The sequence below is a fragment of the Xenopus tropicalis genome, chromosome 1 (assembly GCF_000004195.4).
Source record: "Xenopus tropicalis strain Nigerian chromosome 1, UCB_Xtro_10.0, whole genome shotgun sequence".
NCBI lineage: Eukaryota > Metazoa > Chordata > Amphibia > Anura > Pipidae > Xenopus > Xenopus tropicalis.
The window spans coordinates 11,878,632-12,022,810 of record NC_030677.2 but is presented as its reverse complement, the minus strand read 5'-3'; the positions used below and the strand labels follow the sequence as shown (position 1 = coordinate 12,022,810).

Here is a 144,179-nt window from a genome sequence, read left to right as displayed (position 1 = left end):
GGACCCGTTATCCAGAATGCTCGGGATCTGGGGTCTTTCTGTAATTTGGATCTTCTACCTTAAGTCTGCTTAAAAAATTATTTAAAGAGTAATTAAACACAATAGCATTGTTTTAGTTCCAATAAGGGGTAATTATATCTTAGTTGGGATCAAGTACAGGTACTGTTTTATTATTACAGAGAAAAGGGAATCATTTAACCATGAAATAAACCCAATAGGGCTGTTCTGCCCCCAATAAGGGGTAATTATATCTTAGTTGGGATCAAGTACAGGTACTGTTTTATTATTACAGAGAAAAGGGAATCATTTAACCATTAAATAAACCCAATAGGGCTGTTCTGCCCCCAATAAGGGGTAATTATATCTTAGTTGGGATCAAGTACAGGTACTGTTTTATTATTACAGAGAAAAGGGAATCATTTAACCATGAAATAAACCCAATAGGGCTGTTCTGCCCCAATAAGGGGTAATTATATCTTAGTTGGGATCAAGTACAGGTACTGTTTTATTATTACAGAGAAAAGGGAATCATTTAACCATTAAATAAACCCAATAGGGCTGTTCTGCCCCCAATAAGGGGTAATTATATCTTAGTTGGGATCAAGTACAGGTACTGTTTTATTATTACAGAGAAAAGGGAATCATTTAACCATTAAATAAACCCAATAGGGCTGTTCTGCCCCCAATAAGGGGTAATTATATCTTAGTTGGGATCAAGTACAGGTACTGTTTTATTATTACAGAGAAAAGGGAATCATGTATAAAAATGTAAATTATTTGATTAAAATGGAGTCATTGGGAGATGGCCTCTCCGTAATTCGGAACTTTCTGGATAACGGGTTTCCGGATAAGGGGTCCCATAACTGTACCTTTATTGATAGTGGTTCTACATTCAATTGACTGTGGCAAAAGTAAAGGGACAAATAGGCATAAAGAAGTTATATCGACGCTCGGCCCAGCAATGGATATACCGGGTATTTCAAACCCTGAGAAGGAAGCGAACGGGTAAATAAATCTGAAAGTTGCAAATTTCTTCCCCCAAAGGAATAAGAACATTTTTAATGACAGTTTTCCTTGAACCTCTGCAGGTCACAGCTCCCTAAATCTCAGCTCTATACGACAAGCTGTGGGTGTAAAATATTTTCTTTAAAAGTTTCTTTTGACTGTAAACAACATGTTTGGTGCTGAACATCTAGTACGTTCCGTGTAACTAAGGAACAAAGGAACGTCTCTCTGAACAGAACATCGCGCCTGACATTTTGGTGTCAACACATTTATTAGAGTTTTCAAACCTTGTTAGAAGGGATTATACTTTCTTTCTATAGTCAGAACTGTAATTAAGCCGTTCTTGTCTTTGGTTTGCGATTAGGGATACAATTAGTAAAGTTTCTAATGTGGAAATTAATATATAAAAGGAATTCAAAGTCACAAACGTAACCTATTGTAAGCAGCAGTCCTGCCCTGCTTTATGGCTGAGATTCTAGCTATCTGTATAACAGAGCATTCTGTCACAGTGGCACAGATCCTATCTGATCCCCCCATTGTAAGCAGCAGTCCTGCCCTGCTTTATGGCTGAGATTCTAGCTATCTGTATAACAGAGCATTCTGTCACAGTGGCACAGATCCTATCTGATCCCCCCCATTGTAAGCAGCAGTCCTGCCCTGCTTTATGGCTGAGATTCTAGCTATCTGTATAACAGAGCATTCTGTCACAGTGGCACAGATCCTATCTGATCCCCCCCATTGTAAGCAGCAGTCCTGCCCTGCTTTATGGCTGAGATTCTAGCTATCTGTATAACAGAGCATTCTGTCACAGTGGCACAGATCCTATCTGATCCCCCCATTGTAAGCAGCAGTCCTGCCCTGCTTTATGGCTGAGATTCTAGCTATCTGTATAACAGAGCATTCTGTCACAGTGGCACAGATCCTATCTGATCCCCCCCCATTGTAAGCAGCAGTCCTGCCCTGCTTTATGGCTGAGATTCTAGCTATCTGTATAACAGAGCATTCTGTCACAGTGGCACAGATCCTATCTGATCCCCCCCCATTGTAAGCAGCAGTCCTGCCCTGCTTTATGGCTGAGATTCTAGCTATCTGTATAACAGAGCATTCTGTCACAGTGGCACAGATCCTATCTGATCCCCCCATTGTAAGCAGCAGTCCTGCCCTGCTTTATGGCTGAGATTCTAGCTATCTGTATAACAGAGCATTCTGTCACAGTGGCACAGATCCTATCTGATCCCCCCATTGTAAGCAGCAGTCCTGCCCTGCTTTATGGCTGAGATTCTAGTTATCTGAAAAAAAACTACAAATGATAAAAAATGAAGCCCAGTTGAAAATTGTCTCAGAATATTACTCTCTACATCAAAATCCCCGGACACAAAGGGCTGCTGCTCCTGCGCATTATACACGAGGGGGGGAGATTGCGGTGCAAATCGCATTATATGCATGCTGATCTTGACTACTGAGCTCTGCAAATGTCATTCGGAAATGAAAGCCTCGCGGTGACGTCTGTAACTGCCACTGTCGTTTAGCTACTTTTGCACCCTAAGGGTTAAGTGGCAATGGCACTTGAGCTGAAATCCCATGACTATTACATTACTAACATTTAAGGACACTGGGCTTGGAACAGAACCCTTAGACAGTACATCAGTGGCCCTCCAGCTGTGGTGAGTCCCAGGGGGGATTCTGGGAATTGAATTTAAAAAAAACATGTTGGACATATTCCATAGTAGACCCCTGCAGCTACCCAGCTTTGATAGACCCCCCTATGTCCTCATCCTCCTTCCCCGCTCACCGGCAGCACATATTAACCCCCATATGTATTATACTATACTATATTATAAATGCGTGGCTAAAGTCTTAAATGCGTGGCTAAAGTCTTGGTGTAGGAAGGAAGGGTTTGGGTTCCTAGAGCACTGGGCTGACTTTTCCTTGGGGTACAATCTATACAGCCCTGACGGATTGCACCTCAATGGAAGGGGGTCTGCTGTGCTAGGGGAGAGAATGGTTAAGAGGTTGGAGGAGTGTTTAAACTAGACAAGGGGGGGGTGGGTGAGCTAGAATTCCATGGGAAAATTAGTGTAGACGGGGTAGGGGGACTAGCAAAGGGTTGTGGGGGAGGAGTGAGGGGGGCATATAGTTTATCAGATAAGGAGCTTCCGTTACAAGGAAAGCAGTCTCATAATTGCCTTAGCTCTAATTCTCCCTTAGCTAATGTAAACATCAGAGGGAGAAGTAATAATCTCCGCTGCATGCTGGCTAATGCGCGTAGCTTGTCGGGTAAATTAGGGGAGCTGCAAGCTATTGCATGTATTGAAAATTATGATTTAATAGGTATCACTGAGACCTGGTGGGATGATAAATGCGACTGGGCTGTGAATTTAAATGGGTATACACTTTTTAGGAGGGACAGAGAGATTAAAAAGGGTGGAGGGGTTTGTCTTTACGTAAAGTCAGACTTAAAGCCATGTAATAAAGACATTACCAATGAAAACGTCGAATCTCTTTGGGTAGAAATTTCAGTAGGGCTGAAGGTCACAAAGAAAATGATCATTGGTGTATGTTATAAACCACCCCGTATAGATGAGGGGGATGAGGCCCAGCTATTGTTGCAAATGGAGGAGGCTTCAAAACTGGGTCAAGTTGTTGTTATGGGGGACTTTAATTATCCGGACATTGACTGGAGTAATGGGGTGGCTAAGTCAGAAAAAGCTAGTAGGTTTGTAAATATGCTAAATGACAACTTTTTATTTCAGGCAGTTCAAGAACCCACTAGGAATGACTCTATTTTGGACCTGGTGATTTCTAATAATAATGAACTTATCTCTAACATTTGTGTGGGTGAGCATTTGGGGAACAGTGATCACAACATGGTCTCCTTTGAGATAATGCTGCAGAGACAGCGCTATAAGGGAGTAACTAAAACACTCAATTTTAGACGTGCAGACTTTGCCAGTATAAGGGCATCTCTGCAATGTGTCAACTGGGAAAGGCTTTTCATGGGGTTAGACACAGAAGGAAAATGGAACATCTTTAAAACATTGCTTTGTAGGTATACGCAACAGTATATCCCCCTAGTAAGCAAGGAGAGGCATCGCAAAGCAAAACCTTTATGGCTGAATAAAAGTGTTATTGTCGAGGTTGGTAAGAAAAAACGTGCTTTTAGGGCATTCAAGTTAGCTGGGACAGCAGAAACTTTCATCAGGTACAAGGAAGCAAATAAAGCATGCAAAAAAGCTATCAGGCAAGCTAAAATAGAGATGGAAAGGGATATTGCTGCTAGGAGTAAAAAGAATCCAAAATTATTTTTTAATTATGTGAATAGTAAAAAAATGAAGCAAGAAGGGGTGGGAACTTTATTATCACGGGGGGGTACGTTGGTTGATGAAAACGGGGAAAAAGCTGAAATTTTGAACTCTTATTTTTCATCTGTCTATACATCTGAGGAGCCAGATAATGAAGGCTTCCCTTGTAATATGCCCAGTTCTAGTAATTTAGCTACTGACGCATGGGTCACTCGGGAGGAAATTCAAAAGAGACTTGAACATGTAAAGGTAAACAAAGGTCCAGGGCCGGATGGGATTCATCCCAGGGTATTAAATGAGCTGAGCGCTGTGATTGCCAAACCTCTTCACTTAATTTTTCAGGATTCATTGAGGTCTGGCATGGTGCCAAGAGACTGGCGGATTGCTAATGTGGTGCCGTTATTTAAAAAGGGATCCCGTTCTCAGCCTGAAAACTATAGGCCTGTTAGTCTGACATCAGTAGTAGGAAAACTTTTGGAAGGGGTAATAAGGGATAGGGTACTTGAATACATTGCAGTTCACAATACTATTAGTTTGTGCCAGCATGGTTTTATGCGTAACAGATCTTGCCAGACTAATTTAGTTGCCTTTTATGAGGAGGTGAGTAGGAACCTTGATGCTGGAATGGCAGTTGATGTCATCTACTTGGACTTTGCTAAAGCGTTTGATACAGTACCTCACAGAAGGTTAATGATCAAATTAAGGAATATTGGCCTAGAACATAATATTTGTAATTGGATAGAGAACTGGCTGAAGGATAGAGTACAAAGAGTGGTTGTAAATGGAACATTTTCTAATTGGACCAGTGTGGTTAGTGGAGTACCGCAGGGGTCAGTCCTTGGGCCTTTGCTGTTTAACTTGTTTATTAATGACCTGGAGGTGGGCATAGACAGTATTGTTTCTATTTTTGCTGATGACACTAAATTGTGCAAAACTATAAGTTCCATGCAGGATGCTGCCGCTTTGCAGAGCGATTTGACAAAATTAGATAACTGGGCAGCAAACTGGAAAATGAGGTTCAATGTTGATAAGTGCAAAGTTATGCACTTTGGTAGAAATAATATAAACGCAAACTATCTACTGAATGGTAGTGTGTTGGGGGTTTCCTTAATGGAGAAGGATCTAGGGGTTTTTGTTGATAACAAGTTGTCTAATTCCAGGCAGTGTCATTCTGTGGCTACTAAAGCAAATAAAGTGCTGTCTTGTATAAAAAGGGCATTGACTCAAGGGATGAGAACATAATTTTGCCCCTTTATAGGTCCCTGGTAAGGCCTCACCTTGAGTATGCAGTGCAGTTTTGGGCTCCAGTCCTTAAGAAGGATATTAATGAGCTGGAGAGAGTGCAGAGACTGCAACTAAACTGGTAAAGGGGATGGAAGGGTTAAACTATGAGGTGAGACTGTCGAGGTTGGGGTTGTTTTCTCTGGAAAAGAGGCGCTTGCGAGGGGACATGATTACTCTGTACAAGTACATTAGAGGGGATTATAGGCAGTTGGGGGATGTTCTTTTTTCCCATAAAAACAATCAACGCACCAGAGGTCACCCCTTTAGATTAGAGGAACGGAGCTTCCATTTGAAGCAGCGTAGGTGGTTTTTCACGGTGAGGGCAGTGAGGTTATGGAATGCCCTTCCTAGTGATGTGGTAATGGCAGATTCTGTTAATGCCTTTAAGAGGGGCCTGGATGAGTTCTTGATCAATCAGAATATCCAAGGCTATTGTGATACTAATATCTACAGTTAGTACTAGTGGTTGTATTTATAGTTTATGTATGTGAGTATAGATTGGTAGGTGTGGGTTAGGTGTGCTGGGTTTACTTGGATGGGTTGAACTTGATGGACACAGGTCTTTTTTCAACCCTATGTAACTATGTAACTATGTATATGTAGTAAAGGGCACTAAGTTTGCCCAGTCAGTGGGTCATTGTTCTGCTGATTGGCTGCTGGGGGGGGAGGGGGGATATCACTCCAACTTGCAGCGCAGCAGTAAAGTGTGCCTGAGTCTGAGCTTTCAGCCAGCGCTACACATTAGAACTGCTTTCAGCTAACCTATTGTTTCTCCTACTCCCATGTAACTGGAGGAGTCCCAAGCCGGACTTGGATTTCTTACTATTGAGTGCTATTCTGATACCTACTGGGAGCTGCTATCTTGCTCCCTTCCCATTGTTCTGCTGATCGGCTGCTGGGGGGGAGGGGGGGGATATCACTCCAACTTGCAGCGCAGCAGTAAAGTGTGCCTGAGTCTGAGCCCAGTTCCAAAAACTATTTGCTCCCATAAACAAACCGCCCTCGGCTATTGAATACTTTGCCATATCCAACGCCCGGCGAGCTGCTAACGTGCAGACGATAAAACGGAAACTCTTCCCCCAATCAGGCCCCACGTAAGCCCGGCGCTCGTTTCCAAGCTAACGCCATTAGCAGATAATAAAATTAAAGTGAAAGTTTCGGCGGATTTGCCAGCGCGCTGCTCGCTCCCCCAAGGGGGCAATTGTTCTACTCTGTTTACTTCCCACACTATTCCTATAAAAGGATGGAAATAAATACTCGCCCTATGAGCGCGCGCCGCCAAGGAACGAGCCGGAGAAGGGAAGGGAATTAGAGCGCTCGGAGAAATCCAATTAAAAAAAAAACGTGCTTTCAAGAAGAGCCGCCTCGCGTGCGCTCCCCAATAAGAGTTTTATTGCTGACTCACAAATATATAAAAATAATCCCCTGCTTTCACATTAATTAAAAGCCTGCGGAGCCCCGTGTTGGAATCACTTTGTTTTGGGCTCAAAAGTACATTTCCAATATAACTCCACGATCTGCAGTATTATTAGGCACTTGGTATTGTCACTAGTGAAGGGCGTATTGTTTCCCCCTCGTTTTCACTGCATCCCGATAATTGCTTTTCCATAAATAAATGTGTTTTTTTGTTTTTTTTTCAAGAGATACAGTTATTGCTTGGCTCCCCGGAGAAGAGAAATAAAATGATTAAAGGAGTCTGAGCTTTCAGAAGGAGCCAGCGCTACACATTAGAACTGCTTTCAGCTAACCTATTGTTTCTCCTACTCCCATGTAACTGGAGGAGTCCCAAGCCGGACTTGGATTTCTTACTATTGAGTGCTATTCTGATACCTACTGGGAGCTGCTATCTTGCTCCCTTCCCATTGTTCTGCTGATCGGCTGCTGGGGGTGAGGGGGGGGGGGATATCACTCCAACTTGCAGCGCAGCAGTAAAGTGTGCCTGAGTCTGAGCTTTCAGAAGGAGCCAGCGCTACACATTAGAACTGCTTTCAGCTAACCTATTGTTTCTCCTACTCCCATGTAACTGGAGGAGTCCCAAGCCGGACTTGGATTTCTTACTATTGAGTGCTATTCTGATACCTACTGGGAGCTGCTATCTTGCTCCCTTCCCATTGTTCTGCTGATCGGCTGCTGGGGGTGAGGGGGGGGGGATATCACTCCAACTTGCAGCGCAGCAGTAAAGTGTGAGTGAAGTTTATCAGAGCACAGGTCACATGGCTGTGGCACCCTGCCACAGCCATGCCCCGCAATTGGTCTTCTTTTGTATTATTTATTTGTGGTTTCATTGGCTTTTTTTTACTTTTTTATTTAGCAGTTCCGCAGTTTGGAATTTCAGCCCCTATCTGGTTGCTACAGTCAAAGGAAGTATCTTCCAGGAAAGTGAAGGGATATCTGCCATTGACTTCTACATGAACTCAGCACATTTTAGATGGCAAATGGTCAGATTCAAATTTTTAGCCGTTTAAAAAAATCTGCAACTTTTTTTCCCCCAGTGACTTTTAATGCTAAAAATCTGAATTAGATATAATGACCCCTTATTGGGGGCAGAACAGCCCTATTGGGTTTATTTCATGGTTAAATGATTCCCTTTTCTCTGTAATAATAAAACAGTACCTGTACTTGATCCCAACTAAGATATAATTACCCCTTATTGGGGCAGAACAGCCCTATTGGGTTTATTTAATGGTTAAATGATTCCCTTTTCTCTGTAATAATAAAACAGTACCTGTACTTGATCCCAACTAAGATATAATTACCCCTTATTGGGGCAGAACAGCCCTATTATGGCTTCTGTGATCTGCTGATACCAAGTAATGAACACAGGGTGAGCAACTTTGTCCATTCCCAGTTCTGTATATTCCTACAATGGAAGTACTAAGGTACCTATAGGGGTACAGTGAGCGCTCCCGGCAGGCAGGGTCAGGCTTCATCACCAAAGCAATGCAGGTTTTATTAATATTAATATTATTTTTAATAGAAATTATCTTATCAGGAAATGACTGACATTTCTCTGGTATTTCTGCTGAAATGTTTAGTCTCAAAGGCCTCTGGCCTCACTTTCACATACAGAGAAGACTCCCCTTGTTTTGGGCACAGCCGGCAGGTACCTTAACCCCCAAGCAGTTCATTATAAATAAACATATATAACATAGAACATGTGGTTACCCAGAGTCCCTGCCATGACGTATAGCAATACGGAATCCAGAGGCGCTCGTATAAGGGCACAATGGGATTCATCAACTTAAGCTGAATATTAGATGTGATATATTTGGGGTCATTTAACGGACGTCAACCCCAAAAGTTTTTGCCTAATAAAAGAAAAAGTTAGTAGTAAATGTATTTAGTATAGAAAGCAGCATTTGCTGAATTCCTGGTTGTTACTTTTGAAACAATGTTGCAAAGCTCAGTCTCCCCCAGCGAGTCAGGTCTGTCAGGCTGCTCCTTGTTTTACATTGTTTCAGTCAGAGCCCCCAGGGCAGGGAATAGAAAGGGACAGACGCTGCTTCTAATAGCAATTATACATACACATAACCTAAAACCCATTGCAAATGTGTTATAAATGTATATTGCATTTATTACCCTCATATGTAAGAAAAGGCAATAAGTGTTTGACAGGTGATCAGTAAATGCTGCCTGCTGATTGGTTGCTAATGGCTATTGCACCTGGGAAAACTTAGTGCCTATTTTATTCTGGGTTGAATTGTCCTTTTAATCAAATTGCATAAAGATTTTATATGTTTATATCACCCTGCAGTTGTTCCAAATATTATGTATAAAATCCCACTGGAGTTTCAAAAATATACAAAATAGCAAAGTACATGGATCCAATTCAGGTAGCGCCATTTGCTACGGGATGGGAAAGGCGCCATTTGGACCAAGATTTCATATTATTTATATGCAATGTTAAGATAAAATACACCCAATATTGCATTAAACAATATATTCCAACTATTCCCAATGTGATCACTCAGTTATAGAAAACATTCCCCTTAGTAAGGGACTAAGCAGGGACTCCGAGGGTCACGGAGAAGCAAGTGCATCTTTGTAGCATCTCATGGAGACAGTGGCGTTGAGTAGATCTACTGGCCGGGGATCAGCTGGCTCGGCCAGCCATGTTCATGTTATTTCTGAGAAAGTATTTGTGTTGCTTGAACAGTTCTGGACAGGCCCCAGGGGACCCCAAGGCTGGGATGAGACTTTTCACAGAAGTTTATACTTGGTGCCAGAAGAACATTTGGCATAGGGACATCTGCAGAAACCCACCGGTTAGTCCGACAGTAATAGGAACCACGTGCCCCTTCTACTGCACATTCTTGTTTATTCCCCCCACATCTGGCAAAGCATTTACATGAGCGTCCCCATAATACTGGTGTATCCAAATGGATAGGTGGCTAAAAAGGACCAGACATTTCCTTCTTGTTGGGTGGAAATTCTAATGTTTTGATTTGCTATAGTTATGTTTCAGCCCATCCCATGAAATAGTTGGTTACAATAAGAGCAAGCAAGGCATTGCCCACCCCCCCCCCCCCAGCAACACATTCTTCAAACTGAATATACAAATATATGTCCAAAAGTATATGGACACCTGCCTGTGCAACATCTTATCCCAAAACCGCGGGTATAATCAGGGTCGGACTGGGCTCCCGGGACACCGGGAAAAATCCTGGTGGGCCCCGGCGGCCCAGATCCGGCCCTTGCCAGCGCTCCCCCTGCCCGACTGTTCCTCCCCTGACACGTTAAATTTACGTGCTATGGGGAGGACACTGGGTGGGGGCCCCTGCAGGGGGTTAGGGGGGCTCCTGCACCCCCCAGTCCAACCCTGAGTATAAATATGAAGTTCCTCCTCCCTTTGCCCATACAACAGCCCTTACTCTTGTGAGAAGATCTCCACTTGACGTTGGAACATTCCTGGTGGGATTTACCGTTCAACCACAAGAGCATTAGAGAGGTTGGGCACCGGCATTGGCTATCTTGCCTGGCATCCCACAGGGGTTCAGCTTGATGAAGTGCTTGAAACATTGCTGTGATAATAAAGGTATTTTAGTGATAATATGGAGTGCTGCCTGTAACCATATGGTTTTAAGTATCCAGGAGTGGAGGGACTCTAGTAGATGTGCACCCATTGTTGAATCTTGCAATTAAGTAAGTGCTACTTTGGTTCAGTTGGGTTTATATCAGGGCACTTTGCAGGCAAGCTCAGGTTCTTCCACTCCCATTTTAGCAAACCCATTCAGTATGGACTTTGTGCATGGGGTTATTATCCTGCTGAAACAGGAAATTACATGCCATTGTATGATTTAGTGGCATTACTGAGTATAGACAAAGGTGGCTGTGGCCATAGTATAGAACAGGAGTGGGCAAACATTTTGGCTCAGGGGCCACATTGACTTACAGGTGGGCCGGGCCAGCGTTGCACCGTTTCCGCTCGTCAGTCCGCAAACGCCAAGTCTCGCTGGCCGGATTAAAAAGACCAACGGCCCGCGAGCTGTAGTTTGCCCTCCCTTGGAATAGAAGAAATATATTATGGGGCAGGTTTATAAACATTGGAGCCTTCAGGCTTGAGCATTCGTATCCCAAAACCACACGAGAGTTCCCAAACCCCTAAGTCTCGCTGGCCGGATTAAAAAGACCAACGGGCCATACATGGCCCACGGGCTGTAGTTTGCCCACCCTGGTAGAGAAGAAATATATTATGGGGCAGATTTATAAACATTGGAGCCTTCAGGCTTGAGTATTCGTATCCCAAAACCACACGAGAGTTCCCAAACCCCTAAGTCTCGCTGGCCAGATTAAAAAGACCAAGGGGCCGGAGTTTGCCCACCCCTGGTATAGAAGAAATATATTATGGGGCAGATTTATAAATGTTGGAGCCTTCAGGCTTGAGTATTCGTATCCCAAAACCACACGAGAGTTCCCAAACACCTAAAACCTGCCAAGCTTTTTATTTTTTGGTCGGGGAAAAGAAAAACCCAATTGGCACGAAACGGGATGAAGAAACCGTGCAAAAGTTTGGGAACTGGTGGTTCTGGGATACAAATGCTTGAGCCCAAGGCTCCAACATTTATTAATCTGCCCCATAATATATAACAGGGGTGGGCAAATTACGGCCCGCAGGCCATGTCCGGCCCGTTGGTATTTTTAATCCGGCCAGCCAACTCATCACGTGAGATTTGGCGTCTGGGGACTGACGAGCGGAAACGGTGCAACGCTGGCCTGGCCCAGCCCGTCTGTAAGTCAATGTGGCCCCTGAGCCAAAACGTTTGCCCACCCCTGTTCTATACTATGGCCACAGCCATAAATGTGCTGCTATGTTTGAAAGTATAAAAACCTTATTTAATGTGCTCGCTTCATGGCTCTGAGAAATCCAAATGTGCACAAAAAGCCACTGCCAATTACAGGGGGCACTGCGGCTGGCACCAAACCAATCATACTGCCGGCTAGGTACCCAGATAGGGGCTGTTTGCCTTTTATGATGTGAGGTTGTCAGATCCGTCGGCGGTTCTGCCATTAAGGAGTGACCCCTGGATCAGATCCCAGTTTCAGCCCAATCAGGGAACTTTACAAAACTCTGTTTTTCAGCAAACTGCTTATTTTACTTTCTTCCGGTTCATTTTCCACAATCCACGGGGTTTTATCGGCACGGTTACTGTTGCTATTGTGACAGCCCGAGTAGAATTAATAGGCTGAAAGCGTCCGGAAGTGATTTTTAGTTCAACAACTTTTCCATTAACCTTTAACTTACTGCAGTGCCTGTTCCATTGACTTTGTAACGCCGGAGCCAAGCTTGGATGTTAGCTATGCAAATGCAGCCTTTGCTTCTCCAGTCATTTATTTCTGTAGGACATATTGGATAGCTCGTGGGTACTAGAAATAAATTACACACCGAAGAAGGAGGCTTAGAAGAGTATTCGGAAAATTGTAAAATAGCTGCTAAAGGGGCGGTTTCTGAGGAAAGAGTAATATTCTATACAACGAAAAAAGTCATGTAGCCAAGAAGCACCAACTCTTGAGTCTATAGACATCTGGGGGGGACTGTTCTGCCCCCAATAAGGGGTAATTATATCTTAGTTGGGATCAAGTACAGGTACTGTTTTATTATTACAGAGAAAAGGGAATCATTTAACCATGAAATAAACCCAATAGGGCTGTTCTGCCCCAATAAGGGGTAATTATATCTTAGTTGGGATCAAGTACAGGTACTGTTTTATTATTACAGAGAAAAGGGAATCATTTAACCATTAAATAAACCCAATAGGGCTGTTCTGCCCCAATAAGGGGTAATTATATCTTAGTTGGGATCAAGTACAGGTACTGTTTTATTATTACAGAGAAAAGGGAATCATTTAACCATTAAATAAACCCAATAGGGCTGTTCTGCCCCCAATAAGGGGTAATTATATCTTAGTTGGGATCAAGTACAGGTACTGTTTTATTATTACAGAGAAAAGGGAATCATTTAACCATTAAACAAACCCAATAGGGCTGTTCTGCCCCAATAAGGGGTAATTATATCTTAGTTGGGATCAAGTACAGGTACTGTTTTATTATTACAGAGAAAAGGGAATCATTTAACCATGAAATAAACCCAATAGGGCTGTTCTACCCCAATAAGGGGTAATTATATCTTAGTTGGCATCAAGTACAGGTATTGTTTTATTATTACAGAGAAAAGGGAATCATTTAACCATTAAATAAACCCAATAGGGCTGTTCTGCCCCAATAAGGGGTAATTATATCTTAGTTGGGATCAAGTACAGGTACTGTTTTATTATTACAGAGAAAAGGGAATCATTTAACCATTAAATAAACCCAATAGGGCTGTTCTACCCCAATAAGGGGTAATTATATCTTAGTTGGGATCAAGTACAGGTATTGTTTTATTATTACAGAGAAAAGGGAATCATTTAACCATTAAATAAACCCAATAGGGCTGTTCTACCCCAATAAGGGGTAATTATATCTTAGTTGGGATCAAGTACAGGTACTGTTTTATTATTACAGAGAAAAGGGAATCATTTAACCATTAAATAAACCCAATAGGGCTGTTCTGCCCCCAATAAGGGGTAATTATATCTTAGTTGGGATCAAGTACAGGTACTGTTTTATTATTACAGAGAAAAGGGAATCATTTGTAAAATTTTGAATCATTTGGTCATAATGGAGTCTATGGGAGATGGCCTTCCCATAATTCAGAGCTTTATGGATAATGGTTTTCCGGATAACAGATCCTATACTTGTAGTAGGAATATGGAACAGCCCTTCTGCACGTGTATTGGGGGCTAAATAATTAATATTATTTTTGCTAATGCTGGTTCTTAGGTCCCCATAGTGATGACACAAAAGTCACCCACCAAAACCAACTGATATTGATAATTCCGGCAACTGAATTCGTTAGTGAGCTTATTTTTAGGATGAGACCGTCACAACGAACAACCGCTGGCAGGTATTGACTTGTTTGGATGAAAGCCGAAGGTTTCTTTAATCAGCACGTATACTAATAAGCCCCATTGATTCCTGAGATCCCCCCCCTGACACGGGGGCTTTATTACAGTATGTGTAATTAGAATGCGCACAAACAAACATAAAGTGTGCAGATAATTAGAATGATCATATAGAATTATGATTTTATTTAATATGTGCCTCCGCATGTGTTATTATTTCATTTTGACTTATCTAATGGGAATATTAAGAGCTAATTGTATATTTATTGAAGGCGAACCACCCCTTTAAAGAGTGCATTGAAGATTTGCTACTTGATTGTCCCTGATATGAAGAGAGTTGAATCAGGTATTTATCAGTAATTAATAAGGCAATATCTTATAATGTTTCCATATCTTAATGCAGAATGGCCAGAACATGTTGAAAGTCTCCAAATGGCTGCAGCCTCCACAACTGCAAGTTCTCCAATGGATTCCTGTTCCTTTGTCGTCTCCAGTTCCACCTCCAAGCTGATCCTTTACTCGCTGACCAGTGGGCTCATCGTGACGACGTTTCTTGGAAATATTCTCGTGATCTCCTCCAGAACATGTTGAATGTCTCCAAATGGCTGCAGGGTGCCTCCACAACTGCAAGTTCTGTTCCTCTGTAGTCTCCAGTTCCACCTCCAAGCTGATCTTTTACTTGCTGACCAGTGGGCTCATCGTGACAACGTTTCTTGGAAATATTCTCGTGATCTCCTCCAGAACATGTTGAATGTCTCCAAATGGCTGTAGCCTCCACAACTGCAAGTTCTCCGGAGGGTTCCTGTTCCTCCGTAGTCTCCAGTTCCACCTCCAAGCTGATCCTTTACTCGCTGACCAGTGGGCTCATCGTGACGACGTTTCATGGAAATATTCTCCTGATCTCCTCCAGAACATGTTGAATGTCTCCAAATGGCTGTAGCCTCCACAACTGCAAGTTCTCCAATGGATTCCTGTTCCTCCGTAGTCTCCAGTTCCACCTCCAAGCTGATCCTTTACTTGCTGACCAGTGGGCTCATCATGACGACGTTCCTTGGGAATATTCTTGTGATCTCCTCCATAGTGTATTTCAAACAGCTTCGCTCCCCGACCAACTCCTTCGTGCTGTCGCTGGCAGTGGCAGATTTCCTAGTCGGGGTTATGGTGATGCCCTATAGCATGGTACGTTCCATTGAAGGATGCTGGTACTTTGGCTCGGGGTTTTGTAGACTTCACTCCAGCCTGGACGTCATGCTTTGTTCTGCATCCATTCTGCACCTGAGTTGTATAGCCTTCGATCGATATTATGCTGTGTGCAACCCTCTACTATACGGTTACAAAATGTCTACAAGAAGGGTGTCTATTCTCATCTGTACATGTTGGTTTATACCTGTGCTCATTTCATTCGCCCCCATAATGCTTGGACTGCACCTTCTGGGGATGGAGCACCTATGGCAGGAAGGCGCCTGTCTCTTTGTAGTGAATCAGATCTACTCCGTCTGCGCCTCTTTGATTGCTTTCTATTGTCCTATGATCATCATGCTTGTGGCCTACTGTCGGATCTACCGGGCAGCAAGGAACCAGGCACTTCGGATACACGCGATGGAGCGAAATGTGAGCAGCGGAAACGCTAGCGATGGTCCCATGAAGAAAAGAAAGTATTCACTCAAAAGGGAGAGGAAGGCGGCCAAGACCTTGGGGGTGATCATGGGATTATTTCTGCTCTTTTGGACTCCCTTTTTCACAGCCAATATTGTAGACCCTCTCATCGGATACAAAATGGGGACGGTAGAGTGGGAAGTCTGTCTCTGGTTGGGTTACGTGAATTCTGCTCTGAACCCGTTCTTGTACGGATTGTTCCATAAATCCTATCGCAGGGCTTTCTTTATGATTGTCGGATGCCAAACTTGCTACTCCGGAACATCTCAGAACATTGAGCTGTCCACCGCAAAACAAGAGAAAGTCAGGCGCCAAATGAACGTTCTACACTAGGGGCAATTAACTACAGGGTCGGACTAGGAGGTGAAGGGCCCACAGGGGCTCCCGCCCCAGGGGCCCCGCAGGTGCCACCCCCTGGAGGGGCCCCCTAACCCCCCTCGCAGGGCCCCCCACCCGACGTCCTCCCCTGAGGGCAGGAGAGGTTGGGCAGGGGGAGCACCGCAACGGTCGGGTCTGTGCCGCCGGGCCCACTGGGATTTTTCCCGGTGTCCCAGCGGCCCAGTCCGACCCAGATTAACTACCTTTGTAATCACTATCCTGGCATTTCTTGGGCTGAGGGACCGGAGATAGGGGGCTACTTGGAATGGAGGAAGGGTGCAACTGCAACTTCCTGCATCAGGGGAAGGATGTAGATACTTACATAATAGTATATGTCCTTTGTAGTCTTATCTGGAATGTTCCCCCAATGGGGTATCTGTGATGTTAAAGATTTAAGGTGGCCATACACGCACCGATAATATCGTACGAAACCTCGTTTCGTACGATATTCGGTGCGTGTATGCAGGGCCGGAACTAGGGGTAGGCAGAAGAGGCAGCTGCCTAGGGCGCAACGATTGAGGGGCACCAGGCAGCCTCTCCTGCCTACCCCTAGTGCTTTGTCATTGCCTCCACCGCTTATCATTAGCGGTGGAGGCAATGACTGATCGAATCGCAGCGCCCCCAATGGCGAATGCGCGCCAAAGCACAGGAGGAGGTGCAGGGGGCGGTGCGATGATCACACCGCCCCCCTGCACCTCCTCCTGTGCTTTGGCGCACATGCGCACATGCGCCATTGGGGGGGCGGGAGGTGGGCGGAGTTGGCCGACCGGGTTGCCTAGGGCGCCCGGTTGGCTTGGCCCGCCCCTGCGTGTATGGTATGTCGGCGAGTCGACCGATATCGCAGGAAGCTGCTGATATCGGATGACTCGCCGATCGGACCAGTTTGAAAATTTTGATCGGGCGCCATAGAAGGCGCCTGACCAAAATCTCCCTTCAGCGCTGAATCGGCAGAAGGAGGTAGAAATCCTATTGTTTCTACCTCCTTACCTGCCGATTCAGCCCTGAATGGAGTGTAGCGGATCTGACGACCGATGGTCGCACGAAACATCGTCAGATCGCCACGTGTATGGCCAGCTTTAGGGCCATTTCTGCCCGATCCTGAAACCCGCCCTAGGGAAGTCCTGTGACGACTAAGTAACTGACTTTATATTAAATAATTCAAAATGCCACCGACTGTGTTTCTATACAGTGCATTATGCCCAGTTCTTTTCATGATTTTATTAGCTGCCTTTTATTCTTTTCTTGTTCAAAGCAAATGCTTTTTGCTTTCACAATAAATAAATGCTTTTACTGTAAATGATTTGTGTTGAAGATAAAAAGAGTACCCAGTGCTTTCTGCTTTGTATATATATATATAGAAATTCATATATTTATTGTTTAAAGGATAACTAAGCCTTTTACTTTAATATTCCCTAAAATGACTCCGTAACAGGCCCCAGAATAACATACCTTTCTCCCTGCATGCAGATTTATTTTGTGTCTCTATTACAGATATGGGATCCCTTATCCAGAAACCTGTTATCAAGAAAGTTCCAAATTACAGAAAGGCCATCTCTCATAGACTCCATTCTAAGCAAATAATTCTAATTTTTAAAAATGATTCCCTTTTCTCTGTAATAATAAACAGTACCTGTACTTGATCCCAACTAAGATATAATTACCCCTTATTGGGGGCAGAACAGCCCTATTGGGTTTATTTAATGGTTAAATGATTCCCTTTTCTCTGTAATAATAAAGAGTACCTGTACTTGATCCCAACTAAGATATAATTACCCCTTATTGGGGGCAGAACAGCCCTATTGGGTTTATTTAATGGTTAAATGATTCCCTTTTCTCTGTAATAATAAAACAGTACCTGTACTTGATCCCAACTAAGATATAATTACCCCTTATTGGGGGCAGAACAGCCCTATTGGGTTTATTTAATGGTTAAATGATTCCCTTTTCTCTGTAATAATAAAACAGTACCTGTACTTGATCCCAACTAAGATATAATTACCCCTTATTGGGGGCAGAACAGCCCTATTGGGTTTATTTAATGGTTAAATGATTCCCTTTTCTCTGTAATAATAAAACAGTACCTGTACTTGATCCCAGCTAAGATATAATTACCCCTTATTGGGGCAGAACAGCCCTATTGGGTTTATTTCATGGTTAAATGATTCCCTTTTCTCTGTAATAATAAACAGTACCTGTACTTGATCCCAACTAAGATATAATTACCCCTTATTGGGGCAGAACAGCCCTATTGGGTTTATTTCATGGTTAAATGATTCCCTTTTCTCTGTAATAATAAAACAGTACCTGTACTTGATCCCAACTAAGATATAATTACCCCTTATTGGGGCAGAACAGCCCTATTGGGTTTATTTCATGGTTAAATGATTCCCTTTTCTCTGTAATAATAAAACAGTACCTGTACTTGATCCCAACTAAGATATAATTACCCCTTATTGGGGGCAGAACAGCCCTATTGGGTTTATATCATGGTTAAATGATTCCCTTTCCTTAGAGTGTTAGCTCTGCGCTTGGGCAATAAAAGACGTAGATTATCGCCAGGCAGTTGGATTATTTGGGGACACACAATTCCCCGGTTGCCAATGGGATTTACTCAGACGTTGGATTCAGGTGACACGGTTGCCCTATGGGGTTTGCTGCTCGCTATTCCCTTTATGCTCCTGTTATATTTGTGTTTCAGAGCGAGACAGAAACTCATTTGAGAAGCAGTATAATAACCCCGACCAGGCCAAGCTCCCTGCTCAGCAATGGACAGGTTAATTACACGAGGCAGATGATGGAAATTAATTAAGCACAGGAAAGAGGGTATTTTCTAACTGAACTACAGGCTGCCCATGGGATGGGACTACTTGTGCTTTGTGGCCCAATGGAAAGGAAGGATATATTGAGCGAATCAGAAAAGACCTTGGGGGGCTACAAAGCTCTTCATGGAGGATGTGCACATTGAGACGTTCCTACATTACCTCTGGAACCTTTAACTTTTTTTTAATATGAGGGGAGTCCCTGGGGGAGCAAGAAGGATAAACATGGTCAGAACAGACTCGCATTCACTGAACGTCACTTACAGTCCAGCTGTAGAATTAAAGAATAAGTAAACCTTTTTTTAAAAATCTCTAAATCTCATCAACATCAATCCATTTTCGATATAAATATACAGGTATAGGACCCGTTATCCAGAATGCTCGGACCAATGGTATTCCGGATAAGGGGTCTTTCTGTAATTTGTATCTCCATAAAAAATCAATAAAACATTAATTAAACCCAATAGGGCTGTTCTGCCCCCAATAAGGGGTAATTATATCTTAGTTGGGATCAAGTACAGGTACTGTTTTATTATTACAGAGAAAAGGGAATCATTTAACCATTAAATAAACCCAATAGGGCTGTTCTGCCCCAATAAGGGGTAATTATATCTTAGTTGGGATCAAGTACAGGTACTGTTTTATTATTACAGAGAAAAGGGAATCATTTAACCATTAAATAAACCCAATAGGGCTGTTCTGCCCCCAATAAGGGGTAATTATATCTTAGTTGGGATCCAGTACAGGTACTGTTTTATTATTACAGAGAAAAGGGAATCATTTAACCATTAAATAAACCCAATAGGGCTGTTCTGCCCCAATAAGGGGTAATTATATCTTAGTTGGGATCAAGTACAGGTACTGTTTTATTATTACAGAGAAAAGGGAATCATTTAACCATTAAATAAACCCAATAGGGCTGTTCTGTCCCCAATAAGGGGTAATTATATCTTAGTTGGGATCCAGTACAGGTACTGTTTTATTATTACAGAGAAAAGGGAATCATTTAACCATTAAATAAACCCAATAGGGCTGTTCTGCCCCCAATAAGGGGTAATTATATCTTAGTTGGGATCCAGTACAGGTACTGTTTTATTATTACAGAGAAAAGGGAATCATTTAACCATGAAATAAACCCAATAGGGCTGTTCTGCCCCCAATAAGGGGTAATTATATCTTAGTTGGGATCCAGTACAGGTACTGTTTTATTATTACAGAGAAAAGGGAATCATTTAACCATTAAATAAACCCAATAGGGCTGTTCTGCCCCCAATAAGGGGTAATTATATCTTAGTTGGGATCCAGTACAGGTAATGTTTTATTATTACAGAGAAAAGGGAATCATTTAACCATTAAATAAACCCAATAGGGCTGTTCTGCCCCAATAAGGGGTAATTATATCTTAGTTGGGATCCAGTACAGGTACTGTTTTATTATTACAGAGAAAAGGGAATCATTTAACCATTAAATAAACCCAATAGGGCTGTTCTGCCCCCAATAAGGGGTAATTATATCTTAGTTGGGATCCAGTACAGGTACTGTTTTATTATTACAGAGAAAAGGGAATCATTTAACCATGAAATAAACCCAATAGGGCTGTTCTGCCCCAATAAGGGGTAATTATATCTTAGTTGGGATCCAGTACAGGTACTGTTTTATTATTACAGAGAAAAGGGAATCATTTAACCATGAAATAAACCCAATAGGGCTGTTCTGCCCCAATAAGGGGTAATTATATCTTAGTTGGGATCCAGTACAGGTACTGTTGTGCAGCCTTGTACTAACTCTGATACAATTTACATACTAATTATGCCCCTAATCGCACACAATAAGGGGGGCAGCGTTGGCCCCAGCCAATGGGTCGTTCAGTTTCAGCGGAACTGGTATTTATGTACAGAATGAAAGCGCTAGACGTGAGGGAAGGTCAAGTGAGGAATTTAGTCAGGCTGCTGTACAAATGGCCAAGATTGCCTCCCCTGTTCTGGGCACCTTTCCACGATTGCTCTGAATGGCGGCTCCAACGAGCGCATTGTTCCCCTTGTTATTTTACATTGCAGGTGTCGCTCTCGCAAACACCGCGGCTCATTTTCTCTGCAGGAGGATAATCTCTGCCATGTTAACGGCTTAAAATAACCCGGAGAATCTCATGAAAATGCTTTAAAGTGACGGCGAAATCCCAGTTTCCTATAGGGCTCTTTGGCACCATAAAGGGGAACAGAATAATGATTCCTCTTAAAGGGAAACTAAACCCCCAAACAATGTAGGTCTCTATAAAAATATATTGCATAAACAGCTCATATGTAAAACCCTGCTTCATCTAAATAAACCATTTTCATATAAATATACTTGTTTAGCAGTATGTGCCATTGGGTAATCCTAAATAGGAAACTGCCATTTTAGGTACTAAGGGCCGCCCCCTGGGATCATAGGAGTCACAGTGCACACAAACAAGCCAAGGCACACATACATGCTAGACCCCATCAGCCAATGAATGGGCAGAGTTCTGCCTTTTGCTCCCACACTACTTCCTGTTAGTCCTCAGTGAACACAGCCCTTGTTATTGTTATTAACATTTCCTCCGTCTCCTAGAGCATTCTGGGAGAGATATACTTTCCCTTTAGAGTCTTTCCAGCTACACAAAGTATATTTATAGCATTGCAGACTAAGAGCATTTTATTGCCCCACAGGCACAGTCGGATCTGCTTTGCATCGCAAATACCGGCCGCAGCTTTGCCCCCATGTCTGTAGCTCAGCGAGCAGTAAATACGCCCCTTGGAACATTACTGTCACCGCCTGGGGACATCGTACAGCTTTAAATAGTATTAAAGGGATGAGGGAGGGGGGAATTGCCCTTGCAGGATTCTCTCATCACTTTACGGCCCATTTCTTCCCACACCGGATACATTTAATGGGGCACAAGCTGACGGTTCAGTAGCCTGACAGTTAGTAGAATTCAGATACATTGACTCATGGAAATGAATTCAAAGGAGAATAAAAGGGTTAATCACTGGGGGGGTACCAACTATTGGGAACCCCCCGAAAACTGCTTGGGGAGGAGCAAAATGGAGTGGTCTTCTTCCCACGTCTTCTTTCTTTGTGTGGGTATCAGGTCAGCGATTACAGTCACCAGAAGGGGGGCTTATGTTTGGCACTACTGGGATACACCCACCCAGCTACTGGGATACACCCGCCCAGCTACTGGGATACACACGCCCAGCTACTGGGATACACACACCCAGATACTGGCATACACCCACCCAGCTACTGGGATACACCCGCCCAGCTACTGGGATACACCCGCCCAGCTACTGGGATACACCCACCCAGCTACTGGGATACACCCACCCAGCTACTGGGATACACCCGCCCAGCTACTGGGATACACCCGCCCAGCTACTGGGATACAACCCACCCATCTACTGGGATACACCACCCATCTACTGGGATACACACACCCAGCTACTGGGATACACCCACCCAGCTACTGGGATACACCCACCCAGCTACTGGGATACACCCACCCAGCTACTGGGATACACGCGCCCAGCTACTGGGATACACCCGCCCATCTACTGGGATACACCCGCCCAGCTACTGGATACACCCATACTGGGATACACCAACCCAGCTACTGGGATACACCCGCCCATCTACTGGGATACACCCGCCCAGCTACTGGGATACACCCGCCCAGCTACTGGGATACACACGCCAGCTACTGGGATACTGGGATACACCCACCCAGCTACTGGATACACCCGCCCAGCTACTGGGATACACACGCCCAGCTACTGGGATACACCCACCCAGCTACTGGGATACACCCGCCCAGCTACTGGGATACACCCGCCCAGCTACTGGGATACACCCGCCCAGCTACTGGGATACACCCGCCCAGCTACTGGGATACACCCGCCCAGCTACTGGGATACACCCGCCCAGCTACTGGGATACACCCGCCCAGCTACTGGGATACACCCACTGGGATACCCCAGCTACTGGGATACACCCACCCAGCTACTGGGATACACCCGCCCAGCTACTGGGATACACCCGCCCATCTACTGGGATACACCCGCCCAGCTACTGGGATACACCCACCCAGCTACTGGGATACACCCACCCAGCTACTGGGATACACCCGCCCAGCTACTGGGATACACCCACCCAGCTACTGGGATACACCCACCCAGCTACTGGGATACACCCACCCAGCTACTGGGATACACCCACCCAGCTACTGGGATACACCCACCCAGCTACTGGGATACACCCACCCAGCTACTGGGATACACACACCCAGCTACTGGGATACACCCACCCAGCTACTGGGATACACCGACCCCAGCTACTGGGATACCACACACCCATCTACTGGGATACACACACCCATCTACTGGGATAACACCCGCCCAGCTACTGGGATACCCGCCAGCTACTGGGATACACCCGCCCAGCTACTGGGATACACCCGCCCAGCTACTGGGATACACACACCCAGCTACTGGGATACACACACCCAGATACTGGGATACACCCACCCAGCTACTGGGATACACACACCCATCTACTGGGATACACCCACCCAGCTACTGGGATACACCCACCCAGCTACTGGGATACACCCACCCAGCTACTGGGATACACCCACCCAGCTACTGGGATACACCACCCAGCTACTGGCATACACCCACCCATCTACTGGGATACCCACCCAGCTACTGGGATACACCCACCAGCTACTGGCATAACACCACCCAGCTACTGGCATACACCCACCAGCTACTGGGATACACCCACCAAGCTACTGGGATACACACACCCAGCTACTGGGATACACCCACCCAGCTACTGGGATACACACACCCAGCTACTGGGATACACACACCCAGCTACTGGGATACACCCGCCCAGCTACTGGGATACACCCGCCCAGCTACTGGGATACACCCGCCCAGCTACTGGGATACACCCGCCCAGCTACTGGGATACACCCGCCCAGCTACTGGGATACACCCGCCCAGCTACTGGGATACACACGCCCATCTACTGGGATACACCCACCCAGCTACTGGGATACACCCACCCAGCTACTGGGATACACACACCCAGCTACTGGGATACACCCACCCAGCTACTGGGATACACACACCCAGCTACTGGGATACACACACCCATCTACTGGGATACACCCGCCCAGCTACTGGGATACACCCGCCCAGCTACTGGGATACACACGCCCAGCTACTGGGATACACCCACCCAGCTACTGGGATACACCCGCCCAGCTACTGGGATACACCCGCCCAGCTACTGGGATACACACACCCAGCTACTGGGATACACCCACCCAGCTACTGGGATACACACCACCCATCTACTGGGATACACCCACCCAGCTACTGGGATACACACACCCAGCTACTGGGATACACCCACCCAGCTACTGGGATACACCCACCCACCTACTGGGATACACCCACCCAGCTACTGGGATACACACACCAGCTACTGGCATACACCCACCCATCTACTGGGACACCCACCCACTACTGGATACACCCACCAAGCTACTGCATACACCCACCCAGCTACTGGCATACACCCACCCAGCTACTGGGATACACCCACCAAGCTACTGGGATACACACACCCAGCTACTGGGATACACCCACCCAGCTACTGGATACACACACCCTCTACTGGGATACACACACCCAGCTACTGGGATACACCCGCCCAGCTACTGGGATACACCCGCCAGCTACTGGGATACACCCGCCCAGCTACTACTGGGATACACCGCCCACTACTGGGATACACACACCCATCTACTGGATATACACCAGCTACTGGGATACACACCAGCTACTGGGATACACCCAGCTACTGGGATACACCCACCCAGCTACTGGGATACACCCACCCAGCTACTGGGATACACCCACCCAGCTACTGGGATACACCCACCCATCTACTGGGATACACCCACCCAGCTACTGGGATACACCCACCCATCTACTGGGATACACCCACCCAGCTACTGGGATACACCCACCCATCTACTGGATACACCCACCCAGCTACTGGGATACACCCACCCATCTACTGGGATACACCCACCCTACTGGGATACACCACCCAGCTACTGGGTTACACCCACCCAGCTACTGGGATACACCCACCCAGCTACTGGGATACACCCACCCAGCTACTGGGATACACCCACCCAGCTACTGGGATACACCACCCATCTACTGGGATACACCCACCCAGCTACTGGGATACACCCACCCAGCTACTGGGATACACCCACCCAGCTACTGGGATACACACACCCATCTACTGGGCTACTGGATACACCACCCAGCTACTGGGATACACCCACCCAGCTACTGGGATACACACACCCATCTACTGGGATACACACACCCATCTACTGGGATACACCCACCCAGCTACTGGGATACACCCACCCAGCTACTGCTACTGGATACACCCCAGCTACTGGGAGCTACTGGGATACACCCATCTACTGGGATACACACACCCATCTACTGGGATACACCACACCACCTACTGGGATACACACACCCATCTACTGGGATACACACACCCATCTACTGGGATACACACACCCATCTACTGGGATACACACACCCATCTACTGGGATACACCCAGCTACTGGATACACCCACCCAGCTACTGGGATACACACACCCATCTACTGGGATACACACACCCATCTACTGGGATACACACACCCATCTACTGGAATACACACACCCAGCTACTGGGATACACACACCCATCTACTGGGATACACCCACCCAGCTACTGGGATACACACACCCATCTACTGGGATACACCACACCCATCTACTGGAATACACACACCCAGCTACTGGGATACACACACCCATCTACTGGGATACACCCACCCAGCTACTGGGATACACACACCCATCTACTGGGATATCACCCACCAGCTACTGGATACACACACCCAGCTACTGGGATACACACACCCATCTACTGGGATACACACACCCATCTACTGGGATACACCCACCCAGCTACTGGGATACACACACCCATCTACTGGGATACACCCACCCAGCTACTGGGATACACCCACCCAGCTACTGGGATACACACACCCATCTACTGGGATACACACACCCATCTACTGGGATACACCCACCCATCTACTGGGATACACACACCCATCTACTGGAATACACACACCCAGCTACTGGGATACACACACCCATCTACTGGGATACACCCACCCAGCTACTGGGATACACACACCCATCTACTGGGATACACACACCCATCTACTGGGATACACACACCCATCTACTGGGATACACACACCCATCTACTGGGATACACCCACCCAGCTACTGGGATACACACACCCAGCTACTGGGATACACACACCCAGCTACTGGGATACACACACCCATCTACTGGGATACACACACCCATCTACTGGGATACACACACCCATCTACTGGAATACACACACCCATCTACTGGGATACACACACCCATCAAGTCTCAGACTGATGAGTTTCTTATGGCAGTAGCTAGGTCCAGGTCAACCCAATAGGGCTGTTCTGCCCCAATAAGGGGTAATTATATCTTAGTTGGGATCAAGTACAGGTACTGTTTTATTATTACAGAGAAAAGGGAATCATTTAACCATGAAATAAACCCAATAGGGCTGTTCTGCCCCAATAAGGGGTAATTATATCTTAGTTGGGATCAAGTACAGGTACTGTTTTATTATTACAGAGAAAAGGGAATCATTTAACCATTAAATAAACCCAATAGGGCTGTTCTGCCCCCAATAAGGGGTAATTATATCTTAGTTGGGATCAAGTACAGGTACTGTTTTATTATTACAGAGAAAAGGGAATCATTTAACCATTAAATAAACCCAATAGGGCTGTTCTGCCCCCAATAAGGGGTAATTATATCTTAGTTGGGATCAAGTACAGGTACTGTTTTATTATTACAGAGAAAAGGGAATCATTTAACCATGAAATAAACCCAATAGGGCTGTTCTGCCCCCAATAAGGGGTAATTATATCTTAGTCGGGATCAAGTACAGGTACTGTTTTATTATTATATCCCATACCTGTACTTATATATTTTACTTAGCCTTGGGCTGCTCCCACAACCACATAGACTTTGTGTATTAGGTCCAGACCAAAGCTTCCTATACCAGGGGGCCATTATGAGCAATGTAGTAGCCATTGCTTCCACGTATCCCTTATCACAGATTGAAACAGTTTTGTTGATCCTTTTTTCTTTATTTGTTTTAGTGTAAGCCTGTCCATTTCTAAATGGGACTATCCAGCCCGGCACATTATCCCCTGACACAAGTTAATGGAAGCCATCCCGTGCTCGTGTGGTGGAGTCGGCGGGGGCATCAACAAGACAAATAATTGCTGCCGTTCCCTAATATTGAGATTCCAATGTTTCCCCAGCAAAGGGAATGAGCATCAGGCCTCGATTTCACAGCCCCCCCAGCTATTCCGAAATAAAGCCAGAAAAGCGTCTTTGTACGGATAAAGAATACATGTTTTTCCCTTTGAACGCGCCCAGTGTCGTTTCCATTAGACTCGAGCGATTGCTTTCATTCCAGCGCAGCAAACACCCTCCCAGGCCCGGCTATCCAGCCTTGTAAGGATGAGGCTTCAATGTAATAACACTGATTTATTTTCTTTTTCTAGAACAACGAGCCCACGCATGATAGTATTTTATATATTTATATATGGAATTGGTTTTGCCCCCCTGTAAGGTTTAAACTAAGTAATGTATTCAACAGTTTCCAGGCAAAACAAGAAATAAATCAAATATCTGAACACGGCGATTGCCAATATTTGCGCCACGCGGAGCCTTTGGTTCAAAGCGGAACATTTGGCCGACGACTCTTTTGTTTGCCCAATAATGTTATTTTTAGCTTTTTTTGTGCTGTTTGATTGTATTTTACTCACATTTCCTTTTGTTGCTCCGTGATCTCTGCTTCTCTCCTGATTCCCTACATTCTTCCTTTATTATTTTTAGCAGTTTTTGATGCTTTTTTGTGCTTCTCTCTATTTTATTTACACCCCAGGTCTTTTTTTCTTTCTCAAAATTTCCGTCGACTTCTTTCCCCTTTCCCGGTGTTTTGCCCAACTTTTCCCAAGCCGCTTCCCCCTCTATCCCATGTTGCCTTTATGCAGTGTCGGACTGGGGTGTCCAGGGCTCATTGGGGTTCATCAGGGCTCATCGTGGCTCATTGGGGTTCATCGGAGCTCATCGGGGCTCATCAGGGTTCATCTGGGCTCATCAGGGTTCATCAGGGCTCATCGGGGCTCATTGGGGTTCATCGGGGCTCATCAGGGTTCATCGGGGCTCATCGGGGTTCATTGGGGCTCATCGAGGTTCATCGGTGCTCATCGGGGTTCATCGGGGCTCATTAGGGTTCATCGGGGCTCATTAGGGTTCATCGGGGGGTTCCACCTCAGGGCCCCTCACCCACTGCCAGCCTCCAACCTGGTGTCCCCTCGTTCAGGCCGTACCTTTGACTCCTTCCGGCCACAATCCAGGGTGGGGACGGAGCACCCAAAGAGTGGATAATATTTATGCAAAAAGATTATGTTCAATGGTGGACACCATTCCTTAAAAATGATTCTACCTAATGGGGGGTCCTATTATACTAAAATTATTGTGCCATTTTTTTCAATAATTCCTTCAAAGTTGTAGTTTTCTACAACTAACTATATTTTATGGCAGATACCATACCTTCTAATAATAAATACAGTATATAGTCTTAAGGTCCCCATACACGGACCGATCCGCTCGCTTGGCGATGTCGCCAAGCGAGCGGATCTTCTCCCGATATCCTCCACCTACAGGTGGGCAATATCTGGAGAATCCAGGACAATTCGATCGTTTGGCCCTGGGGCCAAATGATCGAATTATAAGACGGGTATAGCAGCAAAAGTCGGTCTGGGGGCCGCATCAACGAGCCAATGTGGTCCCCGATCCGACTAGATTTGCTAACCTGCCTGATCGATATCTGGTCGATTTCAGGCCAGATATCGGTCGGGCAGGCCCGTCGGTAGTGCCCATACACGGGCCGATTAGCTGCCGAATCAGTCTAAGGGACCCATATCGGCAGCTAGAATCGGCCCATGTATGGGGACCTTTACACATGTGCTTTTCCTTGTAAATAACCCCAAATGTCACGTAATTAACTTTAATTATATGTCCATTGTGATTGGTCAACCTTCTAGAAAAGTGATTGGCTATTTTGTGTTTGTGGATTGTTATTCAGCCTATGACTAAGTATGAAACGCGTAAGGCTTTGTAGCATTATGTGTAAATATAAATAAACTTTATTGATTTTACTGCAGTACGTGAGCTACAGTAAGACTTTATTTTGTGATCCCGAGTGCCTGCCTGTCTTTTCGTTTTCCCATAGCGGAGAGCAGGCCTGGGTTGTTGGACCCCCACAAGGGTTGGTGCCCACTGGGATATGTTCTGGAGACCCCCAGCCCAGTCTGCCTATTCCCTTGTGACTCCCATTCTATATAACTCCCCCATATCCTTCATCTTCCATTAAGCACCCCCATTATCGCCTATAATTTTCCTTCTGGGGCCTCACAGCACAAACATCTCCTGCCTTCCTGCACTCACCACTGCCTATGGATTTGCCCTCAAAGTCCTGGTACAGCCGCTGGGAAATTTGGGATTCTGCTTCCAGCCAATCCGATTCCTGCGTGGCTATTGAATACTGCGCACAGGCTTTGGACCCGCGGCTACCGGTGCCATTTTATTTTTTTCCTTGAGATTTCGGGCCTCCCCTAAAGTGGTTGTTCATCTTCAACCCAACTTGTACTAAGATGTAGAGATCGCTATTCTGAAACCCTTTGCAAATAGTCTTCATTTTTTATTATTTGTTTTTTTTTTAAATATTTAGCTTTTTATGAAGCAGCTTTCCAATGTGGAATTTTAGCAGCGATCTGGGTTGCTAGGATCCAAATTAACCTAGCAACCAGGCTTTCATTTAAACGAGAGACTGAAGACTGAAGATAGAAAGGTAAGTAATAAAAAGTAACAATACAACTGGAGCCTCACAGAGCAATAGGTATTTGGCTGCCGGGGTCAGTGACCCCCATTTGACAGCTGGAAAGAGGCAGAAGAAGGAGGCAAATAATTAAAAAAATGATAAAAATGAAGACCAATTGAAAAGCTGCTTAGAATTAGCCATACTAAAAGTTAGCTTAAGGCTGAACCACCCCTTTAATCCTTATTAAAGGGGTGGTTCAGCCTTAAGCTAACTTTTAGTATGGCTAATTCTAAGCAGATTTTCAATTGGTCTACATTTTGATCTTTTTTTATTATTGTGTGCCTACAAGGGCCTACAAGCCATTTTCTATTCTTTAAAAACTAAAACTGGTCCATACGGAACATCAATGAACACTCGGCACGGAGGTTTCTATGGCTCAGACCATTATGGTACATGAGATATGTCCGGCGTCTCTGCGTTTGTATGGCCGCCCCCCGCGTCACTAGGATTAAGTGTTTGTGTCACTATGGGGCCTTAGTCTTTGTTGTGTCAGTAATTCTGCTCCAGCCTACAATACTGTTTATAGCACCATAACTAAATTATACGTAAACTTCATTTACTTAATGACACTCAATAGTGGTGGGAAGCCGAATGCTCACTTTCCCTTGCAAACAATGAGCCGAACACGTCATTCGCTCCTACAGACACAACAATGAGGCAGGAAAGTGAAATAAACTGAATTCCCCTACAAAGGTTAAACCTACGATACCCATGTGAAAAACAGGTACAGGTATGGGATCCCTTATCCGGAAACCCGTTATCCAGAAAGTTTCGAATTACAGAAAGCCCGCCCCCCATAGACTAATTCTAATTTTTAAAAATGATTCCCTTTTCTCTGTAATAATAAAACAGTACCTGTACTTGATCCCAACTAAGATATAATTACCCCTTATTGGGGCAGAACAGCCCTATTGGGTTTATTTAATGGTTAAATGATTCCCTTTTCTCTGTAATAATAAAACAGTACCTGTACTTGATCCCAACTAAGATATAATTACCCCTTATTGGGGCAGAACAGCCCTATTGGGTTTATTTAATGGTTAAATGATTCCCTTTTCTCTGTAATAATAAAACAGTACCTGTACTTGATCCCAACTAAGATATAATTACCCCTTATTGGGGCAGAACAGCCCTATTGGGTTTATTTCATGGTTAAATGATTCCCTTTTCTCTGTAATAATAAAACAGTACCTGTACTTGATCCCAACTAAGATATAATTACCCCTTATTGGGGCAGAACAGCCCTATTGGGTTTATTTCATGGTTAAATGATTCCCTTTTCTCTGTAATAATAAAACAGTACCTGTACTTGATCCCAACTAAGATATAATTACCCCTTATTGGGGCAGAACAGCCCTATTGGGTTTATTTCATGGTTAAATGATTCCCTTTTCTCTGTAATAATAAAACAGTACCTGTACTTGATCCCAACTAAGATATAATTACCCCTTATTGGGGCAGAACAGCCCTATTGGGTTTATTTAATGGTTAAATGATTCCCTTTTCTCTGTAATAATAAAACAGTACCTGTACTTGATCCCAACTAAGATATAATTACCCCTTATTGGGGCAGAACAGCCCTATTGGGTTTATTTAATGGTTAAATGATTCCCTTTTCTCTGTAATAATAAAACAGTACCTGTACTGAGAGGTATGGAGATCCAAATTACAGAAAGATCCCTTATCCAGAAAACCCCGGGTCCTGGATAACAGGTCCCATACCTGTATAAGAGATTCATAATCAGTTATGATACCCAAGTTGCAAGGGCTCATTTATCATTGCTCCAGGCAGCACTAAGGGGGGCAGAATGTCGGGCCGTTGCTCTTAGTAATATTCCTGCATCAATGGCCCTTGCAATGAGACAAAAGCAGGGGATCCTGTCCCTATAGGCCGGCAGTAAGTACATACCTCTCATGTCGTGGGGCCCCTGGAGCTCCTTTACTTGCCCTTTGCAATATTCCTATTAATTTGCACATTGCTCCTTGCATAATAAATGAGCCCTTTAAGAGTCAAACCCCCCATATGTTTGCCCAGGAGCAGTAACCCATAGCAATCAATAAGATGTTTGCTTTTAAACAGGTGACCAGTAAATGCTGCCTGCTGATTGGTTGCTATGGGTTACTGGGCAAACTTAGTGCCTTTTATTACATAACCCCCAAAGGGAACTGTTAGGAGTGGGTGTGGGGATCAGTGTGGGACCCCCCCACTTGCCATGAAGGGAACCCCCGTGTGTCTCACAGTAGCACAATGGCTCCCACACTGGCGGGGGGTTGTGTGCACATATCACGTTCCCATTGTGTACAACCCACAGCAATGTTGGCATCAAATTACATTTTTGTAAATCAAGCTACATGATCAGTTCAACATATGGGGTATTTATATTTATCCACATTATTATTACTCATAGGTGACTGCAGGTCAGGAATTTACAATATAGGCGGGTTCTTGTGTGTGTAGCACCCAAACAGCACCCATACAGCACCCAAACAGCACCCATACAGCACCCAAACAGCACCCATACAGCACCCAAACAGCACCCATACAGCACCCAAACAGCACCCAAACAGCACCCATACAGCACCCAAACAGCACCCATACAGCACCCAAACAGCACCCATACAGCACCCAAACAGCACCCATACAGCACCCATACAGCACCCAAACAGCACCCATACAGCACCCAAACAGCACCCAAACAGCACCCATACCTTTATAAACCTTTTGCTGTCCCTAACTCTGGGAAGGAGGCGGGGCTACAAAGCGATGTGGCGGTAACATCACAGGGGCGGAGAGATAAAGTGCTGATTTGCTGATCGCTCCCTCAATCTCAGAGAGTCCGGCCCAGCTTTCCAAATTGGGAAAACCAGACAGGCAGTTCCAAAAGCCAAGCTGCCCGGGGTCAATATTGAATGGGGGGGGTTAAACCTGCCCCATCGATATCTGCCTGATTTTTGGGCAATTGGCCGATCTTCTTTGCGTCTTGAGGTTTTGGGGTTTCTGATGAAATCATTTGTGTGACAAAGAAAAGTCATTTATTTTCCATTCAAGCTTTTTTTAAAAAGGCTGTTTTATTAAATCCCTTGGTATTTGTGGTTTTAGAGAAAATGAGTTTTTTCCGTGGTTTCAAATAACTCTGAAACTGCAAAAATGAGAATGTTAATTAATGGATCGAAGATGCTCCCGCTGTGTCCCCCTAACCCCCCCACAGGGCCCCGCCATGCCCCCCTAACCCCCCCACAGGGGCCCCGCCATGCCCCCCTAACCCCCCCACAGGGCCCCGCCATGCCCCCCTAACCCCCCCACAGGGGCCCCGCCATGCCCCCCTAACCCCCCCACAGGGGCCCCGCCATGCCCCCCTAACCCCCCCACAGGGGCCCACCATGCCCCCCTAACCCCCCCACAGGGCCCCGCCATGCCCCCCTTACCCTCCACAGGGGCCCCGCCATGCCCCCCTAACCCCCCCACAGGGCCCCGCCATGCCCCCCTAACCCCCCCACAGGGGCCCCGCCATGCCCCCCTAACCCCCCCACAGGGGCCCCGCCATGCCCCCCTAACCCCCCCACAGGGGCCCCGCCATGCCCCCCTAACCCCCCACAGGGGCCCCGCCATGCCCCCCTAACCCCCCCACAGGGGCCCCACCATGCCCCCCTAACCCCCCACAGGGGCCCTAGCCATGCCCCCCTAACCCCCCACAAGGGCCCCCCACCATGCCCCTCTAACCCCCCACAAGGGGCCCCCCTCCATGTCCCCTAACCCCTCACAAGGGCCCGCCATGCCCCCCTAACCCCCCACACAGGGGCCCTAGCCATGCCCCCTAACCCCCCACAAGGGCCCCCCTCCATGTCCCCTTAACCCCCCACAAGGGCCCCCCTCCATGTCCCCCTAACCCCTCACAAGGGCCCCGCCATGCCCCCCTAACCCCCCACACAGGGGCCCTAGCCATGCCCCCCTAACCCCCCACAAGGGCCCCCTCCATGTCCCCCTAACCCCCCACAAGGGCCCCCCTCCATGTCCCCCTAACCCCTCACAAGGGCCCCGCCATGCCCCCCTAACCCCCCACACAGGGGCCCTAGCCATGCCCCCCTAACCCCCCACAAGGGCCCCCACCATGCCCCCTAACCCCCCACAAGGGCCCCCCTCCATGTCCCCCTAACCCCCCACAAGGCCCCGCCATGCCCCCCTAACCCCCCCACAAGGGCCCCCCTCCATGTCCCCCTAACCCCCCACAAGGGCCCCGCCATGTCCCCCACCTTGCCCTTGAGCGCATGTAAGTTAAACTTACCTTCAGTGCATCAGGGGAGGGAGACCAGGGGTCTGGGGGCCCACCGGCCGTCCCTGTCTGACTGTGAATGGGCCTCCCCATGTATAATTAGTTTTACCACCCAGACCTCTTAAACACCAATTGGGCGGCTGAGCCAAGGGCCACAGGGCGGAGAAATGAAATCAGTGGCTTCCATAACAAACGTTACCCATAAGGCAAAAGGAAATCCAATTAAGAATTCAGCCATTTCATGTTTTTTTTAAAAAATATTTTTTCACAATTTCTTTTTATTTCTTTGCAACATTTTTGCTGTATGTGACACATGTAGGAAATGTACTTCCCGCCGACACATATCACAGAATTATACGCGCGTGACCAACACAGTAGAAAAAAATGACAAATGCCCATGTAGCTTTCAGCAAGTCCAATGAATTAAATAAGTGATGGGAATGATGGGAAGTCCTGCCCGTTCCTACGCCCGGTGCCCCCGGGACGTGCCGCTCCCATTGGCCAGCAGTATCACATGTTTGTATGGAGTCACTGTCAGTCATAGAATATGGGGGGGCTCGGCCAGTGAGTGGGACCCCCAGCAGGACGCCAGGGGCCCCATCCTCATATCTCCAGTCCATATATGTTGTTTTGGGCTATTTGGGTTTGGATTAAGGAAAGACTAGTATGACAATGGCAGACAGATTCCATCACATTCTCAATACCGTACAATATAGATAGAAGCCATATTGGGGCTCATTTGCCAACGCGAGTGCTTAGATGCCATTAGGCACAGCCAAGTGCCAGCCATTGCCACTTCCAAAGCAGAGATGCCAACTGGGAACCAAAGGGGTCTGGGTGTATTTTGGTCCTATCTGCTCCGCCCCAGCTGTACCCCATTCTGCATAGCTCTACCGCCGTTTTGCCCCCACCCCCTACCATTTTCTTTGCTCCACTGCTTTGGACAGTATTGGAGGACTTCAACTGATGCAGGTGCCCCCATCGACCAAGTCCCCTAACCCCCCCTGCAGAGGCCCCCCTAACCCCCCGCAGGGTCCCCCACCCAACATCCTCCCCTCCTGTCCTACCCTGAGGCCGCCCCCCCAACAATTTAACCCCTGGTTTTGGAAGTTGCAGGTAAACGGAGGCAGAGGGGCAGGAAAAAGACAGCGTGGGTGGGACTCAGGGGGGCTCTCATTGGCCAAACAAAGTGGGCGTATCCAAACATTTTGACGCCACGCTACACACGCCACAAATCCTCCCTCTCCTGGCCCCCCTGCCCTAGACACTGGCCCTCGGGTGCCTATATATAAATATGCCCCTCGGAGCGAGTAAATAGGTTTTGGGTGCAAATTACTGACAGTGGGTGATTGACGTGATTGGCTTACATCACTATGACTTCACAAATACAGTTGACGTCTGCATCGTACCCGGGGGTGCCATCAGTAACCATGGGGGCCCCAAGCTAATATGTGCCAGTTATTGGCCCACCGGTATCTTTGGCCCCCTGGATGGTGGCTCCTGCCAACAAGTAGAAGGAGGCCCCAGCCCTGTCCTATCCTGCCCAATCTCCCAAATGCCCCAACCTGCTAATTACATGTTTTTGTTTTTTACCACAGGGCACCTGACTGGGTTGTCCCCTACACCCCACTAATAGTGGTCGCACCCAGCCATTCCCCCTCTAATATATTCACTGCCATACTCTGGGCAAGATTTCCCCAAGTGGTGCCTACAAGTCACAGCAGCCACCATTTTGTTGTTGGCGCGCCTTATGCCTAGTTAGCAAATGAGCCCCTTTATCTCACTGACACAGATAACCATGTTTATTCCGACCACTGAAAAAAAAAACTCCAACCCGACGCTAAGGAACTCCGGCTAAATGTCCGTCTCTCTGAGGCCGCAGCAGTCCGTCACGTCGTACATCTGGTAGTCCAGCTCCGTGAAGTCATTGGACACGGCCATAGAGATGGACTCCACCTCGCTCTTGTAAGCAGCAGACGAGTTGCTCCTGTTGGAGCCGCTCCGGATTTTGTGGGAAAGGCTGTTCATTTTCTCCTTCAGCTGAGAGGACGGTCTCTGGAACGGGGAAATGAACTTCCACCGCCTGAAATCCGTGTTTTTCCGCTTGCCGGCGATGCCGTGGTTGCCGGGGTTGAAAATGAAGGAAGAGTTAATGGGAGTAAAGTTGGGGTGATGTTCCCCGTCGGACCCTCTGCCCGAGCTGGTCATGGACGTTCTCCACTGATGGTCGTAGACCCGCCAAATGGGCCGCCTCCGCCGCCGGCACTGGCACTTTAGTATTCGGATGAACGCCCGCTTGAACTCTTTGCTTGAACACGGGTATATTATGGGATTGACGCAGCTGTTGAAGTAGCCCAGCCAGAAGATCACCTTGAAGACAGAGTCCGTGGGCTTCAGAGCGGGGAAAAACGACCCTAATGGGGGACAAGAGACGGAAAAAAATCAATCTTTTGTATATGTAATGTATATTATACACGGGCAGGAAGCGCGGGGGTGGGGTTTCCGGGGGCACTGGGCAGGGGCGGATTTATTATAAGGCAACAGGTTTTGGGGGGCGGCCCTTGGGTGTCTAAATTTAATTAAAAAAAATAATACTCCCAGCCTTTCCATAGGAAATCCGGCTACGGAGCTGGGGGGGGTGAGGGGGTTTTGGCGCTAGGGCAACACCAGGCCTAAATACACCCCTGGCACTGGGCCCTATTCTTTGTGTGTGGGGGGGGCAGTGTCCTGTAGTTACGCCATGGGTGCTATATACAGTATATTCCAGACTGGAGAAGCCAGAAACTTTTGGGTGCCAGTAAGGCGCTACTGTACAAACTTGAGACAACACGAGGGTTAACAGCGGGGTGATATTCTGAGACAATTTGCAGCTGGTCTTCATTTTTTATAGTTTGTAGTTTTTCAGATATTTTATTTTCAGTTTCAGGTTGGAGTTTTCAGCAGCTATTTGGTTGCTAGGGTCCATGTTGCCTTAGCAACCAGGGAGTGGTTTGGATGAGAGACTGGTATATGAATAGGAGAGGGGCTGAATAGAGAAGAAAGTTATAAGAAGTAACAATAACAATAAAACTGGAGCCTCCCAGAGCAATAGTTTTTTGGTTGCCGGGGTCAGCGACCCCCATTTTAAAATGGCAAAAAGTTGGAAGAAGAAGGCAAATAATCCAAAAACTATAACAAATAAATAATGAAGACCAAATGCAAAGTTGCTAGGAATAGGCCATTCTATAACATAGTAACAGTTAGCGTAGAGGTGAAGCCCCCTGCAGTGAGAGCAGTGGGAAGCAGCCATGGAGCCCCCGATGCTGGGATAATCGCCATTGGGACGTACTGTATCTAGAAGACTCTGGGTATTTTATCTGGGTATCTGTAGCAAAGGGCAAAGTAAAAGCCATCAGTAGATTTATCAGCTGCCACCTCTGCTTTCCCAGACTCCCTCTGGCCTGCGGGGCAGACTGGCAAACACAGGGCAAGACAAATGGGGGCACAAAGTGTTTATGGGAATGTGCCGGGGGTATTAGTGCCAGTCCCCCTTATCAGCACTGTATAAACCTGTTGGCATTGGCTCTTCTTGGGTTTCGAGGGCTTGGGCTTAAGTGCAAAATAAAACATTAAAGAAGGCATATCTGGGGGGGGGTTCTTAACCCTCTTGGGGAAACTCCGCCCACAATGACATCAAACTGCAACTGCAAATAGTAAATGACTTGAGTTCCGTATATTTGTTCCTACAAATCTCACCACTTCTGTAGATAGACAACTGCACTCAGTTTCAATTGCCCCCTGACACCCCCCTGGCCAGATATCCCAGTAACATCACTGCAGCAAATAATGGATTCAGAGCATTGCATTAACCCCAGACATCCCAGTAAGATCACTGCAGCAAATGGATTCAGAGCATTGCATTAACCCCAGACATCCCAGTAAGATCACTGCAGCAAATGGATTCAGAGCATTGCATTAACCCCAGACATCCCAGTAAGATCACTGCAGCAAATGGATTCAGAGCATTGCATTAACCCCAGATATCCCAGTAAGATCACTGCAGCAAATGGATTCAGAGCATTGCATTAACCCCAGATATCCCAGTAAGATCACTGCAGCAAATGGATTCAGAGCATTGAATTAACCCCAGATATCCCAGTAAGATCACTGCACAAAATGGTTTCGTAGCATTGCATTAACCCCAGATATCCCAGTAAGATCACTGCAGCAAATGGATTCAGAGCATTGCATTAACCCCAGACATCCCAGTAAGATCACTGCAGCAAATGGATTCAGAGCATTGCATTAACCCCAGACATCCCAGTAAGATCACTGCAGCAAATGGATTCAGAGCATTGCATTAACCCCAGATATCCCAGTAAGATCACTGCAGCAAATGGATTCAGAGCATTGAATTAACCCCAGATATCCCAGTAAGATCACTGCACAAAATGGTTTCGTAGCATTGCATTAACCCCAGATATCCCAGTAAGATCACTGCACAAAATGGTTTCATAGCATTGCATTGACCCCAGATATCCCAGTAAGATCACTGCAGCAAATGGATTCAGAGCATTGCATTAACCCCAGATATCCCAGTAAGATCACTGCACAAAATGGTTTCGTAGCATTGCATTAACCCCAGATATCCCAGTAAGATCACTGCACAAAATGGTTTCGTAGCATTGCATTAACCCCAGATATCCCAGTAAGATCACTGCACAAAATGGTTTCGTAGCATTGAATTAACCCCAGATATCCCAGTAAGATCACTGCACGAAATGGTTTCGTAGCATTGCATTAACCCCAGATATCCCAGTAAGATCACTGCAGCAAATGGATTCAGAGCATTGAATTAACCCCAGATATCCCAGTAAGATCACTGCACAAAATGGTTTCGTAGCATTGCATTAACCCCAGATATCCCAGTAAGATCACTGCACGAAATGGTTTCGTAGCATTGAATTAACCCCAGATATCCCAGTAAGATCACTGCACGAAATGGTTTCGTAGCATTGCATTAACCCCAGATATCCCAGTAAGATCACTGCACGAAATGGTTTCGTAGCATTGCATTAACCCCAGATATCCCAGTAAGATCACTGCACGAAATGGTTTCGTAGCATTGCATTAACCCCAGATATCCCAGTAAGATCACTGCACGAAATGGTTTCGTAGCATTGCATTAACCCCAGATATCCCAGTAAGATCACTGCACGAAATGGTTTCGTAGCATTGCATTAACCCCAGATATCCCAGTAAGATCACTGCACGAAATGGTTTCGTAGCATTGCATTAACCCCAGATATCCCAGTAAGATCACTGCACGAAATGGTTTCGTAGCATTGCATTAACCCCAGATATCCCAGTAAGATCACTGCACGAAATGGTTTCGTAGCATTGCATTAACCCCAGATATCCCAGTAAGATCACTGCACGAAATGTTCAGCACTGCACGAAATGGTTCGTAGCATTGCATTAACCCCAGATATCCCAGTAAGATCACTGCACGAAATGGTTTCGTAGCATTGCATTAACCCCAGATATCCCAGTAAGATCACTGCACGAAATGGTTTCGTAGCATTGCATTAACCCCAGATATCCCAGTAAGATCACTGCACGAAATGGTTTCGTAGCATTGCATTAACCCCAGATATCCCAGTAAGATCACTGCACGAAATGGTTTCGTAGCATTGCATTAACCCCAGATATCCCAGTAAGATCACTGCACGAAATGGTTTCGTAGCATTGCATTAACCCCAGATATCCCAGTAAGATCACTGCACGAAATGGTTTCGTAGCATTGCATTAACCCCAGATATCCCAGTAAGATCACTGCACGAAATGGTTTCGTAGCATTGCATTAACCCCAGATATCCAGTAAGATCACTGCACGAAATGGTTTCGTAGCATTGCATTAACCCCAGATATCCCAGTAAGATCACTGCACGAAATGGTTTCGTAGCATTGCATTAACCCCAGATATCCCAGTAAGATCACTGCACGAAATGGTTTCGTAGCATTGCATTAACCCCAGATATCCCAGTAAGATCACTGCACGAAATGGTTTCGTAGCATTGCATTAACCCCAGATATCCCAGTAAGATCACTGCACGAAATGGTTTCGTAGCATTGCATTAACCCCAGATATCCCAGTAAGATCACTGCACGAAATGGTTTCGTAGCATTGCATTAACCCCAGATATCCCAGTAAGATCACTGCACGAAATGGTTTCGTAGCATTGCATTAACCCCAGATATCCCAGTAAGATCACTGCACGAAATGGTTTCGTAGCATTGCATTAACCCCAGATATCCCAGTAAGATCACTGCACGAAATGGTTTCGTAGCATTGCATTAACCCCAGATATCCCAGTAAGATCACTGCACGAAATGGTTTCGTAGCATTGCATTAACCCCAGATATCCCAGTAAGATCACTGCACGAAATGGTTTCGTAGCATTGCATTAACCCCAGATATCCCAGTAAGATCACTGCACGAAATGGTTTCGTAGCATTGCATTAACCCCAGATATCCCAGTAAGATCACTGCACGAAATGGTTTCGTAGCATTGCATTAACCCCAGACATCCCAGTAAGATCACTGCACGAAATGGTTTCGTAGCATTGCATTAACCCCAGACATCCCAGTAAGATCACTGCACGAAATGGTTTCGTAGCATTGCATTAACCCCAGACTTCCCAGTAAGATCACTGCACAAAATGGTTTCGTAGCATTGCATTAACCCCAGACTTCCCAGTAAGATCACTGCACGAAATGGTTTCGTAGCATTGCATTAAACCCAGACATCCCAGTAAGATCACTGCACAAAATGGTTTCGTAGCATTGCATTAACCCCAGATTTCCCAGTAAGATCACTGCACGAAATGGTTTCGTAGCATTGCATTAACCCCAGATATCCCAGTAAGATCACTGCAGCAAATGGATTCAGAGCATTGCATTAACCCCAGACATTCCAGTAAGATCACTGCAGCAAATGGATTCGGAGCACTGCATTAATTCCAGGCATACCAATAAGAGCAATATAATTTTATAGAGACCTACATTGTTTGGGGGTATAGTTTCCCTTTAATAGTAAGACCAAGCACAGGTCATTCTGTTTGGGTCACGTATAGCCTCAATGCTCCCCATTATCTCATATTAATATAAGTCACTATATCCCAAGTCATACAGTTTATTACCCGCCAGTCTCAGAGGGCATCCAGCTGGCAGGGAAGCCTTGGGTTGGCAAGGGAAGGTGCCCGAGAGGGGCCCATAAATCCCCATGGCTACAGTCTCTCGCTGATTACGTGCAAATTCTAGTTAAATATTTCTGCCTCTCACCATCTTTTTTTAAACGTTTCTGTAATTTTAAACACCGGTTTAGACGCAGTGGAATTCATTCTTTCCGAATGCCAGGACTCTGTTCCAAAAAGTTCAGATAGTTCCAAAAAGATAGAAATAAAGGGACCCATTAAACCGGAGCCTCGGTAGCAAGTTGCTGCTGGGAAAACTCGTCATTTTGGGGTCATTTATCAACACCGGGCAACTTTGCCCATGGGCAGTAACCTGTGGCAACCAATGAAAATATTTCATTCATTGTTCCTCCTGCAGCTGGCTGGAAAAAGTCTATCACTGGTTGGTTTCTATGGGTTACTGCCCTTGGGCAAATTTGCCCAGTGTTAATAAATAAGCCCCTAGTGTAGGACTGGCCGGAACAGGGTGACCTTGATGCAATTGGTCATCTTTGATGAAGTTTATGGGCTAGGTAGGCGCAAATGGGCAGTGCGGGGGTGGGGGAGGTGTCAGCTTCGTCATAATTGTAGGGAGGTCACGACTGGGATGGGGTCCCCAAAGATGGAAGCCCCAGAGGGCCCTGGACACCCCACTCCGACACCTGCAGTAACCGTACGGTCACTTGTCCCTGTAGTCTGCACCCCCAATCTAGACGTAAAACTCATCTCATGTTCTTCAGACTGAGCCCCCCAGTCAACTGATTTGGATTCTCAAAGGTCTTATTGACCTACAATCTAGGGTTGAGGTTGCCAGCTTTTTTGTTTGAACCCCCCCCCTTGGTGATCCAACCTTGAGTCAGGGCCCCCCTAAGTTTACAGATATAGGGTAACCGCCCTGCCATTGAGCCATGGTTCCAAGAATTTCTAGGTCGGTAAATACGTTTTCACCCCAAATCCCATGTTTAATGGACCTTCAAGATGGGATTTCAAGTGTATCTAGGAAACAAATAGGCATTCATAACAAATCTAACTTGGGCCTTCAGGTTGAGCCCCCCCATAACTTGTTCCAGCTGCCCAGGGGGAGGGCAGTTTCTCAATTAGGGAACAACTGATCTAGGGGTACCCTGCATTCGTTTTTGTCTTCAATGAGGTCCCAGTGGTATTGTAACTGCCACCCTCTGGGGCATCTATCTCATATTGTTTCAAAGGGGCCAATCTTTAATGGGGTTGGATGGCTGTTTAGCAATTGAGGGGTATGGGAGATAGCTCTTAGTACAAGTTGCCCCAGGGACTGGTCCGATTGCCATCTTGGAGTCAGGAAGGAATTGTTTCCCCTCTGGGGCAAATTAGAGAGGCTTCAGATGGGGTTTTTCGCCTTCCTCTGGATCAACTGGCAGTTAGGCAGGTTTTTCAACCTATGTTACTATGTCTGCCCCCTCGTTGAGTTAATAAAATATCGATATTGGCAAGAAAATCTCAAATATCATAATAGAAAGAGGGATGATACGGAGCCAAGGACAACTGATACCCAACAGCACGACGCGTTATTGAATTAAGCCGTTAATTGGATAATGCCCTGATGTGAGTTATAAGGAACAAACACAGCAATTACTGGAGGAATCCCAAGTCCACCCAAGGCATCGCTCCCTGCTTAATATACTTTGGTCCTGAGTAATGGACTCCGAGCTCGGCCATTTCTTGGAAACATACATTATCTGTCAATTTGAGACTCTTTCGGGCTGTAATTTCGATTACAATGGAGCAGAGCTCTCTGAGTAAGAGCCGGAGATGGGGGTGGGGGGGGGGGGTATCATTTATACGAGGCTTCTGCTTTGGTAAAGAGAAGCATTGCATTTGCTTGTAGGGTGCAGTCGTTAATGTAGCTGGTAAACTGCACTAGTCCTGTAACCCATGGCAACCAGTCAGCGGTTATCTTTAGTGATGGGTGAAATATTTCAGCAGGCATGGATTCGCGGTCAATTTCCGCGTTTCGGCACTGGCGGATTGTTTCACGTAACGTCCAAAAATTGTCGCCGGCATCAAAAAAGTATAGTCGCGGGCGTCAAAAGAATAGCCGGGCGACAAAATAATAGCCATGGGCGACAAAATAATAGCCACGGGCGACAAAATAATAGCTGCAGGCGACAAAATAATAGCCACGGGCGACAAAATAATAGCCGCAGGCGACAAAATAATAGCCGCAGGCGACAAAATAATAGCCACGGGCGACAAAATAATAGCCACGCGTGACAAAATAATAGTCGCGGGCGACAAAATAATAGCCGCGGGCGACTAAATAATAGGCGGGCAACGAAATGATAGGCGCGCTACTAAATAATAGCCGCGGGCGACAAAATAATAGCCGCGGGCGACAAAATAATAGCCGCGCGACCAAATAATAGCCGTGGGCGACAAAATAATAGCCGCAGGCGACAAAATAATAGCCACGGGCGACAAAATAATAGCTGCAGGCGACAAAATAATAGCCACGGGCGACAAAATAATAGCCGCAGGCGACAAAATAATAGCCACGGGCGACAAAATAATAGCCACGCGTGACAAAATAATAGTCGCGGGCGACAAAATAGTAGCCGCGGGCGACTAAATAATAGGCGGGCAACGAAATAATAGGCGCGCTACTAAATAATAGCCGCGGGCGACAAAATAATAGCCGCGGGCGACAAAATAATAGCCGCGCGACTAAATAATAGCTGCGGCCGACAAAATAATAGCCGCGGGTAACAAAATAATAGCCGCGGGTGACAAAATAATAGCCGTGCGACAAAATAAAAGCCGCGGGCGACAATTTTTTTGGCCACACAACATTTTTGCCATTTCACAAATCTATTGAAAGATTCGCAAATTTTTCGGCGAAGCGAAATGGAACTGATTCGCTCATCACTACCTGTAACCCATGGCAACCAGTCAGCAGTTATCTTTAGTTAGACACAGACTGGTTGCTATGCTTTTGCTGCACATAAAGTCACCCCCAACTGCCCCATCCCTGTTCCTGAAGACCCGCTATTGGCCTAGGCCCATGTACATAAGGAGTATAACAGTTTAATTAATGTTTCCATCATTTTCTTAAGGTCAAATACGCCAGTGTCCTTCCCTGAACGCTCAGAGCTTCTCGTTATTATAACGATGGCTTTACGGGCCCTTACCTACGTCGTTTGCTTACACTCAGTAGAAGCTTATGAGACAAATGAGCCTAATTATAACGAGATGAAGGGATTCTTAACGGGCCGAGGTCTCAGCCAATGAACTCAATGCCTCAACCTTGTAAGGAGAAAAGGAACAAGTCATTTTTCTTAACTTACCCTTAATGCTTATTAGTATCAGCTCGGGAGCCAATACATTTATATGACAATATGCCCTTTGTACGTTTCATTTACTCATGACTGTAATATATATATATATATTAGCCATGTCATTATATGTTATTTGTTTCACTGCAGTGGCCTATATATACAAGCTTAGGGTTTACTTGCCCTTTATTACCCTCTATATTAGATGAAATGTATCCAAAGCATCGTCCTGGTTTCTCAGAAATACTCCCGGCGCTGCTGCTAACTCCCTGCCCCTCATCCCTAATGGAGCAGATAAGCCCCCGAGACGAGAGCAGTTATTCCTGAGCTCTCAGAAATCATCTCGTATCTGACGTTACACAGAAATACTGGGGGAAATGGCTTCCAGGAATGGGCAGTGCGGGGCCTTCTGGGCCCAGGATTGTGCCGCAGTCTCTGAGAGGCCCAACACCAGGCGCTTACTATTCTCACTATCAGGGGCTGCTATGGCTACTGTAACTAGCCAATTGCTGCTCTGGCTATGCCAGTAATACTGTGGCTATCCTATGAATACTGTGGCTATGCCAGTAATACTGTGGCTATCCTATGAATACTGTGGCTATCCTATGAATACTGTGGCTATCCTATGAATACTGTGGCTATCCTATGAATACTGTGGCTATCCTATGAATACTGTGGCTACCCTATGAATACTCTGGCTATCCTATGAATACTCTGGCTATCCTATGAATACTGTGGCTATCCTATGAATACTCTGGCTACCCTATGAATACTCTGGCTATCCTATGAATACTCTGGCTATCCTATGAATACTCTGGCTATCCTATGAATACTGTGGCTATCCTATGAATACTGTGGCTATCCTATGAATACTGTGGCTATCCTATGAATACTGTGGCTATCCTATGAATACTGTGACTATCCTATGAATACTCTGGCTACCCTATGAATACTTGGCTATCCTATGAATACTCTGGCTATCCTATGAATACTGTGGCTATCCTATGAATACTCTGGCTATCCTATGAATACTGTGGCTATCCTATGAATACTCTGGCTATCCTATGAATACTCTGGCTACCCTATGAATACTCTGGCTATCCTATGAATACCGTGGCTATCCTATGAATACCGTGGCTATCCTATGAATACTGTGGCTATCCTATGAATACTGTGGCTATCCTATGAATACTCTGGCTATCCTATGAATACTGTGGCTACCCTATGAATACTGTGGCTATCCTATGAATACTGTGGCTATCCTATGAATACTCTGGCTATCCTATGAATACTGTGGCTATCCTATGAATACTGTGGCTACCCTATGAATACTGTGGCTATCCTATGAATACTGTGGCTATCCTATGAATACTCTGGCTATCCTATGAATACTGTGGCTATCCTATGAATACTGTGGCTATCCTATGAATACTGTGGCTATCCTATGAATACTGTGGCTATCCTATGAATACTGTGGCTATCCTATGAATACTGTGGCTATCCTATGAATACTGTGGCTATCCTATGAATACTGTGGCTATCCTATGAATACTGTGGCTATCCTATGAATACTGTGGCTATCCTATGAATACTGTGGCTACCCTATGAATACTGTGGCTATGCCAGTAATACTATGGCTACCCTATGAATACTATGGCTACCCTCACCTTCCTCCCACGACTGTTCCTATAACACAGGGGAGTGAGTAAGTGAGGAGTTAAGTCCGAGGGAGGCACATTGTGTCTCAGCTCAGGGATAATCATTCCAATGCAAAATTCAGCAGTTCCGACACCTCCTTTGTGCTGATCAGTCAAGTCTTAATAAAGGAATTATCTCTGCTAGACGGTAACAGCCATCTCATTGTGTAGGAGGATTTTCTTTAATTTGTAGGTGCAGAAACCTGGAGTCATGCCCAAGTCCCATTACAGCTGATTTCATGAGTACTAACCCGTATTTATACTGCGCTTACTATAGGAATATACTGTATATATATTTATGTGTGTGACTCACAATAACAGCGGAGGTAATGCCTCTCCCCCGGTGCCGCTGGCTGCCCCTTACTCTGCTCTCCGCGGCCAATTGGTTCCGAGTCGTTCATCTGTTCTGCCCCCATGTTGCACAGAAGCACAGACTTAGCAGCCGACGAGTCTCTGTGCCAATATCCCCTAAGCCAATGTTCCTGATGATACATGCCAGTATCCCCTGCCAAATGGCTTATAATCATCATTTTTCACTTCTATTTTCAGAGAAATCCTGCAATGGCCTTATAATATAAGATGTATAATAGGGGGTACATTATCCCTTATAATACATGAGTGATACTCAGAGTTCCCTGTATAACTCAGCCTGCAGCCTTGTGCCTTTATATGGGCACAGAACCCCTCAGTGACTGCTAATATCCTTATCATTTACAGTAGGGGGTACATTATCCCTTATAATACATGAGTGATACTCAGAGTTCCCTGTATAACTCAGCCTGCAGCCTTGTGCCTTTATATGGGCACAGAACCCCTCAGTGACTGCTAATATCCTTATCATTTACAGTAGGGGGTACATTATCCCTTATAATACATGAGTGATACTCAGAGTTCCCTGTATAACTCAGCCTGCAGCCTTGTGCCTTTATATGGGGGGCACAGAACCCCTCAGTGACTGCTAATATCCTTATCATTTACAGTAGGGGGTACATTACCCCTTATAATACATGAGTGAGGGTTCTGTGCCATTATATGGGCACAGAACCCTGTAGGCATATGATTTATCACACTGAGTAAATCAGGTTAAATCAGAGAGGCAGCAGAGCAATCACATATAAGGATTACCTCCCAATTGGCACAGGGACTGCAGAAGAGCTGAAGGAAAGCGAAATGGAACAGCTGGAAGATAATGGAAGACAAGAAACAATGTTCACCTCATACACTGATACAAAATAGAGACCTAATAAAGGACAAGTCAACCTAAAGATGAACCACAAGAAAGGTACAGTGCGGCTGCACATCAATATAATGGGGGTGCAGAATGGTATATACAGGGCAGCTGACAGCTCTGATTTACCCAAAGAAACACGAGATCCATAATGAAATGTAAATAAGAGCTGAGACTCTCCACTGGGGGGCAGCAGCGGGCAAAACCCGCGTCATTTCAACACCTTGTGCCACTTTATTGGATTAAACTGTAACATATCTGACAACCTTATAATAACCAAACTCAATTTCCCCAGACAGTGATTAATACACGCGCATTGATTCGATTATTTCTCCCTGCGGACAATCTCGCCGGCAGCGCCGTTCCCCGGCCTTTTGTCTCAGGCGCAGTAAATGCAGAACATCTAAGTACATTGATTAGAACTCTTTCATCAGACAGCGACGACATGCGAGGGGATGCAAGAGCCCGGGGGAAAGAAACTGTAGTAGCTGTGGCTGATACAAGACTCAATGCATACAAATTATTCAGTAATGTAGAAACGTGGGGGTATCTTGTATCCACGCAGAATGGGGGACCTGCACTATCCCCCATAGGTAATTAAAGACAAGTGGGGCTCATTCATTGACACAATACTTCATGGCAACCAATCAAACTGTTGCATTCATTGTTCTACCTGCAGCTGACCCGAAAAATCCATTCACTGACCGGTTGCTATGGGTTACTGCCGATGGGCACATTTGCCCAGTGTTAATAAATGAGCCCCACTAAGTAACCCATAGCAACCCATAGGATGTTTGCTTTTGAACATGTGACCAGTAAATGCTGGCTGCTGATTGGTTGCTATGGGTAACTAACTGATTTATAAATGTCCCTATCAATTCCATTTAGCGAGATCCTTCCTTGACTGGGATACTGGGAGAACAGTATTTCCCTATGGGGCACTAAGGGGGCACGGGGAGCTCTGACCATATTCTACCCCTATGTCATTGGTCTCCACTTTTAATTTTTTTTTTGGTGGGTTTTGAATTATTAAGCTTTCCAGTTTGGTATTTCAGCAGCTATCTGGTTGCTATGGTATTATTTACCCTAGCAACCAGGCAGAGGTTTGAATGAGAGACTGCAATACGAACAGACAAGGGACTGAATAGGAATAATTCAGATTTGGTTCGGGATTCGGCCGAATCCTTCAGGGTGGGTTCAGGGGTTCGGCCGAACCCAAAAAAGTGGGTTCAGTGCATCTCTATAAATAATGAAGACCAATTGCAATGTTGCTATTGATAGGAAATTCTATAACATTCTAAAAGTTAACTTAAAGGTGAACTGCCCCTTTAAGGGATGGAAGCCCAACTGGCAATCTTGGGTAGAGGAGGCTGGGTTTCAGTTAAAGGGCACCTATCACCCAAAAATCGTCTTCCCGTACCAGAGGTGTGGGCTCTATTGGCCGGCCCCTCCAGTGGGGGAACCTATTTCCGGGTGATGGGTGCCCTTTAAGAGCAACCCGGCCTTATGCTATTTGATGGAAGCCATTTATGGGGTCCCAGCCAATGACAGGGTATAATATACGGCACATAACGCAGCCGGCAATTCATCAAATTCGCTGCCATTTCCCAGAATGCTTGTCTGCAGCTTGGCCAACACATGAGCTAATCAGCAGGTTGGTGGGAACCAAAGTGCCCTTAGAATATTATTGCTGATATGAAACGCTGCCCCCTATTGGAAGCAATGAACTCCCCAAGCCCAATGAGCAGGTTGCCGGCCCCCTAGCGCCCAGGTGAGGAGGGGCAACAAGAGACAAAGGGGCAATAAAGGACCCTGCGAGTAGCGGCATTTACTCTATTTCTGTCGGCCCCTGGGGGGGCAGAACTGGCAGGAAATGGATCTGATTTCCCATATGCTTAGGAATTCAGGGACGCTCTCTCTGCGGGATCTGTCTGTCTCTTTCCAACAGTCATCAGTCATCTCATCTTCAGCGGCGGCCACAACCAGACAAGCCAAAGCCACTCAAAGCAAAGCCGAGACGATGTCAATATCCCAACTGAACATCATGGCTCCCTAATGGGGTCTGTCAGAGAGGCGGCCCCCCCCAGGACTCAAGTGGCCCTCACATGTACGTGTCAGGCAGCACTCACTGTATCCTGAGTAACAGAGAGAATCCTGCTGTCTAACTGGGAGGGGGAAATGCTTAGAAACGCTACAATCAGCATTATAAGGGAAAAAAACAACTAGGGATCAGGCCTGGGTTTGTGGAAAGGCCACAAATTTGGGAGAGAGTTTGTATGCGCGCGGGGGGGGGGGTTTACTTTGGTGCGTGCCTATCGCGCATGCGCACGGGGGGGACTGACGGATGGGGACGGCCTCAGGGGGACCGACGGATGGGGGCGGCCTCGGGGGGACCGACGGATGGGGGCGGCCTCGGGGGGACCGACGGATGGGGGCGGCCTCGGGGGGAACGACGGATGGGGGCGGCCTCTGGGGGAACGACGGATGGGGGCGGCCTTGGGGGGACCGACGGATGTGGGCGGCCACGGGGGGACCGACGGATAGGGGCGGCCTCGGGGGGACCGAAGGATGTGGGCGGCCTCGGGAGGAAGGCGTCGTGGGGACCGCCGGATGGGGGCGTCTTCGGGGGGACCGACGGATGTGGGTGGCCTTGGGAGGAAGGCATCGTGGGGACTGACGGATGTGGGCGGCCTTGGGGGGGACCGACGGATGGGGGCGGCCTCGGGGGGACCGTCGGATGGGCACGGCCTCGGGGGGACCCCCGGATGGGGGCGGCTTCGGGGGGACCGACGGATGTGGGTGGCCTCGGGAGGAAGGCATCGTGGGGACCGACGGATGTGGGCGGCCTTGGGGGGAACCGACGGATGGGGGCGGCCTCGGGGGGACCGTCAGATGGGAACGGCCTCGGGGGGACCCCCGGATGGGGGCGGCTTCGGGGGGACCGCCGGATGGGGGCGGCTTCGGGGGGACCGACGGATGTGGGCGGCCTCGGGAGGAAGGCATCGGGGGGACCGACGGATGGGGGCGGCCTCGGGGGGACCGATGATTTTTAACCCCTTACTATCCTAATTAGCATATACTAATTTGGATTTGGTTCGGGCAAAATCCGTTGGGGTAGGTTCGGGGGTTCGGCCAAACAAGGAACAACATATAAGGAAAGGGAGACCATTAAGTTTGCCACCTGTCCGGTTTTGACCCAGACAGCTCCGTTTTTGAAAGGGCCATGTGGGTCAACATTTGTTTTCCCAATGTGGAAGAGTGTCCGGGACTCTCCACTGACAAGGCGATCGGCCAATCTCAGATCACCATGTCAAAACCCCGCCCCTGTGATGTCACGCCAACCCTAGAGCCCATACAGATACTAACCTTAGAACTGGGCCCAGGTCTGCTTTGGATCTGGGCTGAATAAATCCCCATTAATCCAATCGTTAGAATCTGACCTACCCTACAACTATTCCAACCAAGGCATGGGGCAGTTAGTTTGGCAGCGGCCAATTGTCCTGTCTCATCTATACTTATTGGATTAATCATTTACGTTAGGATATAGATACAATACATCACACAAATTGCAATTAGGAATTTAGGGATGCACCAAATCCGGAATTTGGCCAAGATTTGGCCTTTTTCAGCAGGATTTGAATTTGGCCGAATCTACGTGCCTGGCCGAATCTACGTGCCTGGCCGAACCAAATCCGAATCTTTTTGCCATACAGACACAGAAGCTGAACATGTTTAACCCTGCGCTCCCTTCCAGGGCCTAATTGTGCATATGCAAAGGAGGATTTGGATTCGATATTCAGCTGAAGGATAGTGGATTTGGCGCATCCCTATAGGAAATGGATGAGAATAAATACAGTACATCAGAATTCATAGCAGAAGAGTAGCCAGATAGAGAGCATGTCTTACAGTTGTACAGAGATACCCTCTATTGTAGCAATAAATAAAAATAACCAAATAAAATACAAATGAAAAGGGGCTCCGTGCAAACACTTGAACATATAATTGTTTCCTTCGTTATTAAACCCTAAAAGAAATCTAAGTATTAATCTCTATCAGAGGGGACATTGTTTTATTCCAATAAAGGGAAATGACTTTTCTTATGGGAATTCATGAACTAATGTAGCCAATTTAATCATTCCCAGTTGGGATATTTTTCATTTAATACGTCTAGGAGAGCAGACATAGCGTAGCGCTTAATCCTTGTTTGTCATTAATGAGAAAGAATTCCAGATTGTTCCATTGTTGAGGAATCAGACCAAAAAGCACAAAAAATGTTAATATTTTCTGAATGACACTTTGGGCGGAATGAAGTAGAATGGAAAAGCCCAACTTTTTTGAAAAACTACAGAATCCCAGATGGATCAGTTTAAAGCGTTTTCAGCAGAGAATCTCTTATTACAATTGTTTAATGGATTGATGGAGGGATCTGGGCAATTACCAATCAGATAACGAGGGTTCCGAGCACATGACTAGGTACAGGATGTATATAAAGGCTACTGGGCGGATAAACCCAATAACCACATCAGAGCCAGTTCCGTCTCCCAGTACATCAACTTGATATATAACCTCAAAGTCTCAAAGTCAGAAAAAGTCGAATGCAACAAGGAGTATAATCAGGACAAATTGTAGCGTTTATACCCGGGGAGGTTCGGTCGGTACCAGCAAACATAAATCAACTATATTTTTATCTCCGGTCTCTGTCTCCTGTTTATGAATCATTCATACGGAGGCTGTGGGAAGGGAAGCAGAACATTTATTTAGTATTTACTCAACAAATAATCCCTTGGGTTAGCCATGGGGTAGTACAGAGAGGGCATTGGTCCTTGGACCCCCACTATGCCCCACTAGGGGCCCATACACAAAAGTAGACAAAGGACATATGTGACTTATTTAATAACAGGGCAAAAATCATAAATGCAAAACTTGCCAAATCCGGTGGGTGCTGTGCCAAGGGAACCCATCGACTCCCAGTCTGACTCCCCTGTATATATCGCTCCCCATAATGTCCCTTATGTTCTATATATAAATTATATATATTAATGTGTACCTATGTGTCTGGTTGTTGTGTACCAATCTGTATTATTGGGTTCTGTATAGTGCAACACATTCTTATGATAGTCTCTGCTTAAAGAGCGCCCCCTAGTTACACAATTACGGAAGCTGTAAATGACTTTCTGGCCTTTGCCAATAACTGAATCCCCTACAGACCTGTAATTCCCTTAGCCCCTCTTTATAGGATTAGTCTAGACCAGTGATCCCCAACCTGTGGCTCGGGGGGTAACATGTTGCTCCCCAACCCCTTGGATGTTGCTCTCAGTGCCCCCAAACCAGGGAGTTATTTTTGAATTCCTGACTTGGGGGCAAATTGTGTTTGCATAAAACCCAGTGTAAAGCCAAACAGAGCCTATAGGCTACCAGCCCCTATAGGGACTACCAAATGAGTATAAAAGGGATCCCTGGTCTAGAGAAACAGTATAACTGGCATCTCCACTGGGTTCCCCCAAAATCAGGGGCGGGCCAAGCCGACCGGGCGCCCTAGGCAACCCAGTCGGCCAACTCCGCCCACCTCCCCGCCCCCCCGAACGGCGCATGCGCGCCAAAGCACAGGAGGCGGTACAGGGGGGGCGGGGCGATTAGATCGGTCATTGCCTCCACCGCTAATGACAAGCAGCGGAGGCAATGACAAAGTAACACTAGGGGTAGGCAGGAGAGGCTCCTGGCGCCCCTCAATCGTTGCGCCCTAGGCAGCTGCCTCTTCTGCCTACCCCTAGTTCCGGCCCTGCCCAAAATATACCCAGTTTAGGATGTTGTACTCCCATTATTCAGCGGCCACTGATCTCCGGCAGCCATGTTAGTAAGATAGCATCTGCGCAACAGGTTGCTTTTAGTTAATGACTTTGACCCCCAACCTTTGGAAATGATCTGCGGGTGCCCAAGCTACACTGCACTGCTGCTTTCAATTTTCTCTAAATCCTGACTACAAAGCTTTTAGCCCAATCTCATATTTCACCCCCAGCCCAACCTGTGCCATCTGCTTTATTTTAGCCCCCTTTCATTGCTTGACCTTTGCAATTTGCGGGTGAAGCTCCCACCCAGTCAGTGGGAGCTTCATCATTTGACTCCTTTTATGTTGGGCACCAGTACAAAACTACTGGAAGTCTAAATCCTTGTCAGGATTATTGGCCATTGGCAACTGAGCTGTAGGTGCCACAGCGAGGGTCCCTTGGGGGGTTGCAGGGCTCCTGCGGTGGGAGCCCCGGTGGGCCCTGCACCCCTAGTCCGACCCTGTTTTTATATATCTGTATCCATGGTATGAGTTATGGCAGCCCCGGTGGGCCCCGCACCCCCAGTCCGACCCTGTTTTTATATATCTGTATCCATGGTATGAGTTATGGCAGCCCCGGTGGGCCCTGCACCCCCAGTCCGACCCTGTTTTTATATATCTGTATCCATGGTATGAGTTATGGCAGCCCCGGTGGGCCCTGCACCCCCAGTCCGACCCTGTTTTTATATATCTGTATCCATGGTATGAGTTATGGCAGCCCCGGTGGGCCCCGCACCCCCAGTCCGACCCTGTTTTTATATATCTGTATCCATGGTATGGCAGTTAAGGCAGCATAAATATTAAACCACAAACAAGGACTTAGTTGGTATAAAACATCTCTCTTGTGCCAAACAACTTGTTAACTCAAAAACATTTGATTTCACAAAAGATAAAACCTGGGGAACTGTGAATACAATAAAGTCTCGTTTTATAGATTTTAGCGAATATCAAATGTACAATGCAGGGAAGCGGCGAGTCTATTCCAAGCTAAACATCTCCCCGGGCCCCCCCGGGGACACCCCGACAGTAGGCCGGGGGGGGGAGCATTTCTGAGAAGAACCCAAACAGGAGTTTGGAAGCAAAACACAGATCTCGGATTATTCCTTCGGGGAGAATGGAAAAGAATAAAGGGGAAAGCTGCGCAGCTTATCTCAGAGGTATGAGCCAGAGAGAGATGTATCAGATTGATAGGCTACTGGGGAAGGAACATTCAGTGACTACAAAGAGAGCAACTAGCCGCTGGCTAACAGAGAGACCACAAGCCCCGTGTCAAACTGCTCACACTAAAGATACAGTTCAAAGCGGTCGGCTTTCCCATTTTCTGTGATCTCCTGCATATATACACTTTGGCTCTGGGGGTGTTGGACTGGGGTACCTGTCAGTGTCGGACTGGGGTACTTGGGGCCCACCAAACAAATAAGAGCACCCTCCACCCGCTGCAACTGCCCTGGCTTTTGCTGCTTCCCTGATGAACTACATAAAATGCATAACAAGCATATTAACCCCAGACATGTCAGCATACTAATTACAGAAAATGGATGAGCATATTAACCCCAGACATGTCAGCATACTAATTACAGAAAAGGGATGAGCATATTAACCCCAGACATGTTAGTATACTAATTACAGAAAATGGATGAGCATATTAACCCCAGACATACAGTATAATCACTACAGAAAATCGCATATTAACACCAGATAAGCCAGTAAGTTTACTGGTCAATGAGCACTCCATTAACCCCATCCATGTCAGTATAATAACAACAGCAATGACCAATGAGCACTTCATTAGCTAAAGTCATGTCAGTAAGATAACTGTAGAAATGATCAACGAGCACATATTAATCCCACACATGCCAGTAAGATTACTGCAGAAATGACCAACGAGCACTTCATTAACCTAAGCCATGCCAGTAAGATTACTGTAGAAATGACCAACGAGCACTTCATTAACCTAAGCCATACCAGTAAGATAGCTGTAGAAATGATCGATGAGCACTCCAGTAACCCCAGGTAAGCCAGTAAGATAACTGTAAAAATGACCAACGAGCACTCCATTAACCCCACACATGCCAGTAAGATTACTGCAGAAATGGCCAATGGGCCCCCCATTTACCCCACACACATTAGCATGATTACTGCAGCACTGGACAATGACCACTTCAGGCACTAAGTTTGCCCAGGAGCAGTAACCCATAGCAACCTGGTCACCTGTTTAAAAGCAAACATCCTATTGGTTTCTATAGGTCACTGCCCCTGGGCAAACTTAGTGCCTGTTATTATATATGGGGGATAGTCTGGAAACATTTAAAAAGAACTATTGTAATCCAACGCAAATGCGCCCTATGGAAAACAATGATATTTTGGAAAACTTTGCCTTTATATAAATATCTAAAGTTTTGTTTTCCATTCAAACCCACATGGGATACACACAGAAAGCAGGTTAATTCCAATATGTGATGTGAGGAATGTGTATTTGAGAGCAATATTATCACCAGGTGTCATATCTTATTAATCAGAAGTACTTGCTCTACGGAAAACAAGTCGGGATTATGAATACGTTGTACTTTTGCAAAAGCTTGAGATACAGTACAGTGCAGGGTCGGACTGGGGGGTGCAGGGCCCACCCAGGGGCCCCCCTACCCCCCCCAGGGACCCCCTATGCCCCCGCAGGGTCCCCCACCCCACATTCTCCCCGAGCGCACATACATTTAACATGTCAGGGGAGGAACAGTCGGGCAGGGGGAGCGCCGGCAAGGGTCGGGTCTGGGCCCAATGGGATTTTTCCCGGTGTCCCGGTGGCCCAGTCCGACCCTGGTACAGAGATTAGCACTGCAGGGATCAGCGATTGTTGGTCTTCATGTATTTTATGTATTTATTACTGGACCTGTTGTTTGTCATCCTGGAACCCATAACTGGCCGACGGGGAGCACACAACTCACTTCCAAAGCTGGCAAAATCCACCCCAAATCCAAGATTTGCCAGATCTGGGAGCAGATTGCGGGTTCTCATCCCACGAGGAGGACAGAGCGGTGCAGACGCCCCAGTACCTTGGGCAGAGCTACACTAACAGTAAACAATGTCAGTCTGCGGGAGCAAAAGCTTTCCAAAGTGACGGCAGATGTTTTGGGGCTTCTTTTGAAGGGAAGGTCCTCTTTGTGTGGCACCGTGGCCTTTTAACTATACAAAATAGATAACATACATAGTAACATAGTAAGTTGGGTTGAAAAAAGACATACGTCCATCACGTTCAACCATAATGCCTATATATAACCTGCCTAACTGCCAGTTGATCCAGTGGAAGGCAAAAACCCCATATGAAGCCTCTCTAATTTGCCACAGAGGGGAAAAAATTCCTTCCTGACTCCAAGATGGCAATCGGACCAGTCCCTGGATCATTGTAATAGTCAACCCCAGACATGTCGGCATACTAATTACAGAAAATGGATGAGCATATTAACCTCAGACATACAGTATAATCACTACAGAATATTGCTAATCACCATATTAACACCATAGGTGAAACATCTTATTGGGAATCTTACACCTTTCCCTTCCAATAAACAAAGTCTATCGGCAACGACTGTGATTAACTGGAATATTATAATCGAGTTTCTCCGAATCCAAATGCCGCTGAATTTAGCATTTCCTAACGCAGGAGCCAATAAATCCCATAATTAAAAGGTTGCATGCACATTGGCCGCGTCCGTCTCCATCTCTCCCAACCTAATTGGAAGCATGTGAGAGCGAACACGTTGGAGAGGCTGAGAGCGCTTTGTGAATGCCATAAAGCAATTTTCCGTAGGTGCAATAATTGAAGCTAAAAGCACTTTGTTATTATTGCGCTGTGCAGAAATTCCGACTGCGGCTAATTAGCCTGATTGGGGTAAATTGGTTTATAGTGTAACAAGCGGCGCCTCTTAGAGAACATGGCACAGAGCAAGGCACGGGGGGGGGGGGGGGTTCAGCGGAACATAATGTAGAAAAGCCTTAGTCACTTACGCAGTTCAAGCCCCCTTTGTGGCCCAACATTTGGCCAGGGTCCTACTATTTAATTACACTTTTCTATTGGCCAATCACCCAAAGTACCAAGAATATCTACTGTTCACCCCAAACATTGTGATAATTAACCTTGAAGATAGACTTCCAGAAGCATCTAGAACAGTGATCCCCAACCAGTGGCTCACTAACACTTACATCTGAGTGTGGCTCACTAACACTTACATCTGAGTGTGGCTCACTAACACTTACATCTGAGTGTGGCTCACTAACACTTACATGTGTGGCTCACTAACACTTACATCTGAGTGTGGCTCACTAACACTTACATCTGAGTGTGGCTCACTAACACTTACATCTGAGTGTGGCTCACTAACACTTACATGTGTGGCTCACAAGCAAAAAAAGGTTAGAGATCCCTGATCTAGGAGATCAAATGTTCCCCAAATCTGTTGCTAAGTGGTAGTTAGACTAGGCTCTGAGAGCCAGCTCCATGGTTTGGAAACCTCTGTAAGATTTAGAAGGTTTATTAATAAAATGAGTGCCTTCCATCCCCCAACAAGGTGAGTCTGGAATACAGCCGACATACCTTTCATCTTGTATTAGACTCCAAGGTGAGAATATGCCTTTTATATCATGTAAATATGGAACCTCTGTGTTGCTTCCAGCATCGGGCAGTATCCTGGTGGCTTCAGGTCATGGAATCCCCTACTTTCCAGCAGCCTCCAATTTGTTAGGCCTTATCAAATGTGGTTGGGAGTTAAAGTAGAGGAGGGGTATTTTGCTAGATTGATTTGCCAAAAAGGCAAAAGGCCTCTGCCATATTCACTTTTGAAACTGTTAGGTTAGGGCTGAAAGGTTAGGGCTTAACAGAACATGGGTGGGAATTAGATAGGATCGGGGCAATGTTGGGTTGATCCTCCAAAAAGGCAAAAGGCCTCTGCAATACTCACTTTGGAACCTGATAAAGGTTAGGGCTTACCAGGACGTGGGTGGGAGTTAAGGTGCCCATACACCTTCAGATCCGCTCGCTTGGCGATGTCTAAATCCAGGCTGATTCGCTTGTTTGGCCCTGGGGCTAGATTTTTTAACCTGCCCAATAGATATCTGGATGATTTCAGGCAGATATCGGTCGGGAAGCCCCGTCGGTAGTGCCCATACACGGACTGATTAGCTGCCGAATCGATCTAAGGGACCAATATCGGTCCGTGTATGGCCACCTTTAGTTTGGATTGGGGCAATCTTATCAGTTTCACAAAGTGAGTCAAAAGTGAGTATGGCAGAGGATCAACCCCCCAAAAAGGCAAAAGGCCTCTGCCATACTCACTTTTGAAACTGATAAAGGTTCAGGTTCACTAGAACGAGGGTGGGGGTTAGTTTGGATCGGGGCAATGTTGGGATGATCCCCCAAAAAGGCAAAAGGCCTCTGCCATACTCACTTTTGAAACTGATAAAGGTTAGGGCTTACCAGAACGTGGGTGGGAGTTAGATTGGATCGGAGCAATGTTGGGTTGATCCACCAAAAAGGCAAAGATACTCGTCTCACTTTTTAAACTACAGGGCTTACCAGACAGTGGGTGGGAAATAAGAATGGATCGGGGGCATTTGCTGGGTTGAGGGCTGTGGCATGTAGTGCCCCAAATTTCTAACTGGTAGGAATGATAGTTATGGAATCTCCTACCAACTGAGAGGTGAAGATGAAAAACTAGTATAGTGGTCTATCCAACATGGAAGCATACAAGTATACGTAATTATTTAACCATTAACAGTCAACCCAGAGGGGTCAGGAAGGAACCCCCAACATTGGGTTTGTTTCTCCAGAATAGATTTTTGTTCCCAGTTTCCCCAGTTTCCATTGCGCTCGGCCAGTAATACAGTAGGTACAGTAACACAATAAGCCGCCCAGTCCCCTACCGCCCTGGTTACTACAGAAGCAGATGATATGGATTTTCTCGGCGGATCGTTTCCATGCACTCGGCGCCGGTGTCTAATTTACCGAGGGGCCGGCTGTGCGGCTTCTGTAAGTGAGAAACAGACCCTGGTGGGCAATTTCCAGGTGTCAGAATTAAACGCAACAGAATTTACAGCTTCTGAAGCGTCGGTTCTCTCGGGACTCGGTAGATTTATTTGTCTGAAGTGGAAACGCCAAGGAAGGAAGGCACCGGGGCTCATTTACCAATACAAAGGGTGATTTTCAATGCAATTTTGCTCAACTAACGATAGAAAAGGATTCGGAATTATTTCTTAGGGTGACGGGTCCCCATTAAGTTAACGTTTAGTATGATAAAAACATTGATATTCTGAGACAATTGGTTTCTATTCAGGCCCTCTCCTATTCCTATACCAGTCTCTCATTCCAACCGCTACATGGTTGCCAGGGTAAGTGAACCTTAGCAACCAGACGACTGCTGAAATTCCAAACTAGAGAGCTGCTAAACATAAAGCAATAAATAATAAAAAATGAAGACTAATTGCCAATTGCCTTCTCTACATCATACTTTGAGTTAACTCAAAGGTAAACAACCCCTTTAAAACCAGACGGTTAGCCTATTGTGCCGGAGTTCTGATGCGCATATGTACTTACGGCAGCCATGAGTAGGGCCGCACTTCAACAGTCCTGTTCATTGGCCTCAGGGCTGCCATCAGAAATCATGGGGCCCCTTACAACAAAATTTTCGGGGCCCCCATCCGTCAGGGCCCCTTCCCCAATGGCCCCTCCCATCAGTACAAAGGACACACACACATGCTGGCCAGGGCCCCCCATACACAGTGCCCCCAATACACAGTGGCCCCCTAACACTATGCTGGCCAGGGCCCCCCATACACAGTGCCCCCAATACACAGTGGCCCCCTAACACTATGCTGGCCAGGGCCCCCCATACACAGTGCCCCCAATACACAGTGGCCCCCTAACGCTATGCTGGCCAGCGCCCCCTATACACAGTGCCCCCAATACACAGTGGCCCCCTAACGCTATGCTGGCCAGGGCCCCCCATACACAGTGCCCCCAATACACAGTGGCCCCCTAACACTATGCTGGCCAGGGCCCCCCATACACAGTGCCCCCAATACACAGTGGCCCCCTAACGCTATGCTGGCCAGCGCCCCCTATACACAGTGCCCCCAATACACAGTGGCCCCCTAACGCTATGCTGGCCAGGGCCCCCCATACACAGTGCCCCCAATACACAGTGGCCCCCTAACACTATGCTGGCCAGGGCCCCCCTATACACAGTGCCCCCAATACACAGTGGCCCCCTAACGCTATGCTGGCCAGGGCCCCCTATACACAGTGCCCCCAAAGACAGTTTCCCCAATTGCCCCCATACATCAGTTTCAGACTGATTTATTGAGAAATTCCACCAAAACCCCACTAGTCCCGCCCACCTGTTCTACTTCCTGCCGGCTGAATTCTCTGGATGTACGGGGGGGCGGCACTGTAGGACAGGAACCAATCAGCAGTTAGACTGAAGCCTGGCTTTGCTTGTGTGACTTTAGGGCTGTGATTGGCTCTCCCCCTCCTACTGTGCTTCTGGCAGGGACCATTAGGACACGCCCACCCCTCATGTGAAACCCAGACAGGGACCTGAGAGGATCTATAGGGAGCTCCAATAAAGGGGCCATTGTTACAGATAGGATTAGGGGTTTTCCCATTTATCCAATATGTCCCCTTTAAAGAACCAGAATGCTCTTTACATTCATCCCTTGTGTATAAGCGCCCAGTACAACCCCCATTTTACCTTTTTCAGAGAACCAGAAAAAAATAATGTCACATAATCTGTAATATTTCCCGTGCCAAGGTGATTGTGAGAATGATGTGCAAGCGTGTCATTGGCCGGTTAGTAACGCTCTCACACAGGCGTGGGGAGGGGCTTCTGTAACGCCAGCTCGGTTCCGCTTATTCTCCCTCAGCGGGTTTCTCTCTGAGAGCAGTGTGAATGGGGCCCCCAGGGGGAGGGCAAACCCAGGGGGCGGGGGGGTCACATATTTCTAGCCTTCCATACGGTATTTCCATTGTATGAGAGAGTGACTTCAGCTTCTGTTTTTTATTTAAAGAAATAAATACATGATTCAATCTCCATTTCTGCTTGGGGAATCATCAAAATCTGCTGAATTCTCCACTGAGATGACAATGGTTTCCAATATGTATTCCTTCCCCCTATCTCTACCCTGGGTTCCATCTACTGCCTATGGCCAAGCCCAGTATTAAATAGTTACCAGTAAGCACAGGGAATTCTGGGAACTAATCTCAAAGAGCTCCAGGAAAATCCCAGGTTATCCTATAGGCTAAAGCTGAGGTTTTTTGGAGCAAAAGGCAACTACAAATTCCCAACTACAGAGCGGTTTTTACCCTTCTTGGGGCATTTGTGTAGTTTAGAGTTATTATTATTATTAACATTTATTTATAAAGCGGCAACATATCCCGCAGCGCTGTACAATAAGTGGGTTCCATACATTGGGCATACAGAGTAACATATAAAGCAACCAGTAACCGATACAGGAGGGGAAGAGAGCCCTGCCCAAAAGAGCTTACACTCTACAAGGAGTAACATATAAAGCAATCAGTAACCGATACAAGAGGGGAAGAGAGCCCTGCCCAAAAGAGCTTACACTCTACAAGGAGTAACATATAAAGCAACCAATAACCGATACAGGAGGGGAAGGGAGCCCTGCCCAAAAGAGCTTACACTCTACAAGGAGTAACATATAAAGCAATCAATAACCGATACAGGAGGGGAAGAGAGCCCTGCCCAAAAGAGCTTACACTCTACAAGGAGTAACATATAAAGCAACCAATAACCGATACAGGAGGGGAAGGGAGCCCTGCCCAAAAGAGCTTACACTCTACAAGGAGTAACATATAAAGCAATCAATAACCGATACAGGAGGGGAAGGGAGCCCTGCCCAAAAGAGCTTACACTCTACAAGGAGTAACATATAAAGCAATCAATAACCGATACAGGAGGGGAAGAGAGCCCTGCCCAAAAGAGCTTACACTCTACAAGGAGTAACATATAAAGCAACCAATAACCGATACAGGAGGGGAAGGGAGCCCTGCCCAAAAGAGCTTACACTCTACAAGGAGTAACATATAAAGCAACCAATAACCGATACAAGAGGGGAAGGGAGCCCTGCCCAAAAGAGCTTACACTCTACAAGGAGTAACATATAAAGCAATCAGTAACCGATACAAGAGGGGAAGAGAGCCCTGCCCAAAAGAGCTTACACTCTACAAGGAGTAACATATAAAGCAATCAGTAACCGATACAGGAGGTGAAGGGAGCCCTGCCCAAAAGAGCTTACACTCTACAAGGAGTAACATATAAAGCAATCAATAACCGATACAAGAGGGGAAGGGAGCCCTGCCCAAAAGAGCTTACACTCTACAAGGAGTAACATATAAAGCAATCAATAACCGATACAGGAGGGGAAGGGAGCCCTGCCCAAAAGAGCTTACACTCTACAAGGAGTAACATATAAAGCAACCAATAACCGATACAAGAGGGGAAGGGAGCCCTGCCCAAAAGAGCTTACACTCTACAAGGAGTAACATATAAAGCAATCAATAACCGATACAGGAGGGGAAGAGAGCCCTGCCCAAAAGAGCTTACACTCTACAAGAGTTTTTTGATCAGCTTAGGACTGTGGAACCACAAATCATGAGCCCTGTCTCTATCCTTAGTGATTCCCAGCTGGGGGTGCAATTTCTATAATGTGGGAAATCATAGGGGCACATTTACTAATCCACGAACGTCCGAAAAGCATCTGAATGCGTTTTTTCGTAATGATCTGTACTTTGCGACTTTTTCGCGAATTGTCGCGAATTTTTCGAGCTCAATACGAAAAAGTCGCGACAATTTGTGAAAGTCGTAATGGCTATGAAAAAGTCGCGACAATTCATGAAAGTCATAATGGCTATGAAAAAGTCGCAACAATTCACGAAATTTGTAACGGCTACGAAAAAGTTGCGCCGGTGATGAAAAAATCGCAAAAAATACGAAAAAGTTGCAAAATGTTTGTTTCCTATATGATTTTTTCCCATTCGGGATTCGGATTCGTGGATTAGTAAATCAGCCCCCTAGTCTCATTCTGTAAGACTGGAGTGGGAAGCTGAACTGATGTCGATATATGGGGTGCAGGTCCCAATTGGGCCCAACTATCCATCCTCCCCAGCTCCCTTCTTATTGGCCAAGCCACGCTCAGTCTTTCCAAACACCATCCCCTTATATAACCATCCAACCCACTTATGGCGCCACTGGTTAACTTAAGGCGACAAGGTTGGAACCCTCTTTGCCCCCAAAGCGCCAACCTCCAACCTATGGTGACTCTAATGACTTTTGAGTTAAATAGTTACAGATTTTCACTCTTTTCAAAAAATGTGGTGTATTTAGAGTGGTTCCATCCCTAACGTCAGACTCTGATTGGGGGATTCCGGACAGTAATGTTGCTCTATGATACCTGTCCGACCACAGTTGCAAATAACCGCAACATTTACTGCCCCCCCCCACCAGAAGTCACGTAATCGACCCTCCCAGGCAACCTTGGCAACAAACAGGACCGAGCAGAACCATCAGTCATCTGAATGTACAGTTTATTTATACACGGCATTCTATATCTGCTTCTGCACTGGTGGGATTTAGCCAAATCCACATCTGCAAAACGGTTTCCTGCACTTAAATCAAACGTATTTGCCTGTGACATTCGAGGGTCTGGAGAGATGGGGGTTAACTCTTTGTAATTACTGAGGCAATGGACCACTCAGCTATGTTATAAACCTTTAGGCCCACTTACTATTGGCAAAAGTGCTTAATGCCCATGTACAGGGGCAACTGGGCTCCCCTGCTCCATGTGCCTGCTGGGATTCATAGTAACATAGTAACATAGTAAGTTGGGTTGAAAAAAGACACACGTCCATCACGTTCAACCATAATGCCTATATATAACCTGCCTAACTGCCAGTTGATCCAGAGGAAGGCAAAAACCCCATCTGAAGCCTCTCTAATTTGCCCCAGAGGGGGAAAAATTCCTTCCTGACTCCAAGATGGCAATGGGTCTGGGCGGGTCAAGCCTACGCAGGACGCTAGTTTATTGCGCTGCATATTCAATAGCATAGTGCAGGGGTGGGCAAACTTTTTGGCTCAGGGGCCACATTGACTTACCACCGGGCTGGGCCAGCGTTACGCCCCCTTAGTCTAATCACGCGAGACTTGGTGTCATCGGCTGGCCAGATTAAACAGACCAAGGGGCCGGACGTGGCCCACGGGCCGTAATTTGCCCACCCCTGGTATAGTGCCTATAGTTGCCCCATGACAATAATTGAGCCCTGTTATTTTATGTTATATATCTTGTAAAGCGGAATACAGCCTCAAAACATTTTCTAGTATTGGGTCTAAGTTGAAGCACCTTGGATTGGCAGCTCCTCTTCCAACGAAGGTGGGGCCAGTGTATCAGCCTATCAAAAGATCCAACATTTGCCCCAGGTTTAATAACTGAAAGCAACCAATCAGATGTTTGCTTTCAAACAGATGACCAATACATTTGAGGCTGATTGGTTGCTTTAGGTTACTAGTCCAGGGGCAAATATTAGTTAAACCTAGTCCTTTTATACATACTGAGCTGTATCGCCCCTCCCACTTGTATTTGTAATCACAAAGTTACTGGTCACCTAATGGCACGAGATGTTTACATCGGACTCCAAGGAGGGCGAAACCAGTCTGTAGTTGGGGATCTGATCAGCTATTAGCCAGTGGGTAAGCTTTAGCCTATAGGATAAACCTTTGCAAATGGGATTATTTAGTTCCCAGAATTCCTTGTGTTTATTTGCATACGTATGAGGTGGTCTCCTCAACCCGTTTGATTTATTCAGTAACTTCAGAGTTCACAGCCTACAGACCTTCCTCTCTCTAAACAGCCTGGCGCAGGGTTAATTAACCCATTCCCAGCAGGTAGAGCTTTAGTGATCTCGGCCCAAATGGGATTATTTAGTTCCCAGAATCCCTTGTGTTTATTTGCATATGTATCAGGTTGTCTCCTCAACCCTTTTGATTTATTCAGTAACTTCAGAGTTCACAGCCTTCAGACCTTCCTCTCTCCAAACAGCCTGGCGCAGGGTTAATTAACCCATTCCCAGCAGGTAGAGATTTAGTGATCTCGGCCCAAATGGGATTATTTTGTTCCCAGAATCCCTTGTGTTTATTTGCATTCATATGAGGTGGTCTCCTCAACCCATTTGATTTATTCAGTAACTTCAGAGTTCACAGCCTTCAGACCTTCCTCTCTCCAAACAGCCTGGCGCAGGGTTAATTAACCCATTCCCAGCAGGTAGACCTTTAGTGATCTCAGCCCAAATGGGATTATTTAGTTCCCAGAATTCCTTGTGTTTATTTGCATACGTATGAGGTGGTCTCCTCAACCCATTTGATTTATTCAGTAACTTCAGAGTTCACAGCTTTCAGGAATTCCTCTCTCCAACCAGCAGGGTTAATTAACCCATTCCCAGCAGGTAGACCTTTAGTGATCTGGGCTCGGAGCCAATACACCTGTTTCCCATTTTGCCCCTGGGCTGAGGATGTCCCACCATTACTCCCCATATGTAGAGGTGAAATCGGAGGCATGAGTTAATGGTTAATCTGCGCCGAGGTTTCGCTCTGGATAAGCGGGGATATGAAACAGACCAGTCTGTAAAATTCTCATAGACAAATATGCACATATTTTGGGAGAAGGAACTTGTATAAATGTCTCGTGAATCATCGTCCCAGGGATTTCGCTCTCGGGCGGAACATTTTTTAGCAGCAATGAAATCTGAAAACATTTGAGACTATTCTGCAGTGTGTCTGATACGGATCCCTATTCCGCCAGGCAGCCGTTACTCAGTGATGGGAATCTGTCCTGTTTTGTGGAAAATTTCATGAAATTGCTGAAAGCTTCATAAAACGGTGAAAATTTCACGAAATGCCCAACTTTTTTGACGCGACTACAAACTTTTTTTGATGCAACTGTGACTTTTTCCTCACTCAGCAAATTTTTGCCGCAGTTACACAAAAAAATGTGGTGAAATTTCACTGACTAGCGATGAGCAAATCTGTCCTGTTTCGCTTCATCGTACAATTAGCGAAACAACCAGAAAATTCGCAAAATTCACCGTATTCGTTACAAGTTGGTTCTAATTCTGGCTTCTTCATGGCCAACTTCAGACACTGACATTATGGATAGTGATGGGTGAATCTGTCCCGTTTTGTTTCGCCATAAAATTTGCGAAACGGCAAGAAAATTTGCGAAATCATGAAAAATTTGCAAAACGCATTTGTTGCACGATTTTTTTTGTCACCCGCATCTATTTTTTGTCGCCCACATCTATTTTTTGTCACCCGCATCTTTTTTTTGTCGCCCACGTCTATTTTTTGTCGCCCACGTCTATTTTTTGTCACCCGCGTCTATTTTTTGTCGCCCACGTCTATTTTTTGTCACCCGCATCTTTTTTTTGTCGCCCGCATCTTTTTTTTGTCACCCACGTCTATTTTTTGTCACCCGCGTCTATTTTTTGTCGCCCGCGTCTATTTTTTGTCACCCGCGTCTATTTTTTGTCGCCCACGTCTATTTTTTGTTGCCCGCATCTATTTTTGTCGCCCACGTCTATTTTTTGTCACCCGCGTCAATTTTTTGTCACCCACGTCTATTTTTTGTCACCCACGTCTATTTTTTGTTGCCCGCATCTATTTTTGTCGCCCATGTCTATTTTTTGTCACCCGCGTCAATTTTTTGTCACCCACGTCTATTTTTTGTCACCCACGTCTATTTTTTGTTGCCCGCATCTATTTTTGTCGCCCACGTCTATTTTTTTCGCTACCACACCCTTTTTTGCTGCAAACGCACCCAATTTGACACGCAACAAAAACATTGCCATGCGACTAACTTTTCTGCTGCAAATTTTTACAGCAGTTTCGCAAAACAATTGGCCAATGGCGAAATGCGGAAATTCGCTGCGAATCCATGCCTGCCGAAAAAATTCGCTCATCACTAATAATGGATCATATTATTAAATATCAGACACTTACACACCAGTACACAATAGAATAAACATTATTACAGAATCAGTAAATTGTTTCTTGAGTAGATAAACAGGAAATTCCACGTTAGTTTCCTCCATAAAGTTATACTAAAGTCTTTCATTTCAGTCAGTCAAGGCTCCCCCCATGGAAACCAGGCCAAGATCAATAGGAGACACGTGAAAACTAATTGTTTAACCTTTGGCCCCTGTTCTGCTGGGGGATGGTCCCTAATAAGATACAGAAAGCCTGATGCTCACAAGTTCCTCTAGAGCAGGAATCCTCAACCTTTTTTATTCGGGAGCCACGCTCAGATGTAAAAAGTGTTGGGGAGCCCCACAAACATGAAAAAAGTTCTTTGGGGAGGCCAAATAAGGGCTGTGATTGGCTATTGGGTAGCCCCATGGGGACTACTGGCCTGCTGGAGGTTCTGCTTGGGGTAAAACTGTGTCTCTGGGCTTCCAAAACTTGTCTCCAAGCCAGAAATGTAAAAATGGCACCTACTTTGGGGCCACTGGGAGCAACATCAAAGGGGTTGATGAGCAATGTGTTGCCCCCGAGTCACTGGCTGGGGATCATTGTTCTAAAGCAGCAGTTGTTAAAATTTTCACTTCAAACCCCACTGAAGGTCCATCTTTTGGCCACTTGAAAGTCCAACCTTTGGTCAGGGCCCCCCTAGAAGGTCCAAGCTTTGGTCAGGAAGCCTTAAAAGGTCCAGGCTTTGGTCCGGGCCTCCTTTGGAAGGTCCAAGCTTTGGTCAGGGCCCCCTGGAAGGTCCAACCTTTGGTCAGGGCAGCCTTGAAAGGTTCAACCTTTGGTCAGGGCCCCCTGGAAGGTCCAAGCTTTGGTCAGGCACCATTGAAAGGTCCAACCTTTGGTCAGGGCCCCCTGGAAGGTCCCAGCTTTGGTCAGGCACCATTGAAAGGTCCAACCTTTGGTCAGGGCCCCCTGGAAGGTCCAAGCTTTGGTCAGGCACCATTGAAAGGTCCAAGCTTTGGTCAGGGCCCCTTGGAAGGTCCAAGCTTTGGTCAGGGCCCCCTGGAAGGTCCAAGCTTTGGCCAGGTCTTTGTTTAAAGTATGAAATGAGTAAAGATATGGGAACATTTTCAGTCATTCAACCATAGTTCCAAGAATATCCAGGACAGCAAATACAAATTCACCCCAAATCTCACCCTACTTAACCTTCAAGTCAGGTGTGTATCTAGAAGAGCAAAAGGACATTCTCCTCAGTTCTTACCTTAACTGGCCTTCAGGCTTAGCCCCATCCCTTGTTACTGCTCCAAGTACCCCATGGGGGGGGGGGGGGGTGCTACACTTTGGGAACCAGTGCCCTAATTGGCCCAAAATGAAAAGAAGAGAAGGCCCATGTAATGTTTCAGCTGAGCCCGCCCATAGGGGCGTATTTATTAACAGGGGCAAATAACACAATAAGCCTTTTCCTCTTGATTTCAAATGTTTTTCTATTTATGATAATTTGCCTTTGAGTCGAAATGTTTCCCAGGCTGCCTGGGAAGATTGTTCCATTGCATACACCATGGTGTTTTTGTGGCTGGGGGTTTTTCAAGCCACAAATGTATTTTTCTTTCTGATAAACCTCCATTGGAAAGTCCTGGTCAGCACAAAAGATGCGGTTTAGAGTCAAAAATAAAGATAGTGGCTGTTGGAAACTATTTCCTTCATGCCGTGACCTCACAGGACACTCATACAGATGAGTTTTTTCATTAAATCATCCATACCTGTTATAAATGTCTTTAAAAATCTGAGCTGTCAATCATATATTGCCTGCTCCGCCTCTATGCCTCCGGCATAGAGGCGGGGCAGGCAATATATGATTGACAGCTCAGATTTTTAATTATAATGACTTTAACTTTCCATTCAGCTCTTCCTAGATATCACCCATCATTTTGGGGTGATACAAAGCTTTGCTTTAATAATTTCACAAAATGGCGCCGGCCTGCTGGCTATGATTGTCAATTCCAAAACTGAAGGAAAAAAAAATTAAATAATTTATACAGTGTTAGTAAAGTTTATTTTGCTCAACTAACATGATAGAAAAGGATTTGGAATTATTTGTTAGGGGTGGCAGGTCCCCTTTAAGACTAGTGGGAGGGGACAAGGTGCCAAGTCTTCATATTGGCTTGCTCCAGTTCTAATATACCATAGATTTATGTCTGATTATAAATAGACCACTGGTGGGTGCAAACGGGGCCACCATAAGGGTCAGCGAATGGGTTTCCAGCATTCCATTCTGGGGGTTTAATCAGGAGCATCAAGGAGCTCAATGACCATTCAAGGTTCCTTTGGAGAACCCTCTGCCTTGCCCAAATGTGACAGCAAAGGCAAAACCATAACCAGGGTCGGATTGGAGGGTGCAGGCCCACCACCCCAAGGGCCCCCACTAAGGAGCCACCACTACATCCCGCGCACCACCCCAGGGGCCCCGCACCCCATAAGGTTCCACCATTCAAGGTTCCCTTGGAGAAGCCTCTGCCTTGCCCAAATGTGACAGCAAAGGCAAAACCATAACCAGGGTCGGATTGGAGGGTGCAGGCCCACCACCCACAAGGGCCCCCACCGCACCTCCCTAACACCCCTGCCACCCACCCAAGATCCTCTCCTGAGTGCGAAACCTACTTTCAATGTATCACGGGAGGGACACCAGCGGCTGGGGGAGTGGCAAAAGGATCGGGTCTGGGCTGCCGGGGCCCACCAGGTACCCTGGTGGCCCAGTCCGACCCTGACCATAACTTGGGCAATGAGTGCAAACACTAACAGACATTGGGGATCATTTATCAACACTGGGCAAATTTGCCCATGGGCAGTTACCCATGGAAACCAATGATAGAATGACCCTCATTATCTTGCACCCACCCCCATCTACACATTCATCATAAATAAGCTCCAAGTGTGCCACAGGCCGTACCGGATTTTGGCCCCTCCTGCATATTATCATTTTATCTATGAACAAAGCTACAAAGATATCTTTTTGCTTTTCTAGTCGAAAGAATTTTCATGGGAGAATCTTGCAGCTCCCCAAACCGAATTTATTTATAAGATGCCGACAAACTATGCAAACAAACTGTCATCCAATGACTGATGGGCTGTGTCGCAATTCCCACCGGAGACTCTAATCACCCAGCATCTTATTTATGTATTTTTTAAAGCAGAATCTTTATTTATTTTCCAGGCAAAACAAAAAAGTTCAAAGCAGCTATATCTCTTTCTGCAACGCGGCTTTAGCGACAGGCCTCTGAGGCAATGGCAATAAATCTATCCTTAATAATACAAAAACAACAATAAGGTCCAATGGGGGGATTGTCTGGGGTCCCCGAAGTTCTAGGAGCTGTGGACGTCCCTCTTTGATTTCATTAAACTTTAAAATTGCATTACTTAAGGGATGCTGTTGATACATAATGGCAGCCCCACTATGGGGACACGGATCTGAAATATGGGAGCCAGACACCTAAACCCAAAAGCATAAAATAGGGCTGGTAAATCAGAGCTTTCATTTGGCCTCTATGAAATACAGAATCAAAAGGGATCAATCCCAAAGAAGAGACGTTCTGTAGCTCTTCCTGCAATTGGTCAATGGTGTCCCATTGAGTAGTGAAGACATCTAAAGGACACACACTGGCCATAAACATACCTATTCGTTTTGGTAGGTATAAGGCGACCCAACAAGACCAACCAACGTCTATGTGCTATAGATTCCAGTCTATTTATTGACCAGCCAAGGTCGAGAATTTCATCTGCAGAAGCACCAGGAGCTGGAGCTCCTACTCTGGTCGGGCAGTTGGTCCAAATGAGTGCAACAATAGAAAAGTGGCCATACTGTACATGGCACCTCCTACTATAGGCATCTCCCACAGCTGTATGGTGGAAACCCACGTATGGCTGCTCCAAGGTTGTGGTCTTCACCTGGAGACCTTTCTTCCAGAACAACAAGAATGAAAACCCTTCATTGGACCCTTCAATAACAAATATCATTGTCAGTTTGGCCTACTAGTTGCAATAAAGCTATCTACAGGTATGTATTTTATGGCACCAACTCTTTCATGGAGCACTATGTGACACTGGTACATACCTGAAAAGCTAGAACGTTGGACAATTTTGACCAGACCCATGATCTTCTCTACCTACAGCCCTGTTGCAAATAAACAAAAGGAATTCTGGGAACTAAACCCAAAGAGCTCCAAGAAAATTCCATTTGCATGGGTTTATCCTATAGGCTAAAGCTCCCCAACTGGGTTTCAGATTCCCAACTACAGACCTGTTTTGCGCTTCTTGGGGCTCATCGGTGAAGTGCAGGGATTTCTGATCACGGGAGGCTTTACTCAACATCTGGAGGTAAGCCTCAATCCCAAAACTACTCCCAATAAACCAGGACTACAGCCAGTTGCAACCCTATTGCAAATAAACAAAAGGAATTCTGGGAACTAAACCCAAAGAGCTCCAAGAAAATCCAATTTACATGGGTTTATCCTATAGGCTAAAGCTCCCCCACTGGGTTTCAGATTCCCAACTACAGACCTGTTTCGCTCTTCTTGGGGCTCATCAGTGAAGTGCAGGGATTTCTGATCAAGGGAGACTTTACTCAACATCTGCTGGTGAGCCTCAACCCCACAACTACTCCCAATAAATCAGGACTACAGCCAGGTGCAACCCTATTGCAAATAAACAAAAGGAATTCTGGGAACTAAACCCAAAGAGCTCCAAGAAAATCCAATTTGCATGGGTTTACCCTATAGGCTAAAGCTCCCCCACTGGGTTTCAGATTCCCAACTACAGACCTGTTTCGCTCTTCTTGGGGTTCATCAGTCAAGTGCAGGGATTTCTGATCAAGGGAAACTTTACTCAACATCTGGGGGTAAGCCTCAATCCCAAACCTATTCCCAATAAATCAGAATCATTAAGACATTCTCTAGTGACAGGAGTAAGATAAAGAAGAGAATCTTATGGGATTCGGCACAACACAAATTCCCTCTGAGCACAATGAATTGAACCAGTCCATCAAGCTATGTTCCGACTAAACCACTATATTACAGAGATGGTTTCAGGAAGAGATAAGGAAGGTTGTGGCCAGACACGTAATAAACAATGAAGTCTTATTAATGTCTGAAATGGGAAGCAGATTCTGCACTGCTCCCATAGACGCACAGACTGTAGCCGGCAACAATGGAGTTTTACTACGGGCAGAAACCACAAGCAAAGTCAGATGGGGACACGAAGATAAGGGAAATATTGGAATGAATTATATCCTACTAAATACAATAGTAAAGTGAAAGGCACAGAGACTCGTTAATGTGGGCGAGTTGGCTATTTTAGGGCAATTTGTTTGATTGGCTGCAGCAAACATTTCAGCTGATTCGCAGGGAGAATGTATTAATTTGTTTTCCAGACTGGGAAAGCCATAGAGATTTCTGCCGTTTCTTATTTATTTTTGTTCCCGAAACGCTTGGCTATGGGAAAAATGACTGGCGGAATGAAAATACACATCAATTAGAGAAATGAAATATACAAGCTCGCAAACAAGCTCCGTGGCTGTAAAGCACAAAAGTTTAGTTTGGGGGATGAGTGAAAGCTTTAGTGGGGGGTTACGGAGGCTGCAGGTCTGTCTGCCCCCAAAGCCACAATAACAAAAATATACATATATGAGAAATTCCGACAACAGATGGTGGTTGTGTAACCCATACAAACAGGGCTGTCTCACAAGAGAAGTGTGTATGGGGCAACGAGGGTACATGGATTTGGGCAAAGCTGCATTTGGAGAGGCTGATTGGTGGGCAGTAGATACCCCTCGGTGGGCATATGGTTCAGACTCCCGTTCTGTGGCACAGAAGTGCCAACTACTTACTACCTGTTTATGATAAATGTTCTTTATTCTCTTTAACCCTGAGCTTGCTTCAAAACCCAAGTGCAAAGTGTCACACAAAGTGCAAGAGGGTGGCAGTTAAAAAAAAGACTGATAAAAACCCTGGGACACCGGCCAAAAGGCGCAAGTGAAACAGAGTCTACAGACTCACCTTCACCCGAAGGCTATAGTGAGCCCCTTTATCCCCAACCTCCCCGGCCTAATGGCACAGAGGAGGCAAGGGTCTTCAAACTCCCTTCGCCGCAAGGCTAGGGGAGTCCCTTTATCTATCCCCCTCCCATCCGAAGACTTCAAAGGGGTCCGGACACAAGTGGATCTCCAAAGAGGTCCCATCAATGGTTTGTGCCCGCTCCAGGAGCCGGTTTCATGGAGAAAAGGAGCCTAATGGTCCCCTAGATCAGTGCATCCCCAAAGGGTATTGTACCCAATTCAAGAAAATGCAAAAAGTGCAATAAGTGCTAAAAAATAATTAGGGGCGGGGGTAAAGTTCATAAAAAGTCCAGTGACCTGCCCCAGCCAATCGGCCGGATGTGCCTCACTTAAAACTATAGTTGCTCCTGGGGCAATGGTCAGACTGCACCGGCACTCCTGCACCTTACTGCCCCTGCTGCCCCCTAGGTTGTGGAGGTGCAATTGCTCAGTATATTTGCCTCAAGTGGTACAATTTGGCACTCCTAAGTGTCTGGGGCAATGGTAAACGTGCCTTCTGTGTGTAACATCTGAAACAAGTAGGGATGCACTCAATCCAGGATTTGGTTCGGGATTCAGCAGGGTTTGGATTGGGCCCCAATTATACTCCTGGCTGAACCGAATGATTAAAATCATGTAAACACAGAAGTTGAACATTTTTCGCCAGTTGGTGCGAGCACAGTTATTTTTACTAATCCACGAACGGTCCGAAGGCGTCCGAATGCGTTTTTTCGTAATGATCGGTATTTTTGTGACTTTTTTGTATGTTCCGTGACTTTTTTGGTGCCGTTGGATTGGTTTTTCCACTGTTTACAATCGCTTGATGCGAAAACATTGTGCAAAATGCGATAACGTCGCAACGGCGATGAAAAAGTCGCAACAAATATGAAAAATCGCGACGGCGACGAAAATTTTCGTTTCCAATACGATTTTTTCCCTTTCGGGATTCGGATTTGTGGATTAGTAAATCTCCCCCTTAGTATTCTGATTATTAGAATTTGGTTAAGTATTCAGCGAATCTCTTACAAAGGGTTGGGGGTTCGGCTGAATCCAAAAATAGTGGATTTGGTGCATCCCTAGAAACCAGCAGGCAATAACTACATGGTTCTCATCTACCTTGTGACCCCCCCTCCTTAGTCTGCGTGTCTCCACAATATATATACTAGGGGGGCATTATAGTTATATTGTATTATATATACACACCATCCCACCCACCACCTGCAATGTATGAATGCAGCGGCGCCATACACCGGTAGTGCCTGCAGCCTGTCCAGCCCGCCGACCCAGATACAATGTCTAAATGTAAGGGTTAATGCACTTACACCCGGGGCAAAGGAAAACAACTCTCTATTGTCCCTATATTCTTGCCCCTTTTACTATAGGTCAGTGATCCCCAACCAGTATCTCCCCAGCAACATGTTGCTCCCCAACCCCTTGGATGTTGCCCCCAGTGGCCTCAAAGCAGGTGCTTATTTTTGAATTCCTGGCTTGGGGGCAAGTTTTAGTTGCATAAAACCCAGTGTAAAGCCAAACAGAGCCTTCTATAGGCTCCCAGTCCACATAGGGGCTACCAAATAGCCAATTATAGCTCTTATTTGCTTCCCCAGGAAGGTTTTTCATGCTTGTGTTGCTCCCCAACACGTTTTCCATTTGAATGTGGCTTGTGGGTATAAAATGTTGGGGATCCCTGCTATAGGTGAAAGTAGCCAATCCCAATATGTGCAATATGAACACTGCATTGTGACTCAAAGTGGCCCTGAACCCCCCCACTGATAAAAGTCCCGTATTTGCCCCTAAGGACTCAAAATAACACTGTATTTGCCACAGTGGAGCAGATAAAGGCTGATTGAGGCTCAAGTTGTGCAGTTTCTCAGAAACAAAACATAAAGTAGGAGCGGCTCCCGCAGAGCAGGGTTACACAGGCACGTTGGTCTCTGGCATCAGGTTTAATATAAGAAAGACGTCAGCTGGTTATTGTGGCGCGCGGCGGAATATTAAACAATAGTTTGATCTGAAATAAAACCCCGGTATCTCCCGTGGGGCCTCTGTATGACAGAAGAGATGTCTCATTCCAACGATTCCATTCATTTAGCAATGTTAATATTCCCTTTGCCGGATCTTACACGGCGCGGCCTGTAAACCAGCCAATTAGAGGAAATGAATGTGTCTGGGCCAATCAGCCGAACTGTCTGACCCTTGGTTTTATAAGTGTTATGTTATTTCTCTTTCTTTCACAAAAGGAAAAAGAGAAAAGAGACGTCTTGGGGAAGGTTAAAAGCAGGGACTGCCCCTGTACCCGCCCTATGGGACTTTCTTTATCCTCTGTCTCACAAGGGACTGTAACTGTGAGACAATCTGTAGAGTAAGGCAGGAAAATGCTGGTATAGCTCCTGATTTCTGCCAGGGGGCGCTCAATTACACAGCCCAAAGGGGCAGGATAGGGTATCAGACCAGAGGCATATCTGGGTAACTGGGATTCGCATGTTGGAAGGTATGGGTCGGGGAAAGGGGTGTAGCGGTGGGATAGTGTATAACAAGACAAGGGTAACTAAATGAACTTGAAAAATGCCTGAAAAGTTCTGGTGGAGAATGCGCCCTGCGTGCCATAGGCTTTACACTATGACTAATGGTTACCTGCACTGGAGAGAGTAATAAAGGGGTCAGTTACACCCATACTCATTAGTTGCCCCAGCTCACAATGAAAGAGGTCGGATAAAATCACTGGCAGCAAGTGTTATCTTTCCTCTATATGAATATATGGAAGCTGGAGACAGGAACCCAAATGAATGAAGGCTCGGAGGGTCTGAGATGTCAATGGAATTATCTTTTATTACCGGATAAGTGTGTGTAGGAAACACTTTGATCAACAGAGCTCCAAATCCCCTCCCTTCAACCAGGGTCGGACTGGGGGTGAAGGTCCCACCGGGGCTTTCACCCCAGGGGCCCTGCAGGTGCCCCCGCCGGCCGTGTCCCCTAATTACCTCCTCCCCCCCCTTGCAGGGGCCTCCCTGACCCCCCTTGCAGGGCCCCTCACTCAACGTCCTCCCCCGAAAGCGCGTAATTTAACGCATCGGGGCAGGAGCAGTTGGGCAGGGGGAGAGCCGGCAAGGGTCGGGTCTGGCCCGGGGGGGCCCACAGGATTTTTCCCGGTGTCCCGGCGGCCCAGTCCGACCCTGCCTCCAACAGATCAGCAGTAATGGTGGGATCTACAGACACATTAGACAGTTGAATGAGTGGGCAAAACATTATAGAATGAACACTCTGTATGGCCCCCTTAAGCAGCAATGGTGGTATGTGCGGACACAGTTGACCGTTCCAAGGGCTTTCTATCTAGGTTCTTGGTAAAAAACCCCTATTATCTCCAGGCTAAAGACATAGGCCAATAAAAGCTGCATCGGCTCGTTGAGGAGGACCTCGTCCTTCGTCTGATCATTTGGCCCTAGGGCCAAAACAACTAGATGAATCCAATATCACTCATTGTTCGTTAGGAGAACTCGCCAAACGAGTGGATCTTTCAGTGTATGGTGAATTGGACACAATTTTGGGGTGGTCAATATCCGTTTTGCCTCATTTGACAAGAATGTAAGTGGAATAATGGGAGTCTTATTGTCTTTGCCAAGCAATAAACTGAACGAAGCGTCTATCAAATGCCTTTATTCTGTCAAACCTAACACACATTATCGGGGGTAAGATCTACAACTCTACCAAAACCATCTGCTTTTCTAAGCATTTCCCCCCGGTATGTACTTTATGTATAAAACATGAGTAAAGGCACATGTTGAGCAGCATGGAATGTACCAACGTACAAAAATAAAACAGGAATATCAGGCCACCGAGGCTAAAACGGCACAACCATAAATCTAATCCGGGCGCGGGACAAGCCAGCTGGCAGCTTCCACGCAGCTCGGAATGGAAATATTATCACATTTATATGCACTTAATATAGAAACTATAAAATACTGTAATAGAGTTAAAAGCCGCGCCGCTCTATTCCCAGCTCTGGGGACCAATTCACTTACATTTGAGTGGATATTCGAGGTGCAGTTTGGAGCAAATAGGCTGTTATTTTGCCAATTGATTTAATTTTCAGCTTATAAAATGTCTATTTGCTGTGAGTGGCACGTAAAAGGCGTCATGGGCGACTGGGGAATATTTGCTTATTTTAGGACCCTCCTTTGGCGAGAATAAGGGGCCAAAGGTGCATTTTTATTCCACCCACCCTAATGAACGTAGGTTCATTTATTACTCCTCCAATTTATAATGCTCGCACCCCTATTATTATTATTATTATTTATTTATAAAGTGCCAACATATCCCGCAGCGCTGTACAATAAGTGGGTTCCATACATTGGGCATACAGAGTAACATATAAAGCAATCAGTAACCGATACAGGAGGGGAAGAGAGATAGATAGATAGATAGATAATGGAAAGATTATTATTATTAACATTTATTTATAAAGCGCCAACATATCCCGCAGCGCTGTACAATAAGTGGGTTCCATACATTGGACATACAGAGTAACATATAAAGCAACCAATAACCGATGCAGGAGGGGAAGGGAGCCCTGCCCAAAAGAGCTTACAATCTACCAGCCTGGCCAAGATTTTTGCCTATAATTAACCTCAGTTTATTACCCCCCTACCCTATCAGACTCCAGTGTAGAACACTAACCATGACATGAGTGAAGGCCCTGGGGTCCACTCCGCTGGGGCAAATCTCTTACTTCAAACATAAGTGGATACAAGTACTGTTTGCAGTGATCCCCAACCAGTGGCTCAGGGGCAACATGTTGCTCCCCAACCCCTTGAGTGTTGCTCTCAGTGCCCCCAAACCAGGGAGTTATTTTTGAATTCCTGACTTGGGGGCAAGTTTTGGTTGAATAAAAACCAGATGTACTGCCAAACAGAGCCTTCTGTAGGCTGCCAGTCCCCACAGGGGCTACCAAATAGCCAATCACAGTCCGTATTTGGCACCACTGGGAACATGTTTCATGCTTGTGTTGCTCCCCAAGTCTTTTTACATTTGAGTGTGGCTCACAGGTAAAAAAGGTTGGAGACCCCAGTCCTAAAGGACACATTCCATTGCCAAGATAGGTCCGATGTTTCCCAGTCTCCCACTAATACCATGGAGAGATCCCAGGTTTGCCTTATGGCCAGCAGGTAATCTCTTTAGAACAGTAGGTGTGAAACTTTTTTGAAGCCCCATCAATGGTCCAACCATAAGCTAGAGACCCCACTGCAGGTCCAATCTTTGGCCAGGGCCCCCCTTAACTCATGAAATGGGTACAGATATAAGAAAAAATATATATATCAGTCATTCAGCCAGAGGTTGTTTTTGGCTGTCAGGGTCACTGACCACCCTATTTGAAAGCTGGAAAGATATAGAAGTGAAAGGCAAAAATGTAAATAAATAGTGAAGACCAATTGCAAAGTTGCTAGGAGTAGGACATTCTACTAGGAGTAGAACATTCTTCTAGGAGTAGGACATTCTAGGGCAACAAAAACATTATTAAACCCAAATCCCTGCTTAACTAGCCTTCGGATAAATGGCCATTCTCCTGAATTCTCCCCATAACTGGCCTTTGGGCTGTGCATCACGGCCCCTGCTCCCAGCCACCCATTGAGGGGAGGGGGGCAGCTTATATGACCTTCAAGCTGGGATCCCAGTTGTAGGTAGGAGAGACAGAGGCTACTCTCCCCAATTCTCCCCATAACTGGCCTCCCATTGCTCCGAGCTCAGGGCCCCAAAGTTTGAGAACCACTGAAAAGGGCAGAAAAGTCTTCCCATTACAGTAACCTTTAGTACGTTATAGAATGTCCTACTCCTATAAACCTTGCAATTGGTCTTCACTATTTATTTTTTATAGTTTTCCAGTTATTTACCTTTCCCTTCTCTATCCTTCCAGCTTTCAAATAGGGCGGTCAGTGACCCCGACAGCCAAAAACGACTGCTCCGTGAGCTTACAATTCTATTATTATTGTTACTTATCTTCATATTGAGCCCCTGTCCTATTCATTTTCCAGTCTCTCATTTCAACCACTGTCTGGTCGCTAAGGTAAGTAAGACCCTAGCAACCAGATAGCTGCTGAACAAAATAACTGAAAAACCTCAAAAAAATAAAAAAATGACCAATTGCAAATTGTCTACGTCCTACTAAAAGTTCATGTAAAGGTAACCCACCCGTTTATATGTGGGAAGCACAATATTTGCCATTTATTATTACATTATCGAGCCGCACAATCCTGTTTTTTACCCCAATCAGTGTTTTTTCCCTGCAGGTTGTTTTGGCGCCTCCGGGGAACGTGGGTAAATACACTTGACATATGCAGCCCGTCCTGCCGTTATGATGGTTAATTGTTTCAATAACAAACACTTCAAGAGTCAAATGTAATTTTCTCTCCTTGGAAGTCGGAGCGGTGAAGCCTAATGTGATTGTGATTATAACGAGTTCCCCGTGGGAATGGGGCCCTGATGGGACTATTATTGCTTGTCATTAGGCGGAACCCTTTCTCTGCCACGGAGCGTACTAAGGATATAAAGGGATAGGGGTGTGTAGATTCAATGAATAGGGCCCGCCTATAACTTAATTAATAAATGTTTATTATTTCCTTCTTTGTTCCCCCCTTTCCACCCAATGGTACCAGCCCAGTGCTTCCTACTGGGTCCCTCCCTCTCTTGGGCATCAGCTTTAAGCACACAGGATCCTTACTGTACCTTAAACTCTTGGGCCCTAACTAATGGGGTGCCCACCGAGGTATGAACCCCCTTACTAACTATTCCCCCTTTTCCTCACTTCTAGGAGGTGCTATGACAGTCCAGTGTCCTTCAGGACCATTGGTCAAAGAGGTTCACGCCCACTCTTACCTCCCCTTGTGGGTCCGCCCACAAATCCTGCAAGGGGAAACCCCCTATTCTCTGGCTCCCTCTGTTGAGACATTCAGTAATTACACCCATAACACTTTCTGCTGCCATCTACTGGTGAAAATACACATTACACACAACATACATTTAACCTTTTTATCACCCTCATATAATTTGTGAAAAGCATTTAATCAATTAAAGATCCCTAGTAGGAAATGTCATTTCCATCAAACAAATTCCCGATCCAAACTGCAGATCTCTTTAATAAGAAAATGAACTTACCCTAAGCCTGAGGGGCAATAAATTACTCAGAAAGAACACTATTTAAAAAAAGGCATTTTTCAGAGTTCTTTCTCACCCCTATTTGTAGACATTATAATAAAAGATATAGACAGGGTTGCTACCTTTCCTGCCCGGCAACTCTGGACAGGGAGGCAGTGAATGATGTAATCGGGGGGGGGGGGGGGGGGGGGCGGGATGCACCATTACAGGGGTGGAGCTATGACATGGCTTTCGGCAATTGGCCAATCTTCGAGAATCCTGCCTGGTTTTCCAAATTAAATTTCTAGTAAGAGCCCTGGCATTAGCTGGTGATTTACTGGCTGGGGAGATACTAGCTGAGTGGCAACCCTATTAGATCAATTCTCATGTTTTACCCTGAGTTCAAATCCTAACCTATCAATTTAAATCAAACTGGGCAGATGTTGCCGGGAGGTAAATTGGTTAACTAAATGGATGCCGTCATGGTTTGCACCAGTCCTATCCAGCTGTGTTTATAAAAAGCCTTACAACAGAAAGCCAGGAGCGCCATAACTATCTACATTGCTTCCTTTGTTCTTTCCTGCGCGTGGAATGTAAATGCCGCTTATATCTAACGACTGACAGTATGGAAATGTCTGCTCGCTAAGTGCCGGCCTCACTACATAAGAGCCCTTATGAGAGATACGCGGGAATATTTTTAGCTGTTGGCGAGTCCAACGCACTTAATAAGAATAAGGGCAGCTTTGTGCTGTGTAAATTCCTATCATTGGCACCAGGACTGCTCAACTAAAGGGGAAATTCATCTGATTTATAAGCAAGGTTTAGAATGAACACTCTCCCCTCTATGAAAAAAAACATCCCAGTGCAATGCATTGTGGGTTATGTAGTTCCTGCATGCTGGCTGTAAGCTGGGGAGAAGTTGTTACAATCTGTAACATCAGTGTTTCAGTCCCTCCTCCCCTGCCAGGATTTCAAATGATGCAGAAAGAGAAGAACTGTTTTGCAGCTGGATTTCAGCGTATAAACATGGTCCTGACTACAACCACTGCACTGCAGCTCTGCTCCGACACAAACTCCAATTCCCACAATGCCTTGTGCCTTCTGTAATTAACATACCCGTCACGCTGCAAGGTATTGTGGGAGTAGGAGTCGCTTAGCATTAGGCACATTGCATTTTTTTGTGGCGACTTTTTTGTCTCGTGATATTTTTCTTAGCTTTTTTTTGTCTTGGTGACTTCTTTGTCAATGGCCATTTTTTCTCACTACAAATACATTTGTAGATTGTAAGCTCTTTTGGGCAGGGCTTTTGGTTGCTTTATATGTTACTCTGTATGCCCAATGTATGGAACCCACTTATTGTACAGCGCTGCGGGATATGTTGGCACTTTATAAATAAATGTTAATAATAATAATCTTTCCATTATCTATCTATCTATCTATCTATCTATCTATCTATCTATCTATCTATCTCTCTTCCCCTCCTGTATCGGTTATTGGTTGCTTTATATGTTACTCTGTATGCCCAATGTATGGAACCCACTTATTGTACAGCGCTGCTGGGTATGTTGGCGCTTTATAAATAAATGTTAATAATAATAATAATAATAATAATAATAATAATAATAATAATAATCTTTCCATTATCTATCTCTCTCTCTATCTATCTATCTATCTATCTATCTATCTATCCATAATCTATCATCTATCTATCTATCTATCTATCTATCTATCTATCTATCCATTATCTATCCATTATCTATCTATCTATCTATTTATCTATCTATTATCTATCTATCTATCTGTCTATCTATCCATTATCTATCTATCTATCTATCATCTATCTATCTATCTATCTATCTATCTATCCATTATCTATCTATCTATCCATCTATCTATCTATCTATCTATCCATAATCTATCATCTATCTATCTATCTATCTATCTATCTATCTATCTATCTATCTATCTATCTATCTATCCATTATCTATCTATCTATCTATCTATCTATTATCTATCTATCTATCTATCTATCTATCTGTCTATCTATCCATTATCTATCTATCTATCTATCTATCTATCTATCTATCTATCCATTATCTATCTATCTATCCATTATCTATCTATCTATCTATTATCTATCTATCTATCTATCTATCTATCTATCTATCTATCTATCCATTATCTATCCATTATCTATCTATCTATCTATCTATCTATCTATCTATCTATCTATCTATTATCTATCTATCTATCTGTCTATCTATCCATTATCTATCTATCTATCTATCTATCTATCTATCTATCCATTATCTATCTATCTATCTATCTTCACCTCCTGTATCGGTTACTGATTGCTTTATATGTTACTCTGTATGTCCAATGTATGGAACCCACTTATTGTACAGCGCTGCGGGGTATGTTGGCGCTTTATAAATAAATGTTAATAATAATAATAATAATCTTTCCATTATCTATCTCTCTCTCTATCTATCTATCTATCCATAATCTATCATCTATCTATCTATCTATCTATCCATTATCTATCCATTATCTATCATCTATCTATCTATCCATTATCTATCTATCTATCTATCTATCTATCTATCTATCTATCTATCTATCTCTCTTCCCCTCCTGTATCGGTTACTGATTGCTTTATATGTTACTCTGTATGTCCAATGTATGGAACCCACTTATTGTACAGCGCTGCGAGATATGTTGGCGCTTTATAAATAAATGTTAATAATAATAATAATAATCTTTCCATTATCTATCTCTCTATCTATCTATCTATCTATCTATCTATCTATCTATCTATCTATCCATAATCTATCTATCTATCTATCTATCTATCTATCCATTATCTATCATCTATCTATCTATCCATTATCTATCCATTATCTATCATCTATCTATCTATCCATTATCTATCTATCTATCTATCTATCCATTATCTATCCATTATCTATCATCTATCTATCTATCCATTATCTATCTATCTATCTATCCATTATCTATCCATTATCTATCATCTATCTATCTATCCATTATCTATCCATTATCTATCATCTATCTATCTATCCATTATCTATCTATCTATCTATCTATCCATTATCTATCCATTATCTATCATCTATCTATCTATCCATTATCTATCTATCTATCTATCTATCTATCTATCTATCTATCTATCTATCTCTCTTCCCCTCCTGTATCGGTTACTGATTGCTTTATATGTTACTCTGTATGTCCAATGTATGGAACCCACTTATTGTACAGCGCTGCGGGGTATGTTGGCGCTTTATAAATAAATGTTAATAATAATAGTCAATGGCCATTTTTTGACTTTTTTGTCAATGAGTGTTTTTTTCTGATTCCAAATGCATTAAAGTCAATAGTCCTTGTTTATGTGTACGACCAGGGTTGGACTGGGCCACTGGGACACTGTCCCTCCTCTGACGCGTTTCACTTACGTGTGATCTGGGGAGGACGTTGGGCAGTGGCCAATATTGGGGGGGGGGTTAGGGGGCGTGGCGGGGGCACCTTGGGGGGTTCGGGGCCCTTCACCCCCCAGTCCGACCCTGTGTATGACATTTTCTAAGTGCAACTGTTTTTCTTACACCAAATGAGTCAATGGCTGTTTTTTCACAGCTACTTTTTTGCCTTTGCCGCATTTGTCTCGGCGACTTTTTTATCACATTTTTCTCACAGCGATAAAAGCTTTTCCAAAAAAAATTAATTTGCTGATGGCGAAAATCTTGTGGAATTAATTTGCGGAATTTCGCTGCAAATCCCTGCCTGACACAATCATTGGCTCATCCCTACATTCCAACCGACACACACTGACACCTACTCCTCAGGCTTCGGCCTCTCACCCCCGGGGCCTGGGGCTCGCACACAGCATGGGGCGGGGCAAGGGGTGGGGCTTGGGGCGGCTAATCATTTATTGATGTGATAAAGAGGCTCACAAGAGCCAGCAACATATGGAGAAAGCACAGCTACAGCCCACGATCAAAGCATTCTGCGGCCGCTGAAAGCTCTAATCAGATCAGCATGGCCGCCTGACCCTTATTGGCCCCCCCAGCAGCACATTAAACTCACACCCCGCCGCCGCCGCCGCCGCCAAAGGAGCGATACGGCTACACATCCCTATCCCAAACACCACAAGCGAGCGGGAAACACGACACTATTCAAAGATAAACACCAACCTGCTGAGCTTAGAATCTAACACAACCGACAATGATAATAAAGGAAATAATATACCCCCAACAGTAAAATATAAGGATATTATAAGTCACAGAAGAGTTCCTTATAATATATAGTGAATAAAGTACCCCCTATTGTAACATATAGGGATATTATAAGTCCCCGAGGAGTTCCTTATAATATATAGTGAATAAAGTGCCCCCTATTGTAACATATAGGGATATTATAAGCCCCCGAGGAGTTCCTTATAATATATAGTGAATAAAGTGCCCCCTATTGTAACATATAGGGATATTATAAGCCCCCGAGGAGTTCCTTATAATATATAGTGAAAAAAGTACCCCCTATTGTAACATATAGGGATATTATAAGTCCCCGAGGAGTTCCTTATAATATATAGTGAATAAAGTACCCCCTATTGTAACATATAGGGATATTATAAGTCACAGAGGAGTTCCTTATAATATATAGTGAATAAAGTACCCCCTATTGTAACATATAGGGATATTATAAGTCACAGAGGAGTTCCTTATAATATATAGTGAATAAAGTGCCCCCTATTGTAACATATAGGGATATTATAAGCCCCCGAGGAGTTCCTTATAATATATAGTGAATAAAGTACCCCCTATTGTAACATATAGGGATATTATAAGCCCCCGAGGAGTTCCTTATAATATATAGTGAATAAAGTGCCCCCTATTGTAACATATAGGGATATTATAAGCCCCCGAGGAGTTCCTTATAATATATAGTGAATAAAGTACCCCCTATTGTAACATATAGGGATATTATAAGTCACAGAAGAGTTCCAGGATCATATAAAGTTATGAGGCACCAAGGTGACTTGCAATATACCATCTCCCAGTGTTAAATAATAGTTTTGGCGGCTCCAACCAACCACAATTTCCACAAGAATTTATAAAATATAAATCCGGTCACTTTTACTATGAACGAACGGAAGGGAAAGACGAGGTGGAAGATAAAAAAAAGCCCAACGGCCAAAAGAGAAAGTCAGATCCGACGGCGGCAAATGTCTGTGTCCCTGTCACCGAGGGGAGTCTATAGATAGCGCTGAGCGGATACTGACTCCCCCATTCCCAGGTCCGGAAAGTAAAAATAAAACCTTTTTTCAGCTTTTGCTGAACATTTACCTGCTTTCACCCCATTGGCTATATTTGATTTTTTCTAAAAAAAATATCAGTAAATGTTCATATACAGAGGCCTCACACAGGTGCATTGTGGGATACCTGGCCAAACACAATGAGATTTTACTATAGCAACCAATCAGCAATTAGCTGACTACCAGAAGCTATGAAATGAAAGCAAAGCTCTGATTGGTTGCTATCTTTCCCATGGGAGATGTAGAAGAGCTTACAGTCGCCCAACTAGCTGCCCAAAATGTCTGTCCCTCAGGGCCATGTAACCCTCTGCCCACTGTACCCTAATCAGGGCGAGGGACCCTCTGGATGAGATTTAACCAGGGGGCTAAATCCATGGGGATCTGTAGAAGATTTTCCAGGTACAAGTAATAGTTCTACCAATATCTGGTAGGGAGACAAGTCCCCTTTAAGGTTCCCATCCATCCCTGTCCCACATACTATTCTGCCCCTAACCTCTATGTGTGTTTAAGTCCCGGTACAGCTGCACAGTGATTGGACAGGCTGCAGGGTGAATTCCTATAGCTGCAGAGGGATTGGACAGGCTGCAGGGTGAATTCCTACAGCTGCACAGGGATTGGACAGGCTGCAGGGTGAATTCCTACAGCTGCACAGTGATTGGACAGGCTGCAGGGTGAATTCCTACAGCTGCACAGGGATTGGACAGGTTGCAGGGTGAATTCCTACAGCTGCACAGGGATTGGACAGGCTGCAGGGTGAATTCCTACAGCTGCACAGTGATTGGACAGGCTGCAGGGTGAATTCCTACAGCTGCACAGGGATTGGACAGGTTGCAGGGTGAATTCCTACAGCTGCACAGGGATTGGACAGGCTGCAGGGTGAATTCCTACAGCTGCACAGTGATTGGACAGGCTGCAGGGTGAATTCCTACAGCTGCACAGGGATTGGACATGTTGCAGGGTGAATTCCTATAGCTGCACAGGGATTGGACAGGCTGCAGGGTGAATTCCTATAGCTGCACAGGGATTGGACAGGCTGCAGGGTGAATTCCTATAGCTGCACAGGGATTGGACAGGCTGCAGGGTGAATTCCTATAGCTGCACAGGGATTGGACAGGCTGCAGGGTGAATTCCTATAGCTGCACAGGGATTGGACAGGCTGCAGGGTGAATTCCTATAGCTGCACAGGGATTGGACAGGCTGCAGGGTGAATTCCTATAGCTGCACAGGGATTGGACAGGCTGCAGGGTGAATTCCTATAGCTGCACAGGGATTGGACAGGCTGCAGGGTGAATTCCTATAGCTGCACAGGGATTGGACATGTTGCAGGGTGAATTCCTATAGCTGCACAGGGATTGGACAGGCTGCAGGGTGAATTCCTATAGCTGCACAGGGATTGGACAGGCTGCAGGGTGAATTCCTATAGCTGCACAGGGATTGGACAGGCTGCAGGGTGAATTCCTATAGCTGCACAGGGATTGGACAGGTTGCAGGGTGAACCCCTCTAGCCTGTCCAATCTGTGTTCAGCTGTTCGGGACTTACAATCTGAGATGGGAGGGAGTAGGAGCTGCCGGCAGTGGGATTAGCGCAGCCCTCAGTCCGGGTCAGGGGGTGTCCCCATTAATTACAGTATGTCCCACAGTGTCACAAATAATAACTTTAAAAATGTGCGCTTCTAGCTTTGTATCCGGGAACAGGTTGTACTGGGGATTTTAGGCTTGCAGCCCCTCAGTGCCCCCCTGAGCCCCCGACTGCAACATATAAGGATTTTTATATTGCTGAGGGGGAAGCACAACAGGGCGGCACATCTGAACAGGAGGAAACCAATGTAAACTAAAAAGTCTTCACACAAACCTTCCTGTATCTGTAACTGTGATGTTCTGTGAATAGTGTGGGAACCGGCGCCAGATTGTGGGCCCTGGGCATATTCTGTAACCCCCCCGCACTAAACTGAGCAGGGGGGGTATCCATTCCTCAGCCTGAGTCCTAGCATTAAATCTAATGATAAACCATTGCCTCATTTGTACCCCAATAGTGTTATAGTTATACAGGGAACTCTGAGTATCACTCATGTATTATAAGGGATAATGTACCCCCTACTGTAAATGATAAGGATATTAGCAGTCACTGAGGGGTTCTGTGCCCATATAAAGGCACAAGGCTGCAGGCTGAGTTATACAGGGAACTCTGAGTATCACTCATGTATTATAAGGGATAATGTACCCCCTACTGTAAATGATAAGGATATTAGCAGTCACTGAGGGGTCCTGTGCCCATATAAAGGCACATGGCTGCAGGCTGAGTTATACAGGGAACTCTGAGTATCACTCATGTATTATAAGGGATAATGTACCCCCTACTGTAAATGATAAGGATATTAGCAGTCACTGAGGGGTCCTGTGCCCATATAAAGGCACAAGGCTGCAGGCTGAGTTATACAGGGAACTCTGAGTATCACTCATGTATTATAAGGGATAATGTACCCCCTACTGTAAATGATAAGGATATTAGCAGTCACTGAGGGGTTCTGTGCCCCCCATATAAAGGCACAAGGCTGCAGGCTGAGTTATACAGGGAACTCTGAGTATCACTCATGTATTATAAGGGATAATGTACCCCCTACTGTAAATGATAAGGATATTAGCAGTCACTGAGGGGTTCTGTGCCCCCCATATAAAGGCACAAGGCTGCAGGCTGAGTTATACAGGGAACTCTGAGTATCACTCATGTATTATAAGGGATAATGTACCCCCTACTGTAAATGATAAGGATATTAGCAGTCACTGAGGGGTTCTGTGCCCATATAAAGGCACAAGGCTGCAGGCTGAGTTATACAGGGAACTCTGAGTATCACTCATGTATTATAAGGGATACTGTACCCCCTACTGTAAATGATAAGGATATTAGCAGTCACTGAGGGGTTCTGTGCCCATATAAAGGCACAAGGCTGCAGGCTGAGTTATACAGGGAACTCTGAGTATCACTCATGTATTATAAGGGATAATGTACCCCCTACTGTAAATGATAAGGATATTAGCAGTCACTGAGGGGTTCTGTGCCCATATAAAGGCACAAGGCTGCAGGCTGAGTTATACAGGGAACTCTGAGTATCACTCATGTATTATAAGGGATAATGTACCCCCTACTGTAAATGATAAGGATATTAGCAGTCACTGAGGGGTTCTGTGCCCATATAAAGGCACAAGGCTGCAGGCTGAGTTATACAGGGATCTCTGAGTATCACTTATGTATTATAAAGGATAATGTACCCCCTACTGTAAATGATAAGGATATTAGAAGTCGATGAGAAGTTTAGAAAGGAAGACTATGGATACCCAGCCTGGAGAGAATAAAGTAAGAGAAAATAATATTAACCCTTATATTAATATTCCCAGCGCTATCATGGTGCCCCATTTACAAGATGCTCTGTACTGTGTCAGCTTATTGAATGTTCTATTGATTAGGGCAATTAGGCAGAACTAATTAGACAACGCTGGGTGGCCAGAAACAGGGAAAAGGCAAGTCGCCCATGTAATGCTGTAAGTAATCTTCAAACAGAGCAGCGCCGAGCCAGAATAATCAGCAGGGCATTAGGCGGGGGGGGGGGGGGGGGGGGGGTTGTTAGCCGGTGAGTAAGGCTCAGTGTGTGCCAGTGAGTAAGGGAGAACCCCGTTATTGCTGCTGATAGAGTGTCAGTGACTGGGCTGCACCCCTTTTATTCCCCTCTTTTATTCCCAGTGGAACAGTTCAGTATGGGAACATGGATACTCTTATTATCTTCTGTATGAGTATCTCTGTTACACAAACTGGGAAATAAACAGCAGTGACTGCCTTTAGGTTCCTGTATGAACTGCAACTCTACGCCCGCGGCCTCGGGGCTGATTCATTATGAAATAATATCCTTCTTATCAACACGTTGCTGTTATTATGCTAGGGGGAACCAAAGACTGCATAGCTACTAATTCCAATAAAACGGAGAATAAAAATGAACTTTTTATTGCTCCTTGGTGCAACAAACAAAATGAAAAAATAAATATGTTAAAGGGACACACACACATATGCAATAGCTCTCAGTACTAGGCAATACCTATGCTGGTATAAAGATATAGGAGAGGGGAATCCCTATGTGCCATAGTTTTATGGAATCTCTCTGTACAGGCTATGGGCAAACTTAGGGGGCTGTTCCTGCTGAATTGTGCTTAGTACAGGGGAATCCCTATGTGCCATAGTTTTATGGTATCTCTCTGTACAGGCTATGAGCAAACTTAGGGGGCTGTTCCTGCTGAATTGTGCTTAGTACAGGGGAATCCCTATGTGCCATAGTTTTATGGAATCTCTCTGTACAGGCTATGAGCAAACTTAGGGGGCTGTTCCTGCTGAATTGTGCTTAGTACAGGGGAATCCCTATGTGCCATAGTTTTATGGAATCTCTCTGTACAGGCTATGGGCAAACTTAGGGGGCTGTTCCTGCTGAATTAGGCTTAGTACAGGGGATCCCTATGTGCCATAGTTTTATGGTATCTCTCTGTACAGGCTATGAGCAAACTTAGGGGGCTGTTCCTGCTGAATTGGGCTTAGTACAGGGGATCCCTATGCTGCCATAGTTTTATGGTATCTCTCTGTACAGGCTATGAGCAAACTTAGGGGGCTGTTCCTGCTGAATTGTGCTTAGTACAGGGGAATCCCTATGTGCCATAGTTTTATGGTATCTCTCTCTACAGGCTATGAGCAAACTTAGGGGGCTGTTCCTGCTGAATTGTGCTTAGTACAGGGGAATCCCTATGTGCCATAGTTGTATGGTATCTCTCTGTACAGGCTATGAGCAAACTTAGGGGGCTGTTCCTGCTGAATTGTGCTTAGTACAGGGGATCCCTATGTGCCATAGTTTTATGGTATCTCTCTCTACAGGCTATGAGCAAACTTAGGGGGCTGTTCCTGCTGAATTGTGCTTAGTACAGGGGAATCCCTATGTGCCATAGTTGTATGGTATCTCTCTGTACAGGCTATGAGCAAACTTAGGGGGCTGTTCCTGCTGAATTGTGCTTAGTACAGGGGATCCCTATGTGCCATAGTTTTATGGTATCTCTCTCTACAGGCTATGAGCAAACTTAGGGGCTGTTCCTGCTGAATTGTGCTTAGTACAGTGGAATCCCTATGTGCCATAGTTTTATGGTATCTCTCTGTACAGGCTATGAGCAAACTTAGGGGGCTGTTCCTGCTGAATTGTGCTTAGTACAGGGGAATCCCTATGGGCCATAGTTTTATGGTATCTCTCTATACAGGCTATGGGGCTGTAACCGTGCCAATAGGGATCGGGTCAGTACGAGACATGTTGGGTTCTGGCCGGTACCCAGTTGGCTGCAGGAAGCCCCTCCCCCCCAGCATTAGGCAAAGGGACGGCGGATCCTACACCGAAGCCTCATCGCTGAATCTTTATCTGCTTAATGAAGTGCCTGTTGCTATGCAAGCGCTGCCTGTCACCCCCTCTCTCTGTTCCTTTCTATACCATTTAGAACATTCCATTGTGTTCCATATTTTTCCGAGTAGCTATTTTCTTTCAAGATAAGCCATGAAAAAAGGAGACATTTTCTATTCCATTAAACTGACAGTTTGAATCAAATGATACGGATTTGTCTGCTCCTTCTCTCTGTCAGTTTGTTGCTCTCACTTTCCTGCTGGGCCTTAAAAATATCTGTAAAGTGTCCAACCCGGATACACGTTACTGGGCTAAAGGCTTTTGTAGGTCTGAGTTATATTGTATTAAATACCCCGACTGCAGATAAACTGGTGAGCCCTGAGTATGAGCGCTCACTCTCTCTCCTGGCACTATGAGTATGAGCTCTCACTCTCTCTCCTGGCACTATGAGTATGAGCTCTCACTCTCTCTCCCGGCACTATGAGTATGAGTGCTCACTCTCTCTCCTGGCACTATGAGTATGAGCGCTCACTCTCTCTCCTGGCACTATGAGTATGAGCTCTCACTCTCTCTCCTGGCACTATGAGTATGAGCTCTCACTCTCTCTCCTGGCACTATGAGTATGAGCTCTCACTCTCTCTCCTGGCACTATGAGTATGAGCTCTCACTCTCTCTCCTGGCACTATGAGTATGAGCTCTCACTCTCTCTCCCGGCACTATGAGTATGAGTGCTCACTCTCTCTCCCGGCACTATGAGTATGAGTGCTCACTCTCTCTCCTGGCACTATGAGTATGAGCTCTCACTCTCTCTCCTGGCACTATGAGTATGAGTGCTCACTCTCTCTCCTGGCACTATGAGTATGAGCTCTCACTCTCTCTCCCGGCACTATGAGTATGAGCTCTCACTCTCTCTCCTGGCACTATGAGTATGAGCTCTCACTCTCTCTCCTGGCACTATGAGTATGAGCTCTCACTCTCTCTCCTGGCACTATGAGTATGAGCTCTCACTCTCTCTCCCGGCACTATGAGTATGAGTGCTCACTCTCTCTCCTGGCACTATGAGTATGAGCTCTCACTCTCTCTCCCGGCACTATGAGTATGAGTGCTCACTCTCTCTCCTGGCACTATGAGTATGAGCTCTCACTCTCTCTCCTGGCACTATGAGTATGAGCTCTCACTCTCTCTCCCGGCACTATGAGTATGAGCGCTCACTCTCTCTCCCGGCACTATGAGTATGAGCTCTCACTCTCTCTCCCGGCACTATGAGTATGAGTGCTCACTCTCTCTCCTGGCACTATGAGTATGAGCTCTCACTCTCTCTCCCGGCACTATGAGTATGAGCTCTCACTCTCTCTCCTGGCACTATGAGTATGAGCTCTCACTCTCTCTCCCGGCACTATGAGTATGAGTGCTCACTCTCTCTCCTGGCACTATGAGTATGAGCTCTCACTCTCTCTCCCGGCACTATGAGTATGAGTGCTCACTCTCTCTCCTGGCACTATGAGTATGAGCTCTCACTCTCTCTCCTGGCACTATGAGTATGAGCTCTCACTCTCTCTCCCGGCACTATGAGTATGAGCTCTCACTCTCTCTCCCGGCACTATGAGTATGAGTGCTCACTCTCTCTCCTGGCACTATGAGTATGAGTGCTCACTCTCTCTCCTGGCACTATGAGTATGAGCTCTCACTCTCTCTCCTGGCACTATGAGTATGAGCTCTCACTCTCTCTCCTGGCACTATGAGTATGAGCTCTCACTCTCTCTCCTGGCACTATGAGTATGAGCTCTCACTCTCTCTCCTGGCACTATGAGTATGAGCTCTCACTCTCTCTCCTGGCACTATGAGTATGAGCTCTCACTCTCTCTCCCGGCACTATGAGTATGAGTGCTCACTCTCTCTCCTGGCACTATGAGTATGAGCTCTCACTCTCTCTCCTGGCACTATGAGTATGAGCTCTCACTCTCTCTCCTGGCACTATGAGTATGAGCTCTCACTCTCTCTCTTGGCACTATGAGTATGAGCTCTCACTCTCTCTCCTGGCACTATGAGTATGAGTGCTCACTCTCTCTCCTGGCACTATGAGTATGAGCGCTCACTCTCTCTCCTGGCACTATGAGTATGAGCTCTCACGCTCTCTCCTGGCACTATGAGTATGAGCTCTCACTCTCTCTCCTGGCACTATGAGTATGAGCTCTCACTCTCTCTCCTGGCACTATGAGTATGAGCTCTCACTCTCTCTCCTGGCACTATGAGTATGAGCTCTCACTCTCTCTCCTGGCACTATGAGTATGAGCTCTCACTCTCTCTCCTGGCACTATGAGTATGAGCTCTCACTCTCTCCTGGCACTATGAGTATGAGCTCTCACTCTCTCTCCCGGCACTATGAGTATGAGTGCTCACTCTCTCTCCTGGCACTATGAGTATGAGCGCTCACTCTCTCTCCCGGCACTATGAGTATGAGCTCTCACTCTCTCTCCTGGCACTATGAGTATGAGCGCTCACTCTCTCTCCCGGCACTATGAGTATGAGCTCTCACTCTCTCTCCTGGCACTATGAGTATGAGCTCTCACTCTCTCTCCTGGCACTATGAGTATGAGCTCTCACTCTCTCCTGGCACTATGAGTATGAGCTCTCACTCTCTCTCCCGGCACTATGAGTATGAGCTCTCACTCTCTCTCCTGGCACTATGAGTATGAGCTCTCACTCTCTCTCCTGGCACTATGAGTATGAGCTCTCACTCTCTCTCCTGGCACTATGAGTATGAGCTCTCACTCTCTCTCCTGGCACTATGAGTATGAGCGCTCACTCTCTCTCCTGGCACTATGAGTATGAGCTCTCACTCTCTCTCCTGGCACTATGAGTATGAGTGCTCACTCTCTCTCCTGGCACTATGAGTATGAGCTCTCACTCTCTCTCCTGGCACTATGAGTATGAGCTCTCACTCTCTCTCCTGGCACTATGAGTATGAGCTCTCACTCTCTTTCCTGGCACTATGAGTATGAGTGCTCACTCTCTCTCCTGGCACTATGAGTATGAGCTCTCACTCTCTCTCCCGGCACTATGAGTATGAGCTCTCACTCTCTCTCCTGGCACTATGAGTATGAGTGCTCACTCTCTCTCCTGGCACTATGAGTATGAGCTCTCACTCTCTCTCCTGGCACTATGAGTATGAGTGCTCACTCTCTCTCCTGGCACTATGAGTATGAGCGCTCACTCTCTCTCCTGGCACTATGAGTATGAGCTCTCACTCTCTCTCCTGGCACTATGAGTATGAGCTCTCACTCTCTCTCCTGGCACTATGAGTATGAGTGCTCACTCTCTCTCCTGGCACTATGAGTATGAGCTCTGTTTGCTGATGGCACGCTAAAGTTCCCATTAAAGAAAGGTTAATACAATGCATTGTGGGTAAGTGGCCATGGCGTGTAGTTCCATCCATAGGGCAGAATGTATATAAATATGCCCCGAGGTACAGGCGACCCTACTGAGACGCTGGGAATGGGGACTTTACACCAGGTAGTACTATCCAGGCCTTGGTAGGAATGGAAACGTCTCAGCTTGGTGTCCTTCTGCCCAACACGGTTACTATGGCTTCCTCCTTAGTAACGCACCTATATGTATCTGTGTTTGTGACAAGCTTGTCATGTATGGAGGCAGATTATGGGCAATCGGGGGCATCAATATCCTGACTGAGAGGCAGCCAGTGACCCTTCTGTTCCGGCTCTCAAGGTGGGTTTTATCTTTGCAGATAACAGTAATGTTTGCGACTATCACTTAATGTACCTTGGGATACTGTAGTCTTGTCTGAATCATTAAATCACATTGATAAAGTCTTCGTATGTTATTCCCCAGACACAGAGGTGTCAGTCACACAGAGGGATCAGCTCAGCCATGATGGAACCCTGCCGTAGGCAACCGTGATGGGTTCTAGCCACGTTCTAGAACCATCTTCCAACCTTCCCACTATCTAGAGCAGGGACCCCCAACCTTCCTTACTCGTGAGCAACAGTCAGATGTAAAAAGACTTGGGGAGCAACACAAGCACCATAAAAGTTCATGGAGGAGCCAAATAAAGTGACCGGTGACCCGTAGCAGGGCGTAGAGAGGCAGGGGCATGACAGTGCCGTAGGGGTTGTAAGCCACTCCCAGCTAATTCGGGATTGGTGGGTTCAAATGGCTGCAAGCAAGGGGTATAAAAGGTGGGTCTGTGCTTTCCCGCTTCCTGTTCCATTTTAGGCAGTACAGGAAAATGCCCCCCCTCCCTCCCCAGACAGGTCGGTATTGGAGTTTGGCTGGCGGGGTGGTTGAGCCCGGGAACCAATGGTGGCATGGTTATTGGTGGTTGGCACGCCTGGCACCTCGGGGGTAAGGAGGTGTATCAGGAAGTGAGTTTGTTGAGGAGTAGGGGGTTCCGGGCTAGGGTGGCAGCTGGCAGTGCTAGTGGCGTTGCGCAGTTATTGGGTTGTTACAGTTGTTTGTTATAGAAACGTTCAAGTTCTCATATGTTCATGTTATGTTTGATATGTTTATCATATGTTCATGTTATGTTTGATATGTTTATCATATGTTCATGTTATGTTTGATATGTTTATCATATGTTCATGTTATGTTTGATATGTTTATCATATGTTCATGTTATGTTTGATATGTTTATCATATGTTCATGTTATGTTTGATATGTTTATCATATGTTCATGTTATGTTTGATATGTTTATCATATGTTCATGTTATGTTTGATATGTTTATATATGTTCATGTTATGTTTGATATGTTTATCATATGTTCATAATATGTTTGATATGTTTATCATATGTTCATGATATGTTTGATATGTTTATATATGTTCATGTTATGTTTGATATGTTTATATATGTTCATGTTATGTTTGATATGTTTATCATATGTTCATGTTATGTTTGATATGTTTATATATGTTCATGTTATGTTTGATATGTTTATCATATGTTCATAATATGTTTGATATGTTTATCATATGTTCATGTTATGTTTGATATGTTTATATATGTTCATGTTATGTTTGATATGTTTATCATATGTTCATGATATGTTTGATATGTTTATCATATGTTCATGATATGTTTGATATGTTTATCATATGTTCATGTTATGTTTGATATGTTTATCATATGTTCATGATATGTTTGATATGTTTATATATGTTCATGTTATGTTTGATATGTTTATCATATGTTCATGTTATGTTTGATATGTTTATCATATGTTCATGTTATGTTTGATATGTTTATATATGTTCATGATATGTTTGATATGTTTATCATATGTTCATGATATGTTTGATATGTTTATATATGTTCATGTTATGTTTGATATGTTTATCATATGTTCATGTTATGTTTGATATGTTTATCATATGTTCATGTTATGTTTGATATGTTTATCATATGTTCATGTTATGTTTGATATGTTTATCATATGTTCATGTTATGTTTGATATGTTTATCATATGTTCATGTTATGTTTGATATGTTTATCATATGTTCATGTTATGTTTGATATGTTTATCATATGTTCATGTTATGTTTGATATGTTTATCATATGTTCATGTTATGTTTGATATGTTTATCATATGTTCATGTTATGTTTGATATGTTTATCATATGTTCATGTTATGTTTGATATGTTTATCATATGTTCATGATATGTTTGATATGTTTATCATATGTTCATGATATGTTTGATATGTTTATATATGTTCATGTTATGTTTGATATGTTTATCATATGTTCATGTTATGTTTGATATGTTTATCATATGTTCATGTTATGTTTGATATGTTTATCATATGTTCATGTTATGTTTGATATGTTTATCATATGTTCATGTTATGTTTGATATGTTTATCATATGTTCATGTTATGTTTGATATGTTTATCATATGTTCATGTTATGTTTGATATGTTTATCATATGTTCATGTTATGCTATTTGTTTATGGTACTTTTTAAATTAAACTTCAGTTGTTAATAAATGTTCTGCAGCCCTTTTCATCCAAAACTGGTGTCCGTGTAATTCTTCTGGGATTGGAGGGATAGGAGGGGTGGGTTGGTAGGTTGTCAAGAGGCGGGGCAAGTCCCAATGATGCGCCTGTCAGGGCTGTGATTGGCTATTAGGGGCCTCTATGCACCCTATCAGCTTACAGGGGCTTTATTTGGTAGGGAATCTTGTTTTTATTCAACCAAAACTTGCCCCCAAGTCAGGAATTCAAAAATAACTCCCTGGTTTGGGGGCACTGAGCGCAACATCCAAGGGGTTGGGGAGCAACATGTTGCCCCTGAGTGACTGATCTAGAGAATTCAGTGCCCTTACGTTACCCACGATGGAAGCCAAGTCCTGCCTGGTTGGCACTATAGTCTGGCTCCTACATACTGACCCCCCCACTCTGTCTGACTATATAGTGACGGCTATTTATTCTCCTTAGCGAGTGTTTGTATAAAGATGTCAGAATAATTATCTGTGAAACTACGAATTCATGGATCAATAGTAAAAGCTCCTCGGCTTATAAAGAACAATAAAAGCCATTTGCAACCCCATAACAGAGCGAACTTTGGGGTGAAAAAGCCTGTAAGATGCAAATAAATCTAAATATATACTTCTTTATTGTCGGTATAGCAGAAAGGGGCTATAAACAATTAATTGCTTTCTGCTGAGTGATTGCCCCATAGTGCCGGGGGGGGGGGGGGTCAGTCACTAACTGCGGTATTCAAAGGGGACTCATCAGTCTGTTCCTTGGGGAAGCTTTGCCTTCCATCCAAACCCAGTGATACACATAGGGCTGTTCTGCCCCCAATAAGGGGTAATTATATCTTAGTTGGGATCAAGTACAGGTACTGTTTTATTATTACAGAGAAAAGGGAATCATTTAACCATGAAATAAACCCAATAGGGCTGTTCTGCCCCCAATAAGGGGTAATTATATCTTAGTTGGGATCAAGTACAGGTACTGTTTTATTATTACAGAGAAAAGGGAATCATTTAACCATTAAATAAACCCAATAGGGCTGTTCTGCCCCAATAAGGGGTAATTATATCTTAGTTGGGATCAAGTACAGGTACTGTTTTATTATTACAGAGAAAAGGGAATCATTTAACCATGAAATAAACCCAATAGGGCTGTTCTGCCCCCAATAAGGGGTAATTATATCTTAGTTGGGATCAAGTACAGGTACTGTTTTATTATTACAGAGAAAAGGGAATCATTTAACCATTAAATAAACCCAATAGGGCTGTTCTGCCCCCAATAAGGGGTAATTATATCTTAGTTGGGATCAAGTACAGGTACTGTTTTATTATTACAGAGAAAAGGGAATCATTTAACCATTAAATAAACCCAATAGGGTTGTTCTGCCCCAATAAGGGGTAATTATATCTTAGTTGGGATCAAGTACAGGTACTGTTTTATTATTACAGAGAAAAGGGAATCATTTAACCATGAAATAAACCCAATAGGGCTGTTCTGCCCCCAATAAGGGGTAATTATATCTTAGTTGGGATCAAGTACAGGTACTGTTTTATTATTACAGAGAAAAGGGAATCATTTAACCATGAAATAAACCCAATAGGGCTGTTCTGCCCCCAATAAGGGGTAATTATATCTTAGTTGGGATCAAGTACAGGTACTGTTTTATTATTACAGAGAAAAGGGAATCATTTAACCATTAAATAAACCCAATAGGGCTGTTCTGCCCCCAATAAGGGGTAATTATATCTTAGTTGGGATCAAGTACAGGTACTGTTTTATTATTTCAGAGAAAAGGGAATCATTTAACCATGAAATAAACCCAATAGGGCTGTTCTGCCCCCAATAAGGGGTAATTATATCTTAGTTGGGATCAAGTACAGGTACTGTTTTATTATTACAGAGAAAAGGGAATCATTTAACCATTAAATAAACCCAATAGGGCTGTTCTGCCCCCAATAAGGGGTAATTATATCTTAGTTGGGATCAAGTACAGGTACTATGGGAGATCCCCTTTCCGTAATTTGGAACTTTCTGAATAATGGGTTTCCAGATAAGAGATCCCATACCTCTATAGGATACAGTCCTGGGTCTCTTAAAGGGGACATATTGTGTGAAGATCAATATTGTGCCAATAAATCGGACTCATCTAACTATAGAAGGAATGTGCTTTAAAAAGTAGTGTTTGGGGCTGATTTATTGAAACTCTCCCAAAACCGCACTAGTCCCACCCATCTGTTCCACTCCTTGCTGCCCCCTTGTGTGACTGCAGGGCTGTGATTGGCTCTCCCCCTCCTACTGTGCTTCTGGCAGGGATCTTTGGACACGCCCACCCTTCATTCAAAACCCAGCCAGGGACCTGAGAGGATCTTGTGAAAAATGATTGACATTTGTGGAAATGACTTAAGTCTCAATTTTAAAAAAACTATAAAGCCACATAAATCTACGTTTTAATAATCTCCCCCCCTCCCCAAAGTGCTGTTTTTTGTTTTACTTTGTGGTCACTGATTCCGCCGGTTTGTGCCAATTGTGCCATTTCTCCCTGCCGGCCGCGGCCAAGCTTAGGTGTAAGGAGGCCAATTGGCCCACTATCTTCCGACTAAGGGATTTTTCACTAAAAGAGTTGTTTTTCTGTGAGCTGCTAATTATTTATGTGCCATTTTATCTTTATTATATCAGAAACTCCTGTTACATGAAGGGGCAGAACATGCCAAAGAATGAAAATAAACAGCGGGATTTAAACAAACAGCTCAGACGCCGGTAGCCGGGCGGTTACGTGCGCGGTTTCTATAGAGGATAAAATGACACGTTGGAACATATAAATACTACAAATTGGGTACAGATGGCATTCACTGTTTTTGGTGATTATTTACTAATTGCCGGTAGCAGAGGTCTCACTCATTTAACCCTTGTGGTGATGAATGACGGGCACGATGAGTGATAAAACAAACACAACCAGGAAACATAAGGGATCATTTATAACATGGATGGTAACGTGCCCAAACAGGGGCAATTTAATCCCTGCCCCCTGCCTTCTGCTCTCTTTGAACCCGGTGAACACAGCGTTGTCTGTATTCAGCAGCAATGTATTCATGAGGGGTGGGAGAGGCACATAGGCCCCCCAACCAGTCCCTACCCATCCCCTAATGGGGACAGCATTTATATGAGCAAATTAGGGAGCAGAGACAGACTCACAGCGGGACCCTGTGCCATAGGGCGGGTAGTGCCTGTGCCAGTATTGCTGGGCTATGCTCTTACACTTCTACATGGGGCCACAGCAAATGACCCCAATAGTGCACAATGCTTGGCCGTCAGGTACTGGATAGCAGGCACTATAGAACCCACAATCTATTGCTCGCAAGCCGTAACCGGGGTTGCCAGATACAACAACGACATCTCTATGAGCTGCAGGGCATCCTTGCTAAAAGCTAAAAATCTCAAACACCACTGATTAAAAATCTATTACATTACCTTTAGTTATAGAACTACACAGAATAAACTTCAGCCACACTTTACTGCTGCGCTGCAAGTTGGAGTGATATCCCCCCCCCACTCACCCCCAGCAGCCGATCAGCAGAAGTATTGTATTTGATACGGAGCAAACAAACACTGCTGATAAAAAATCTCTTATACTTTATTCAGATTTCTTTAAAATCATGGTGTGCACTTCCAGGCAAAAAAGACCACACGCCTGACGCGTTTCGTGGTATCCCACCACTTTCTCAAAAGCTGTATGGTACAGATTTCAAAAGGTGTCTTTTTATTCACACCCATCACTCCTCCCCCATTCTTGTTAACCCATTATAGCATGTAACATATAGCAAACCAGATACAAGGACAAAATACAGTTTTATCATTGCACAATAACATAAAAACATAAAAACATAAAAAGGGGGATACCATCCAATTCATATCGATCATTTCTATCAGCCCCGGTATATAGTAATTTGTGGAGGGTAGTAATAAGACACTTTTTTTAATAGAAACAAGTTAATTCCCATTCTCTATTCTCTATTCTATTCTATTCTCTATTCTATTTGAATGTAAAGCCGATCAGCAGAACAATGGGAAGGGAGCAGGATAGCAGCTCCCAGTAGGTATCAGAATAGCATTCAATAGTAAGAAATCCAAGTCCGGCTTGGGACTCCTCCAGTTACATGGGAGTAGGAGAAACAATAGGTTAGCTGAAAGCAGTTCTAATGTGTAGCGCTGGCTGAAAGCTCAGACTCAGGCACACTTTACTGCTGCGCTGCAAGTTGGAGTGATATCCCCCCCCTCCCCCCCAGCAGCCGATCAGCAGAACAATGGGAAGGGAGCAGGATAGCAGCTCCCAGTAGGTATCAGAATAGCATTCAATAGTAAGAAATCCAAGTCCGGCTTGGGACTCCTCCAGTTACATGGGAGTAGGAGAAACAATAGGTTAGCTGAAAGCAGTTCTAATGTGTAGCGCTGGCTGAAAGCTCAGACTCAGGCACACTTTACTGCTGCGCTGCAAGTTGGAGTGATATCCCCCCCCCCCCTCACCCCCAGCAGCCGATCAGCAGAACAATGGGAAGGGAGCAAGATAGCAGCTCCCAGTAGGTATCAGAATAGCACTCAATAGTAAGAAATCCAAGTCCGACTTGGGACTCCTCCAGTTACATGGGAGTAGGAGAAACAATAGGTTAGCTGAAAGCAGTTCTAATGTGTAGCACCGGAAACTGACAAAACCCAGTGGATTTACTATGCTAATTACATTGCACTTAAAGATGTTTTTCTGGTGAGGCCTCAAACCAGCAGGTAATTACCCAGCTTGCCCTCCCAGAGATGTGGCTAGCCGCAGACTAGGAATGGCATACAGTACATATAGCATTTGCTTGGGGAATCTGGGGAGCACAATGGGAATGTAACAATTACTATTTTCCCAACTGGTTGCCCTTGTTTAATTAATTACACGTGTTGCCTTTTGCACGTGTGTGTGTGTAGCGGGGCTCTTTATTAATCTGCAATAAGCACCTCATCTCCCCCCCCAGTAGCAAAGCCGTCGGCCCCCGTCTACAGAAGTTTGTTTATGCACCAATCTGTCCCTGTGATTAATTGTATAATTACCCGTATTGCAGCAAGAGATAATGGCGCATATCAGCGTGGGTGTGTTCGTGGTATTGCTCAAGGCACTAAACGGTTTGTTTGTGACTAACGACACAATAAGTGGCATTATACTAAATAATGGGGCTTGGGATGTCTTGCCATGAAGTGGCTCCCCATTGTTAACTTAAAGATATTATTATTATTATTATGAGCCGGAAATGAGAGCTGTTGCCTCACACTAATGACTTTGGCTCAATAGCAGCATCTTACTAATCAACCCAGCGGGGGGTAAATAGGGGTGAGAGTAGGACAAGATGGTGCAGCAGTAGTGCTACCCAACCTGCAAACCTTTAGTGCTAAGACACACAGAGCTACTTAGTAGCAGCTACTTGTCACGGCTACTAAATGCCAGAAAATCCCCTGCCATAGACAATACTGAGAATTGCCTCTGCTAAACACACGTAGATACAATTATCAGTAAATGATTGTCTGTTTTAGTAGCCGTGACAAGTAGCTGCTACTAGTAGCTTTGTGTGTATTCACCCTTAGATGTTGTTTAGTACTACAAGTTGTCTCTTCTTTATCACTCTACTGTTTATTGCAATGCTTGACCCCCCCCCCCCATGTGGGTTGTATGTACAGTGTTCCATGTTCACAGTACAGGTATGGGAAACGTTATCTGGAAAGATGGTATTCAGAAAGCTCTGAATTATGGGAAGGCCATATCCAATAGACTCCATAATAATTAAATGATAAAACATTTTAACTTTTTCTCTGTTGTACTAAAACAGTACCTGTACTTGATCCCAACTAAGATATAATTACCCCTTATTGGGGCAGAACAGCCCTATTGGGTTTATTTAATGGTTAAATGATTCCCTTTTCTCTGTAATAATAAAACAGTACCTGTACTTGATCCCAACTAAGATATAATTACTCCTTATTGGGGCAGAACAGCCCTATTGGGTTTATTTAATGGTTAAATGATTCCCTTTTCTCTGTAATAATAAAACAGTACCTGTACTTGATCCCAACTAAGATATAATTACCCCTTATTGGGGCAGAACAGCCCTATTGGGTTTATTTAATGGTTAAATGATTCCCTTTTCTCTGTAATAATAAAACAGTACCTGTACTTGATCCCAACTAAGATATAATTACCCCTTATTGGGGCAGAACAGCCCTATTGGGTTTATTTAATGGTTAAATGATTCCCTTTTCTCTGTAATAATAAAACAGTACCTGTACTTGATCCCAACTAAGATATAATTACCCCTTATTGGGGCAGAACAGCCGTATTGGGGCAGCTTTTATAGGCAGGGACACTTGCCGGGGGGTCAGGGGAATAGAATAACCTACCTATAACAGAGAATGATGGTCGCCTTATGATACGGAGCTTATTGTACAGGTTCAATGTCAGAGAGAGCAGAGCAGTTGTAGATTTACTATAAACACTGAAATACCACCTTCTCTGGGACCTACTTACCTGGTGCTAAATACATTTCTAACACTGACCTGAGGTGTTTAAGGTGGAAACAAAACAATATTTTTGCAATAATATTCAATATTATGATGATTTCAAGGAACAATGGAAAAAAAGTGACACATGAACCTACAACAGCCCCAAGGATGTTCCCCCCCGCTCCCAATTCCTCTGATCCTCCTGCTGAACTCAGGGGGGGTTACTGGCCCCAATCATGTAATCTCAGATATAACTCTCAGATGATAGAGACTCCCTGACAAATTTAAGGTGGGCCATACACTATATGATCCACATCCACAACAAATGGACAAGCCAGGATGATCTGATCATTTGTGCCCTGGCCCAAGATGACCCATTGGTTGAGGACCACATCAACGCGTCAATGCCAGTTGACTCATAAGCTGCCAACTTGGGCTAAAGGGACCAAGTTTTATCATTCATTAGATGGCATGACATAATAAAAATATTTTCCTCATTGTATAATATATAGATATTACGTTCCCCTTGGAATTTCATGATATAGAACCTTTACATGGCCATAGAGCTCCTCAGTGGCTTCTGATATCCTTGTATTGTTCTCTGTGCCTTCACCATCCTCTTGAATATCTATCAACAAGACTATCTATCAACACATCCCTTATGTTCTGTTCTACAAGCACCGTGATGCAAATACTCTCTCTCTCTCTATATATATATGTCCCCCATATTATACATCATTTTGTCAGGTATTGTCATTAAGGCCACTAATAATCACTGCAATCCCAGGATGTTCCCACAAATCAATACTAATAGACCAGATCAAAACCACATCCATGTCAACAAGCTGGATGTATAAGCTTATTGGGACATGTAATAACGGGCCAAGTGCACTCCGGGTCTAGTAACCCCTAGCAACTAATCAGATGTTTGCTTTCAGGTGATCAGTAAGCGCTAACCTTGTTGTTAATGTTCAAAGGAGAGGTCAATAAGCTGCGGATAAAGCAATGGATACATCCAGGAGGAAAACTAGAGAAATATATCTTGGGAATATGATAACACAGAGTTTGTTTTTATCAATAATGAAATTTAGATTGTAAAACCTCCAGGGCATAGAGATAATTGCTAGGGCTAGATAGGAAACCATAGACTAAAGCTTGGTATGAGATGGACACCTCTTAGTAGAGAGGGAGGAAGGGCCAAGTGTAGTTTTCCATGTTCACAGTGGACTTCTGACCACTTCTGAACCCAGATAGGAAGTAAATAGGGTCAGCGCCTTGTATTCTACATCCTGTTATCAACTACTACTAGTAGTACAGACTCTGAGAATAGTAGTTCAGCTGAAGCTTTAAAGTATGAAGCTAAAAATGGGAGAGAAGAGCCAGTGTCCCAGGAGCAGAAGAATCAAGGGGAGTGGAGCTGAGGAGATATAGAAGATGGTGGGTGGAATCTTCCATTTCACCAAAGAGTTGAAGAAGAACGTAAGGAGGAACGGAAGAATGGAGGAACGTAAGGAGACATTTCTGTTTCTGTGACAGCAGTAAGGGTCACTTTGTAAGGTTCCATTTTATTGGCCGCCGTATCCTGAGTATTGGTTGGTTTTTATCTCTTACTAACGTAGAGAACTGATTTGCCCATGCAAATAAGAGTACCTAGACCTAGAGAATTTACCCCCGTCTGCAATAAAAGGCAGGAGCAGTAACCCCGTAGAAGCCAATAAGATGTTTGCTTTTAAACAGGTGACCAGTAAATGCTACAAGCTGATTGGTTGCTATGGGTTACTGCTCCTGGGCAAACTTAGTGTCACTATTACATATCCCCAATAGACTACTGAAGGCCAAGAGGGGTACTTCTGACCTCAGTAGGCTGCACGTAAGATGCCCAACGGCCCTCATACCTCATACTGGCCAATTAGGTTGTAACCAATGCACAAAGTAATATTATCTCATGTGTACTTGCACCTAGGCAATGGCATTCTTACTAAGAGCTTACGGCACTGCCAGGGAACGTCATTAAATCTCCAGCCCAAACGAAACTCATAGGGGATCATGTTACAGGATTGGCCGGCCTTCAATCCCTGTAGTTTGCTGTCATGGCAATTTAGCAATCTGATTGGCCGTTAGAGAAATAAGCCTTCAACCCTTTCTAATCTGGAATGTGGCTGCCAAAGTGCGGAGAAAATAGAGAATGATCCTCTATATAATGATTGTTAACAACAACATATGTATGTGTGTGTGTGTGTACAGTAACCAGAAAGAGGATAATGTACCCCCTACTGTAAATGATAAGGATATTAGCAGTCACTGAGGGGTTCTGTGCCCATATAAAGGCACAAGGCTGCAGGCTGAGTTATACAGGGAACTCTGAGTATCACTCATGTATTATAAGGGATACTGTACCCCCTACTGTAAATGATAAGGATATTAGCAGTCACTGAGGGGTTCTGTGCCCATATAAAGGCACAAGGCTGCAGGCTGAGTTATACAGGGAACTCTGAGTATCACTCATGTATTATAAGGGATAATGTACCCCCTACTGTAAATGATAAGGATATTAGCAGTCACTGAGGGGTTCTGTGCCCATATAAAGGCACAAGGCTGCAGGCTGAGTTATACAGGGAACTCTGAGTATCACTCATGTATTATAAGGGATAATGTACCCCCTACTGTAAATGATAAGGATATTAGCAGTCACTGAGGGGTTCTTTGCCCATATAAAAGCACAAGGCTGCAGACTGAGTTATACAGGGAACTCTGAGTATCACTCATGTATTATAAGGGATAATGTACCCCCTACTGTAAATGATAAGGATATTAGCAGTCACTGAGGGGTTCTGTGCCCCCCATATAAAGGCACAAGGCTGCAGGCTGAGTTATACAGGGAACTCTGAGTATCACTTATATATTATAAGGGATAATGTACCCCCTACTGTAAATGATAAGGATATTAGCAGTCACTGAGGGGTTCTGTGCCCATATAAAGGCACAAGGCTGCAGGCTGAGTTATACAGGGAACTCTGAGTATCACTTATATATTATAAGGGATAATGTACCCCCTACTGTAAATGATAAGGATATTAGCAGTCACTGAGGGGTTCTGTGCCCATATAAAGGCACAAGGCTGCAGGCTGAGTTATACAGGGAACTCTGAGTATCACTCATGTATTATAAGGGATAATGTACCCCCTACTGTAAATGATAAGGATATTAGCAGTCACTGAGGGGTTCTGTGCCCATATAAAGGCACAAGGCTGCAGGCTGAGTTATACAGGGAACTCTGAGTATCACTCATGTATTATAAGGGATAATGTACCCCCTACTGTAAATGATAAGGATATTAGCAGTCACTGAGGGGTTCTGTGCCCATATAAAGGCACAAGGCTGCAGGCTGAGTTATACAGGGAACTCTGAGTATCACTCATGTATTATAAGGGATAATGTACCCCCTACTGTAAATGATAAGGATATTAGCAGTCACTGAGGGGTTCTGTGCCCATATAAAGGCACAAGGCTGCAGGCTGAGTTATACAGGGAACTCTGAGTATCACTCATGTATTATAAGGGATAATGTACCCCCTACTGTAAATGATAAGGATATTAGCAGTCACTGAGGGGTTCTGTGCCCCCCATATAAAGGCACAAGGCTGCAGGCTGAGTTATACAGGGAACTCTGAGTATCACTTATATATTATAAGGGATAATGTACCCCCTACTGTAAATGATAAGGATATTAGCAGTCACTGAGGGGTTCTGTGCCCATATAAAGGCACAAGGCTGCAGGCTGAGTTATACAGGGAACTCTGAGTATCACTTATATATTATAAGGGATAATGTACCCCCTACTGTAAATGATAAGGATATTAGCAGTCACTGAGGGGTTCTGTGCCCATATAAAGGCACAAGGCTGCAGGCTGAGTTATACAGGGAACTCTGAGTATCACTCATGTATTATAAGGGATAATGTACCCCCTACTGTAAATGATAAGGATATTAGCAGTCACTGAGGGGTTCTGTGCCCATATAAAGGCACAAGGCTGCAGGCTGAGTTATACAGGGAACTCTGAGTATCACTCATGTATTATAAGGGATAATGTACCCCCTACTGTAAATTATAAGGATATTGAGAAGATTTGTGACCAATACACATACATACATAGCCACATAATACAATTTGTTTTGCTAAATCCCTTGGTTGCTGGTCTTTATATTATATACATATATATATATACCCCAGCAGTCTATTTCCATTACATTTGCTGCACTGCTGCCTGGGGATCTAGTTTAGTTAGGAGATAATCACTGGGGCTGCCGCACAGTATACAAAATACATGAATGTTTAAACTGCAGGAATAAGTATTACAGGCTGTGACATATAAATGGGATGAGGCAATGACGCCATGACAGTGCCCCCCCTCAGCCCAATCAGATGATATATCAGCCATTACAGGATTATTAATGAGTTATTGTGTGAGTGCCGGGGGGGCTGCCAGCTTGGCACGGAGTTACAGAACCCACAAATCATCCCCAGTCTGTTTCCCCGGAGCCTCGAGTTATTGGGGAGACAAACAGGAATTTCAAAGCAAAAGCGGAATCTTCTGAAACCTCTTTAATTACAACAAGACTTTGTCAGTAACAGAGACACCGTGCTACTCACATACACTGTCTATTAGACTCACTGTCTGTCTCACCGCACTCTGTACTGACTGACACAGGCTGTCTCTGCTTCACATGTACAGAGCCAGCTAGTAATTATTACATGTGCTTAACGGGTCGATAAACTTTAATTGGCTCCAGTTTAATTATTTAAAACACGAGATTACATATACGAAACATGGGTATCTGCTCTGAAGTGAAGCAAACTTAGGGGGCTGTTCCTGCTGAATTGTGCTTAGTACAGAGGAATCCCTATGTGCCATAGTTTTATGGTATCTCTCTGTACAGGCTATGAGCAAACTTAGGGGGCTGTTCCTGCTGAATTGTGCTTAGTACAGGGGAATCCCTATGTGCCATAGTTTTATGGTATCTCTCTGTACAGGCTATGGGCAAACTTAGGGGGCTGTTCCTGCTGAATTGTGCTTAGTACAGGGTAATCCCTATGTGCCATAGTTTTATGGTATCTCTCTGTACAGGCTATGAGCAAACTTAGGGGGCTGTTCCTGCTGAATTGTGCTTAGTACAGGGGAATCCCTATGTGCCATAGTTTTATGGTATCTCTCTGTACAGGCTATGAGCAAACTTAGGGGGCTGTTCCTGCTGAATTGTGCTTAGTAAAAGTACTAATGTAAACTTAATTAGTTCTCCTTTAAACATTCTCTGAAGCTCTGTAGGGTACGTTCCAGGCCAGACTGGTTGGGAATGCTGGGAGATAATGGGATGCGCTCACCATATGTCTTCCCTCTAATGTCACATTCCTTCCCACAGTGGGGTGGGGGTATGGATCTGTATTCTCTCCCTGGGCTAAAGGTACTGGGGCATTTCAAGCAGAAAAAATTGAAAACAAACTTTATTTAGCAGTAATTTATACTCCCTACTTACTCCTCATTGGCTCGGCAGGCTAATAGCAGCAACTGCCAGATTTGTACTTTAGTGTCAGTTCAGATCAATGGGATTCACACGTAAGATTCACCTTCCCTCCCTGCAAATCAATTAATGTTAATTAATACAAGGAATTCTGGGAACTAATCCCAAAGAGCTCAGAGAAAATCCCATTTACCCTATAGGGTAAAGCTCCCCCACTGGGTATCTGGGGGCAGCACTGTAGCTCCGCCCCTGCTCTGCACCTTTAAGACTAATACGGTTAATGGTATATTTCATGTACATTCCAAATAAAATATACCTGTTCCTGTACGGAGATTAAAGTGTAAAGGAACATTCCGGAAACCCATAAAGCAACATGAGTTTAGTGCCAGGGAAAACTAAGAAGCAGCCTGGAGACAGGGGACGTTGCTAGGGCCACAGAGCCAGGGTTACGCTGTTTAACTTGTATTTAGAACACCGAATTTTACAGTGAATTCCCTTAGCAACAGGGGCGGGATTGGGGTTAGGCAGCAGCCTGGGGGGCAATTTAGGGGGAAATATATACAGGAATCACGGGGAAGTGGGGCCCAGGCTGAATGGAGACTCACTGGCTGGGGGGGCTTTATGTTTGGTGGCCCAGTTGGCTTTAGAGGCACGTGTTTACTCCCATCATGCAACAAAAAGAACATGGGGGGTCAGGGGCAGAGGGGGCTGTTTATGGTTCCACTGCCCACTGCCCCTTGCTGTCCAGTGCAAGCAAGCATTCCGGGGGTGGGGCGGGGGGGGCGCAAATTAGTGTTTCCTTATGAGCTGTGACCCTTATTATAAGGATAAATACCCCGTGAATTCCCCCCCCCCCCCCCCCACCTTAATGTGCTTGAGAAAAGCATGGAGTCAGCATGGCTGTATAATAATCTGTAGGCCTGCGGCGTGACTGCAGGGAGTTGCGGGGAGGGTCCCACTACATTAGCCAATGATACGCAAGCTCTGTGGGTTGGGTCCCACTACATTAGCCAATGATACGCAAGCTCTGCAGGGAGGGGCCGCGACTCTCTCTTTGTTCTCTTCTACAGGATGTTCTGGTACCTAATGTCCTGCTAAGGGCAGTTCTTTTATTGTATAATATTCCCTTTGGGGCAGGCTTGGCTACACACAGCTCCCAGCTACAGAGAGATACCATTATACTATGGCACATAGGGATTCCCCTGTACTAAGCACAATTCAGCAGGAACAGCCCCCTAAGTTTGCTCATAGCCTGTACAGAGAGATACCATAAAACTATGGCACATAGGGATTCCCCTGTACTAAGCACAATTCAGCAGGAACAGCCCCCTAAGTTTGCTCATAGCCTGTACAGAGATACCATAAAACTATGGCAGCATAGGGATTCCCCTGTACTAAGCACAATTCAGCAGGAACAGCCCCCTAAGTTTGCTCATAGCCTGTACAGAGAGATACCATAAAACTATGGCACATAGGGATTCCCCTGTACTAAGCACAATTCAGCAGGAACAGCCCCCTAAGTTTGCTCATAGCCTGTACAGAGAGATACCATAAAACTATGGCACATAGGGATTCCCCTGTACTAAGCACAATTCAGCAGGAACAGCCCCCTAAGTTTGCTCATAGCCTGTACAGAGATACCATAAAACTATGGCAGCATAGGGATTCCCCTGTACTAAGCACAATTCAGCAGGAACAGCCCCCTAAGTTTGCTCATAGCCTGTACAGAGAGATACCATAAAACGATGGCACATAGGGATTCCCCTGTACTAAGCACAATTCAGCAGGAACAGCCCCCTAAGTTTGCTCATAGCCTGTACAGAGATACCATAAAACTATGGCAGCATAGGGATTCCCCTGTACTAAGCACAATTCAGCAGGAACAGCCCCCTAAGTTTGCTCATAGCCTGTACAGAGAGATACCATAAAACGATGGCACATAGGGATTCCCCTGTACTAAGCACAATTCAGCAGGAACAGCCCCCTAAGTTTGCTCATAGCCTGTACAGAGAGATACCATAAAACTATGGCACATAGGGATTCCCCTGTACTAAGCACAATTCAGCAGGAACAGCCCCCTAAGTTTGCTCATAGCCTGTACAGAGATACCATAAAACTATGGCACATAGGGATTCCCCTGTACTAAGCACAATTCAGCAGGAACAGCCCCCTAAGTTTGCTCATAGCCTGTACAGAGAGATACCATAAAACGATGGCACATAGGGATTCCCCTGTACTACTCTGGATTCTTACATTTGCTATAAATAAAAGCATTTTTGTACAACTACTGAACTGTAACAATGAACTGCTCCCCACTGAGTATTTCTATTACACACTCAGGAGTTGCAAGGCATCAGGAGGTTCTGTAATGGCTGCGGGGCAACTCCTCATCTTCTCTCTGTTCTACACTAGCAACGTGGCCCTGTGGTGTTTAGCTGCTCAGCTGCCCTTAGGGATTGTGGGGTCTATGGCAAAGTACTGTGTGTGGCCCCCCATTACTGATTACCTGCAGCACTTCTGGCCCAGCCTATAGGCCAGTTAGGGGGGGATTTGGGGTGAGGGCTTATTTGTGCCCTGGGTACCCCTGGAACTATAGCGGGGTGACTGTTACCCCAATGTTTCTATATATCTGTAACCTTGTTATGGGCTAAGGGGGCCCAGCCTGAAGGCCAGTTAGGGGGGGATTTGGGGTGAGTGCTTATTTGTGCCCTGGGTACCCCTGGAACTATAGCAGGGTGACTGTTACCCCAATGTTTCTATATATCTGTAACCTTGTTATGGGCTAAGGGGGCCCAGCCTGAAGGCCAGTTAGGGGGGGATTTGGGGTGAGTGCTTATTTGTGCCCTGGGTACCCCTGGAACTATAGCAGGGTGACTGTTACCCCAATGTTTCTATATATCTGTAACCTTGTTATGGGCTAAGGGGGCCCAGCCTGAAGGCCAGTTAGGGGGGGATTTGGGGTGAGTGCTTATTTGTGCCCTGGGTACCCCTGGAACTATAGCGGGGTGACTGTTACCCCAATGTTTCTATATATCTGTAACCTTGTTATGGGCTAAGGGGGCCCAGCCTGAAGGCCAGTTAGGGGGGGATTTGGGGTGAGTGCTTATTTGTGCCCTGGGTACCCCTGGAACTATAGCAGGGTGACTGTTACCCCAATGTTTCTATATATCTGTAACCTTGTTATGGGCTAAGGGGGCCCAGCCTGAAGGCCAGTTAGGGGGGGATTTGGGGTGAGTGCTTATTTGTGCCCTGGGTACCCCTGGAACTATAGCAGGGTGACTGTTACCCCAATGTTTCTATATATCTGTAACCTTGTTATGGGCTAAGGGGGCCCAGCCTGAAGGCCAGTTAGGGGGGGATTTGGGGTGAGTGCTTATTTGTGCCCTGGGTACCCCTGGAACTATAGCAGGGTGACTGTTACCCCAATGTTTCTATATACATAGTGCTGGGTGTAGTTCTGCAAGAGCCTCAGTAACAGAGCTTATCACTGGCAGTAAGATGATTAAATGATCTTTCCCTTCCCTCTAAACAGGGGTGAAGCAAGTAGCTTTAAAGCTGATAATGTGCCCTGTGTTACGGGGAGGCAGAGACAATAAAGCCCCGGGCGGAGGTGCCACAGAATAGGAAATTACAGGACAGACTGAGTGAGCGGCACTAATAAGTGTAAAACACGGGGCCTGAGGGATCACGTTACCGGCCGGGCTGTGGCCACAATCCAATCAACACTTGCCTCCCATATAATCCAGGCACACAGTCCATCCTGAGGTTGCTAGGGGCTCCCTTCTATAGATCCGCCCTGGAACTTACCCAGTCTTGTCTATCTATCTATCTATCTATCTATCTATCTATCTATCTATCTATGTATCTATCTATCTATCTATCTGTCTGTCTGTCTGTCTGTCTGTCTATTATCTATCTATCTATCTATCTATCTATCTATGTATCTATCTATCTATCTATCTATCTATCTATCTGTCTGTCTGTCTATTATCTATGTATCTATCTATCTATCTGTCTGTCTGTCTGTCTATTATCTATCTATCTATCTATTATCTGTCTGTCTGTCTATCTATCTATCTATCTATCTATCTATCTATCTATCTATCTATCTGTCTGTCTATCTGTCTGTCTATCTATTATCTATCTATCTATCTATTATCTGTCTGTCTATCTATTATCTATCTATTTATTATCTATCTATCATCTATCCATCTATATGTCTGTCTATCTATTATCTATCTATCTATCTATCTATCTATCTATCTATCTATCTGTCTGTCTAACTATCGATCGGTCTGTCTGTCTATCTATCTATTATCAAACTGTATGGGATCCAGTTCTGGATTGTATGGGATCCAGTTCTGGATTGTATGGGATCCATACTGTATGAATACTGGGGACAGGCCGGGCTAGCTCCAAGCCTGTTTAACCCCATGTTACAGTGTGAGTATCTGGTTTGTACACGGCTGATGCCCCATGAACACTGTACCTGACATGTCTAGATCAGAGCAATCGTACATAATATAATGTGCCGGCAATTGTCTGGGAGTAGGATCAGTGTATCCACTACTCTTTCATTCACTTACAATATAGACTTATATTATTATTATTACAATTATGTAGTCTGGCCATCCTCACTTTGCTGCCTGGTTGTGCCTAGTAACCCCCCCCCCCCCCCCATAATCCCCCCTGTACCCCCCTGTAGGGCCCTGCCAAGTACAGTGTAATTAAGCCAATCTCTCCCTGAGTGTAATGGGAATTCTAACGGCCGCTCTGCACTTCGTCAGCTGATCCCGAGCATCTCTGCTGTTTACACAAGGAAAGGGCAGTGTTAGTGTTTGGGTCAGTTGACCTTTATTTTGAATAAACAAGACAAGCAGCGTCCTGCCCTCTCTGCAATTCTGCCCCCAGTCAGGCTTGTTTGTGTTCCCTTCCACCCCTCCAACCCAAACAAATCAATTACCCCTACTAGGGACTCTCAGGCTTTGATAATTCTCCCAAGGGATGGGGCAGATCCAGCCCAGGAATTTACTGTGTATCTGCCACCCCCATGCCCCCGGCAACACCTTGGCAACAGCCCCGCTCTCCCCAGTCTGCCCCTATGGAATGGTGCTAAATATTTCCAGGGGCAGTAAACTGAACGATCAGGGAAATACCTGCCAGAAACATGAGCGGAGGTAGATCCTGATATAACTTGTAGACTTATTATTATTATTTATTTATAAAGCGCCAACATACCCCGCAGCGCTGTACAATAAGTGGGTTCCATACATTGGGCATACAGAGTAACATATAAAGCAATCAATAACCGATACAGGAGGGGAAGAGAGCCCTGCCCAAAAGAGCTTACAATCTACAAGACTAATGTAGTTCAGCTATGAGAAACAGGTGTTTTTGGGGACCCCCAGTGCACCCCAGACATTCTCTTATTTGGGTGACCCCAAAATTGGTATTAAAGTAATTTGATCAACGTTTTAACTGATAGGGGGGGTTCCAACATGGAATTTGAAAATGATATCTTGTTGCTAAGGACACTTTGCCTAGTGACGCTGAAAATCTGCAATACTATTGACGTTCAAAGTGCTGCCATATACCTTTAAACCTGTAACCCCCTTGAGACGTTTTTTAGAATTCCAACAATGTAAGGGAGGGGGGTATTTACCCCTGAGCCCTTGGGTCGTCGTTTTCTGCCTGTCGTAACTCTGCTAAACGACCAGAAAAACCACATCGCGATCGCTAAAGGTGAGAACTTTCCCAACAGAAATCGCGCTGCATTAGGCTATCAGTGAGTCGGAATGGGTCGGGAAGGGTCGGAGGGGGAAGAGACAAAGTTAAACATTAAGTCGGCACTTGGGACTTACCCAGCGGTAGGATAAGGAAGAAGGGGAGCCAGCAGAGGATGAACACCAGTGAGTCGGAATGGGTCGGGAAGGGTCGGGGGGGAAGAGACAAAGTTTAACATGAAGGAGGCACTTGGGACTTACCCAGCGGTAGGATAAGGAAGAAGGGGAGCCAGCAGAGGATGAACACCCCAACCACGATGGCCAAGGTCTTGGCGGCCTTCTTCTCCCTGGAGAATTTGAGGAGTCTGACGGACAGGGAGCTCCTGAAGGTATGACCCTTGTGGTTCCTGGTACTGGAGCTGGACTCCTCTAGGACACTTCTACAGTGGATCCTGAGCACCACCTCCATGGACTTGTTCCTTTCCTTCTTCACCCCAGCCTCCAGGCTCTTGGTAGTCCTCCTGGCCACTATGTAGACTCTGAAGTACATGACAAGGATGACCAAGAGGGGCAGGTAGAAGGAGAAGAGGGAAGAGAAGAGAGCGTATCCCGGCTCCTCTGTGATGCTACACTTGCTGTCATCTGGAGGTGGAGGCTCCTTCCAGCCCAGGAGAGGTCCGATGGAGATGACCATAGAAGACAACCAGAGCAGGATGAGGATGACCACAGCTTTCTTCTCGGTCATGATGGTGGGGTACTTCAGCGAGTACTTCACCCCGACATACCTGTCTATAGAAATGACGCAGAGGCTCATGATGGACGCAGTGCAGCAGAGGACATCCACCGCTGCCCAAATGTCGCAGAAGACCCTTCCGAACGCCCAGAAGCCCAGCACCTCCAGGGTGGCGGAGAAAGGCAGCACCGTGGTGCTGAGCAGAAGGTCGGCGATGGCCAGGTTGACGATAAAGTAGTTGGTGACTGTCTGCAGCTGCCTGTTGCAAGCCACCGACAAGATGACCATGATGTTGCCCACTATGGCAAAGAGGATGAAGACAGCCAGGACGATCCCGACACTTAGAGCCGGCAGGTCCAAGGCCAGACTCAGGGAGGTCCCGTTGGCATGGTCCTCAGTGTCATTATCCCCTCTAATGTGGGGTTCCGTGTGGTTTCCCACACTGTCATTGGTCAGGTCTGTAAAAGTCATGTTAACTCTCCATGGAATGGGGCTCAGTAAGTCATTCTGGTAGGGTTCTCCTACACTCACCCCTTCTTATCTCCTTCTCCCCAGAGAGGCCATCAGCAAAGTCCCTGGGGCAGTCACCAACTCCCACTGGGTGGCACATTCTCCAGCCTGCAGGGAGTTGGGAGCCAAGGGTGGCCCAGAGAGGCTCATGGGAGCAATGACTACAGACTGAGTGTGGGGGCTACTTGTCTCCTTCAGCAACTGCAGTGGCAACTCCTCCCCAAGCGTCTTAGGTGGAGGGTAACCCCCCCTGCCTGCCCTGCTGCTCCTGGAGTTCAAGGTAAGGCTCAGGGCTACCTGCTGGGGCTGGGTGCCATATGGCAGCGCTTCCCATCACCGTCCGGCGCTGCATTTGCTTTGGGGAAACTCAGCATGAATGGGAGAGAGGAGCTTCCTCACTGTAATTCATTCACTTCAACGTCTCCTCCTCCTCCTCCTTTCTGTGCTGCTCCGATAAAAATAGCAGTTGCAATACCCCCGGCGGACGTTAGGGAGCAGCAGAGAGACACCTAGATTTCTTTCATTCTAAAAAGAGAATTTTTAGATGCAGGTTTGGCTGGTCGCTGATAACCTTTAGGGGGAGGGATGGAAGAACTGATCCATATTTAGCCTGCTGCCGGGGTGCCTTTGTTACTGCTGCTGCCACTGTTCCTTTAATGATGTCCTGCTGCTGCTGCTGCATATACTGATTTATTAGGGTTACTTACCCTTTACTTGCTTTATACTTCAGTCCTTCTTGTGGATAAGTCGTACGGCTTCTGCTCTCCTCATTCTGCAGGTTGTAAGTATGTATGTATGTATGTATATGTGCTACTTATGTACGCAGCGCTGTACAGTAGAATACATTAATACAAACAGGGGGTTATTAAGAAAATAATAGATAAATACACAGTATTACAATGAACATAAATAAATAAAAGATACAGTTGCGATAAGGGTCAAAGACACAAGAGGATGGAGGTCCCTGCCCCGTAGAGCTTACAATCTATATATATATGTACAGTATGTGTCCTTTCCTTGGGCTGTTTTCCTTCCTATAGGGCCACAGCTGTCCGCAGGGGCCACACTTGCTTAATATATGTCCCTTGTGGGGCCCCATAGAAAAGCAGAGGCAAAAGTAAAGAAACTTTATTGCACCCCCCCAAGCCTGCAACAGTACGTATGTATGTATATCTTTATTTATAAAGCGCTTTTTACAGGGTCGGACTGGGGGGTGAAGGGCCCACCAGTGCCCACGCCCATAGCCCGCCCATATGGCCCGTGCCCATAGCCTCCCCCCCGAGGGGCCCCCCTAACCCCCCTCGCAGGGCCCCAACCCGATGTCCTTCCCCGAGAGCGTTAATTTAACGCGTTGGGGCAGAAGCGGTCGGGCAGGGGGAGCACCGCAAGGGTCGGGTTCGACCCTGGCTACTTATGTACGCAGCGCTGTACAGTAGAATACATTAATACAAACAGGGGGCTATTAAGGTAATAATAGATAAATACAAAGTATAACAATAAATACAAATAAATACAGATAAATACAGTTGCAATAAGTTAAGGTACAAAGACACAAGAGGATGGAGATCCCTGCCCCGTAGAGCTTACAATCTATATATATAACTTACTAAAACTCTATATCAGGGCTTTCTGACCAACTTTAACTCCCAGAGTCCTTCATAGGGCAAAGGGTGCTGGGAGTTGGCTAGGATAATGGGGTTCCAACACTTTAATACTAAAATAGCTTGGGGGTGTTCATTAGACTTTATTGTTTATATTTATTTACTATTCAATACAGAATAGTAAAATAAAATTAATTCTATAGCGTAGGGCATACAGGGAATATAATTGTTGCTGGAAATCTGCCTGTTATGGAATGTGCCCAAAAACGAAAAAAATGTTCATTGGATGGTAACCGACCATTAATTTCTTAGCAACCATTGAATATACGTCAGTGCTTAATTACTGCTTAGTTTGTTGGAAACGTGGGGTCTATGGGCCCAGAGGGATTTAGTAGCTTTGATGCTGCAGAACCTCTTTGCTTTGCTTTCCCATCACTGCTATGGGGGGGGGGGGGGGGGCGGAGCTATTTATTTAAGGGGGCAGTAAATGTGTTTAATTAGTATTAGGCCAGGGGGCTGCTGTGCTTCATTTAATGACCAGCAGCCCTGAGTCTCTTCTGTTAATGCCCCCGTTCCACCAATCACTGGGGCCCCCACCGCAAGCCCCTCCCCCAGAAGCCCTGAGTCTCTTCTGTTAATGCCCCCGTTCCACCAATCACTGGGGCCCCCACCGCAAGCCCCTCCCCCAGCAGCCTTGAGTCTCTTCTGTTAATGCCCCCGTTCCACCAATCACTGGGGCCCCCACCGCAAGCCCCTCCCCCAGCAGCCCTGAGTCTCTTCTGTTAATGCCCCTGTTCCACCAATCACTTCTACCCCCGGGGTGCCAACACCCCTATCTGGGGCCCCACCACAAGCCCCTCCCCCAGCAGCCCTGAGTCTCTTCTGTTAATGCAACTGTTCCACCAATCACTGGGGCCCCCACCACAAGCCCCTCCCCCAGCAGCCCTGAGTCTCTTCTGTTAATGCCCCCGTTCCACCAATCACTGCTACCCCCGGGGTGCCAACACCCCTGTCTGGGGCCCACACCACATGCCCCTCCCCCAGACGTGTTCACCCTATACTTACTTTTGCCACGATCGGGGCTTTTAGTATGATGTAGCGATTAATATTCTGAGACAATTTGCAATTGGTCTTCATTTTTTATTGTTTGTAGTTCTGCAGCTCTGCAGTTGGGAGTTTCAGCAGCTGTTCTGTTGCTAGGGTCCAAGTTACCTTAGCGACCAGGGAGTGGTTTGGACGAGAGACTGGTATATGAATAGGAGAGGGGTTGAATAGAAAAGAAAGTAACAAAAAGTAACAATAACAATAAAACTGGAGCCTCACAGAGCAATAGGTTTTTTTGCTGCCGGGGTCAGTGACCCCCGTTTAAGAGTTGATAGAAGACGGCAAATAATTTAAAAAATATCACAAATCAATTAAGAAGACCAATTGAAAAGTTGCTTGGAACTGGTGATTCTATTACAGACTAACAATTACCATCCCTTTGACCACACTGAGATGCCATCATTTTTGAATAAAGGGCAAATTTTCCTTATTTACATTGCAAGGGTTTAAAGGCCCAGAACATTCCTTGTCTGTTTTATTCCCACACATCATTATTATCTGTTATTTATATGGCACCCACGTATCGGCGCAGCCCGTACAGCCCATCATTCACGCCAGGGGCCCCGGCGGGGCCATATCTGTGTCCCTACACATGCTGGGAATTGGTTACGGGTGGATAATGGGGTCACAAGTAGAGTTCACATTGGGGCTGTTTACCTTAGAGTGGTCCCTATTTTCACCTTTGACCCCCCCATAAGAGCCCTTAGCGTCTACTTATGTGTCTTGAAAGCATCAAAGCCTTTGAGCCTCCCTTGTATGGAAGCCAATCCGTCTTCAGTACTGTAGGTCTGGGGATCCTTATAGTATTCTTTAACCCCCCCGCCCCTTCCATTCAGTTTCACTGTAGCACAGTAATATCATATTCAGCGTATTTAGTCCCATACAAATAAGGACTGATACAGAGGGCTGATCCGAAGAGCTTGCAATCTTGTTTGCCACCTGATTATATTGCATGGCAATTGATTGCAAGCTTTTCAGGCAACAACTGAGCCCTGTGTGTGTGGAGGTGCATTAACGCGGATCCAACAAGTGCCCGGCAGCAAGAAATGAAACACCTTTTCCGTTTGATGAAAAGACACGAGTTGTCAAAATGAAAAATAAAAATCATTATTTCAGTTACATTGTTAGTATTGAAGCCTCCTCTATATCCAGTAATAATGGGGGGTGGGGGTGAACAATGTGATTTCTTATTGCAGAAGAGTCACATGAAGCAGAGTAAGTGTCGCAAAGGGAAAGGGCACATTAGGTGCATACTGGTAAATACTGGGGCAGCTGGGATTATATCACTGGATATGGAGTGGGAACATGTAGTTCAGCATCACCTTGGCTAACAGTGATTACCCGCTAGCACCGAGCATGAAATCAGCCAATCACGATCAACCCAGAGCATCCATGTTTTGTCAGCCAGCCAATACATCCAATATGTGTAGGGATAGGAATGAATCAGACCCGCCAATCACTGCACCCACAGCATGAATTTCACCCACAAATGCAAACACAAGAGCTTGCAACTTGCCCCACGTATAAAGTGACTCATGGAGGAATTGCACAGTATGCTATTGGCCTTATAGACTATCTGCCCCTCCCCCTGTAAGCTGCCATCACAGTGTTCTAGGTCCACCCACTGCTTGAGTCACAGACTCCCTGCCCCTCCCCTTATAAGCTGCCATCAGAGTATTCTAGTCCCACCCTCTGCTTGAGTCACAGACTCCCTGCCCCTCCCCTTATAAGCTGCCGTCAGAGTATTCTAGTCCCACCCACTGCTTGAGTCACAGACTTTCTGCCCCTCCCCTTATAAGCTTCTATCAGAGTATTCTAGTCCAGCCCACTGCATCAGTTAAACACTCAATGGCCCCCCACCTGTAAGCTGCCAACAGAGTGTTCTAGTTCAAACCACTAGTTGAATTACAGACTCCATGCCTCTTTTCCTGTAACCTGCCATCAGAATGTTCTAGTCCCACCCACTGGTTGAGTTACAGACTTCCTGCCCCTCCCCCTGTAAGCTGCCATCAGAGTGCTCTAGTCCCACCCACTGCTTTTTACAAACCTCTTCCCCCAGTAGGGTAGACTAGAAAACTAGCAATGTGGTGGATTAGAAAATTCTGATGGCAACTTAAAGGGGGAGGGCCAGGGAGTCTGTAACTCAAGCAGTGGGTGGGACTAGAGCACTCTGATGGCAGCTTACAGGGGTATGGGCAGGAAGTCTGTAACTCAATCAGTGGGTGGGACTAGAGCACTCTGATGGCAGCTTACGGGGGGGGCGCAGGAAGTCTGTAACTCAATCAGTGGGTGGGACTAGAGCACTCTGATGGCAGTTTACAGGGGGGGGGACAGGAAGTATGTAACTTAATCAGTGGGTGGGACTAGAGCACTCTGATGGCAGCTTACAGGGGGAGGGACAGGAAGTATGTAACTCAACCAGTGGGTGGGATCAGAGCACTCTGATGGCAGCTTACTGGGGGAGGGGCAGGAATCTGTAACTCAACCAGTGGGTGGGATTAGAGCACTCTGATGGCAGTTTACAGGGGGAGGGGCACAGAATATTTGACTCCCTTTTGTTTTAGCAAACAATTGTCTGTAGTTCCCTTTAGAAACGTATGGGGGTTAGGAAAGGACAGTATCACATAATGACTGTTAAATTATCCGTTACGGAATATAATACATCATTGTTCCAGATCATTATTTATCCGGCACAAGGGGCTTTTAGTATTCTGTGTGAGACGTCTGAGCTTGGGATCAATACAGTAACTGATGTGGAAAAATAACCACTCGCTGCCTTTGTAAAAGCCCGACTTTATGATGGAGAGAAATATATGGGGGGGGGGGGGCAGAACTGAGAGACGGTGAGTAAATGAGGCGAGTGATTGTATTCTGTATGGTAGGAATGGTGGGTGCCTGACACCCAGGTCAGAAGGTCCTTTGTACGGTGGGAAACCTAATAAACCCAAATAAATGAAATTGTTATTGATATACAGGTATCGGACCCCTTATCCGGAAACCCATTATCCAGAAAATTCTGAATTACGGAAAGCCCTCTTGGGTTTATTTAATGGTTAAATGATTCCCTTTTCTCTGTAATAATAAAACAGTACCTGTACTTGATCCCAACTAAGATATAATTACCCCTTATTGGGGCAGAACAGCCCTATTGGGTTTATTTAATGGTTAAATGATTCCCTTTTCTCTGTAATAATAAAACAGTACCTGTACTTGATCCCAACTAAGATATAATTACCCCTTATTGGGGCAGAACAGCCCTATTGGGTTTATTTAATGGTTAAATGATTCCCTTTTCTCTGTAATAATAAAACAGTACCTGTACTTGATCCCAACTAAGATATAATTACCCCTTATTGGGGCAGAACAGCCCTATTGGGTTTATTTAATGGTTAAATGATTATATAATGATTATCATTATAAAATACATGGAATGTTCCGACCCCCACCCCCACGCTGTACCCTCTCTGGCAGCGGCAGTGATGCCCCCATCAGACAAACACACAGGGAGGGGCACTGAGGGGCTCATTGGCATTCCAGACTGGGCTCTGGTTGGCAGACAGATTTAGTAACAAACCGTTTCCTGTAATTAGCAAGGGGCCACTCGCAGGGATCAGTCCCACGGAGGATTCTTATTGGCCAGTAGTGGGTTCTGCCCCGTGTGAAGCTCAGTAATGGGAATTCAGGCCCCACACGCTGGGAGAACTGGGATTTTTATGGCTTTATAAACTGCTAAATTCTGCCCCAAAATGTGACACTTGGAGCAAAGTGGGAATCACAGGGGCATTAGCAGTTTAGGGCCCCCCTTATACTTTGGGATGTTTTACATAAGCACATAGTGTAACTGCTTCCTTATTGGATCCCATATGTGCTGGGGGCGCTGGCCTGGGGGGAGCCAAACAAATAAGCCCCCACCATTGGTTTCCACTATCCTTGTCCTTTAATGTGCCAGCCTGTCACACTGTGATCTAAGGTAGGGTTACCCCCTGTCCGGTTTTGACGGGTTTTGCAGTGATTGACAATGTGATGCCCAATTGCTCACAGCCATAGTCCCACCCTCATGACATCACTGACCCCCCCTTGTGATGTCACCGGCTGCTCCCTGCCCAGAGAAACAGACATGGAAAACCTGGAAAACCTGAACAAAGGGCCCACAATTTTGGCCATACCCCACCAACCCAGCTAAGGGCCCAGCACTCTGACCTCACCCCCCCCCCAGCTAAGGACCCAGCACTCTGACCTCACCCCCCCCCCCCAGCTAAGGACCCAGCACTCTGACCTCACCCCCCCCCAGCTAAGGACCCACCACTCTGACCTCACCCCCCCCCCACCAGCTATGGGCCCAGCACTCTGTCCTCACCCCCCCCCCCCCACTCTGTCCTCACCCCCTCAGCTAAGGGCCCACCACTCTGACCTCACCCCCCCCCCAGCTAAGGGCCCAGCACTCTGTCCTCACCCCACCCCCCCAGCTAAGGGCCCAGCACTCTGACCTCACCCCCCCCCCCCCAGCTAAGGGCCCACCACTCTGACCTCACCCCCCCCCCACCAGCTATGGGCCCAGCACTCTGTCCTCACCCCCCCCCCCCCAAGCTAAGGGCCCAGCACTCTGACCTCACCCCCCCCCCCCAGCTATGGGCCCAGCACTCTGTCCTCACCCCCCCCCCCCAAGCTAAGGGCCCACCACTCCCAGTCCGACTGTGAATCTGGGACAATCCTGCGCTAAATAAACGACAGAGTCTGTTGCTGCTGAAGCCATTCCCCGGCAGTAGAACGTAGATACAGAGAGAGATACTTGCCCTTGGCAGCGCCATAGAGCAGTGACCCCCGACTCTCACCCGGCCTGGTGGGAAGCCAATTGGCACCTACAGCAGAGATGGTTTCTCCCCAGAGGTCGGAAGGAATGGCGCTTCCTTGCAGAGTCGTAATTATTTCAGCCATTGATTTGTTTTCTCTTCTCTTCGAAAAACTGCTAAACGGCCCTGAGAGGATGGAAAGCACAAAGCAACGTCGGAGTGAATAAAACCCGGAGTAATGTGCTTAACTGATCCCTTAATCAGCTTGTGCCTAATAATAATAATGTTATTGTGCACTTAGGGCTTATTTATCAATGCAAGGGCAAAGTATCAATTGTGCCCAACGCTATTCACAGAGCTCCCTGCGCCTATACCCCCCCTTGAACCAACAAATGTATTTGTAGCTGTAATATTGGTGTGTAGGCGCCATCTCAGTGCATTGTGCCTGAGTCTGAGCTTTCAGCCAGCGCTACACATTAGAACTGCTTTCAGCTAACCTATTGTTTCTCCTACTCCCATGTAACTGGAGGAGTCCCAAGCCGGACTTGGATTTCTTACTATTGAGTGCTATTCTGATACCTACTGGGAGCTGCTATCTTGCTCCCTTCCCATTGTTCTGCTGATCGGCTGCTGGGGGTGAGGGGGGGATATCACTCCAACTTGCAGCGCAGCAGTAAAGTGTGACTGAGTCTGAGCTTTCAGCCAGCGCTACACATTAGAACTGCTTTCAGCTAACCTATTGTTTCTCCTACTCCTATGTAATTGGAGGAGTCCCAAGCCGGACTTGGATTTCTTACTATTGAGTGCTATTCTGATATCTACTGGGAGCTGCTATCTTGCTCCCTTCCCATTGTTCTGCTGATCGGCTGCTGGGGGTGAGGGGGGGATATCACTCCAACTTGCAGCGCAGCAGTAAAGTGTGCCTGAGTCTGAGCTTTCAGCCAGCGCTACACATTAGAACTGCTTTCAGCTAACCTATTGTTTCTCCTACTCCCATGTAACTGGAGGAGTCCCAAGCCGGACTTGGATTTCTTACTATTGAGTGCTATTCTGATACCTACTGGGAGCTGCTATCTTGCTCCCTTCCCATTGTTCTGCTGATCGGCTGCTGGGGGTGAGGGGGGGATATCACTCCAACTTGCAGCGCAGCAGTAAAGTGTGACTGAGTCTGAGCTTTCAGCCAGCGCTACACATTAGAACTGCTTTCAGCTAACCTATTGTTTCTCCTACTCCTATGTAATTGGAGGAGTCCCAAGCCGGACTTGGATTTCTTACTATTGAGTGCTATTCTGATATCTACTGGGAGCTGCTATCTTGCTCCCTTCCCATTGTTCTGCTGATCGGCTGCTGGGGGTGAGGGGGGGGGGATATCACTCCAACTTGCTGCACAGCAGTAAAGTGAGACTGAGCACAGGTCACATGGCTGTGGCACCCTGGGAAATGAAGAATATGGCTAGCCCCATGGGAAAAACAGATTACAATGCAGGATTCTGCTGGAGAAGCTCTATTAACTGATGGGTTTTGTAACAAACATGTTTTCCTGTTTAGCCAGTAGAGGCTGCTGTTTCACACAAGCCTGTGTATAATATTGAACTTTTCCGCTCTGGCAGGAACCAGTATGGCAGTTCTCATTCATATGCTCCCTGCGCAGAATAAGCTGCCAGTAAGTTTTACCCAGCATGCATTTGGCCAGACCCATCGCTTGAATGTAATTATTCAGCAGCACAGCGAGGAGCCAGCGCGGCACAGAGGGGGGGTGTGACTCCGGCTCGGACACAGTATTTTGGCGGCTGATTTAGGAGCCGGGGCCTCATTAACATTCAGCAAACAGCTTCCCACTCACTGGGAAATAGAGCCATCACAAAGGGGAGAAGCCTGAGAGCCAGCGGGCAGCACCGGCCTATTCAATCCATGAGAAATACAGGTGCCTCTAGAGGGTTCCCATGCACAGGGAATTGTAGCAGCTATTTCGTTGCTAGGGTCCAATTTAACCTGGTAACTAGGCAGTGGTTTGAAAGTGAAACTGTTATATCATAGTAAGGTAAGTAATAAAAAGTAACAATAACAATAAAACTGGAGCCTCACAGAGCAATAGGGTTTGGCTGCCGGGGTCAGTGACCCCCGTTTGAAAGCTGGAAGGAGTCAGAAGAAGAAGGCAAATAATTCTAAACATATAAAAAATAAAAAAAGAAGACCAACTGAAAAGATTCTATAACATACTAAAAGTTAACCTGAAGGCAAACAACCCATTTAACATCAGTGGCAACCGTCCCTTATGTGCCTTTTGTTTTGCCAAATGAATGTATTTCACTGCTGTGCTCCCCCCCCATCATGGTATGTTCCCTTCCCTTAGCCACATTTAGGCTTGGGGTGAGCCCTCCAATATTCTGCCTTCACCAGCTGCCAACCTCTAATTACCTATAGTTATAAGGGCGTAGTTTATATGAGCCAGCCTTGGAACATTCTCACCCTTTTTAGTGCCATTCTTGTAAGGCACGAATGCCCCAGAGCAAAGAATTTATAGAAATAAAAAAATATTAAAATGTGGCCAACTATGTAAGGGGTCCTGTGATTGGCCAAGTACTACTGTCAGGCTCCAAAGGTAGAGTAAGGGAGAGGGGTGAGAAGCACATCTGTAATGCTATCTGTGACCAGCAGGTGGCACTGTGTGCCTGTACAGATGCTACAATGGGTGGCCAATGGGTGTCACTAGGCCAATGGGTGTGAGTAGGGCAATGGGTGTCAGTAGGCCAATGGGTGTCAGTGGGTCAATGGGTATCAGTCAGCCAATGGGTATCAGTCAGCCAATGGGTGTCAGTGGGTCAATGGGTATCAGTCAGCCAATGGGTGTCAGTGGGTCAATGGGTATCAGTCAGCCAATGGGTGTCAGTAGGCCAATGGGTGTAAGAAGGCCAATGGGTGTGAGTAGGCCAATGGGTGTGAGTAGGGCAATAGGTGTCAGTAGGCCAATGGGTATCAGTCAGCCAATGGGTGTCAGTAGGCCAATGGGTGTCAGTAGGCCAATGGGTATCAGTCAGCCAATGGGTATCAGTCAGCCAATGGGTGTCAGTAGGCCAATGGGTGTCAGTGGGCCAATGGTGGTACATGGAGCAAAACTGTGGCCTCTCAACTTTTCCCTGCTTGCCCATTATGGGCTGACTAACATAGTGGTGACCACCTACAGAAAGGGAAGGGCCCCCATGCCAAAATACCAAGGGCCCCTGCCAGTGCAATGTGCTCTCCCAACCGCTGCAGTACAAGGTAAACATGCTCTTTTTATAGATATGTCTCTATCCAATCCCATTGCCTGCTTCCTTCAATGTATATCTCTCTAGGTCCAGAACTGACCCCTGATTGGCTGTTACACCCCTGTTTGGCTTGTAGCCTACAATCTATGTATCCAGATGTGCAGAAAAACCAGGCAGGATTCTCGGGCCAATCACAGTCTCTGCATCATAGCCCTGCCCCCATGATGACGTGACCCACTCCCATGACATCACTGCCCCATCCAGTGACATCATGCCCTGCCTAGCTGCCAGGAGTTCCTGGGCAGGAGAGATGCTGACCCTATACAAACTGCTCTTTATTTTCCATCTGTCCCCCGCAAAAAAATATTCAGAGGGCCCGGCAATCATCGCAAGCACTAACCTGCCCACCCCTCCCGTTCCGCACCCGCCCACCCCTTACATCTCTACTCCCCGCCCCTCTCCTCTCTCAAGTCCCAACCCCCCACCAACCCCTTCCTGGTGTCCCCCCTCCCTGCCCACTAGCTCTTAGGTAGGAGAGCATGGGGGGGGGGGTTGCTAAAGCTACAGAGGGAGCAGACCCTGTGGTCTGGGCCCCCCTCTCTTTCCTGGACCCCTTCCCTGCAGGGTCTGCTCCATCTCTAGTTACCCCACTGGCACCTCTAAGCTCCATTTACCCATGAGAAGCTCTGCAGATGGAGCAGACGGACGGAGCCATAGGGGAGAGACTGACTTGTTATAAGGAGACAAATTTCTTTCCTTTTCCAACTGTTTGTTTCCTACGTCCTTTGCTTCTTGTTGCGCATCCCACGATCTATGGGCCAAACTGACTATTCTGCTGCCGATGTCTAATGGCACCAACCCTGTTAGCTCTGTGCCGGCATAAGCACCCGCTGCTCCCCAAGCGCCAGGCTTACGTACAGCCCTATAAATATAAATAGCCGGCTGAACTGCAACTGGTACCGCTTGTTATGTCTCTAGTAATCATGGGGTAGGAACGGAAACTGTACCCCCAAACTATGTATATTCCATAACCAGCTCATATGTAAAGCCCTGCTTCATCTAAATAAACCATTTTCATATAAATATACTTGTTTAGCAGTATGTGCCATTGGGTAATCCTAAATAGGAAACTGCCATTTTAGGTACTAAGGGCCGCCCCCTGGGATCATAGGAGTCACAGTGCACACAAACAAGCCAAGGCACACATACATGCTAGGCCCCATCAGCCAATGAATGGGCAGAGTTCTGCCTTTTGCGCCCACACTACTTCCTGTTACAGTAAAATACTGAATGAAAACCAATAAATAGTTTTGGGGTGAGTGCTTATTTGTGCCCTGGGTACCCCTGGAACTATAGCGGGGTGACTGTTACCCCAATGTTTCTATATATCTGTAACCTTGTTATGGGCTAAGGGGGCCCAGCCTGAAGGCCAGTTAGGGGGGGATTTGGGGTGAGTGCTTATTTGTGCCCTGGGTACCCCTGGAACTATAGCAGGGTGACTGTTACCCCAATGTTTCTATATATCTGTAACCTTGTTATGGGCTAAGGGGGCCCAGCCTGAAGGCCAGTTAGGGGGGGATTTGGGGTGAGTGCTTATTTGTGCCCTGGGTACCCCTGGAACTATAGCGGGGTGACTGTTACCCCAATGTTTCTATATATCTGTAACCTTGTTATGGGCTAAGGGGGCCCAGCCTGAAGGCCAGTTAGGGGGGGATTTGGGGTGAGTGCTTATTTGTGCCCTGGGTACCCCTGGAACTATAGGGGGTGACTGTTACCCCAATGTTTCTATATATCTGTAACCTTGTTATGGGCTAAGGGGGCCCAGCCTGAAGGCCAGTTAGGGGGGGATTTGGGGTGAGTGCTTATTTGTGCCCTGGGTACCCCTGGAACTATAGCGGGGTGACTGTTACCCCAATGTTTCTATATATCTGTAACCTTGTTATGGGCTAAGGGGGCCCAGCCTGAAGGCCAGTTAGGGGGGGATTTGGGGTGAGTGCTTATTTGTGCCCTGGGTACCCCTGGAACTATAGCGGGGTGACTGTTACCCCAATGTTTCTATATATCTGTAACCTTGTTATGGGCTAAGGGGGCCCAGCCTGAAGGCCAGTTAGGGGGGGATTTGGGGTGAGTGCTTATTTGCTGGGATTATGGCAGGAAAGGTAAAAGCACATAATGAATGTATAACACGGCTTATGCAGTAGGTGCAAGGAGGGCAAAATATAGTGCCCAGGAGGATGGATAAGGTGATATATAAAGCCTGTATAGCTGAGATTACTATTTTTTTTTCTCAAAATGGGAAATGAAAAGAGCTTTCCTTTAATCCCTATATTAATAAGAAGTGGGGAGGAAATGGTAAATAAAACTTACACAATATTAAAGGCTACATCGTGCGCAGCTGTTCTTTGTCCTGATATTTTATCTAATAATATTGCTTGTGCGACTGGTCATGCATAGGGCACGAGCGAATGTCAGGGCAGCACGTACATTTGTACTTAAATCAACATCTCTGTACAATATATCTGTTTTAACCGCAGCAAATGTATCCCCCCCCCCCATAGAGCTACAGTCATAGCCTGTTCTCCAGCTGGGGTAATAATATAAACCAGCAGGGTTTGCCTGGGGGTTACAATGATGGCTCTTGGGGGGCTCAGCCATATTAAGGGATACGCTCGGGGCACAGAGGAACATCTCCGGTCAAGTGTGGAAAACGCCAACGTGTGTCGCTGAATGTGCCCCGACATGGAGTTTTACATGTTTTGTTCAATTTCAGTAGTGGGTTATATTAGAGAAGATCAGCTTTATTTATATATACTGTATTTATAGGCCGTATGACTATTGAGCGAATACATTTTATTACTTAGGGCCTGATGCCTGATTGCTGTAAACTGATAGCTATATTTATGGGAGCCATTTAGTGATGAGCGAAACTGCTGAAAAATTCGTGAAATGGCTAAAAATTTGCCAAACACATTGAAGTCAACATTTTTTTACACGGGTGACATTTTTATGTTGAAAATACTCCAAATACTTTAAAGTCAATGGGCTTTTTTCTTACTCCAAATGCATTAGGGGGAAAACACATGGAACTACTTAGTAGCAGCTACTAAACGCCAGAAAATCCCTGACCGTAGACAATACTGTGAATTGCCTCTGCTAAAACACATGTAGAGACAATTATCAGTAAATGATCAGCATTGTCTGTTTTAGTAGCCACGACAAGTAGCTGCTAGTCAATGGATGTTTTTTCTTTCCTGGCAACTTTTTTGTCTCAGAGACGTTTTTGTCTTGCCAAATTTTTTTTGCGGCATGATACAAAAAACGGTCTTTCTATAATACCTGAGGCTCCTAACTGCCACAAAGAGCTTACAGTCCAAGTGGCACCATATGTCTCATCCATGAATCGCAGTCTGGTTCTGAAATCCAGTACAGGTTACAGTCCTAGTGGGTTTATTTAATGGTTAAATGATTCCCTTTCTTCTGTAATAATAAAACAGTACCTGTACTTGATCCCAACTAAGATATAATTACCCCTTATTGGGGGCAGAACAGCCCTATTGGGTTTATTTCATGGTTAAATGATTCCCTTTTCTCTGTAATAATAAAACAGTACCTGTACTTGATCCCAACTAAGATATAATTACCCCTTATTGGGGCAGAACAGCCCTATTGGGTTTATTTAATGGTTAAATGATTCCCTTTTCTCTGTAATAATAAAACAGTACCTGTACTTGATCCCAACTAAGATATAATTACCCCTTATTGGGGCAGAACAGCCCTATTGGGTTTATTTAATGGTTAAATGATTCCCTTTTCTCTGTAATAATAAAACAGTACCTGTACTTGATCCCAACTAAGATATAATTACCCCTTATTGGGGGCAGAACAGCCCTATTGGGTTTAATGGTTAAATGATTCCCTTTTCTCTGTAATAATAAAACAGTACCTGTACTTGATCCCAACTAAGATATAATTACCCCTTATTGGGGGCAGAACAGCCCTATTTGGTTTATTTCATGGTTAAATGATTCCCTTTTCTCTGTAATAATAAAACAGTACCTGTACTTGATCCCAACTAAGATATAATTACCCCTTATTGGGGGCAGAACAGCCCTATTGGGTTTATTTAATGGTTAAATGATTCCCTTTTCTCTGTAATAATAAAACAGTACCTGTACTTGATCCCAACTAAGATATAATTACCCCTTATTGGGGCAGAACAGCCCTATTGGGTTTATTTAATGATTAAATGATTCCCTTTTCTCTGTAATAATAAAACAGTACCTGTACTTGATCCCAACTAAGATATAATTACCCCTTATTGGGGGCAGAACAGCCCTATTGGGTTTATTTAATGGTTAAATGATTCCCTTTTCTCTGTAATAATAAAACAGTACCTGTACTTGATCCCAACTAAGATATAATTACCCCTTATTGGGGCAGAACAGCCCTATTGGGTTTATTTAATGGTTAAATGATTCCCTTTTCTCTGTAATAATAAAACAGTACCTGTACTTGATCCCAACTAAGATATAATTACCCCTTATTGGGGGCAGAACAGTCCTATTGGGTTTATTCAATATTTAAATGATTTTTAGGAGACAAGTTATGGAGATCCAAATTACGGAAAGATCCCTTATCCGGAAAACCCCAGGCCCTGAGCCATGGGGTCCCATACCTGTATTGGATGCACAGTGGCTCTCATGGGGTGTTATAGGGTGGGTCCCTGATTCCCTTCTATTATCTTTGCCTGCTGTATAAGGCTAATGCCACGCAGCTATACAGTTCTGTGCCAAAATCTGTTCCCCGTGCCCCCACTTGGCCTGGATGAGTGGCTCCGCGTGCAATCTCACCAATGAGCTTTTGGACTGTACCACTTTTTGCTCTACCCGGGCTGGAATGGAACCCCCTTTACACATGAAACGCTTCACCGTTTGGAATACTGAGACGGCGCTGGACATATCAATCTACATTTAATTTCCTGAAACAGAGAACATTTCTTCTTTAGTGTAGAATAAAAAGCTACAGATTAGTTCCCAGCGTGTAGCACCGAGCTCGGAACAGACTATGGGAAGGGACCAAATACCTGCTGATAAGAATAATTGACTTTTTTTTGCCCGTGGACAACATTACGGAATGGTTTCTGACTCACTGCAATAGTTTCACTGCGGATGATAAAACATTGCTCTTTTATAAATGGATTTGGTGTTATTCATGGCATAGTGGGGTGACAGTCAGGCTGCTATCAGTAGCTTTATGGGGGGGGGGTCACTAAAGGGCAGATAGAAGGCTGTTTAGGGGCAGCAGATATTTTAAAACAAGATGGCGGCAGTAGCACATTATATCAACGTTGCCCAAGCTGCGGCCACCCTTTCTCTCCAGGGAACTACATACAGTAGACTTACCTCAAGTTCTAGTGATACCCTATTATTCTAGTCCACTTATCGAACTTCCGCCTTATTTATATATCTGTGTAAGTAACACATCTGCCGATATACCTGTAATTCTAATGCCTCTATAATGGAAACACGTTGAAATAAACTGGGCCAGTACTGAACCATTTGTCTCCACTTGGTGTTAATTCAAGACAGAAAATAATTGGTGTTGTTTAACATTTTATATGTTGTAACTCTTTTTTCTTATCAAATCTTCAAGGGCCAGATTATATTGATGAAGACTAAACGCCCCCATACATGTTGAGATCCGCTCACTTGGCGAGATCGCCAAGCGAGCGGATCTTCACCCGATATCCCCACCTACGGGTGGGCGATATCAGGGAGTGTGTAGGTAAAAAAAATAAATAATTTGATCGTTTGGTCCTGGGGCCAAAAGATCGAATTATATTGGCGGCAATGGGGCAGTTGGTTCAGGGACCGCATCAACAAGCTGATGCGGTCCCCGATCCGACTGAATTTTCTAACCTGCCCGATAGATAGCTGCCCAATTTTAGGCCAGATATCGGTCGGGCAGGCCCCTCATTTCTGCCTCTATAGGGGCCGATAAGCTGCCGAATCAGTTCAAGGGACCCATATCGGCAGCTACTATTGGCCCGTGTATGCCAAGATTTGGGCCCCTTAGGTTGGTTCCCGTTTAGACAGGCACTAGAGGGTGGCCTTTTTGAGTATGGACACCTAAAGGTGATCCTAGATGTTTATGTGCTAAAAGGGAGTTACCCTGAAATTCTAACCAGCAACCACTAGGTGGGGTGCTGAGGTATAAAATGGGATGGCACACATGCTGTGCAAGGTTTTAGTCCTGGAACCTCCCTCTGTGAAGAGGTTAGTTACAGGTTCTAGTTCTAGCTTAGGAGTATTATAGTTCGCTCTAGGAGTGACACACAGGAATATCTAGTAAGGGCAGCTAGAAGCCCCTCCAGGAGGCTTCCAGTTCAAGTTCAAGGTAACTAAGTGGCCAGCTCAGTTGGAAGCAAGGGACCACATTGTGGAGATTCCTAATCAAAGGGTATTCTGGCGAGAGTACCAGGGAGAGGCCTCAGGGGGTGTCAGCCTGGCGTGAGTACCGGGGAGAGCCATACAGAGGGTCTTCTGGCGCAAGTACCAGGGGGAGCTCCCAAAGAGGGTCTTCTGGCGAGAGTATGGGGAATAAACCTGAGAGATAGGTTCTCCCAGAGGGAAGTAAGGAGTGTAGCTGAACTGCATGGATCCTCAACTGCCTGGCAAGCAGCTACCCCAAGGAGTGCAGGGTACCGGGAGTTGCAGGGAGTCCCTGTCCAAGAGGGACAGTACAGAGTTTCCCAGGGAGGGGAGTTACAGTTCAACCTGTCCCTACCCTGGGTGGAGGCACGCCAAGTAATGGCAATATTATACCTGCCCCTCATAGTATGCAGGGACACAGGGCTCCTGTAGGGCCAAAAGCAAGCAATTAGCAAAAGCAAGTAGCAGCACCATGTAAAGTGGGCTACAAGTATAAAAAAAGTCTGTGAGGTGACTGGGGGTCATACATATATATATATCGCTTGGAGGGACACATCAAGCCTGTGCAGGGCCCAATAGGGCCACACACCCATGGGGGGCCCCACACCAGAGGGAATAAGCACATAAAGCCGTCATGAAAGGCCTCCAACAGCAATTGCCCAATACTGCTGCTGTGTGTTCTGGGACATTAAACACAACGTGGGCACCACATTCATACTGATACCCCTGGGTACCCACTGTCTCACACTGTGTATAGTAGACTTGGTGTGTCAGAACCCAGTGCTTGGGGGCCATATTGCGCCATGAAATGTTGGGGGCCAATGGAACAAGAGAAAGAGAGGGGAAAAGGCAGGGTTACACCATCAGTCACAGAGCGAGAGGCAGGGACTATTTGCCCCCCCCAGTCCTGGAATCCTGTGCCAGTTGGCAACGCCTTATTTAGGGGGCCCCACCAAAATGGTCCCAATTGGACCTATAGTTTTTCAGACCGGCCCTGGGTCTGTGGGACTCTAGTGGGCAGCCCACAAATAATATTGGGTCCATGGGCAATGAATGGTCATAGATTGTCCCTAATGCTAAAGGTGGCCATATATATTAAGTGGGCATGTCAGAGAAGATCTGTTTGTTTGGCAACCTCGCCATGTGGGTCTTCTCCTGATATGCCTACTTAAGGTGGGCGATATTGAGTTAATTAGGGCCAAACAATCGAATTACAATGCCGAGTATAGCAGTCTTCAGACTGCCGATGTGGCCCCTGATCCAACAGGAAAATCAAACCTGCCCAATCGACACCTGGACGACTTTCAGCCAGATATCAGTTAGGGAGACCCCTCAGGGGCCCATACATGGGCAGATAAACAACCAAATTGCCTTGTAGCACTTGGATCAGCAGCTCTGCCCCCTTTAGTGTCAAGTTGTTGGTGGTTTTGTCTCCGGCCCCACGAGCAAATAATCACATTACATAAAATCCACTAACATTTTTCAATAACCTGTAATCTAGGGATTTGCACGGCTGCAGATTTAGGCTGACGTCAGGCACACGGCGTTCCTTGGAAAACTGATCCTTTGTGCGACATGTGAGAAATAATAACTGTTCCAAAGTGAAAAAGTCTTCAATTAGATAAGCAATAAAACCAGTTCTGCCCCAGCTGCGCCGGCCGCTTAATGTTTAACGTGAACAATATTATCCGCCCTTTGTTCTCTGGGTTTTACTCTGGGAAAGCGCGCTGAGCTGCAGGTTATACAGGCGTCCCCCCCACAGTCAGTAGGAATCCCACCCAGTGGGTATAGGAGTGTTACAGTTGCACATAACCCACGTATTGTGGATGCCGTCTAGTGGATACTTTTTATATAATTTAAATTTTTTAACATATGACTCTGCTCTGATTCCTTCATTACTATCATTCCCCTTTGCAGGATATATATATATATATATATATATATAGGGTCGGCCTATTGCTGCTTCCTCTGGCCTCCAATGTCCTCCCCGTTCAGGGGGGACGTCAGACAGGGGCCCCTGTGGGGGGGGGAGTTTAGGGGTGCATGGCGGGGGCCCCTATGAAGGACGCGGCTGGAGGAGGCACCTTGGGGGGTGCAGGGCCCTGCACCCCCCAGTCCAACCCTGAGTATATATATAGGGTCAGTGGCATACCTGGGCCCCCCTGCAAACAAGTCTTTAGAGGGGCTTGACGGACAAATGTACCTACCCCTCCCCTGCTCTTACTCCGTAGGTATCCCCCCCCCGAGGCTTATAATTGGCAGAGGGCGAGGAGAGCGCCTATAGAGGAAGCGGATCATACAGTCTGGGCCCCCCTGAGACCGCGGGGTCTGATTCCTCTATAGTTACGCCACGGTATAGGATATATATATGTTAAGACATACTGATGGAGCACATTTTATTGAAGCATTTGGCTCAGCACCCCATTTATATCAAGTGTATAGGCACTGGTGTAACTATAGAGGAAGCAGATTGGGGGGCCCGGGGGACAGGGGGGCCCACTTCCTCTATAGAAGTGTAATTAGCCAATAAAAACCCCCCCTCCTAACTGTGGGCAGGAAACTGTGGAAGCAAGTGGGCGGGGAACGCTGGCAGGGAGTTCTGGGTTAGTGTCAATGTGCGCCAAGCCCCCCTAAATCTTTTGCTGTAGGGGGTCCCAACCCAAGTTACACTGCTGAATATTGGGCACATTCACGTACCCTGACGCACTGAGCAAAGTGCCATTTCAGATGCAATTTCCATGGTTTTTTTTCCCACAATGCACCCTTTTTTCATTGTGGACCCAACTGCGTGCGTTGAAGCTGCCGCCTGGTCAGGAGGTGACGGTTGCTCCAGGGGTCGCACAGCACCGTGCATCAAAAGGCAGGTAAGTATCTGCTCCATCTGTAAGTAGGGCTCCACCGCTAAGAAGTGTGTTTATTTCTGATTAGCGATGAGCAACAATTTCCACCAGTTATGGATTCACTGCAAAATTCCACCATTTGCTATTGGCAAATTTTTCCTCGAAACTGCCTCAAAAATTCGCAGAGTGAGGAAAAAGTCACAGTCACGTCAAAAAAGTTGTGGTCGAGTTAAAAAAAGTCGCGGTTGCATCAAGTAAGTTACAGCTGCACAAAAAAAAAGTTGCATGGTAGCTGCATTTTGCGAAATTTTTGCTGTTTCGCAAAACTTTTCGGTGAAGCGAAATGGGACAGATTTACTCATCACTATTTCTCAGAAAAGTAATAAAAGCTTTTTTTTAAATAGTATTTTTCAAAGATTAAACAATTCCCTCAAGTCAACAGAAATGCAGTCTTTTTGGTATGTCCACCGTATATATATTATCAAAATTGAGGATTCATTTACCTTGTTACAGAGAGATTCTTGTGTTTAAAAAAATGTTCTGGGGGGGGTATCCATTTGGGTTGGGGGTCAGTGCCACTGGGGTGGGACAGTCATGTCAGAACCCCATGCCCATATTTACTCTGTATTGGTAAATGTGCAGCTCCCCGAGAAATAACAATTTCCTTCACACTCGGCCCCAATGCAAAACAGCAAAACATGGGACGGAATTTCTCTGCTTTCCTGAGCTTGGAATTTTGTGTCTGTTTATCTGCTGCGCTCACACACTGCCCAGAGCTCTCCTACTGATCCTCTCCCTGCCTGTCTTACTGTCTAACTGTCTGACTGTCTGCCTTATCCCCCCTAATATCCCACAGTCATTTTGTTACAAAACCCATCAGTTAATAGAGCTTCTCCAGCAGAATCCTGCATTGTAATCTGTTTTTCCCATGGGGCTAGCCATATTCTTCATTTCCCAGGGTGCAACAGCCATGTGACCTGTGCTCTGATAAACTTCACTCACACTTTACTGCTGTGCTGCAAGTGGGAGTGATATCCCCCCCCCTCACCCCCAGCAGCCGATCAGCAGAACAATGGGAAGGGAGCAAGATAGCAGCTCCCAGTAGGTATCAGAATAGCACTCAATAGTAAGAAATCCAAGTCCGGCTTGGGACTCCTCCAGTTACATGGGAGTAGGAGAAACAATAGGTTAGCTGAAAGCAGTTCTAATGTGTAGCGCTGGCTGAAAGCTCAGACTCAGGCACACTTTACTGCTGCGCTGCAAGTTGGAGTGATATCCTCACCCCCAGCAGCCGATCAGCAGAACAATGGGAAGGGAGCAAGATAGCAGCTCCCAGTAGGTATCAGAATAGCACTCAATAGTAAGAAATCCAAGTCCGGCTTGGGACTCCTCCAGTTACATGGGAGTAGGAGAAACAATAGGTTAGCTGGAAGCAGTTCTAATGTGTAGCGCCGGCTCCTTCTGAAAGCTCAGACTCAGGCACACTTTACTGCTGCACTGCAAGTTGGAGTGATATCCCCCCTCCCCTCCCCCCCAGCAGCCGATCAGCAGAACAATGGGAAGGGAGCAAGATAGCAGCTCCCAGTAGGTATCAGAATAGCACTCAATAGTAAGAAATCCAAGTCCGACTTGGGACTCCTCCAGTTACATGGGAGTAGGAGAAACAATAGGTTAGCTGAAAGCAGTTCTGATGTGTAGCGCTGGCTGCTTCTGAAAGCTCACCTTGACCCCCTACCCCCTCAGCTCCATCACTGATCCCACAGTGGAGGCTTGGGGGCATACAGTATATATTTATATTTATTTTTATATATGTGTAAATAAAAAAAGAACATATAGGCCCCCTTAGCCCTAGAAATACATATCCCTGTGCTTATGGCGCTCCCAAAATTCTGCCTCTTCCCCCGTCGGCCATAGTGATACTGGAATCACTGGGAAAAACCCTCCATTGTCTGTATGAAAAACCATAGCGATTCCAGTTCAAATTGCGCTTATCTCACAGTATTTGCAGCCATAAGTGAAGTTGTTTCCATTATAAACTGCTACTAGTGAGACAGGGTACGGCTACTGTTTGCCCAGCCGGTGGTGTATTTTGTGGGTGCCGGGGTTTTATTAAATGGTTCCCTTGTATTCTACAGACAGCAGACGGATGGGGGGCGAGATTTGTATTATTACTGCTACTTATCTTTCCCTTTTGGCTCTTAACCCAGTGTTTCCAATGCCAAACCGGAGAGATTCCATCTGATTATTTTTCTTTTTGCTTTGCCTTGAAATCTGTAACATAAATAAAGGTTCTAATTCATATTCAGCTCGTTCTGGGTGCGGAAACAAATCTGTTTTCATGGTTTCAGTAAATGCTAAGGGACCTTTATGGGTCGAGCCAACAGCTGCCATGTTTCCAAGAATATGTAGAACAACAAATAACCGCCTTCCCTAATCTCATCCCAAATCAGGAGTAAAGCAACCGAATCAATGAGGGGAATTAAAGAGAAACTTCATGTCGGAGAATAAGGATCTTAATTGATATCATTTATTATAAATTTAGTATTGTTTTGGGAATAGTCAAGTTGCATTGAAAGGCACTTAGCTCTAATAGAAAAGAGCACACAGGATTGAGTTTGACCTGTCAATAAAAATTAGACTCCACCTCCTGCCCGTAGCGAGACATTAAAGGGAAACTATACCCCCAAACAATGTAGGTCTCCATAAAAATATATTGCATAAACAGCTCATATGTAAAGCCCTGCTTCATCTAAATAAACCATTTTCATATAAATATACTTGTTTAGCAGTATGTGCCATTGGGTAATCCTAAATAGGAAACTGCCATTTTAGGTACTAAGGGCCGCCCCCTGGGATCATAGGAGTCACAGTGCACACAAACAAGCCAAGGCACACATACATGCTAGGCCCCATCAGCCAATGAATGGGCAGAGTTCTGCCTTTTGCTCCCACACTACTTCCTGTTACAGTTAGAGCTGCATCACTTCCTGTCAGCTGATCTCTGAGGGGGCACACAGCCCATCACTAAATGGCGGCTCAAGGGAAAAGATGTAAAAGGGCAATATTTACTGATATATATACAGGTATCCGGAAACCTGATATCCAGAAAGCTACGAATTATGGAAAGCCTGTCTCCCATAGATTCCATTATAAGCAAATAATTCAGATTTTAAAAATTGATTTCCTTTTTCTCTGGAAAAATATATAATATATATATAATTAATCCTTACTGGATGCAAAATAATCTTATTGAGTTTAATTAATGTTTTATTGATTTTTTAATAGACTTAAGGTATGGAGATCCAAAATACGGAAAGACCCCTTATCCGGAATACCCTTGGTCCCGGACATTCTGGATAATGTATTCCAGTTTAGGGAGATCCTTAACATAATATAATACTAACTAGGATTCAGTTAGGCCAGGGATTCAGATGAATCAGAAACCCTGCCGGAAAGGCCGGATAGTGAAGCGAATCCTGGATTGGGTGCATTCTTGGATACAATATAGAAGTGCAACAGAAATGCCTGAATATAAGGTAGAAAATAAAGAGTAAAGCCTCATCGGATGTGCAGAGTTTTCCATCTTTAACCTTTAGAAATCACTCACGGCAGCCCAGGGCGGCAGTCAGGGTACATTAGCCGCCAGGGAATGTCCGTACAGGCCGGGGAATGAAATTGATGCTCAAATAACCATTTTTATGAGAAAACTGACTTTAATTTTCACATGAAATGTCACTGCCCAGGTACCTGTGTTGCCTACTGAACTCTATTCTCTGTCCGTTCAGCAGCAAATCCTTCCTGATATACGTTATATACCCCCCTGTATAGTGAGAATCAGCCGGGGGCAAATGAGCCGATCTGTAACAATAAAATGGAGTAAAAATAAGTGTAATATAATAAATGCTCCAATATAAAGCATTGACTTCATCATTAGGACTAATACCCCCAGTTTGTTATGATCAACATTTTCAATTAATATTTCACCAGCGCTAATTATAGTACATTGTACCGGGGCAGCAAAGTGAGGGATGAGGCCCAGGGTATAAACAGCTAGGGGCTTTAGGGGGCAAATGGTATGAAATGGCAGTAACCCCCCCAGGTGATTGTGCTTTTTTTTATTCTCAACTGTGCATGAAGTTGGCCTACACAGGCAGATTTAAAGGCAAACTACACCCCCAGAATGAATACGTAACCAACAGACAGTTTATATTATGTTAAGTGGCCTATTAAAGAATCTCCCCAAACTGGAATATATATATCAGTAAATATTGCCCTTTTACATCCTTTCCCTTGAGCCGCCATTTAGTGATGGGCTGTGTGCTCCCTCAGAGATCAGCTGACAGGAAGTGATGCAGCTCTAACTGTAACAGGAAGTAGTGTGGGAGCAAAAGGCAGAACTCTGCCCATTCATTGGCTGATGGGGCCTAGCATGTATGTGTGCCTTGGCTTGTTTGTGTGCACTGTGACTCCTATGATCCCAGGGGGCGGCCCTTAGTACCTAAAATGGCAGTTTCCTATTTAGGATTACCCAATGGCACATACTGCTAAACAAGTATATTTATATGAAAATGGTTTATTTAGATGAAGCAGGGCTTTACATATGAGCTGTTTATGCAATATATTTGTATAGAGGCCTACATTGTTTGGGGGTATAGTTTTCTTTTAAGCTTCATATTCAGCCCCTTCAGACCATATCAGCAGCTTATCTGCCCGTGTATGGAACCTCTATTAACCTCCTACCCAATAGATATCTGGCTGAAAATCATCCACATTTGTTTTGGGGAAGGTTTGAAAATCCCCTTGAGGCCAGTATGGCATTGGAACGTCTTGTGACACTGGAGACCATATTGATCCCAATGCCTCACCCAGGGCCGGATTTCTGTTTTGGGCGCCCCGAGGCCGCCCCTGTCGGTCGCCCCCTCCCCACCCATGCGCATGCGCGAAAGCGCCCCCAGTGCGCATGCGCGAAAGCGCGGCCTCCAGTGCGCATGCGCAAAAGCGCGGCCCCCCCAGTGCGCATGCGCGAAAGCGCCCCCCCTCCCCCCGTGCGACCCCATCAGTGCGCATGCGTTCCTTAAAACGCCCATACGGAGCAGTGGGGAGAGGTCCCGACTGCTCCGTATGGGAGCCAAATTTAAATTTTTTTTGCGGCGGGGCGGCATGCCGCCCCTAAACTTCTGCCGCCCTAGGCCCGGGCCTTTGTGGCCTCTCCACAAATCTGGGCCTGGCCTCACCAAGGAACCGTATGGCCACCGTAACAGTCTTGACTTGACTTTTGCTGCCACAGGATCTCATGTTAAGGTTTTCTTTATTTAATGTTGTTCTGAGTTGCTGCCACAAATGCAATCCTCTCTTCTTTACTCTCCTTAACTCCAACTACTGAAAATGCACGGAGCCCATTCCTTCCAACTCTAAGCTTCATATTTAGAACCACCAGTGGACCTACCCTGAGTAATGCATTACTGGGTGCTCAGTAGCACTGGGCTTTCCTGTAGTCTATTCACTGGCTCCATATTCCCCACACCTTGAAACTTAACCAACTACAGAGTTAAACATATTGGAGGAATATTTGTACGGATCTGCCCTGAACCCTAACTGCATTATCGGCCAACAGTATACTTGCCCATGGAGTCATTGGAAGAAAAAAAGAAGAGAAAAAAAAAAGTTTATAATTCTGCTTACCCCTCTCCAATAATTGTAATATTGCACTATTTTTGTACTGTGCTGCTTATTCATTTAGTCATTTTACCTTACCACTGCACTGATTTTGTGTTGCACAGTTCTGTGCGGGAATTTTTTTTTTTCTTTTCTTTTCTATTATTATAGTAATTATAGTTATGTATTGCACCTTTTTGATCCAGGAGGACAATATTTCGTCCCACTGTGTACTTGTAAGTATATTGTTGGGATGACAATAAAACTCTACTTGCTTACTTGCTTAGTTCAGCCTTACTAATACCTTCTATCTCATGTTAAGGCCTGGTGCTGCCAGTTGTCTATTCGAGGGCATTTATAAGCCCGCCTCTTCCTGCCTACAGTACTTTATGGCCTTTGCTGCGACCTTGCCTGCTACTATTCATGAGTTCTAGTTTCCAACAAAACCATTGACTCCCAGCCTGCCTCCTGTCCAGACCTTATTATGTCTAACAACCACAGTTATCTGCCCCCAGTATCAAACCCAGTGTCTGAAGATTGGGCTTTCTTCAAGCATCAACTTATGGGCCTGCACCCATCTATAGCCCATAGGTGCCCAGACTCCACAGTTCCACCAGCCCCAATGTAACCTAAAACATGGGCTCTAGCCTGCAACTTTCATTGTGTGGCAGATGTCATTATACACAGTGTCGGACTGGAACCCCAGGGGCCCACCAGGAAAACCTTAGACCATAGGCCCACTTCCAAACTATTTTTCCTTGTTTCCTCACCCAGCCTCTTTATTCTCCTAGTCTCTTTTATTTACATGCTAGCATCTATTCTTCCATCTGTTTCTCCCCTTTCTTTCCATTCAGAAATAGGTAATAACCATGAAGTAGGCCAAATGGTCAGGGGCAGAAGGGCCCACCGACACCTGGGCCCAGCGGGAGTTTTCCTGGTATCCTGGTGGGCCAGTCTGACACTGATTTTACAAATCTAAAACTCTATGGGCGGCAAGCAAACCTGAACATCCTGGACTGACCCAATAAGTCACCTTGAAGGAGGACTGTACATGGTAAATAGGGTGAGTAACTAGAAGATCATTGTTGGGTTGTATTGGTAATACCATACACTTAATGGACACTCCAACTATTATTTTTTGTTATTATTATCGCTTTGATTTCAGAAAAGAACATTATAAACAACGGCGCTAGAGTTTATTATTTTTGATCTCCTTATCTCTTGCCCCCCCCCCCCCCCAGTTCTGCACATCAAGGGCCATCTTGGGTTCCATGCTGTTCCAGAATGCCTGGAATTTCCAGCTAAAGGTCTGTTGACCTTGGGTGCCAGTGGGGCTCTTTTAAAAAAGGAAATAAATGTCAGTTTCGTGTCAGAGTGAATGTTATATGATATGGCACCGATGGATTGTTCCAATAATCTTCCCTGCTTGTAGTTGGCTTTATTAGAAGATCCAGTCGTTAAGGTTAATGAGCAAAGGCCTTTGTTAGAGTTTGCTCCAGTGCATTGATACACTCAGGGCTCTTGAGAATGCTTTGTACTAGTTCCCTTGGACAATTAAACACTGTACAGAATGTCATTTGGTATAATATAAGGCAGGGGTTTTCAGAATTAATAATGTAAGCCCTCTTTTGGGCCCTGCATTTGGTCAGAATAATAAATAAATACCCAAATCTCACGATAACTGACCTATAGCCTATAACATCTCTGTTCTCTCTGATCTGTGTGTCACCTGAATAAAAGTGATAGGAAATATAGAAATATTGGGGTAACAGTCACCCTCCTATAATCCCAGGGGTACCCAGGGCACAAATAAGCACTCACCCCAAATCCCCCCCTAACTGGCCTTCAGGCTGGGCCCCCTTAGCCCATAACAAGGTTACAGATATATAGACACATTGGGGTAACAATCACCCTGCTATAGTTCCAGGGGTACCCAGGGCACAAATAAGCACTCACCCCAAATCCCCC

At 45.6% G+C, this 144,179-nt stretch overlaps 2 protein-coding genes across 3 annotated transcripts; one reads left to right on the top strand and one right to left on the bottom strand.

Moving 5' to 3' along the window:
• Positions 1–14,962: 14,962 nt before the first annotated feature.
• Positions 14,963–16,021, top strand: LOC100496115 (trace amine-associated receptor 1). Its single transcript, XM_002935486.2, has one exon. The coding sequence runs from the start codon at positions 14,963–14,965 to the stop codon at positions 16,019–16,021; it is 1,059 nt and encodes a 352-aa protein (XP_002935532.2).
• A 19,307-nt stretch (positions 16,022–35,328) lies between these two features.
• adra1d (adrenoceptor alpha 1D) lies at positions 35,329–116,948 on the bottom strand. 2 transcript variants are annotated; one of them, XM_002935485.5, is made up of 2 exons: positions 115,561–116,948; positions 35,329–36,702 (listed from the first exon to the last, which is right to left on the bottom strand). In XM_002935485.5, the coding sequence occupies exons 1-2, from the start codon at positions 116,501–116,503 to the stop codon at positions 36,143–36,145; spliced, it is 1,503 nt and encodes a 500-aa protein (XP_002935531.2). In that variant the 5' UTR covers positions 116,504–116,948; the 3' UTR covers positions 35,329–36,142. The 2 variants fall into 2 exon arrangements, 1 of the variants encoding a protein (XP_002935531.2); XR_004220910.1 differs by lacking the exon at positions 115,561–116,948 and adding an exon at positions 115,438–115,546 and having other exon boundaries at positions 36,619–36,702.
• Between the last annotated feature and the right edge of the window lie 27,231 nt (positions 116,949–144,179).

Bases quoted from the DNA above. Each gene is read 5' to 3' on its own strand.
- LOC100496115 (XM_002935486.2), top strand. From the start codon at position 14,963: ATGGCTGTAGCCTCCACAACTGCAAGTTCTCCAATGGATTCCTGTTCC.
- adra1d (XM_002935485.5), bottom strand. From the start codon at position 116,503: ATGACTTTTACAGACCTGACCAATGACAGTGTGGGAAACCACACGGAA. The intron at 36,703-115,560 runs GTAAGTCCCAAG...GTCCCCCATTAG, and splicing joins CTTCCTTATCCTACCGCTGG to GGTCGTTTTTCCCCGCTCTG.